A 132,500-nucleotide genomic window follows, 5' to 3' on the forward strand; every position below is an offset into this window, starting at 1 on the left:
TCCTGTTGGGTCCTCATGTGACTTTTAAGGAGACCTTTTGTGAGAAAGCAGAATCACACATGTCACACTGGAATGGCTTCTCTCCTGTGTGGCTCATCATGTGACGTTTATGTGGTTTGAGATCACCTTTCGTGAGAAAAATGGTGGGTCATCATGAGATCACGTTGTGAGAAAGCGGAATCACACATAATCACATGGGAATGGGTTCTCTCCTGTGTGGCTCATCATTTGACAGTTTGAGATCACGCTTTTTTGAGAAAGCGTAATATACACATGTCACACATGGAATGGTTTTTTTCTCTCCTGTTGTGGGTCCTCATGTGACTTTTGAGGAGACACCCTTTGTGTGAGAAAAAAGCGGAATCACACATGTCACACAGGAAAGGCTTCTCTCCTGTGTGGGTCATCATATGATGTTTGAGATGATGCTTTTGTGAGGAAAGCAGAATCACACATGTCACACTGAAATGGCTTCTCTCCTGTGTGGCTCATCATGTGACATTTGAGATAACGCTTTTGAGAGAAAGCAGAATCACACAAGTCACACTGGAAAGGCTTCTCTACTATGTGGGTCATCATGTGATATATGTGACAATCGTTGGCAAAATATAGGTCACACTAGAAAGGCTTCTCTCCTGTGTGGGCCATCACTTGATGTTTAAAATGAGTTGTGAGATAGCCGAGCTATCGATGCTACATCGGGTTTTCTTTGTTGATACCTTTCTGAAAAAAAAAATGAGATTAACTTTTAGAGATATGTAATAGTAGGACTGTTGGTGTTTTGTACACAAACCATTTCATACATGCCATCCTCTATTATAAGTATAGTTTGCCTAAAAACACATAGTAAAATCGATTATCAAAATGGTCAACTGGTCATTATAGCGGTGTTTGCTTTGTTAGCCCAGTTGTGGGTTGAAATTCCATACTTCTCTCCTACTCAAAGGAGTAATTATTAATTACCTACGATGCACCTCGTAGAGGCAACGTCAACTGCATGGAGGGAGGGGGGGGGTTAGGGTAGACTCAAACCTGCCCTTCAACCAACCAGTACTAAAACAAACTTTTAAGATTATCTTATCGACTAACGGTTTATGTCTATAGTAATTGCATGTCTGACAAGAGAGAATGTAAACACTGAACACGTTTGATACGTCACCTTATCTATATCTACCAATTTGGCAGCGGCAATCAGAACCAATGAAAAACTACACCAATTGAAGCAACCTTTAACGCAGAGGCACACTACTTGCTTTGCTGTCAAAATCTTGCGCACATCACATAGGGAGTGTTTTGCAGATGACTTTTTGGGCTAACGGCAATCAAAAAGGAAGACAAAGCGTCCCGCCGAACTTTCTATGTTAACAAAAGAATAAATACAAATGCAATTTGTACAAGTGAAATACACACTTGCACGAAAAAAGGAAATAAATTAAATCACGTTCATACACACTGTGACCTTCGTTCACCCTGTACTCTCTCACTTTATCTTTTTCTGCCATTGTGTTCCTAGTGCCCAGGTATACTGGATTTAAGTCTATGCACCTATTTACGCTAATCTCTTTTGTCGTCCACACTTCTATGAATAATCTCCTTTTCTTCGAGTTGCCTCTGTGCACCACTGTCGCTCCTTCTTGGTCAACGTTGTGCTGTAGTTCGTTCATGTGTTAATAAAGTGCTGAGGCTGCATCTTTCCGTTTAATTGCCCGTTTATGTTATTCAATTCTAGTGGCGAGCTTCTTATACGTTTCTCCTATGTAATCTGCATCACAATCCAAACATCCAATGCGGTACACTACGCCCGACTGCTGAGTGGGTGCTTCTTGGTCCCACCCCTACACCAAACCACTTTCAAGTTCAAAGGACTACAAAGGAGAAGCATACCGACAGGAGACCTTTTGGTCCATAACTCGGTCGGATGAGAAAAAAAAAACATGAATAGATAAAAAGGTAAAGTTAGATTATAACCTATCAGGTAAATAGTAAATAATAAATGGACAGATAAATAATAATAAACAAATTGAGAAATAACAACCAATAGTGTGAAATAATGTCACTTTTAATGTTGTCCATTCCCTTCAGAATCTTAGACCTGCATCAAGTCACCTGAGTCTACGCTTTTTAGGGAAAATAGATTCATATGTCTTAATTGATTTTCGTATAATTCCTTTTTGATATTTGGAATCAGTTTTGTGGCTCGCCGTTTGTACTCTTTCCAATCTCGTCAATCCCTTCAATGAAAGTCAGTGACCATAAGGAAACGGCATATTCCAATTGTGGTTGAAGTCATAAGATCACGCAATCAGTTCTGGAATCTTGTTTGCTTTCTCAGAGGCTGAAATATACTGTTTAGATGATTTGAGATAGTTACTGATAATTAGCCCGAGATCCTTTTCACTATCCACTTTTGTTAACGAATTTATAAAAAAAAAAAAAAAAAATTGTAATCGTACTGTTATTTTTACCTTTGTGCATAACCTTGCATTTGTGTAAAATTCCATTAGCCACTTTTCAGACCATTAGTTTAAGTGATCATTTGCCATTCCACAGTTTTGTATCACCAGCAAATTTGGACACGATAGATTTCAGTACGTGGTCTATATCATTGATATATACTATGAATACAAGTGGCCAAAGAAAGGAACCCTGAGGAACTCCACTTTGTAAGAACATCTTTGCCTCTGCGAGTTCGGTGGATTATATCAGAAACATAAAGGTCATGACACCTAGAAAAGAGAAACCAAGTATCAAGAAAGTGGTATCCCAGTTGCTTGAACTGTGATATCCTCTCATTGATCCTTATGGCTTTAACACAGGCTGTACTACTCTTGTAAAAAAAAAAAAATCTTGACTGCTGTTAACAGCTTTCCTCCTATCCCATACATCTGTAAAACCTCCCACAGTGCCTTTCCGTCTACCCTGTCAAAGCCCTTTTCCAAATACTAAAAGGTCCAAAATCATCTTAACCCTTTGCTAAAGCTTCCTCACATATCCGTCTTACCACGAAAATCAGACTTTGCACATCACGTAAACGCTCTCAATGAGCAGACGCTAAGTCATCGACTTGAACCCAAGTTGCTGGTTCCTTCTGAGATTTTGATTTCTAATAACCAAAGATGCTCCCCGGGTGAATTGAACTTGCACTTGATCGCACATTTGTTTATTGTTTAACTTTACCCATTCATTATTTACGTTACTACTATTTCTATTTATTTGTTCATTTATAGTTGTTTTCTCCCACCCGGCCTAGTTATGGGCCAAAAGGTCCCCTGTCGGCATACTTCTCTTTTTCAATCCTTTGTAAATAGAAATGGTTACCCTCATAAACATGTATGCACATCACACCCACACCGTTGACAGTGTCCCAGCCCTGTCTCCCAGAGCAAAATACTGCTTAACACGCCGCCTAACCTTGAGGTGCACATGCATGTATCCGTGCTACTCGCCAACAACCACCACTTGACTACTGTTAATGTTGGTCACTGATTACTTAGTTGGTCATATCAATACACAACCATATGCAGTTCATATATTGGAAACTCCCCAAAATTGGAAAACTGCTCATTATAATGGTGTTGGCTACTACCCTTTTCTATTCTTTCACTACAATGTAAACAAACACATAGTTGCCAGATCAACTCCGACATGAGGCACTGTCCAATCCGTGTACCAGCTATAACTGTTGGCAATATTACAAACCAATACCGAAGGTATATTGCCCTGAGACTCACTCGAGGAAAGACATTACATAAAAACATAGTCAAAAATAATTCTATACAGAACTGTCAGCGACACTAGAATTATGTGATATTTGAGAGCACTCCTTTCTGAGTAAGCTGCGTCACACAGGTCACACTTGAAAGGCTTCTGTCTAGTGTGGTTCATCATGTGACGTTTGAGGTGCTCCTTTCGTGAGGGAGTTGCATCACACAGGTCATATTGGAAAGGGTTCTCCCCACTGTGGGTCATCATCGCGTGGTATTTGAGAGGACTCTATTGTCAGAAAGCTGCAGATTCACACATGCCACATTCGAAAGGCTTCTCTCCACTGTGGGTCACTGTGTGATATTTAAGGGCACGCTTTCCTGAAGAAAAAAAAAACTGCTTTACACAAGTTGCATTTGAAAGGATTCTCTGCAGTGTGGGTCATCATGTGTTCTTTAAGAAAACCCTTTCGTGAGAAAGATGCATCACACAGACCACATTGGAAAGGCTCCTCTACAGTGGGTGTCATCACGTGATATCTAGGAGCACTCTTTCGTGACAAAGTTGTATCACACAGGTCAAGCATCAAAGGTCATCATGTGATGTTTGAGACGATCACTTCGTGAAAAAGATGCACCACACAGGTCACATTGGAAAGGCTTCTCTCCCGTGTGGGTCATCACGTGGTCTTTGAGAGCACACTTACTGTCCTGGCAAAACTGTATCACCCTGTTCGCAATTAAAAGGCTTCTCTCCAGTGTGTGTCATCGCGTGATATTGTGTCAGACGCCTCACCAGACTCTATCATATGATGAATATACGAGATCTTAGTATACCCTTTCCCAGGAAATTTTGATATTTACCCTCGACCTGAAAAATATATAATGCTTGACATCCAACTTTTAAAGAGCATGTAATACGAGCAACACGAGTTTATACAAATACAGTCTGGCTTCAACCAAAACGAAGTGGGGGAGGGGAACAAATAACTCGTATCAAACGAGCTTAATGGGAGAAATGAAAGGCTGAATAAACACTTCAAAGAGATCGATGGCAGGCAAGAAAAAGGGGGTCTGTGTATAATGTAGGATACAATGGCATAATTGGAAACAATAACCTTTGACAAACTTTCACAAAAGTCCAAATTGTAAGAGGCTGGGAGGAAACTAAAAATAAAAACTATAGAGAGTTGGGTTGAAGACGGGTAGGTCATTTATAAACAATAGCCCGACCGAGCTGCGTTACGCCTTTCCATCTTGTTTGTAAATAACAGCCAGGGACCTAGAGTGTACATTTACAATATTGCTGACACGACATTCCTTTGTAACTTAAGTGAGAATTATGCAGGGTCTCGAGATTATTCCAAGTAAACAATATTGCCGTATAGACTTGAAACAAAGAATCTGATTGGCGAAAGGATGGAGAAAATTCAATTGGTTCACGAATGTAAAATCACGCCCTTTGGGGAGAATCTTGAATATAAATTGATCATTGTACTAAGGAAATCCTTATGTAACTGCAAAGATCACGTAGAATCTTGCATATGTGTTTTTGGGGGGATTCATTCATTTGAAGAACCTCAAGGAGAGAGCTTTGTGTACAATTCGATTTACCATAAGATATAGAAGATTACTACATTTCCTTTCTCCTTGACAAAAGACTACAGTAACTAAAAGAAGCGAGTCGCCATTTCCATAAGTGAGTACCCCAAGGGCGGCAACAGCGGCAACGAGTAGCGGCACCGAGGGAAAGAACGCACGCAAATAAAACATCTCCGAAGAGAAGCACTCAACGCACGCAACTAAAACATCTCCGAAGAAGAAGAACCTTTAACGTACGCAACTAGAACGCACGTAATTTAACGCACGCAACAAAAACGTCTCCAGAGAGAAGCACTCAACGCACGCAACTAAAGACTACATCTAAAGAATTCCGTGCGACATATTACGTGCTTGCACATGTATTGGTGCAGCCAAGCATTCATCGTACGCAACGTCTTTGAAGAACTAAACAAGATAATTTGTCTACAAAGAAAATGCAAGCAACTACTCACGAACTCCAGGCAACAGACGGGACCACGTAGTGCACGTAAATCCCCACCCTGGTACGAGGACGAGCTACTTTGCATCACCATTGTTAAAAACTCTGATCCACTTGAACACCTCTATTAGATCACCCCGCACTCTGCGTTTTTCCAGAGAGTGCAAGTTCAGGTGCCTAAGCCTGTCGGAAGGCAAATTTCTGAGTCCATGTATCATTTTGGACATTCTTTTCTGTACTGATTCTAGTGAATTGATGTTCATTTTGTAGGACGGAGACCAAAACTGTACCGCATAGTCAAGGATGGGTCTAACTATAGCTAGAGTTTAATAATTACCTCTGCCCTTATGTTCGTTACCGTCCTAGCAATGAAACCTAGTGCTCTGTTAGCTTTATTCCTAGCGCTAATGCACTGTTTACTGGTTTTAAGGTCCGGACTCACTAGAACTCCCAAGTCTCTCTCACACTTAGTTTTCTCTAAAAGCATGTTATCTAAGCTCCATCTATTTTCGGGGTTGTGTAGCCCTACGTTTAACACGCTACATTTAGAGATATTGAAGTTCATTTGCCATTTCACCGACCATGTAAATAATTTGTTACGATCATCCTGCAGAATCTCTGCGTCGTCTCCTGACCTAAACAGGTGTCCTATTTTAGTGTAGTCCGCAAACTTACTAACTTCATTATTTATCCCCCTCATATTCACTCCTTCCACCTCTGCCTTCCACACTTCTTTTACAAATCTTACTTCACTCATTCTTTCCATGTGTCCAAACCATCCTAATACTCTTTCATCAAACCTATCTCCCAGCTCCCTTTCCACCCCTGTTCTCCTTCTCATCTCCTCAGTTCACTCTATCTAGCCTAGTAACCCCTATCATACTTCTCAGACATTTCATCACAAACACATTCAGACTCCTTATCTCTTCCTCTCTCATGTTCCATGTTTCTACCCCATACAGTGCTGTTGGTACAATCACTCCTTCATATAACCTCCTTTTAGCATCCATTCCCAGATGTCTATTTCTCATTACACTTTTTAATCCACCAAGGCATTTACTCACTTCTCTCAATCTACATTCTACCTCCTCCTTTTCCTGCCACATTCACACCCAAGTATCTAAAACTATCCAATTCCTCCAGTCTTTCACCCTTAATGCTCACTTCCAGCCTGCTGTCACTCTCTCCCCTTGTACATCTCATCACCTTACTTTTGCCCACATTTATCTTCAGCTTCCTTCTTTCACACACTTTATCAAACTCTGTCACTAACTTCCTCAATCCCTCCTCTGATCCTGCTACAAGTGCAGTGTCGTCAGCAAACAACACCTGGCTCACATCACACTTTTCTCCATTTTCTTTAACCATCCCCAATCCCTGACTCAACATCCTTGCATTTACCTCTCATACCACCGCATCCATGTAAATATTGAACACCTTGTATATACTGTATATACAGTATATATATATATATATATATATATATATATATATATATACATATATATATAATGTATATATATATATATACATATATATATATATATACATATATATATATATATATATACATATACAGGTATATGCACACACACACATCAAGTAACGTAGATGTCGTAACACAAGAGTAAAATAAAACTTAAACCCACTCTCGGAGAAAGATAAGCTGAGATATAGGGTAAACTGTATATTTCGATCACTGTGGTCCTCTTCAGCAGTTACAATTATTGGGTACATAGACAAGAACGTATATACAGAGGAGAAAGCTACAAAAGGGAACTAGGTAAACTTCAAGTGACGTGCCCTGAGTGGGGCTGCATTTTTCCAATCTATTCTGTGATCTAAAAGACTTGAGTGGAGGAATACAGCTGAGTTTTCTTGGCCGTATTTTCATGAATTTTTATGTTCTTTTATCCTGGTAAGTAGATCACGTCCCGTTTGTCCCCAGTACATTTTATCAAAATCAAGACATGGTATTTTTTTATACTCCGGGGTTGTCTTTATTAGGAGTTCTGTGATAGACATTAAAAAAAAAAAAAGTGGTAAATTTCCATCACAGAACTCCTTGGGTGTTATTATGAGATTATTTGCAGGAACTGAAAATATGAGTCATGATGAATATCATTGTAGAAACCCGACTTTCTATTTGTATCACAATTGAGTAGGACATAGAACACAGGATTGTAGAGGAATGCCAATTTTTTTTGTATTCACCCAGAAACAGGAGTAAAAACCCCAGAAGACACAAAATAAAACAACACTACAGAGCTAACCTTAGAGGGACAGACGTTATAGTGTACTGAAAAGGGATGACAAAGAGAACAACAACACAGGAGATTTTTTCTCTCTCATTTACTGTAACAATTGGAAGGACTTCTGTAGGACACATCATTGTGAGTAAATTTATTCAAAAGACCTATTCAAATATTTATTGATACAGGATCTGTAGTAAATGTTATAACCAGTAAAATGCTTGAGTTACCTATGTCTGAAAAGGGATATATGTGTTTCTTGCCATTGATTAATTATCTGTCAAGATTTTGTATTTTACAACCCATTCCAAATAAGAGAGCCGAAACAATTGTTTCAGTAATATATGAACGAATCTGTAATTCCACAGCTCCCAAGATCTTAGTTTCAGACAATGCTGCTGAATTTAACAACAAAATCTTGGAAGAATTATGTAAGTTATTTAAGGTAAACAAAATTAATATGCAAGTCAATTATCCTCAAAGTAATGGATCGGAATCCTGTGTGTCCTGGAATCCTTTGTGCAAAATTTAGTTGTTGCAAATTCTGGTCATGTCCTCCCTTCTCCCAATGCCCCAACTTGTAAGGATAATTAACTCACCTAAGAAAGATTGTAATTTCCAACCTTTCTTTGGTGAAGTAAAGCTATCATTCTATCATCCCTTGTAAACTGCATACTTAAGTGTTTCTTCAATAATAACAGAGGTTCCTTTCACTTTTGAATTTAGATTCAACCTGTACAAACTAATGCCCTTCCCAATGTAAGTAAATAATTCAATTTTTTAACTTGACACACCAGTAATAGATGCACTGAATTATATCTTTTCTAGATAACTTAACAGAGAGTACAATCTTTATTGATAACCTTAAAAATTGTAAGATCCCTAACAATATTCTCTACCTGTGCCATGCTTTTATTTATTTATTTTAGAGTATGACAGAAAATTTTGAAAGCAATAAAAAAGATGTTTTGGAAGGAAATTAAAAGAGGAAGAGGAGGTGAATTAAGTAGAGAAGAAAAGGTAAAAGGTGCAGATGGAGAGATGATAATGGAAGAGAAGGCAGTGAGAGGAAGGTGGGCACAGTATTTTAGGGAGTTGCTAAATGTGAAGGAGGATAGGGAGGGAAAGGTAGTTGCAGTGGGAAGTGCTAAGAAAATGAGTGATGAGTGAGGAAAATGGAGGAGAAATAGGGAAAGATGAAGTGGAAGCAGCTGTTAAGATGATAAGAGCAGGTAAGGCACCTGGGTTGGATGGATGCAATGCAGAATGTCTGAAGAAAGGAAGTACAGTTATGGTGGACTGGCTGGTGAGGTTATTTAATGTTTGCTGGAGAGAGGGTAGAGTACCGGAGGACTGGAGGAGTGCCTGTATAGTTCCGCTTTACAAGGGAAAGGGGGACAAGTGTGAGTGTAGTAGTTACAAAGGGATCAGCTTGTTGAGTGTAGTTGGGAAGGCTTATGGGAGGATCTTGATTGAGAGGATTAGGAGAGGAACAGAGGGAGTAATTGGTGAGGAACAGTGTGGTTTTAGGACAGGAAGGGGTTGTGTAGATGCGATTTTTGTGGTACGACAGATATGTGAGAAAGCTATAGGAAAGTGGAAGGATGTTTTATGTGCTTTTATGGATCTGTAAAAGGATTATGACAGGGTAGACATGAGGGCACTGTGGGAGATACTGCAGATATATGGGATAGGCGGAAAGCTGTTAAGAGCAGTCAAGAGTTTTTATGATTGTAGAGCTTGCATTAGGATTAGAAATGGAGAGAGTGAATGGTTTGAGGTAAAGGTGGGACTTCGTCAGGGGTGTGCTATATCACCCTGGTTGTTCAATTTATAATTGGATGGGGTGGTGAGACAGATGAATGGAAGGGTAGTGGGTCAGGGGTTGGAGATGGTTAAAGAAATGGAGAAAAGTGGGAGGTGAGCCAGCTGTTGTTTGCTGACGACACTGCGCTTGTAGCAGGATCAGAGGAGGGATTGAGGAAGTTAGTGACAGAGTTTGAGAAGGTGTGTGAAAGAAGGAAGCTGAAGATAAATGTGGGCAAAAGTAAGGTGATGAGATGTACAAGGGGAGAGAGTGACAGCAGGCTGGAAGTGAGTATTAAGGGTGAAAGACTGGAGGAAGTGGATAGTTTCAGATACTTGGGTGCGAATGTGACAGGAAAGGGAGGAGTGGGGTGGAGGTAGAATGTAGATTGAGAGAAGTGAGTAAATGCCTTGGTGGATTAAAAAGTGTAATGAGAAATAGACATCTGGGAATGGATGCTAAGAGGAGGTTATATGAAGGAGTGATTGTGCCAACATCAATGTATGGGGCAGAAACATGGAACATGAGAGAGGAAGAGAGAGGGAGTCTGAATGTGTTTGAGATGAAATGTCTGAGAAGTATGATACAGGTTACTATGCTACGGTAGATAGAGTGAGAAATGAGGAGGTGAGGAGGTGAACAGGGGTGGAAAGGGAGCTGGGAGATAGAGTTGATGAAAGAGTATTAGGATGGTTTGGACATATGGAAAGAATGAGTGAAGAAAGATTTGTAAAAGAAGTGTGGAAGGTGGAGGTGGAGGGAGTGAATATGAGTGGGTGTCCTAGGATGAGATGGATGGATGGGGTGAAAGGGGCTTTACAAAAGAGAGGAATGTCTGTAGGGGAAGGACAGGAGAGGACAGAAGATAGGGGTGAATGGAGAAGGGTTGTGTATAGATGAGGCTATGATGCATGAGGGGGAGTGGGTGGGGGATGGGGGGTATGGAAGCATGTATGAGAAAAAACTTGACGCAGTCCGAAGGGATTTCTCCCCATCTTCTCCTTTTCTGCATGAGGGGACCAAGAGGGGGTCACTGAATTTATGAAGTGGCCTTGCTGTGGATGTGCTGTGTCTTGCGACACTGCTTCTGACCCAGGGCAGTGGACAGGATGCAGGGATGACCCGTCATCCACGAGGTGCCAAGACAGGAGGGAGGGAGGAGGGTTGAGGGAAGTGGAATATATGGTAAATGAAATAGTTGGGAGTGATTTCTATGCCTTTTTCTTTTTGGCTACTCCCCGTGTAAAGGGGAAAAAGCCTTTGGTATATGTATGTATTTTTATTTTATTCTATTCATCCATTTATTTATTTATATTTTTATTTTTTATTTATTTATCTTTTTGCTCCATTAAGCATTGAAATAAATTTTGTGAAGTTTCACTAGCTAAGAAAATGTCTGTAATACAGAATTGTCACTACAAAAAGGATATTTGTAAACCGGGTTACAGAATATCATGACAATATAAAATCGGTAAAAAGGAAGTAAAGAAAGTAGTGAGTTCTGAAAAAGACCTTGGAGTGATTATCACAAAGGACATGGCACCTGAAAAACAGATAGAAAAAAACTGCTATGACCAACAAAGGGGGCCTTTACCTACTTGGACAAAGGAATGGTAAAGAAACTAGTAATCACACTGAGAAGGCCAAAACTGGAGTACAGTATGCAGCAACATTATGGACACCCAATGCTAAAAAGAATATAAAGAAAATTGAAAGAATATGAACAGCAATTACGAATATGGCCCCAACAAATTCAAAACTGTCATATGAAGAGATTGTTAAAGTTGGAAATGCCAACTCTGGAACAAAGAAGAAAAATAGGTGACCTACTGACCATTTATAGAATCATGAGAGAAATGGTCATTAATACAGAAACTGACAAGTTGGAAAGGATATGCAACAAAATGCCACATGATAATGTCTACTATCCTACATTTTCTTGCTTATCATTATAAAACAATTTTTATAGATGTAGAATAAACAATTCAAATGCATCAAGGATAAAATCACCATTATATTTTGCACTTCTATTTCATTGATCAAAATTGCACAAAAAGTATATTTTTGCACTTCTATTTCATATATTCATTAAAACCATACAAAAATTAAATGGATATATAGTATGATAACAAGAATAGATCAATTTCTTTTAAACCATTAAAATTGTCTGATTAGAAATGAAGTCTTAAATCAGAGTATGACCAAAATAATATAAAGCCATCATGCAAGTATGAAAAGCGGAACAACTATTATTGTATTTTTCATTTTATTTTTATTTAATTATTATCATTATTATTTTCTTGGTTGGAAAATAATACCTCCTCTGTATGGACACCCATTAATTCCCTAAAAAGGGAAGACAATAATGTGGCCAATAATTGCACAGGATGCAACCTGCCAACCTACATAGAAACGTCGGAGATGGGAGTAAAAGAACTTTCAAAAAAGCCTCCCAAGATCAAATGAGGAATTCTTTGCAGGTACCAGTTTCAACATCTGAAAAAACCAGTCCCGGCTACAGGTTACACAGAATAAGATAATTAGATTCATACCTAAACCTACATCAACGTAGTCATATTGGTATTGAAGAATTTAGCAAGGTAGGAATGTTACCAGTAAAATATCGTGTCCAGCAGCTGAAACTAAACCAGGTTTACAATGTCATTCATAATTCTGCTCCCTCATATGTGAGCTGTAATTTTACATTATCGGCTGAGAACCGAACCCGGAACAGTCAAGAGTCTCTTATTGTACCTAATGCAGGTCCCTTCTCCAACAACTGTTTTCACTTCACAGGTGCTCAACTATGGAACTCACTAGCTGTGTCCATTAAGAAGACAAATAGCAAGGTTACCTTCAAGAAAAAAGTCAAGGGTTACTATATGTCTCAGCTATGGACAGAGAACAGCCTTGATTTTGTGTACTACTAGCTTAGTGAGGGATACCTGATTCCATGAGTAATACCATCCATATCTGCGTTCACTCATAACTGTTTCTGACCTCCCCTCCCCCCCTTTTTTTCAGAAGTTTAGTTCAGCATAACAATGATTGATGTTTACAAATTGGCTTCCACCTTTGTTTTGCCAGTCATAATATGGCATATGTCTCAGGTAGGTTCCGAGAACAGTTATGATCTGACCTCTTTCCTCATTCTCCTTGTTGTTTTACTCATTCGAGTACTGGTCCCCTGTACCCTACCTCTGGTGCTTCAGGTTATAATGTACTACTCATAGTAATTGCCCACTCCATCCTGAGATTCAGGTAAAATGTTAGATTTAATTAGTACGTAACCCTAGCTGCAGTGTAGGATTCACTATAACTACATGTTGTTACAGATGTAGAATATTGTAGTATATCATTAATGGTCCTACTCTGATATAGTACTCACTCATACATGTTGATACAGATGTAGAAAAATGCAGTATATTATTAATGGTACTACTCCGTTACAGTACTCACTCATACTGTTTTGTTACAGTTTAACATTATTTTGTTGTTCCTTTGCCTAATGCAATGTTCCTTTTGGATGGTGCTCAAATATTTGGACTCAATGTTCCTATGTGTACAAACATTTCAGTAATATTAGCAAAACTATAACAATGTTTATGTGTCATATGTGTACTAACTGGTATTACTCATGAGTGTCTCTGGTCCCCTCAACCCCCTATGTATGTTTGTCCGTGTGAACTTAATGTAGAAAAATTACCTGATGAGGACCACAATGGAAATAAGCGTTCATGCTTTTTGTGTTATCCTCGGCAATTTACATTTATTATTTCGAACTATGTGTTCTTGTCATTATTTGCACTTCATGTACATTGATTTATTGCCAAATAAAGTCTATCTATCTATCTATCTATCAATTTGGAACATCAACATTTTAACGTCATCACCTTAATTTATTTTAATTTTATATGTACAGTTTTCTATTTCTGTATTAGGAAATAAAATAGAAGTGCAAAATATGCAATTGTGTTTTTATACAGGGATTACCTTTGTCTTGTGGCATTTTGTACATAATACCTGACTTAAGAAAATATCACCTTACTGGTTTACAAGAGCTTCACATAATGAACTTGAGGTAAATTAGGTGAAAAAATAATGTATTACATTATCCAAAGTCACACTACACTTAAGGATGTAAATCCCAATACCCACAAAACACCCAACAGGCTATTAGATTTGATTTTTTTTTTACAACAGTTTTCCTGTTGACTTCATTAAATTGGGTCTTTTGTTCCAATCAGAAAACACCTTGTTTGTACCAACCCCAACCCCCATACCAGTCATGTCTGGGGACTGCATTGGGAAATAAGTATTTAGAATTAAAGAGGAGTGCAAAGACAGTGATTAATGAGAGAAACAAGGACAACATTGTTCAAATAAACAATAAGACAAGCAGTTTTCTCCAATTCTGACCATACCTAAGATTAGAGAACACAATCACAGTAGGGTTCACTATTCTTTAAAAGATTATTGGGTTCGTTACTCTTTACATTACTATAATCAGGTTTGCTGTTTTTGATATAGATATGTTGGGTTCGCTAATCTTGACATTATCTGAATTAGGGAATACTGTGGGTTGGGTTATGTTATGTTGGGATAGCCATTCTTTAGATGAGGATCATTGGTGTCACTGTTCTTGACATGATCCATATATTTTTTTCCCAACAGTTTTCCTGTTGATTTGACCAAATTGGGTGTTCCATTTCAATTGGAAATCACTTGTTTGTACGAAACCCCCACCCCCATCTGGGGACTGCATTGGGAAATAAGTATTGCAATTTAGAGGAGCATGCAAAGCCAGTGATTAATGAAAGAATTGACAACACTGTTCAAATAAACGATAAATCAAGCACAGTATTCTCCTACTCTGACCATATATAACCTACCCAGTCCCTCTCTCCCTCATGGCAAATAGATTTTTCAATTATATTTGTTCATTTTGTTTCTTGTATTCAATACGAGATAAGTTAATACAAGATCATTTTCATTCTCTTCCATACATATATATCTTTTACAATAATGTAGTTATGATTCTACATAATTTTAGGTATTCACAAATATGTTTGCCAGTCTGCAACCCTTCCCTATATCATCTGCTAGCCCATGTTTAAATACAATAAATTCATAGTAACGTCAGCAACGATTTTCAAAACACTAAGACGAGCATCTTTACAGTTACCAACAATTAGGTAAGGTTACATTATGTTAAATCTCAAGTCTGCAATTCTTACCTGTATCACAATTAGCTTTATCATTCTCAGTATTTTCAACCCCAGATATGAATAGTACCACAAATCAACAGTAACATCAGCGGTGATTAGAAAAGACTAGCATGCATCTTAACATATACCTAATTCTACACCTAAGTCAAAATTCTTATTCAGTACTTGGAATTGTTGTAAAACATCAGCATATACCGTTAACTACTTCCTAGTTCTTAAGGGGCTATTGTTATTTGACAGCCCCCTCTACAATTTTTGAAACGCTGGCTTTCTTTCAACAGAACAAGACCTAATTTGATCTCATTACTAACCTACAGCATTCTAAAGTACCCAACACCTAGACAGCTACAGCCATAATGGACTGCAACTTCCAGGCATCAATCTAATCATGTAGGCACTGTCTAGCAAACGCCTACAATAATCTTTTCCTTACCTGTGTGGTTTCCTTCTTTGCTTACAACTTTCGTGACGCAAATGTCTAAACTATTTCAATTTTTTTTCAAATGTACAAAGGCACTTTTAGAAATGCTTTGACATGGTTTACCCCTACTTACCGAAAATATTTGTTCTGAAGAGTTTATCCAATAAATTAGTACACACACACGCACAACATCAAAGTCCCAGTCGAGTGAGAGTGCCTCATATAAGCGAAACCCCGCAAATCCAATTTCGTAAACAAACCCAAGCGATCAAGCGTCGAACGCACAAAGCTTCATGGCCGCTGCCTCCGCCCAATCACATACAGATATTTGCGCTTCGTGTGGCGCGGACGGAGACATTGATCACACCACAGGCTGCAATGGATGCCCTAATTGGATCCACTATCTTTGCAAGGGGCTTCCCCTATATCAAATCATGTCTTCATAAAAACAAACAGAAAATGCACGTGTAAAATGTGTTTTGATAAGATATACGGGGACGACGACGTAGCGATGAACGAAACAAAGGAGGCGGAAGACGCTTTAATTTGGCAGGAAAAAAAAAAAAAAAAAAACTCCCAAAAACGATCAAACTGACAAGAGATATCAGTGCCTCCCTGAACGCATCGAACCCACTTTCACCAACACATACAAGCGACACACCAAAACAAATAACTCAAACAAAGGAGAATATTAGTGAAGGCCCAAGTAGTACAAGTACACACAGCATACTGGACAACAGTACAATACCGGTCCTGGAGCTGCAACGTCTACGTCGTGGGACCACCCCCCAACCCCAAGAGTTGGGGGCCATCAGCTCTACGCAGATGGCACCGATCCCCAAGGAGGAGCTACGCCTACCTGGGGGAGTACCACAATCCTTTTTTTTCCAACACACAATGTTACGTTTTTTCTGCACTGAGGGGTGATTTTCCGGCGATCACCCCTCTTCTACTTTTAGCCGGAGATGTAGAGAGCAATCCTGGGCCCACCACAAAATACACATGCCCAACATGCTCTAAACCCATTACTTCGAGCAGACAGACAAAGGGCTCAGTTCAGTGCAATATGTGCAAAAACTGGGCCCACCTCACTTGTACAACACTTGCTGACACAAACCAATACACAAACACTTGGACATGTTCTACCTGCCCTCCAGTAACCCCACTCCCACCTCCCCAACCACAGCCAACACCCTTACCCACTCCCAATTTCCCTTTGCCCTTACCCCCGATTAGTACTCCCCTTCCTTTGTCCCCGATCTCTCCTCCCCCACCCCCCTGACCCAGATCCTACACCTTCCCCACTACCACCCCAACCTCAACCCCAAACGGCAACATACAACACATACAAAACACACAACATCAACATATTACAACACAACATTGACGGTATTAACACTAAAAAACATGAACTTGAACACTTTCTTAAACAACACAACATACACATTGCGATTTTACAAGAAACAAAACTAAGACACTCACACAAAACACCATCATTTCATAATTACACCACCATCAGACAAGACCGGACTGACGGCAATGGCGGTGGACTCATCACCCTGATCCACCACTCCATCTGTTTTGTGGACACAAGTGCCACAACCAAAATTCTCCTCCCTACCACAGATAACACAACAGAAACCCAATCCATTCGTATCCGCACAGGCAACAATTCAACACTGACAATAGTTAACATGTACATTCCCCTCTAATCATCCCCCACAGTTCCAAACACCTTCAGACCTCAACTTAGCCAACTAACCTCAATCCCCAACCTGATCATGGGTGGTGACTTCAACGCCAAGTCGTCTGCCTGGTATGTCGACAACCCTGACACAGACAGAGGGCTTGATATACAGACTCAATTCGACTCATTGACTATCATGAACAACACGCATAATCATACACATATCCCATACCAAGCCCTCTACACTCCCTCCTCTCCTGATATCACCTTTTGCTCCCCCTGCCTAACCCCAACAACATCATGGAGAGTGGTCGGAGCCCTTGGCTCTGACCACCTTCCAATCATCATCACCACCAAAACAAGATGCACCCCAGCTGGCCACAGACACACACCAATTACAAGAGAGCTAACTGGGAAGCCTTTACTGAAGAGACAGAACAACATTTTGAAACACTTAACAGTACACCAATCACAAACATAAACAATGCTGTGCACGCTTTTAATACAATCATACAAAACGCAGACAAGAGATACATCCCTAGAGGCAACAGAAAATCACACAACCCCAACTTCACACCAGAAATCCAAGGCCTCATCAGACAACGTGACACACTTAAACACGATACCCCCACACCTATCCCTCAAAACATAGCAGACCAAATACAAACACTAAACACTGTGATTGCCAATAAAATACACGAACAAAAAACACAAAATTGGCAAAACTTTATCAATACACTTGATCACAAAACAAACACCAGCAAATTGTACAAAACACTCAACAGCATCACATTATCCAACACTAACACTACACGCTCTCATGCAGCAATAATCACAACAACAGATAATCTACCCTCAAACAGACAACAAGCAAACGCACTCATACGTCATTTTGCACAGACGAGCCATCTTACATCTCACCCTGACGACCGACGCACCATTCGACGTAAGAAAGACTTCCCCACAGACTCAGACTATACACCCTTCATAGACAGTCAGACAAAACTCATAATGCATAATCTCAAGCACTCATCTGCCTGTGGCCCTGATAACATAAGCAACATCCACCTAAAACACATTGGACCACAAGGTATACACGCACTCACAAACATTGCAAACTACAGCTATTCACACAACACTATACCCGACATCTGGAAGCATGGTAAAATAATCACCATTCCAAAACCGAACAAAGACCCAACAATCCCAACATCGCACCGCCCAATCACACTTCTCTGCACCCCCTCTAAAGTCATTGAACGCCTAATACTTAAACTTGTCACACCATATATTCCCCTTGCTGACTCACAACACGGTTTTAGGCCACTACACTCCACAAACACTCTTCTGACAAACCTCACACAAAGAATTTTAGATGGCATCAATTCAGATAGGCCCCACCACAGAACACTTCTTATAACATTGGACATTAGTAAAGCTTTTGATGCTATCCCCCGCCACAACCTAACAAATAAAATATATAACACAGACATGCACAATAACACCAAAAGATGGCTGGCCAATTATCTGGCAGGCAGGAATGCTCATGTGTCATATAATGGCCAATCATCGCACATCAGAAACATTAAGAACGGAGTACCACAGGGATCAGTTCTATCCCCCACATTATTTAATCTATACATGCATGACTGACCCACACCAGACACCTCAGAAATACAAATCTCTTCCTACGCAGACGACATAACAATCACATGCACACATCGTAACACAGACAAAGCTGCAGAAATAATCCAGCCTTACCTTGACACACTCAACACATGGTTCATCACAAACAGACTCAAAATAGCTCCAACCAAATCTACAGCAACACTTCTCACCAACTGGACAAAAGAACACAAATACATACCTCATCTCTACATCAACAACACTCTAATACCACACACAAACACACCGAAAATTCTTGGTGTAACATACGATACATCCATGTCTTTCAAACAACACCTCACAAACATAAAAAACAAATGCACACCTAGACTTAACGCACTTAAGTCAATCACTGGAACAACATTTGGACAAAACAAAGAAACTAATATAACAATATACAAACAATGCATACGCTCAGTGATGAATTATGCGAGTCCTGCATGGGCTCCTAATCTCAGTGAGACACACCACAACACCCTTCAAATCATACAAAACAAAGCCCTAAAAACAATTACAGGCTGCACAAATACAACACCTACAGACCATTTACACCATGAAACAAAAGTCCTCATAGTCAAGGACCACCTCGACATGAGAGGCACACAAACACTTGCTGCAGCCACCACAAACACATCACACCCGCTACACTACATAGCAGAACACCCACACACACCAAGAAACATTAAAACTACACCCAAAGACCTTTATTACGCACAGATACTCTCTTCTCTTCCTCCACAACCACCAAATACCAGCCTCCGGAAACATATTCATAATCATATCACTCACCGCTCCATTAACACACTGAAAGACAACACACTGCTGCATGCCAGACCCCCTGATATCCACCCTTCTGAATCCTCTCTCCCACGAAAGGACAGAGTCCACTTGGCCAGACTGCGATGCGGTCACCACCCAGCACTTCTAAGCTACCAGAAGAGGCTGGACGACCGTGTTGTGAACAGCTGCCCAGGATGTAACACTTCACCCCATACCATACAACACATAATGGAAGACTGCATTATACACAACCATGCACGCAAACAACACAACATACACTCTATAAAGGATTTGTGGGAAAACCCAGTTTCGGCTGTGGCCTTCCTTGGGGAGACGGGACTGCTCGGACAGACAGTCTAGGGAACGACAACAACAACAACAACAGTACAATACCAAACAAAGAATCTCAATCAAAGGGAAAGATGAGCGAAATTCTAGGCAGTACGCCTACATCTAACCAGGAATCTCAAACAAAGGAGAATGTAAAGGATAATCTAGGTAGTACACCAGAAAACCTGAATTCCAGCCAGACTGATATAGTTAAGTTAACCCCAACACCAATAAGGGATGGATGCCCCTAAACCGCCCACGGCTAACCCCAACCCGAAGGAGAAGAGGGACACACCTGGTACCTCGATTGCATCTGTCCAGTACTCTGCACCGTCTAACACAGGGCCAGTGAATCCCCAAACAAAGATGAAGCTAAAAGCATGCAGATACTACTTAAGGAATGAATGTAGATATGGTGTAGTGGGCAATGGATGCAAAGAGTCGTATCCAAAATTCTGCCAAAAGTTTATGAGGCATGGGCTAGACAAGAGGTCCGGATGCACTTTGGGATGGAAATGTGTTAACTTCCACCCCTTTGTATGCAGACGCTCTCTCCACAAGGGAACATGCCACCAGAGGAACTGCAGATTCCCTCACGTAAAGGAAACCCAGACCCAGAGACCACAAGGAATGGATAATGACCAAAAGGTACAACCTATAACCCATTCCCGACTACAAGCAGCTCCAGGTCCACACAAACCTACCACATCACAACCACCAACTGACCCAAATATACCTAGCACTGGTGCCGACAAAAGCTGGCAAATAAACCAGGTCCAGGATTCAGTAATAGAACGCTAGACCAATATCACCCTAGCCCCAGCAACATGCACAGCAGACCAGAGTGCTTTTTTAGAGCGTCTCATGGAACGAATGCTAGCACTAGAAAAACAGTCACAAATAATAATGACGAGGCTACTAGTCCAAGCGGACGACCACGAACGGAAGCTGATGGGGAGGTGGAGCTGCCACTAAACTGTTTCTTTGTGGGTAACATCAGAGGGCTTTACCCACAAAGCAACCAGTGTAAAGTACCAGTGCTCGAAGAGTTGGCAGCAGAAGAGAGGACTACCTTTATTACCCTCACAGAAACTCACCTTAACGAAGCTATCCTAGATGCAGAAATTAATATTCAGAATTTCCCCCTATTCAGAGCTGATAGGGTGGATAGAAGTCATGGAGGGGTAGCATCATACTTAAGGGAGGATTTAGCAGCAAACACCGAAGTTCTTACTGCCTTCTCAAATAAACAACAGAGTTGCCAGCTGTACATGTAAAGAAGCTCGACCTAATCATTGCAACCTTGTATCGACCATCAAACACCACGGAGGAAATGTTCAAAGAAGTTTAAGAAAAATTACAACCACTCCTTCATCACCTGCCATCCCCCTACACTGAAGTCATACTTGCAGGCGATTTTAACTTACCAATAATAACCTGGCCCTCTAGGAATATACGAGGAGGAACGACAAATGAACAGAGGCAAGCAATGGAAATGATCAGCCTAGCCGATATAGCCTATCTCAAGCAATTCATTGAAGTTCCAACAAGAGGCAACAACATACTTGATCTACTATTCAGTAACAACTATATGATCTAGTACATGCATATCAAGTTACCAAGACAACAATGTCTGACCACGGTCTTATCAAAGTTATGACAACGCATTTTACTAAACAACAAATAGCTCAACAAAAGGCACACTTCCCTTGTTCCTCTCTCCAAGACCTGAATTTCTTCAGCAAAGATATAGATTGGGACGAGATTAGAAAAGAACTAGGCCGGACCGACTGGGTAACTCTTTTCCAAGACAAAGACGCTGATGGAGCCCTGGACATCCTACAGAGAAGATGCCTCCTAAACCAACAAATACTAAAAAACGAAGAAAAATTATTCCAAGAGACAGGACAAACTTGATGAAGAAGAGAACAAGGCTAAAAGTCAAACTCCAAAAGACCACCCACCTACCAACCACTACTAATATTCAAAGAGAACTCGAGGAAATCGAGGGAAAACACATTCAGTCCTACAAAGACCAGAGGGCTCAAGGGGAACTACGAGCAATCTCTAATATTCAAATGAATAGCAAAGTCTTTTACTCATATGCTAACAAGAAACTAGAGAGTACACCAACCATAGGACCACATATAAATCCAGCTGGGGAAATCGAGAGCGACCCATTCAAAATAGCAGAGTTGCTCAAACAGCAATACAAGAGTGTGTTTAGCCAACCGAAAGGTAATCGATCCACACACCTTCTTCAGCGAACCCCAGGAGACGCCACACCAATTATCTTCAGTAGAGATCTCTATACAAGAAATAATAGCGGCCATCAACAAGATCGCATCAAATGCAGCAGCAGAACGAGATGGCTTTCATGCCCAATTGCTAAAGAAATGTAAACTTCAGCTAGCTCTACCCCTGAAACTGCTATGGACTATGTCTCTACAAGCAGGGCATGTGCCACAAGCCCTCAAATATGGCACAATCACCCTAATACACAAAGGGGGTAGCAAGGGCATTACCAGAAACTACAGACCAGTGGTACTAACATCCCATTTGATAAAAACAATGGAAAGGGTAGTGCGGAAAGCAATCGTTAACTACCTGGAAACCATAGAAGCATTTAACAATGGCCAGCATGGATTCAGACAAGGACGCTCATGCCTCTCGCAACTACCCGCTCACTATGACAGAATACTGGACGACACCAAAGATGGGGACAACGTCGATGTCATATACCTCGACTTTGCAAAAGCGTTCCATAAGGTGGATCATGGGATTCTCTTACACAAAATACGAGCGCTTGGAATATGTGGAGTCCTAGGTAAATGGCTGCACAGCTTCTTATCTGATAGGAAACAGCGAGTCAACGTCCAAGGAAATCCTTCACAGGCAAGCAGTGTTATTAGCGGTGTCCACCAAGGTATTGTACTGGGTCCCTTACTGTTCCTCATCATGATAGGGGACATAGACAGAGACCTTCAACGCTCTACAGCTACATCCTTCGCCGATGACACGCGAATGGAAATGAAGATCCGCACACAACAAGATGCCGATGACCTACAGCAAGACCTTAATGAAATCCTGAGGTGGACAGAGGAGAACAACATGGCACTGAACGGAGACAAGTTTGAGCTTTTACGCTATGGCCACCATCTAGATCTCAAGAACTCGACAAAGTATTAGTGTGACCAACAAGAAATCATTGCTAAGGACATAGTGAAAGATCTGGGAGAGAGTATGGACAGTGATGCCTCCTTCTACCATCACATCAATCAAGCAACATTAAAAGCAAGGCATCTATCAGGGTGGATCCTACGTACCTTCCAGACAAGAAGTCCAAGGTGTATGCTAACCCTGTGGAAATCATTAGTTCTACCACACATAGAATACTGCTGCCAACTTTGGTGTCCCTAGAAAATATAAGAAATTATTGAGATTGAAGGGCCCCAAAGGACTTTCACCAGCAAAATACATGGGCTCCAGGAACTGAATTACTGGGAGAGGCTGAAGGAGATGCAGCTGTTTTATCTCCAACGGCGCAGGGAACGCTATATTATCATCTACATCTGGAAGGTGTTAGAAAAGAGGGTGCCCAACACTTGTATTCGAGAAACAGTCCACCAAAGAACAGGGAGGTTGTGCTATGTGAGGACTACTCGTGAATCAACACTGAGCATCAAGTCCAGAATACACAACAGCTTCTCGTTCAGTGGGCCAAGGTTGTTCAACTGCATCCCGCCCACACTGAGAAACATAACAGGGGTGTCTCCAGACACCTTCAAAAAACATCTGGATATATGGTTGGCCAAAATACCAGACAGAGCAGCCGCCAACACCAGGATACACCAGCCCCAACGCCAACCGACTGATCGATTGGACCATTGATGTGAGGGAGTTGCCTGGTCACAGTGGGACCCCAGTCTAGCTGCGTCGATCACCGACAGAAGTCATCTAAGTGTAAGTGTATCATAAGCTCTATCAAGGGGTAACTAATCTGTTTTGGTTTCATAATCCAGAAATCCACTCCTTACGATCTGATCGTTCACAAGCTGTGGTTTACTTAAAAGTCCTGTTCTATGTAGGAAGTAGTGGTGAGTGATAGAAGTACTGGTGTTTTTTTTTTTTTTTTTCATCCAGGATTGGGCATGTGTGAATTAGAAGTCTTGCTCACAGGCATACTAAAGCTGTTTAAGAACATCGGTTATGATGTGAATATGTGGGGTTTGATTGCTAATGTAGGATTTGTTGGATATTGTTCCTAGCCTATATCAATATACTTAACACTGCTGATTGAAGAACTGGATAACAATCTATTACGTAGAGATGTGTATGCACCTTAACTTGCACTGGAAAAACGAAGAGGGCGACGTGATCTAATATATATTCAAACGGGCCAAGGTTATCGTTTAGACAGCAGGGCAGTACTCATAGTAATGGCCTCTTGCAGTCTCCTCCGGTCTTCGTGGGCCGCGTCGTCGATTGGTTTTCCTCCTCTCAGGGCGATAGTGTTGTTGCACTCTGACCGAGGTAGTGAAGGAGGAGTTGGTCATACCGCAGTACTCGCAGTCTCTTTCCTGCCGTCCGTCCTACTACTTCCCCACAGCACTTGTACCCAAACCCGAGGGAACGGGGACTGACCGCTCTACCATGTGATTTACAAAGTTCTATCTTAGTTACAACAGTGAAGCCAATAAAGGCTTTTGTCTAACTCGACTATTCTTCGTGGGTGGGGTCGGGAGCTGCGTGAAAAGATATGGCAGTCGCCTTCACTACTGAGTAACTGTTATCAAACTGCAACCCCTTTTTGTATATAATTATAAATCACCGAAATAATTATACTTTTATATATTGATATAGGACTCCATAATAATGGGCATTTCAATTTCATTAATATTTTTCTTTTCATATATTGATTTCTGATTTTGAATTGTGATATCCATAAGTCACATTATCCTTGGCGCACATTAATAATGATCATGAAATTAACAAAATGTTGGAAGCTGTCCTCTTGTATGTGATAAAGTGACAATGGCGGAAAATGTGGGAAACTGTCCCTATACCTACATGAGGATGCCGGCATCTGCGTCATGGTTATATCTATTTTGCAGTTGTGGCCGAGTGACTCCAAAATTCTGTGAATCGGCCTGCTGATCATATTTTCTGTGGTTATAACAGTCATAGTGGAAGAGAACGAGTAATGCTGCTGCATAACACGAGTATGGCGATGCATCATCGTGCATCAGGCAGCTGATGCTTCCCGCGATCATCTGACTCGTACCAAAGAGATTAATGGAAAAATACCACAACAGTTCAAAATTTTAAAATATTTTAATGACTCTTTTTATATCACACATACAACATAAGGACATAAGAATAAAGGAGACTGCAGGAGATCATAAGGCCTACATTAGGCAGCTCCGTACAAACCATCAATTTTTTTTTATTACAAAGGATTACAAAGGCGGAGCATGCCGACAGGAGACCTTTTGGTCCATATCTAGGTCGGATGAGAAAAAAAAAATCATAAGAAACTACAATAATGTATGCAACAAACAAAATACATAAATAAATGCATAGGTATAGTTGAATAACAAACAGGTAAACAGTAAATAATAAATTGACAATAAATGAAAATCACAGACAAATGATAAAACAAAAACAAATATAAAATAAATTGTAATCATTACAGCATCTTGCTTAGGTGTTTATCTAAATGAGTCTTAAAGCTTCGAACTGAACCACATTGCACTACCTGTGCAGGAAGTTTATTCCATTCATTAACTACACGGTTGGCAAAGTTGTTTCTACCTACTTCCAAATTGAATCTATTTCCGGATAGTTTGAGACCATTGTTTCTTGTCTGATTCTCATTCAATGTGAAAATTTTGTCACTTTTGATGTTGTCAATTCCCTTTAGAATCTTAAAGACCTGTATCAAGTCACCTCCGAGTCTACGCTTTTTTTAGGGAAAACAGATTCATATGTTTTAGTCGATTTTCGTACGATTTATTTTTGATATTTGGAATCGGTTTTGTGGCTCGCCGTTGTACTTTTTCCAGTCTCTCAATGTCTTTAATGAGATTCGGTGACCATACAGAAACAGCATATTCCAAATGTGGACGAACTAACGATTTATATAGCTTGTTAATGAGTGATGGACTTTTGAAATCAAAAGATCGCGCAATCAGTCCTAGAATCTTATTTGTTTTCTCAGAGGCTGAAATACACTGCTTGGATGATTTGAGGTCGTTACTGATAATTACGCAGAGATCTTTTTCACTATCCACTTTTGTTAACGAATTTCCAAATAACTTGTAATCGTACTTACTGTTGTTTTTACCTATGTGCATTACCTTGTGTTAAATTTCATTAGCCACTTTTCAGACCATTGCTGTAATTTATCTAAATCTTCTTGAATATCTAATTGGTTTGAGTGATCATTTGCCACTCCGCACAGTTTTGTATCATCAGCAAATTGGAAACAGATTTTAGTCCATGGTCTATATCATTTATATATACTATGAATAGAAGTGGCCCAAGAACGGAAATCTGAGGAACTCCACTTGCAACACTTTTCCATCCAGAAGTTTTTCCATTTAAAACAACTCTCTGTTTTCGACCATTCAACCAATTACTAGTCCAACCTAATAGGCTACCACTTATTCCATGCAAAGCTAATTTAGTAAGTAGTCTTTCGTGTGGGACGGTATCAAAAGCTTTTGCAAAGTCTAGATATACTAAATCTATATTGTTTCTTTTGTCATAATTCGAGATAACTGTGTTGTAGAATTCGAGTAAGTCACGCAAGAACGTTTCCGTCTGAAACCATGCTGGCTATCATTTATCAAACGGTTACTTTCTAAATGATGTTCGATAGCATCTCTGATGATAGTATCCATTATTTTTCCTACGATTGAAGTCGAACTTATAGGCCTATAGTTATTTGGTTTCTTTTTGTCACCTTTTTTAAATATGAGAGTAACGTTAGCTAGCTTCCATTCTCTTGGGACATCTCCGGATATGATGGATTTCTTGAAAATAATTCATAATGGAACAACAATCTCATTTTTCATTTCCTTTAAGATTCTTGGATGCCAACCGTCAGGCCCTGGTGTTTTATTAACTTTGAGTTTGTCTATACACCTTTTAATTTTTTCTTTTGTTATATTTACCGTAGTAAGTTTACCCGAGACTTTTCACAGGTTTCAGTTTGGAATTCACCTTGTGTTTCGTTTACGAATACCGAGCTCAAATAATTAAGATATTACACATTCCTTCATTTGAATATTCAAGTTGACCGTCAGCAGATAATAGTGGACCAATGTGATTCCTAACAACCTTTATCTCTAATGTAACTATAGAATTCTTTGGGATTCTCTCTGGATTTATCAGCGATGTTCATTTCGTATTGTCGTTTTCTTTTTCTTATTGTCTTTTTTAAATATCTCTGTATTGATACATAACTTTCAGTCATTAGATGCACCCGAGCACTTATATTTCTTATAAGCCTGTCTCTTTTTACCAATACTTTTTTCAGTTTCTTTGTCGAGCCACTTTGAGCGAGCCTGATTTGGGGGACTTCTGTCCTTAAAAGGAATGCAAGTTTGAATCATCTTAGTGAGCGTATTTTGAAATATTTCCCACATCTGATCTACAGGTCTTTCGTTTAATTTTGCCTCCCAATCTGTAAGCTGAAGCTCCTGACGTAGTCCCATGAACTGAGCTTTACTGAAATCGGGTATTTTAGAAACACAAGTATCTATTCTAAAATTATTTAGGAGTTTGAATCTAACTAGGTTGTGATCGCTATTTGCAACAGATTCACCGACTTCTACATCAGTTACCATGCTTTCGCGGCTAGTGATCAAAAGATCGAGTAAGTTTCCATATCTTGTGGGCTCTTTTACATGCTGAATTAAGTAATTGTCACCAAGAAAATCAAACAAGCGACTACCTATATGGCCATGTTCAAGGGTCATCCAATCAATGTCAGTAAAATTGAAATCACCCATTATCAATAAATCCCGGTTGCAGAAACTAGACAGTTCTTGAAATAACAGTTTGTCGTCTGCTAATGATAATATCTTTGGCCTATATATTACACCTATATTCATTTTTTGTCCATTTGTTTGGGTTAACTCAACCCACAAACTATCATATGCATCCTGTTTCACTTTCTCTAAAACATAAGCATTGTTTTTAACGTACAATAGAACACCCCCACCTTTCTTGTGGTTTCTATCCTGATGAGTGTTTAAATCCCGCAATATTAAATTCAGCTTCGAACTCTGAACCATTTAACCATGTCTCAGTTATTCCTATCATATCGAGATTTTCGCTTTTGACATACGCCTGTATTTCTTGAAATTTGTTTCTAATACTACGAGCATTAAAGTACATGGTTTTAAGAAACTCGTGATTATTTCTTTTTGACACATTTTGAATTTCAATATCATGTCTTACATTATCATTTTGTTTTTCATTTATACCTTGCTCTATATTATTATTTGGTCCTTCATTGACGTTCAATGCCTCATTAACATTTCTCCCATCAAAATTAACATTTCCCCCATCACGGACATCTGGTCGATCACGGTCATCCGATCTCTTTTGTACATTTTGTCCCCCTTCATCACCGTGATTCACGCCGGCCTCCCGTCGTTCAGTGACATTATGTCCGGCATCCCTTTCTAAAATTATATTTTTTCCTCCACTATAATTACATCCCATCGTGATACTTTGTCTTCCACTGTCATTACATCCTATCATATTTTGGCCTTCATTGACATTCTGTCCGGTATCCCTTCCTAAAATTATATTTTGTCCTTCACTGACATTATATGATGATGATAATGATAAGTATGATAATGATGATAATGATAATAATGATAATTATAATGGTGATAATGATGGGTGATAATGATAATAACGATGATGATAATGATAATGATGGTGATAATGATAATGACGGTGATAATGATAATGGTTATAATGATAGTGATAATGATAACGATGGTGATAACGATAATGATGGTGATAATGATAATGATGGTGGTGATAATAATGATGATAATGATAATACATACATATACCAAGGCTTTTTTCCCCCTTACAAGGGAGGTAGCCAAAAAGGAAAAGGCATAACATCATTCCCACCTATTCCATCCCTGAATACACTCCACACATCCCCACCCTCCCTCTCATCTTAGCACCTCCTGGATGACGGGTCATTCCTGCACCTTGTCCACTGCCCTGGGTCAGAAGCAGTGTCGCAAGTCACAGCACATCCACAGCAAGGCCGCTTCATTAAATCGGCGACCCCCAATTGCATAAAAGGAGACGGGGAGAAATCCCTTCGGGCTGCGTCAAATTTTGCTCACACATACTACCTCACCCCCCATCCATTTCACCTCATGCATCACATCATCCATATACAACCATTCTCCATTCACCCCTGTCTTCTGTCCTCTCCCGTCCTTCCTCAACAGACATTCCCCTCTTCCCCAAAGCCCCCTTCATCCCATCCATCCACCTCATCCTAGGACGTCCCCTCATGTTCACTCCCTCCACATCTGCCTTCCATACCTCTTTTACTAGTCTTTCTTCACTCATTCTTTCCATGTGTCCAAACCATCCTAATACTTTCATCAACTCTATCAAATTACAGCACTGCAAAAATACCTTGTAATCCATTATACTTCATTGTTGTTGTACTGTATCTACATGTGCGACATATTAGTTATAGGAAAAAAAAAATTACTGATTCGGATCAACGGTCGTAAATTCCCCCATATCAGGAGGTTAGGATGATGCCCCTTACAGAGGTCATTGTAGCATGTCATTTAATCAACCATGCACTTGGTCCAACTCACTGGTGGGAGGGTTCAAACTGCCATCACAACAACCAACCAACCTCTGCCACAAGTAGTGGTGCCTAATACACTTGGCCAGCATGCATCTTGCAAGAAATACTTTTGGATATACTGAACTTTCAGATACAAAGGCGAATCATCCCTATCCTCAAGTGGTTTGAAATATCATGGGCTTGCCATACATACAATGAGCAGGATGCTGCCTGGCTGGCTGGCTGGCTGAGCAGGTTAATTAGGGTCTTGCTACACGAGGCACCGATCGCCGGGACGGGACGGTGCTTCGAGCCCTGCCACCAGCGAGTAGGACAAAGTACATACATACATATACCAAAGGCTTTTTCCCCCTTACACGGGGAGGTAGCCAAAAAGAAAAAGGCATAGAAACCACTCCCACCCATTCCATCTCCTACACACTCCACTCCCCTCCTCCCTCCCTCACATCTTGGCACCTCCTGGATGACGGGTCATCCCTGCATCCTGTCCACTGCCCTGGGTCAGAAACAGTGTCGCAAGACACAGCAAGGCCGCTTCATTAATTCGGCGACCCCCCCCCCCCTCTCTCTGTCCCCTCATGCAGAAAAGGAGAAGACGGGGAGAAATCCCTTCGGGCTGTGTCAATTTATTTCTCATACATACTCCCTCACCCCCCCCACCCCCTCATGCATCACAGCACACCGAGTACATGGCCCATTAAATTCTAAACTACCAAGCCCTAGCCTCCTGATACAAGGGTTTTGTGACGACGTTAAACTAAATCAAAATCAAATCGACAATGAGCAAACTTGTGACCCATGCTGGAATTAATGCACTACATTTTATACAATTACCATGAAAACACGATGAGCTAAAGTCCTGAGCACGATCAGTACCAAGACAGACACAGTATGAAGTTGCTTGAATGATTTACTTTCGGCGGACCAGCACCTATGTATGCTGTGCATCGTAAGTCGTAACCAAAACTAGCTGTCTGCGTAACAAGCACACCACCTTGTGCCTTTTCAACGGGAAAATGGCTCGAATTCACGAGTGCTGCCGTTAGTCGTCAATCTAGTTTTCAGACAAGAAACAATGGTCTCAAACTGTCCGGAAATAGATTCAATTTGGAAGTAGGTAGAAACAACTTTGCCAACCGTGTAGTTAATGAATGGAATAAACTTCCTGCACAGGTAGTGCAATGTAGTTCAGTTCGAAGCTCTTGGAATCATTTAGATAAATACCTAAGATGCTGTAGTGATTATAATTTATCTTATATTATTTGTTTTTGTTTTGTTATCATTTGTCTGTCTGATTTTCATTTATTATTAGTTATGGTGCTCAGATGAGAGGGAGGGTGGGAGGGGTGTGGACTGTATTTAGGGATGAAATGGGTGGGAGTGTTTTATGCCTTTCCCTTTTTGGCTACCTCCCTTGGAAGGGGGAAAAAGCCTTGGTATATGTATGTATGTATGTATTAGTTATATGTCAATTTATTATTATTTACTATTTACCTGTTTGTTTATTATTCTAACTATACCTATGCATTTATTTATGTATTTTATTTGTTATTTACATTATTATAGTTTTTATTTATTATTTTATTATTAATGTTTTTTCTTTTTTTTTTGCATCCGACCTAGATATGGATCAAAAGGTCTCCTGTCGGCATGCTCCGCCTTTGTAATCCTTTGTAATGATGTGCTCCACGACAAGTAGCACTGCGAGACCACATTACGTTTAAACCCTTCGCTAACGTATTTTACACAGAATTTATGACGTCAAGGTTCAGAGGTGGTTCAAAGCTGGCTGGCCCACGACGACCCGTCAAAACCCTTTTCATGCCTGCCGAAGGCCAACCTTAAAGAAGAAAGACAAAGAAGAATCTGGAGAAAAATCTGGAACAAATATCTTCTAAATACCGTAGTGCAAGACAGGGGTTAATTATTTCAACATGGCTTCCCCACACTGATAACAAAACAAGTGGTTTCCACTTTATTTGGTTAAGTGGATTCAGCTGCCTTATCTTATTGTCGAGGAGCATGTTTTCGGCAAACTGTGCAAGGACCTGCAAGGTACTTGGGAGCATACGAGGCACGATTGCTCAACATAGACATGCTGTATGTAATCTGCCACAAGTCCAGTAAAAACTGCAGGAACAAAAATGAAAGTGATCCTTGTCTGTTGTTGTCAGCTTGAATTTAATCACCTGTGGCGGCATCCTTTTTCGTATGTGTGCCGACTCGCTTCACTTGCATGGTTTGACTTCGAGTCTTTTTTTTTTTTTTTTTTTATATAAATTCAGATTCTAAATCGTCCTCTTGTTAGGAGAGGATGAGTTGGATGTCGGACGGATCCTCATCTGGGCGAGTGGGTTACACCGTCACTACTCCCAGCAGAGGTCGAAGTGACGGAGGTTTGAACCCTGTCGCCACTGGCGAGTTGGACCAAGGGTCTGGTTCATTATATTCCATTGTCGTCTGACTCATCCTCTCGTTACTTGTTGGTCTATGTCCTACTCTTGTCTGCTTTGCATTTACTGGGAAGACATCAAATCCTCACGACACATTAGCTACGCCTAAAGCAAAATAGCACTATCTCTCACGCATTCTCATGCAATTCCTGAACATTACCCTTACCTGTTGCACTGGATAATCAACTTATCCAACTTCCTGATCGTATATATACACACACACATACATGGTGCCAATATATACATAAACTCTTGTAATATACAGTCAGACATTTGTGACCGTAACTCAATTTACGAGGGTATAAATTTGTGTCATACACACTGATCCAAACACGAATTTACCAAGCAATCCAATGTTCAGTTGAAAGTTCCAAGAGTAAGGAATGCACATGTTGTTAGCATATGCTGAGAGATGGATGTCACAAGATTATTGTGCTGACGACTCTACAGTCACGACAGCAATCTAACGCTGCTGCTGCTCCTGGGCTTACTTTGGTTCACGTGCAGAGGTTGGTTGCGCAAACCTCGGGAGTGACTGCGGTTGCCACAGAAGGGGAGGAGGAGGAAGAGGATACGGTGCTGGGCGAACGACACTGAAGCCAGCCTGCTTTCAGGTTCTGAAGCTTCTCTTTGGTTGACCTGCCAGGGCCCCCCCTTCTCTCTCTTGCAAGAAGACACTGCGACGGGAGTTCCAGTTCCCGGTGACGCATCCTCCGGGGGCGTGACAACACTCGTGGGAGAACTTGTGTCCGGAGTCATGTTTGTATCCGTGTAGGATGGATGTGGTCGTAGTCTCTGGGGACACAGCTGCGGCCGATACCACAGATATGAGAGTCAGTGTTGCTGCTGCTGCAGAGGGTGGGGACGGGGTAGCAGGAAGCGGACTTGCAGTGGTACCCGATGTAGGGTGGTCTGTCACTGTGATGGGCAATGAGAGGAAGTGTGCCTGTGGTGGATGGTGCGTCTGTGCTGGACATGAATGGAATAAACTTCCTGCACAGGTAGTGCAATGTAGTTCAGTTCGAAGCTTTAAGAATCATTTAGATAAATACCTAAGTAAGATGCTGTAATGATTATAATTTATGTTATATTATTTGTTTTTGTTTTGTTATAATTTGTCCGTCTGATTTTCATTTATTATTAGTTATATGTCAATTTATTATCATTTACTATTTACCTGTTTATTATTTTAACTATACCTATGCATTTATTTATGTATTTTATTTGTTATTTATATTATTATAGTTTTTATTTATTATTAATATGATTTTTTTTTTTTTTTGCATCCGACCTAGATATGGATCAAAAGGTCTCCTGTCGGCATGCTCCGCCTTTGTAATCCTTTGTAAAGTGTAGACGTGGCCGTCGTAGGTGATGCTGATGTGACTGTGGTGGTCGGCGTGGGTAGTGTGGCGGTGGTGGTGGGGAGGAGCGTGGCAGTGACACAAGGAGCGGGAGCAGGAGCTGAGGCGGCGGCTTTGGCAGCACGGTTGTGGTGAATGAGATGACTCTTGACGAGGTGCCCTGCTGACAGCGCTGCCATCAGAGACAGTTCTCTGGCCAAAAGTGTAGCAGCAACTATCTTGGCAAATTGTGCAGCATTTTCTCCAGGACACTCCTGATGTGCACCTAAATAAAAAGGGGATCATTTTGGAGTGTCAAAGAGCATAAATCTGCTTTTGTCAAAGGGAAGTTATGCGATTATATACAAATAACAAAAGTCCTTTATCCATTATAAAGAAGTAGCTGAGTCAAGACTAAAATCCATTAATATAATTACATCAAAACCCATTTAATGCCCTGCCCCTCCCATCTCAGCACCTTATCCTTGTTCCTTGCCATGCTGCAGGGGAGGGAGGGCAAACTATGGCCTGTGGGTCCCATGCATGCATGCATGCATGAATGCGTGCCAAAGGTTCTTATGCGGCCCATCAATAAATTTTTGCCCCCCCCCCTTTTTTTTGTAATTGCATTACTTTGTTTTTCCAAGTATTAAGGAAGAGAGGCTGGAGTGGGTGGATAGCTTTAGACACTTGGGGGGGGGGGTATGGTAGGAAAGGGAGGAGTGGAGGTGGAGTGTAGATTAAGGGAAGCAAGGAAATGCTTTGGGGGATTAAAAAGTGTAACAAGAAATAGACATCTGGCAATGGATGCCAAGAGGAGATTGTAGTGTGAAAAAGTGATTGTGCCGACAGTACTGTAAGGGGCAGAAAGATGGAACATAGGAGAGGACTTTAAATGTGTTTGAGATGAAATGCCTGAGGAGTATGGTAGGGGTTACTAGGCTGGATAGAGTGAGAAACAAGGAGGTGAGGAGGAGAGCAAGGTGGAGGAGGAGTTGGGAGATGAAAGGGTTGAGGAAAGAGTATCATCGAGATGGTTTGGACACAAGGAAAGAACGAGTGAAGAAAGATTAGTAAAAGAAGTGTGGAAGGTAGAGGTGGATGGAGTGAACATAAGGGGGCGACCTAGGATGAGATGTATGGATGGGGTGAAAGGGGCTTTGGGGAAGAGGGGAATGTCTGTTGAGGAAGGAAGGAAGGAAGGGCGAAGACAGAAGATAGGGGTGAGTGGAGAATGGTTGTGTATGGATGATGCTGTGATGAATGAAAGGGAGTGGGTGGGGGATTGGGAGTACGTACGTGTGAATGACATTTTGATGCAGCCCAAAGGGATTTCTCCATGTCTTCTCTTTTTCTGCATGACGGGATGGAGAGGGAGGGAGGGAGGGAGGGTCAACAAATAAATGAAGTGGCTTTGTTGTGGATGTGCTGTCTTGCTGCACTGCTTCCGACCCAGGGTAGTGGGCGAGATGCAGGGATGACCCGTCATCCAGGAGGAGCCAAGAAAAGAGAGAGGGAGGGAGGGAGGGAGGGGTGGTGATTGGGAGTGGAGTGGATGTGGGGATGAAATGGGCAGGAGTGGATTTATGACTGACTTTGGATACATCCCTCATAAGTGGGAAATAGCCCTTGGTATTATACATGTGTATGTTGTTTTTCAAATAAATGTGTTTCACATCAAGTTTCTATTGTAAAGTATTAATTGGGGATGCAGCAAGAAGCTGTGCTTCCACAGCAGCAGCAGCAGGGCCCAACAACCTGAGGTGACTTACTTGGAGTGCAGCATAATTATGTCACGACCCTTTCCATCATTCCTCATAAACTTGCTTTCAGTTATGCTGTTATGATTTTTAACGTTTACCAAGCCTTGCTCTGGATGTGTTGTGTCTTGCTTCTGACCCAGGGAGGGCAGTGGACAACTCGTCATCCAGGAGGTGCCAAGATAAGAGGGGGAGAGGAGGTGGAGGGGAGTGGAATATATAGGGGATGGAATGGGTGGGAGTGGTTTCTATGCCTTTTTCTTTTTGGCTACCCCCTGTGTAAGGGGGAGAAAGCCTTTGGTATATGTATGTATGTATCCTTTTTCTGTTAATTACAATCACTTACCATGAAATATACAAAAACATGAATATCAAATGAATATGTTGAATGCAGGACTGAAAGTTTGGATCAGACCTGCAAACTCTACATTTCCCGCCCAAACTGTTCTCGATATTTCGAGAAAACATTACTATGTTACCCTTCTTTATGGAATCGTTGGCATCAAATTGTTTTCCCAATTTTCCTTTATAAAGTTGCAATTCACAATGTATTTTATCTGTGGGAAATGTACTAAGTTTAAATCATAGGATATTGATAGAGAATCTTTGACTTTGTAGACACGACTTTAAACGAACGTTTTCAAACGACAATTCAACGACAGTAATACTATTTACACAATATCTCTTATTCTCTTTAAATATGTATTTTACGTGGTGAAGAACTAAATTTAATTTTATTTAATCAAGATCACTCGATGATTAAAGATTTGAAAAATTAACTTCATATCCATATGACAAATCCTAACCTTAGGCAGATTCCAGAAAAAATCAGTCAAATGCCATTCTGTCAATTTTTGAGAAAACAAAATAGTTTACCAAAGTTATTTTACTGTAGAAAAAGTTCTAGATGTTGGAGGAAAACCTTTCAAGTAATAGTGTTATTGTTTTCTATACTTACCTAATATATACTTTGAGCCGATTCTGTGAAGGGTACGGAATTGATGGTAAGTGCAGAGTAGAGCTCCGCAACGGACTACTGTCATAAGGACGACGTCGACCCCTTGATATTCCTGTAATAAAGAAATACATTTTGATGCAATGCTACTCCACGTGATTTAGGTTATAAAGACAAATCCCATGGCAATTATAATTTATCTTATTTATTTTTGTCAGTGGTTACGCGTTAACTTGAGATTCAAATGGGCTGTAAAAAAAAAAAAAAAAAAAAAAAAAGTTAAAGAAAATTTGATGAAAGTCCATTTCTTAGTTGTCGATATTCTGTCAATATCCCGTGCATGCAGTTCCCAAATAATAATAATAATAATAATAATAAATAATAATAATAATGAATCAACGTAAATCATTTCGGCAAACAAATAAAATATAAGAATGATGCATGTTCTTGTGATCTCATTTCCGGTTCCAAGTGCCTACCACTCGACAATAATTATTGCCGTTGACATGATGCAAACCAATGAGTGAGGCTTATATAAAAAAAAAAAAAAACTAATTTAGTGTTGTACAAATGAAATGTTGTACAATTTAGTTATTTGTTACTGGGCACAACATCGACGACACAACTGGTAAGTCAGGACAGCATGCTAAAGCATACCTACATGATTGACTCAATATAATATATCGACATGGTTTTATTGTGCTAATATTTGTCTACCCCTTCATGGTTCCATTTTATTGCACAATGTCGTCAGTTGAGCGAAGTGTTTCAGATATCATCACTCGGTCACCCTTCTTGCGAGACATTTCGACAAGATATTGCGAAATGTTACGTTCACACTACTCATTGTCGTCGTATTGTGCAATAAAATATAAAACTCCTTTTGAGGTCTTTAATATACTGTGTTATTCTTCAATACAATCCCTACATCATCAATGAAAGAAATAATTAAAGAAAACGTTAAAGTATTTAGAAAGTATTGATGAAATATTAGGATGGTTTGGACACATGGAAAGAATGAGTGAAGAAAGACTAGTAAAAGAGGTATGGAAGGCAGATGTGGAGGGAGTGAACATGAGGGGACGTCCTAGGATGAGGTGGATGGATGGGGTGAAGGGGGCTTTGGGGAAGAGGGGAATGTCTGTTGAGGAAGGAAGGGAGAGGACGGAAGACAGAGGTGAGTGGAGAATGGTTGTATATGGATGATGTTGTGATTGCATGAGGAGGAATGGGCAGGGAGGTGGGGGGGTGGGGTAGTATGTGTGAGTAAATTTTGACGCAGCCCGAAGGGATTTTCTCCCCGTCCTCTCCTTATATGCAAGAGGGGACGGAGAGGGGGGGTCGCCGATTAAATGAAGCGGCCTTGCTGTGGATGTGCTGTGTCTTGCGACACTGCTTCTGACCCAGGGCGGTGGGCAGGGTGCAGGGATGACCCGTCATCCAGGAGGTGCTCAGATGAGAGGGAGGGTGGGAGGTGTGTGGAGTGTATGTAGGGATGAAATGGGTGGGAGTGTTTTTATGCCTTTCCCTTTTTGGCTACCTCCCTTGTAAGGGGGAAAAAGCCTTGGTATATGTATGTATGTATGTATTGATGAAAATCTTTGAAAAGGAAAACAATAATCAATAATGAAAGTCATGGCGAGATCGCATTGGCATCAGATTTTGGCGGAATTTTTATTTAGCTAATACTTGTTTCTGTCTCTATTATCTCATGTTTATGAATTCTGTAAAGAATGGAGGCGAGAGTTATGGACTGCAGAAACTTCCTGCCTTCTCCTTCAGAGGTTATCACACCACTGGGCTATTTCTCCTGCGACATCCGGGATGATTCTACCTCCATTTGAGTAACTAGAACAAGACTTCGCTAATTACAGAAATAATTTCATCAACATGTCTAACATGCATAGCTTTACAATCTTAGTTACATCATTCAGGTTTGCCATCTATAACGAAGTTAATTTGATATTTGGAGGTTTCAAATATATATATATATATATTGTAACCGAAGTTGTTTTTACTCAGACGAACTTTCAACGGTCTGCGTTAGTGAATCCCAGTGTGATAATACATTAAGTGCTCGCTTACCTGAGATGTGGCTGGCGGCTTCTCGTCTTTATAACCGTCAGAGACAGGGAGTATTGTGACAGTGAAGGTGATGACAGAAATGATGACTTTCCAGGGGTGCGTGGTGCAGTCACCCATGACGCCACATCCCCAACTGAACGACGCCCCAGCTTTGGGCTGCAAAAGATAAATAAAACAAGTAATGATGTTGATAACAACAACAACAATAATTATAGTAATAGTAATAATAATAATAATAATAATAATAACAATAATAATAATAATAATGATGTAGTCCAGGCAATATAGCACATTTTAGGGCCCAACTTGGAACCAATTGCAACAGAATTGTTTTCACCACAGGGCATGGCCATGAGGTGTCTAGAACATCATACTAAAAGTCCTAAGAAATCCACGTTGAGGAAATATGTCTAATTTGTATAAATTCAAGATGGCCGCCAATTTTCGATAATTTGCCATATCTCCGCATTTAGATGTAATAATTGAGCCATTTAAAGTGCTAAAATGGGGTTTTTGAACACAAGAATTCACGTGGAATAGGTTACATTTTTATTGGATAAAGAATTTATAGCCAAAAATCCAATATGCTGGAAAGAATGTCTATTTTTAAAATGTATTTGCTCAACATTTTATATTTTCGGTGCATTTTTTAACCTAGGGCCTACTGAAATGTAGGAAAACACGATTGTAGCCAGAGATAAGTTTATTATCATACTCATGAACAACAGTAAGCCTATGTTTCAACAACAGATCATCAACATTAATTTCAAGAGTGTCAGTTCCAGTTGTGCCACTTTGCGGTATCCGGCTTAAGCGTCGTCATCTACATTAACTGATCAATCTGGCACCTGTGAGTTAGAACAACTTGTACCACGACATTCTCTACACACGGCAGTGCAATGGAGACCATATTTTTGGCATGTGCACCTCCTTGTTTTGCAGTTTATCTTGTAGCTACAACAGATGACATCCAGTATCTCCGGTGGTGCTGCGGGCTGATCTGTCTGTATAGGCATGTACCTTCTGCCCACAATGTGCCATCCCCAATCTTGTGGCTTCATGTTGACACATGTTCCTTTCCACTCCATTACCTGGTAATAGACACGGAGGCTATGGAATCTTGCAGCTGCTGATGTTGGGGGTAGAGTTTGTGGTTCCACGGAAGATGTGCTCTTGGAAATCTTGTCACAGAACCGCTTGTATCTTAAGCTGTCCAGTCCTTCCTCTCTGGTACCACCGTACAGTGATACCAGAGCTTTCTCTCCTGCAGCAGTTATGTCCTCCGGTGTTTGCTCTGATTTGTGGAACATCTCTGATTGCTCACGAAACAGGGAATCAGTCTTCACCTTCTTCACTGCCAAACCTTTTCCCAATCCAAACAGCCAAGAACAGCATGGACAAAGAGCAGATGGTCGCAAATCTGAGGACCCAGCAACTCTTTCGACTGCTTTATGCACCATACCCTTCTCGATTTGGTGGCTTGCTTTGACTCTGATACCAGAAACAGTTCGTTTGCGGTCATATCAGCATGATACAACAGTAGGACCAACAAATCTGTGTCGTCACCAATGAGAACCGTATCTCTTGTTCTGGCAAAGGCAAGGGCTGTTTGAACAATGAGGACATCAGCATCATGCTTTGCGTGTTCTGTGCTGCATCCAGCCCTTTCTAGTTTGTCGCTGAGAAAATGTATGAAGCGCTGTTTGTTTGTCTTGTTGTTCAGGAAGTCCTCCTTCTTGGATTGGATGATCATATCACCACCAAAGTTTACGGTCAAACTAGAGCAGGTTCCTGTTCTTCTTTGTTGTGTGGCATCTTTAGTTGTGGGTTCATCTCTGTAGCCATCAAAAACAATGACAGCATCTCCATATTTCTGTGTCACATATCTGACATAAATCTGACACACACTATCATATGTGGAACCTCTTGGCCAGGGAATCCGATGGAGTAGCGCGCCGCCATCAAGGACATATTGGACTTGGTCTCCACTCGGCTCACGTTGTTCATCTATAGACTTCCACAGAACATCAGCAAGGACTGCCTTATTGGCCTGCAAGGGAAGGGATGACGAGTCAAATATGGCAGGAGGGTGGCTACAGAGTTCGAACTTAAATAACGTTGACAAGTCTTTGCACCGTTCACCTACAATTACCAGTCGCTGGAACACCAATTGTGGATCCACTACTACAGATTCCCCTCTGACTTTGACAGTTGATCTGGATGCAAGTGTCATTGCTTCATTGGCTTTTCGGAAGGTGAATTCTTCCACAGATTTCCCTGCCATGCTCACAAGAATCTTGTCTCCAATTTCTTTTGCTTGGTCAACTTTGACTCCGTCCTGAGCGGCCATGCCATTAGCAATGTTGTGAAGTGAGGTATTCTCCTTGAATGGATCTCTTTCCTTCAGATAGCTGATAAGATCGAGGGTGTCCTTGACATCTCTGGCCTGTCTAGCCTTCGAAATATCTTTGTGCTGGTCGCTGGTTTCGTAGGAGACCCCGCTGAACTTCTGCATTGCATCGTTGATGTTTGCGCATGCTGGCATGGATAGGACCCACAGTAAGCGCTGAGTCTCTGTCATCCCTTTTCCTCGAGTTAGGCCCCCATGCGTCTTTATACTTCTCATCAAAACCTGTTCGATGATCAGATCTGTGGAGAGCCCTGCCCAGTATCTATCACTGCGCCGCACAACGTGGTATCCCTCTTGGAACTTCTTATACACATCCGGATGCGTATTTGGTAGTTTGGTCATCATTTGCAGGTATACATATGCAGACTTTGTATACTGTCGGTGTCCAGAAGCGGCAAGGTAGGGAAGCATATCGTGCACACATTGGAGGAGTAAGCTCCAGTTCCCTGTTCTTTCAGCTTTAATAAATTTCCGCAAGATGTCCACCATGTTGAGATACTGCAACCAGAGTTTTGCTGTTGGCATAGTCATCATATCCTTTTTGTTGTCAAGTTCAGTCTGGATTCTTTGCAACACTTTTGCAGAACAAACTTCTTCCACTGAGAGGGAAGAGGACATTGCTCTGTCATACACTTCACTTGCTGTAGTTATGTCAGTCGTCACTATATCTGAAGGAATATCTTGTGGTTCTACATTATCTGTCTCAGTATCAGCAGTTGCCACTTGTGGTTCCTGAACTGTGTCTTTGGTTGGCACAGGCACATTGTAGGCATCAGCAACCAAAATGGTGTTCAGTGCAGCATCTACCAGCGTATGTCCCCGCACTGCTCTGGAAACAGCTTTGCCTGTCATCATGTGGGGCACTGTGTTTCCAGCATATACCACTTCGAGCAACTCTTGCGGTCCCGAGCCTGCCATTAAGTGACCTATGCTCCCAAGAAAGCTCATTTGCATGTGAAATCCCCCAAGCCTGAGGACTATGCACTTGAGATCACTGTCATTTGATCGAGACCTATATTATAATCGTTAAAGCTTTCCAGTACAAGGGTTGGTCGAATGCGAGGACTGGAGTAACTTCGTATAGTTGAGCTTGGGTAGACACAAACTTCATTGTTGTCTCGAATTATGACAAAAGAAACAATATAGATTTAATATATCTAGACTTTGCAAAAGCTTTTGATACCGTCCCACACGAAAGACTACTTACTAAATTAGCTTTGCATGGAATAAGTGGTAGCCTATAAGGTTGGACTAGTAATTGGTTGAAAGGTCGAAAACAGAGAGTTGTTTTAAATGAAAAAACTTCTGGATGGAAAAGTGTTGCAAGTGGAGTTCCTCAGGGTTCCGTTCTTGGGCCACTTCTATTCATAGTATATATAAATGATATAGACCATGGACTAAAATCTACTGTTTCCAAATTTGCTGATGATACAAAACTGTGCGGAGTGGCAAATGATCACTCAAACCAATTAGATATTCAAGAAGATTTAGATAAATTACAGCAATGGTCTGAAAAGTGGCTAATGAAATTTAACACAAGTAAATGCAAGGTAATGCACATAGGTAAAAATAACAGCAAGTACGATTACAAGTTATTTGGAAATTCGTTAACAAAAGTGGATAGTGAAAAAGATCTCGGCGTAATTATCAGTAACGACCTCAAATCATCCAAGCAGTGTATTTCAGCCTCTGAGAAAGCAAATAAGATACTGGGATTGATTGCGTGATCTTTTGATTTCAAAAGTCCATCACTCATTAACAAGCTATATAAATCATTAGTTCGTCCACATTTGGAATATGCTGTTTCCGTATGGTCACCGAATCTCATTAAAGACATTGACAGACTGGAAAAAGTACAACGGCGAGCCACAAAACTGATTCCAAATATCAAAAATAAATCATACGAAAATCGACTTAAGCACATGAATCTGTTTTCACTAAAAAAGCGTAGACTCAGAGGTGACTTGATACAGGTCTTTAAGATTTTAAAGGGAATTGACAACATCAAAAGTGACCAAATTTTCACATTGAATGAGAATCAGACAAGAAACAATGGTCTCAAACTGTCCGGAAATAGATTCAATTTGGAAGTAGGTAGAAACAACTTTGCCAACCGTGTAGTTAATGAATGGAATAAACTTCCTGCACAGGTAGTGCAATGTAGTTCAGTTCGAAGCTTTAAGAATCATTTAGATAAATACCTAAGTAAGATGCTGTAATTATTATAATTTATGTTATATCATTTGTTTTTGTTTTGTTATAATTTGTCTGTCTGATTTTCATTTATTATTAGTTATATGTCAATTTATTATCATTTACTATTTACCTGTTTGTTATTCAACTATACCAATGCATTTATTTATGTATTTTAATTGTTATTTACATTGTTATAGTTTTAATTTATTATTAATATGATATATATATTTTTTTTTTTGCATCCGACCTAGATATGGATCAAAAGGTCTCCTGTCGGCATGCTTTGCCTTTGTAATCCTTTGTAGATACATGAAGCTTGACTGGGATCAAGGTCAATCATTGGAAGGAATGTCACAGAAGCTTTTCCTGGGTGTTGACCTCAATGCAGGAACTGCATCATACCAAACCATGATGGCCTTGGAAAGTGGAGAAGTAAGGATGTCTTCCACAGTATATCTAACTCTGATGTTGGATCCTCTTCTGTCGTGCGAACCAGTGGATTGTAGATGATAGGTTCTAATGCTGGAGGAATTTTGAAGTACTGAATGTTAATGCGACCTATGGCAGCAATCTCTTCATCCGTCACACGGACTTTGGGGACAGCCTTGCTTGTTTTTGTCGCCCTGGCTGTTCAACTTATACATGTATGGGGTGGTGCGAGAGGTGAATGCAAGGGTAGTGGGAAAGGGATTGGAGATGGTTAAGGAAAATGGAGAAAAGTGGGAGGTGAGCCAGCTGTTGTTTGCAGACGACACTGCGCTTGTGGCAGGATCAGAAGAGGGATTGAGGAAGTTGGTGGCAGAGTTTGGGAGAGTATGTGATAGAAGAAAGCTGAAGATAAATGTGGGTAAAGTAAGGTGATGAGATGTACAAGGGGTGAAAGTGGCAGTAAACTGAAAGTGAGCATTAAGGGAGAGCGACTGGAGGAAGTGGATAGTTTTAGATACTTGGGTGCAAATGTGGCAGGAAAAGGTGGAGTGAAGGTGGAGGCAGAATGTAGATTGAGAGAAGTAAGTAAATGCCTTGGTGGATTAAAGAGTGTAATGAGGAATAGACACTTGGGAATGGATGTGAAGAGGAGACTGTATGAAGGAGTGATTGTGCCAACAGCACTGTATGGGGCAGAAACATGGAACATAAGAGAAGAAGAGAGGAGGAGTTCGAAGGTGTTTGAGATGAAGTGTCTGAGAAGTATGGTGGGGGGTACTAGGCTAGATAGAGTGAGAAATGAGGAGGTGAGGAGGAGAACAGGGGTGGAAAAGGAGCTGGGAGATAGGGTTGATGAAAGAATATTAGGATGGTTTGGACACATGGAAAGAATGAGTGAAGAAAGACTAGTAAAAGAGGTATGGAAGGCAGATGTGGAGGGAGTGAACATGAGGGGACGTCCTAGGATGAGGTGGATGGATGAGGTGGATGGATGGGGTAAAGGGGGCTTTGGGGAAGAGGGGAATGTCTGTTGAGGAAGGACGGGAGAGGACAGAAGACAGGGGTGAATGGAGAATGGTTGTATATGGATTATGTTGTGATTGTATGAGGTGGAATGGGCGGGGTGGGGTGGGGGGTGAGGTAATATGTGTGAGCAAAAGTTGACGCAGCCCGAAGGGATTTCTCCCCATCCTCTCCTTTTATGCAAGGGGGGACGGAGAGGGGGGGTCGCCGATTTAATGAAGCGGCCTTACTGTGGATGTGCTGTGTCTTGCGACACTGCTTCTGACCTAGGGCAGTGGGCAAGGTGCAGGGATGACCCGTCATCCAGGAGGTGCTCAGATAAGAGGGAGGGTGGGAGGGGTGTGGAGTGTATTCAGGGATGAAATGGGTGGGAATGATTTTATGCGTTTCTCTTTTTGGCTACCTCCCTTGTAAGGGGGGAAAAAGCCATGGTATATGTATGATGTACTAAAACACTAGTACAGGTAAACGTCGACTTACGATGGCCGCGACTTACGATTGTTCGACTTTACGATGACGACGACGACGACGACGACATGATAATTTAACCCCTTCCATACGGTGCCGCACACGTAGGCGTCATGAGGAGCAAGTGGATTCGCGACGCTGCCATATCGGCGTCTTGATTATATTTATTGTAGTCGCCCCTGTGTTTTTACATTCTCTCAAATGTGCCCTAAATCCCATTCTCTGTGGTTTTCAAAATTCGCGGGTGAAAGAGAGAACGATCGATATAAGCGGTGACTATATTTTATGATGCGAGTATTATTACGTCATGTCGTACGGCTGGCATTGGCTGCTGCCCGCGAGATTTAAGTCCGTACTGAAAATACATATTATAGTGTTTCAATATGGTAAAAAGGATAAAAATAATTAAATAAACTACTGTACATGTTTAATAAGCTATATTCAGTATCTCTGGTGGTTAATATACAGGTAGGCTAGGTACAGTGACCACGGAACAGAGTGGGGATCGACTTACGATGAGATCGTCTTACGATGGCTCTATCGAAACCTAATGCCATCGTAAGTCGACGTTTACCTGTATATGTGCACTAGCACTACTATATTAGTACACTAATATACTAGTTCTAGTACACTGGTAAATTATAATGTTTAACTAATACAAGTATACAAGAAAATTAGTACACCAGTATTAATACACGAGAACACTAGTACTAATACCCTAGTACACTCGGAGTAGTTCACTAATACTAGTACACTAGCACTAATACACTAGTAACAGTTACTAATGCTAGTACTAGTACTACTACATTAGTACTAGTATATTAGTACAAGTACACTAGTATTGTTACACTAGCACTGGTACATTAGTATAAGTTTACTGGTACAATAGTACTAATACACTAGTTCATGTAAAACTAATAGACAGCTCGTACATGTGTAATAAACACATATAAAACTTAGAAACGAATATGTGAATATACGCAGGGAAAAAAAAAAGAAACTACGAGAAAGATATAATAGACAAATGGAAGGATCAACCAAGTCTGCCGCTCTTTTTTTCTTGTTTCTGCAGGTGACAGTGACCCGCATCCGCACAGTAAGCAATTATCGTCATGTCAACAATCAACTTGACCTCTCACCTCTCACCTGACCCCCAGAAGATGCGATGCTCACACGTGACCCCGATTCCTACATGAGGTCGGAGTTAACAGGCATCGTGTCACATCTCATTGCAAATATATATATACATATACATATATATATATATATATATATATATATATATCATACTAACATGTAACAAAAAAAAATATATAAAATAGAAATAATTCTTTCCGTAAAGGGAGAGCAATTCCCCATAAGCTTTGCTTCATGTTCTCCCTTTTCAACAAGTAATTTTGTATATATATGTATAAATTGTATTTCATTTTGTTGAAAACTCCTTTACAGATATGTAAATGATAAATTAAAAGACAAACACAAAATAGTGAAACTGCGTGAAAGAGATAAAGAATATATAGATGACATAGAAATGGCTTAAGTTATGATTAGATATTTCAGGTCTGTTTTTACAATTGAAACCTCACAAATTTGGAAAGATGGACAACGAGAAATATCCCCAAAATGAAAGAAATAAATTAAAGGTCACGCAGAAAGAAATGAGACAAAATATAAAACCTAGATGTTAGGAAATCACATGGACCGGATGGAATTGCAAATTGGATATTGAAAGAGTGTACAGCTAAACTAACGGACAAATTATACAAGATAATAGATTTCTCACTCAAAGAAGGAAAGGTACTACAAGATTGGAAAATGCAAACATTGTACCAATATATAAAGGAGGAAACAAAGAAAATCCTACAAACTTCAGACCGGTATCCCTTACAAGCACAGTAGCAAAAATATGTGAAAAGGTTATTAGGAACAAATGGATCAAACACTTGGAAGAGAATAAAATACTAAACCCTAAACAATTTGGCTTTAGAAGTGGAAGATTGTGTATCACACACTTAATATGGTTTTACTCAAGATTAATTTCTTAGCATTTCCCACTGCAGCTATCTTTCCCTCCCTATCCTCCTTCACATTAAGCAACTCCCTAAAATATTCTGCCCATCTTCCCCTTACTGCCTTCTCCTCCATTATCATCTCTCCATCTGCACCTTTTACCTTTTCTTCTCTACTTGATTCGCCTCCTCTTCCTCTCTTAATTTCTTTCCAAAACATCTTTTTATTACTTTCAAAATTTTGTCATACTCTTACCCCATTTTACATCTGCTCTCCTCTTTGCCTCCTTTACCTTTTTCTTTACTTCTCTTTTCTTTTCCCTGTACTTGTAGCTTGTTAAGTGTAGTTGGGAAGGCTTATGGGAGGATCTTGATTGAGAGGATTGGGAGAGGAACAGATGGAGTAATTGGTGAGGAACAGTGTGGGTTTAGGACAGGTAGAGGTTGTGTAGATCAGATTTTTGTGGTAAGACAGATATGTGAGAAAGCTATAGGAAAGGGGAAGGATGTTTTATGGGCCTTTATGGATCTGGAAAAGGCTTATGACAGGGTAGACAGAAAGGCACTGTGGGAGGTTATGCGGATATACGGGATAGGAGGAAAGCTTCTCGGAGCTGTCAAGAGTTTTTATGAGAGTAGTAGAGCTTGTGTCAGGATTAGAAATGGAGAGAGTGAGTGGTTTGAGGTAAAGGTGGGACTTCGTCAGGGATGCGTTATGTCACCCTGGCTGTTCAACTTATACATGTATGGGGTGGTGCAAGAGGTGAATGCAAGGGTAGTGGGTCAGGGATTGGAGATGGTTAAGGAAAATGGAGAAAAGTGGGAGGTGAGCCAGCTGTTGTTTGCAGACGACACTGCGCTTGTGGCAGGATCGGAGGAGGGATTGAGGAAGTTGGTGACAGTTTGGGAAAGTGTGTGATAGAAGAAAGCTGAAGATAAATGTGGGTAAAAGTAAGGTGATGAGATGTACAAGGGCTGGAAGTGGCAGTAATCTGGAAGTGAGCATTAAGGGAGAGCAACTGGAGGAAGTGGATGGTTTTAGATATTTGGGTGCAAATGTGGCAGGAAAAGGTGGAGTGAAGGTGGAGGTAGAATGTAGATTGAGAGAAGCGAGTAAATGCCTTGGTGGTTTAAAAAGTGTAATGAGGAATAGAAATTTGGGAATAGATGCTAAGAGGAGACTGTATGAAGGAGTGATTGTGACAACAGCACTGTATGGAGCAGACACATGAAACATAAGAGAGAAGAAGTTTGAATGTGTTTGAGATGAAGTGTCTGAGAAGTATGATGGGGGTTACTAGGCTAGATAGTGAGAAATGAGGAGGTGAGGAGGAGAACAGGGGTGGAAAGGGAGTTGGGAGATAGGGTTGATGAAAGAATATTAGGATGGTTTGGACACATGGAAAGAATGAATGAAGAAAGACTAATAAAGGAGGTATGGAAGGCAGATGTGGAGGGAGTGAACATGAGGGGATGTCCTAGGATGAGATGGATGGATGGGGTGAAGGGGGCTTTGGGGAAGAGGGGAATGTCTGTTGAGGAAGGACAGGAGAGGACAGAAGACAGGGGTGAATGGAGAATGGTTGTATATGGAAAATGTTGTGATGCATGAGGTGGAATGGACGGGGGAATGGGGGGTGAGGTAGTGTGTGTGAGCAAAAATTTTGACGCAGCCCAAAGGGATTTCTTCCCGTCCTCTCCTTTATATGGGGGGACAGAGAGGGGGGGTCACCGATTTAATGAAGCGGCCTTGCTGTAGATGTGCTGTGTCTTGCAACACTGCTTCTGACCCAGGGCAGTGGACAGGGTGCAGGGATGACCCGTCATCTAGGAGGTGCTAAGATGGGAGGGAGGGTGGAGGGGTGTGGAGTGTTTTCGGGGATGGAATGGGTGGGAATGATTTTATGCCTTGTCCTTTTTGGCTACCTCCCTGGTAAGGGGTAAAAAGCCTTGGTATAATGTATGTACTCAAGATTAATAGAAATAATACAAGAAAGAGATGGCTGGGCTGATTGTGCCTTCTTAGACTTGCAGAAGGCTTTTGACAAAGTACCACATATAAAGCTAATAAGAAAAATTGAAATAATAGGAGGAATACAAGGTAAGCTACAGGAATGGATGAGAGATTTCTCGAGTGGGAGAAAAATGAGAGTGGTACTTAGAGACAAGAACTCGAACTGGGAAGATATGATAAGTGGCATCCCACAGGGCTCTGTATTGGCTCCTTTAATGTTTCCCATTTATATAAATGATATGGATGAGGGAGTGAGGTATTACATGAACCTCTTTGCTGATGATGCCAAATTACTTAAGAGAGCAAGCACAGAAGAAGACTGCAGATTGCTATAAGTAGACCTGGATAAAATATGGAAATGGAGTCAGAAGTGTGAAGTGAACTTTAACATTAAGAAATGCAGTACAATGGAATTTGGAAAATGCAAAAATAGAATATCGGGTCAATATAAAATTGGTACCAAGGAAGTCAAACAAGTCGACTCAGAAAGGGACCTAGGAGTAATTATCTCGAGTGACTTGACACCTGATAAACATGTCAATAAACTAGTTGGAGAAACTTTAAACTTATTAAGATCAATGAGAGTGGCCTTGGACTACATGGATGAAGAAATGGAGAAAATATTAATTACATTGATAAGACCTAAATTAGAGTATGCTGCGACACTATGGGCACCTAGTAAAGAGGGGGGAAAAAAAAAAAAAAAAAAAAAAAAAAAAAAAAAAATGGCACCTACACTTTTAATTTTGACATTTGAACAAAGATTGGATAAGTTACATCTATCAACACTGGAACAGAGAAGAGAATGAGGTGATTTAATTATCTACAGAATTATGAAAGGGAGGAAATTCTAGACAACTTATTAAAATGGGACAAGAGAAACAGGACATGAAAAGAAGCTAAAGAAGGACAGTTACAGAAGAGATTTGAAAAAGAATAGCTTCCCACACGGACTGATGTCTGGAACAAACTAAATGGGGAAACAGTGAGTGCCAAAACTATACAAGATTTTAAGAACTGGATGCAGAGAGATAAAAAAATGGGTTACAACGAGCATAGCTCTCATTCCATAAAATACAAATAGGTAAATACAACTATTATACCAATACATGGTACACAAGTACTTTAGCAATTTGAATCTATGTTGTGATCACTATTTGCAGTGGTTTCACCAACTTCTATATCGACAATTGTCATACTCTCGTGGCTAGTGATCAACAAAGTGGCTCGACAAAGAAACTGAAAAAAGTATTGCTAAAAAGAGACAGGCTTATAAGAAATATAAGTGCTCGGGTGCATCTAATGACTATGAAAGTTATGTATCAATACAGAGAAATTTAAAAAAGACAATAAGAAAAAGAAAACGACAATACGAAATGAACATCGCTGAGAAATCCAAAGAGAATCCAAAAGAATTCTATAGTTACATTAGAGATAAAAAGGTTGTTAGGAATCACATTGGTCCACTATTATCTGCTGACGGTCAACTTGAATATTCAAATGAAGGAATGTGTAATATCTTAAACAATTATTTTAGCTCGGTATTCGTAAACGAAACACCTCAAAGTGAATTCCAAACTGAAACCTGTGAAAAGTCTAGGGTAAACTTACTCAGTACGGTAAATATAACAAAAGAAAAAATTAAAAGGTGTATAGGCAAACTCAAAGTTAATAAAACACCAGGGCCTGACGGTTGGCATCCAAGAATCTTAAAGGAAATGAAAAATGAGATTGTTGTTCCATTAGAAATTATTTTCAAGAAATCCATCATATCCGGAGATGTCCCAAGAGAATGGAAGCTAGCTAACGTTACTCCCATATTCAAAAAAGGTGACAAAAAGAAACCAAATAACTATAGGCCTATAAGTTTGACTTCAATCGTAGGAAAAATAATGGAAACTATCATCAGAGATGCTATCAAACATCATTTAGAAAGTAACTGTTTGATAAATGATAGCCAGCATGGTTTCAGACGGAAACGTTCTTGCGTGACTAACTTACTCGAATTCTACAACACCGTTATCTCGAATTATGACAAAAGAAACAATATAGATTTAATATATCTAGACTTTGCAAAAGCTTTTGATACCGTCCCACACGAAAGACTACTTACTAAATTAGCTTTGCATGGAATAAGTGGTAGCCTATTAGGTTGGACTAGTAATTGGTTGAATGGTCGAAAACAGAGAGTTGTTTTAAATGGAAATACTTCTGGATGGAAAAGTGTTGCAAGTGGAGTTCCTCAGGGTTCCGTTCTTGGGCCACTTCTATTCATAGTATATATAAATGATATAGACCATGGACTAAAATCTACTGTTTCCAAATTTGCTGATGATACAAAACTGTGCGGAGTGGCAAATGATTACTCAAACCAATTTGATATTCAAGAAGATTTAGATAGATTACAGCAATGGTCTGAAAAGTGGCTAATGAAATTTAACACAAGTAAATGCAAGGTAATGCACATAGGTAAAAATAACAGTAAGTACGATTACAAGTTATTTGGAAATTCGTTAACAAAAGTGGATAGTGAAAATGATCTCGGCATAATTATCAGTAACGACCTCAAATCATCCAAGCAGTGTATTTCAGCCTCTGAGAAAGCAAATAAGATTCTAGGACTGATTGCGCGATCTTTTGATTTCAAAAGTCCATCACTCATTAACAAGCTATATAAATCGTTAGTTCGTCCACATTTGGAATATGCTGTTTCCGTATGGTCACCGAATCTCATTAAAGACATTGACAGATTGGAAAGAGTACAACGGCGAGCCACAAAACTGATTCCAAATATCAAAAATAAATCATACGAAAATCGACTAAAACATATGAATCTGTTTTCCCTAAAAAAGCGTAGACTCGGAGGTGACTTGATACAGGTCTTTAAAATTCTAAAGGGAATTGACAACATCAAAAGTGACCAAATTTTTACATTGAATGAGAATCAGACAAGAAACAATGGTCTTAAACTCTCCGGAAATAGATTCAATTTGGAAGTAGGTAGAAACAACTTTGCCAACCGTGTAGTTAATGAATGGAATAAACTTCCTGCACAGGTAGTGCAATGTAGTTCAGTTCGAAGCTTTAAGAATCATTTAGACAAATACCTAAGTAAGATGCTGTAATGATTATAATTTATCTTATATTATTTGTTTTTGTTTTGTTATCATTTGTCTGTCTGATTTTTATTTATTATTAGTTATATGTCAATTCATTATTATTTACTATTTACCTGTTTGTTTATTATTTAACTATACCTATGCATTTATTTATGTATTTTATTTGTTATTTACATTATCATAGTTTTTATTTATTTTATTATTAATATGATTTTTTTTTTTCGCATCCGACCTACATATGGATCAAAAGGTCTCCTGTCGGCATGCTCTGTCTTTGTAATCCTTTGTAAATTTCCATGTCTTCTGGGTCTTTTACATATAGAAAACTTAAGTAAATATTAACGAGTAAAAATAAAATCCGTCTTGGTTATATGAATAGAATTTCCATGTAAAGCCAAACAAATAAGAATGCACGTTACCAATATACCTTTACAATTAATATTTTTCTGCCTAGCATGGTAACGCATTAACTTAGTTTGGTTATACAAGGGATTGTTGGTAATTTACTTTTATTCATTTTTTAATTTTATTTATTTATTATTATTATTATTATTATTATTGTTATTATTATTATTATTATTATTTTTTTTTTGGGTAGTGGGATCCCCTTGAAAAGAAGAAGGCTGGTCGTTGCTTTTAACTTCTACATCTCCTTTCCATAAAACGAAATATACTAGAATAGTATGGGGTGAAGTGTTACATCCTGGGCATTTGTCCACAATGCAGTCATCCAGCCTCTTCTGGTACCTAAGAAGGGCTGGGTGGTGGCTGCACCGCAGTCTGGTCAGGTGGACTGTGTCCTTTCGTGGGAGAGAGGATTAAGAGGGATGGCTATCAGGGGGTTTGGCATGCAGCAATGTGTTGTCTTTTAGTGTGTTAATGGAGCATCGAGTGATGTGATTATGAATATGTTTCCAGAGGCTGGTATTTGGTGGTTTTGGAGGAAGAGAAGAGAGTATTTGTGTGTGATATAGATATTTGGGTGTTTTTTTTTGTTTTTGTTTTTTCTTGGTGTGTGTGTGTGTTCTGCTATATAGTGTAGTGGGTGTGCTGTGTTTGTGGAGGCTGCAGCAAGTGTTTGTGTGTCTCTCTTGCCAAGGTGATCTTTGACTTTGAGGACTTTTCTTTCATAGTGTAGGTGGTCTGTCGGTGTTGTATATGTACATACATACATACATACATATACCAAGTCTTTTTCCCCATTACAAGGGGGGTAGCCAAAAAGAAAAAGGCATAAAATCATTCCCACCCATTCCATCCCTGAATACACTCCACACCCCTCCACCCTCCCTCTTATCTTAGCACCTCCTGAATGACTGGTCATCCCTGCACCTTGTCCACTGCCCTGGGTCAGAAGCAGTGTCGCAAGACACAGCACATCTACAGCAAGGCTGTTTCATTAAATCGGCGACCCCCCCTCTGTCCCCCCATTGCATAAAATGAGAGGACGGGGAGAAATCTCTTCGGGCTGCGTCAAAATTTTGCTCACACATACCACCTCACCCCCCATCCACCCGCCCATTCCACCTCATGCTATCACAACATCATCCATATACAACCACTCTCCATTCACCGGTCTTCTGTCCTTCCTCAACAGACATTCCCCTCTTCCCCAAAGCCCCCTTCACCCCATCCATCCACCTCATCCTAGGACATCCCCTCATGTTCACTCCCTCCACATCTGCCTTCCATACCTCTTTTACTAGTCTTTCTTCACTCATTCTTTCCATGTGTCCAAACCATCCTAATATTCTTTCATTAACCCTATCTCCCAGCTCCCTTTCCTGCCCCGGTCTCCTCCTCACCTCCTCATTTCTCACTCTATCTAGCCTAGTAACCCCCATCATACTTCTCAGACACTTCATCGCAAACACATTCAAACTCCTTCTCTCTTCTTCTCTTATGTTCCATGTTTCTGCCCCATACAGTGCTGTTGGCACAATCACTCCTTCATACAGTCTCCTCTTAGCATCGATTCCCAAATGTCTATTCCTCATTACACTCTTTAATCCACCAAGGCATTTACTCGCTTCTCTCAATCTACATTCTACCTCCTCTTTCACTCCACCTTTCCCTGCCACATTTGCACCCAAGTATCTAAAACTATCCACTTCCTCCAGTCGCTCTCCCTTAATGCTCACTTCCAGTCTACTGCCACTTTCACCCCTTGTACATCTCATCACCTTACTTTTACCCACATTTATTTTTAGCTTTCTTCTATCACATACTCTCCCAAACTCTGCCACCAACTTCCTCAATCCCTCCTCCGATCCTGCCACAAGCGCAGTGTCGTCCGCAAATAACAACTGGCTCACCTCCCACTTTTCTCCATTTTCTTTAACCATCTCCAATCCCTTGCCCACTACCCTTGCATTTACCTCTCGCACCACCCCATCCATGTATAAGTTGAACAGCCAGGGTGACATAACGCATCCTTGACGAAGTCCCACTTCTACCTCGAACCACTCACTCAGTGGCGGATCCAGGATAAAAAATTGGGGGGGGGGGCTAACATGAATTCCTTCCTCTGAGTAGTCTGAGGTATATTTAACTTAATAATGTTTTTCAGATTTTTCTGTATTTTAGACATATATAATAGAATGTATATTCGTTTTATATTGTTACACGCTTGTGCTAGTCAGTGATAAGGCACTGGTACACGTATACTCTCGCATAGAGAGAAATTATTGCAGGATCCGTGTGTAGTGTTAGTGCACATGGACTCATGGAAGTAATAAAAAATAAAAGTAGCTTTAAAAACAGAAATACAAACAAAAACATGTATGAACTTCTGAACCTGTTAATAAAAGTATCTAAATTACATTAATAACACACAGCATTGTTCATGGGATCTCACACGAACATCAACCTCCTGTTTTTTTTGTTTTTTTTTGGGGGGGGGGGGCAAATACATTGATTACACTATTTCAATATTGATTTCATTGTGAACGCTGAGTAGCGCCAGCCCGTTGAGGCGATCTTGACCCATAGTATTACTTAGGTCTTCAGTCGCTTCAGGGTTGAAAATGAACGCTCGGCCTCTGCGTTCGAGACTGGGGGCGTGATCAAAACTCGGAGGAGCTTGGCCAGGTTTGGATACATTCGGGTCTGGGCATGGGCAAGGGCATCTCCAATGGATTCGAATTTCATTGTTGTTGAATACCAGCGCTCTGCTTCCACCTTCACGAGGCTCAAGGTCTCGATGTCAGCCTCATAAACCTTTGCCGCTTCCAGTACAGCAGCAACATCTCCGTCAGCGCTGCTGAGCAGATTCTTGATCTTGAAGCCAACAGGAATAGTATCATTCCCGAACCGGGTCTGCAGCTCAGTCAATACATGGTCGAGGAATGGGACATATACAGATCTTCGGTAATACTCCTCAGCTGTCTGGAAGGGTAAATTCGCTCGCTGCGTTTGGCGCTTGCAAACTCGAGGTACAGGAATGGTGTCGTGTGATGAACCGATCTCCTGGAGGAGCCCCTCTGCCTTCTTGAAGATGTCCTGGAAGCTGGTCAGTGCACCTTCCCGGGTCTTGTTTAGATGCATCACCACATCACCAATCGTAGCATACGCTGAGACTAGATCGACCATAGGGGACTGCAGGGCTCGGCTCGGCCCCACAGTGTGAACTAGCACAGACTCAGCGACGGCGAGACCAATCAGAAAGGGCCATCGTCACGGTGTCCTCTGAGGGAGACCATGTTGCGACCACAAAAAAGAACGCTCTCGATTACCGGAACGAGTAAAAGACGGTTTTTTCCAACTCGTTCCTGCCTCGTTGTGGCAATGATTGCGTCGATGGCCCTCGACGGGTCACGCACGGTGTCGAGAAAGGCCTCCATACGGGCCATGGCAGCAGCATGGTAGCTATGCTGGTTGTGGTTTGCCAAAACCTCTAGGGCCTTCTTGTACTTGGACATAGGCTCCAAAACGAGGGCTCCAAGCCTAGTCTGGCCTCCAGTCCCGGCTGTGTCACTGGCGAAAAACACACAAGCCACGCAGTATCCTCCGTTCTTCAAAACTGAATATTTGAGCCACGGGTATGTCGAGCACCAGGTAGGCTGGAACCGCCTCTTTTGACCGCCTTTGTAGCTGAATGGAAGAGCCTCGATAACTGGGACTTTCTGGTGGATGATGACCACCTTCTCTGCATCTGTTCCCTTCTTCCCCACGAAATCAGCAATGTCAAGTCGAGGCTCTTGAGAAGCTGCCACTGCAACTGTGCCGTCTTCACGAGACGAGTGGGGGACCTCAGCAGTCTTGGCTTCCTCCGGAACACTTGCCTCTGTGGTGGCATTATCCATCTGCACACATTCAGTCATCGCTTGAAAAATGCACTGATCTTGGCGGGTTCCCCTGCTCGCTTCATTTCACTGGACCTGCCAGCCTGGCAGGGGCAAAAAACAAATATCTGACACAGGCTTATTTTCATAGAAGAATTCTGCCACAAACATAATCTCAAGTAAGGTCTCTGGTAAAAATTATAGAAGGAAATGGAAGAATATTGTGGAGAACTGCTAGATTAAATTAAATATAATTTGGGAAAATACATGGTAATCTCCATATCAAGTTAAAGTAATAATTTTCTTTTATAGAAAGATGTTCCACTATTCAATTTCCCTTTGGGTTATTAAACAATTGCAAGAGATATTATAAACGAATAAGTAATAGTTTACCTGCTTACTCGAGTAGATGCTTACACCTCAATGGTTAACTGCAACTGTGCATTATACTTGTCACCACAATGATTTCGCCAATTGTTTGATAACTACATTTAATGAATAAATTACTAAATTAACAACTAAAATAACATCAAGAAGAAAGATACCAATCAAACCTTGGATAACAAATAACTTATTGAAATGCATCAATTTAAAAAATAAACTTTATAAAAAATACATTAAGTGCAACTCTGAACTTGATAAACACAATTTTATCAGATATCGTAATGTTCTCAATTCATCAATTAAATCGGCTCGCAAGCAATACTATCTCAAAAAACTTGAAGAAAATTCATCGGTTCCGAAGAAACTCTGGTCAATACTTCTTGAAGTAATTAATAAAAAGAGAAGTAATAATACTCTCAATTTGTTCAATATATAAATAAAAATATAACTCTTTCAAAATTATTCTGAAATTACCTCAGCGGTGACGGTGTTTGGGGGACACTTCCGTAAAGGTGATTGGCTGTACAATACCAACTACCGATATGATTCCAGGAGACGAAACATCGAAGAAGCTTAGACAGAGGTACCTATGGAAGTGGCTAACAGCTATCAAGGGTATAACGAAGAAGACTTTCCAAGAAGATAAGGTGTTGGCAGCTAGACTAAGGGACAAGTACAGTAAAATGTTCCCTGGGTTGTACGCTGACATCAAGACCTTTAATGTTTAAGTGTCAATATGCAAGTTCCAAGGGAAGGTGATCGCCTTCAAATTAACTCTAGAGAACGATAAACAATTCAAATACAGTGATGACATGTTTGACGGATAAGAGTGTTCGGACGATATGATAGAGGAGGATTCAGAGGCATTCACGCGGCATTACTTCCCAGGATATAAGAAATTCGTTAAACATGGTGCAAAGTCTGATCACAGGAACTTCCAGATGCATTTCTTAGACAGACTTTTCAAAACATCAAAAAGAAGTTATTCACAACAAATATGCTATAAGAAAGGTAAAAGCTGTGATTAAGCATAAAAATGAAACGAAAAAGAAAACTATCGTACACAACGCTCAATCTAACCTCAAACCAAGAACATAACTCTTTCAAAATGATTCTGAAATTACCTCAGTGGTGGCGGTGTTTGGGAGACACTTCCGTAAGGGATTCTCTGATTATCTATACCAGAACCACTAAAGAAAACGGAGAAATAGTAACGAAACGACCACACAATGTAGTATATAAGTTGTTCATGAATATTTTTTAATTGAGCACGGAGTAATCAATATTCCTGAAGACATATTCAAACTAATAGAAGAAGCTATCAAGATCATTATGCCAGACTATGACACCGTCTACACATCAACCACTGGAGATTCATTGGAGGATATTAAGGATTAGATTTTGGACAAACTAAGGAAGGAAAATAAGGAACTACACGAGAAGTTGGATCAGATCTTCACCATGATGAAGAGGATGAGGGATGAAGACAGCGACGAAGAACACAGGTCGCCCAAATGTAGGTTTCACGCAGAAAAATACTGAGGTACAATCTGACGAAGGCAAACCGTCTACTAAGAAATAAAAGGCATCTGTGGATTGTATGGCCCGCAAACAAAGCGACCAAGTGCCACAGGACAAGCAACCTGCCGAAGGTAGTTGCAGCAAAGCCGCTGCTTGTATATAAAAAATTGAAATTACTCTGCTCATCATGTATGGGGTCACATTTTCATATTTCTTCACTACAACCAAAGTAAACAAATTTATAGCATTCAATCAGCAATACATGTATCTACAGGTAGGTATAGGCCTAATATTACAATATTTGCATTCCTACATAGCATGGGTGCAAGCACTTGTTATACAAGGGGGTAAGGGGCTTCAGCCCATCCCCTAAAATTGAGAAAAGTATTACTATTGTATGTATGCAGTTACTCACACACCCAAAAAATTATGTGTTTGCATCCTTGCTAAATGCCCAAATAAATATTAACAGTGTTTTGCAAGAAAATGCAAAGGAAATGAATTGGGAGGAATTGACAATAAAAGGTGGAGAGGAACTCTAGGCAATGTCCTACTGGATTTGACCACTGATTATACATTGACACAATGGGTTAAAGAAAACACTAGATATGGACACAATGAAGAACCATAGAGACTAGATATTCACTTCTGAGCCAGGAAGAGTGACCACCTACTAATAGAGTTCGAGCTTAAGGAACAAAATGATGCGAGAAGAAATGAGAAGCACAGAGAAGGAAGATTAATGTATAACAAAACTACATACATATACCAAGGCTTTTTCCCCCTTACAAGGGAGGTAGCCAAAAAGGAAAAGGCATAAAATCATTCCCATCCATTCCATCCCTGAATACACTCCACACCCCTCCATCCTCCCTCTTAACTTAGCACTTCCTGGATGACGGGTCATCCCTGCACCTTGTCCACTGCCCTGGGTCAGAAGCAGTGTCGCAAGACACAGCACATCCACAGAAAGGCCGCTTCATTAAATCGGCGACCCCCCCCTCTCCGTCCCCCCTTGCATAAAAGGAGAAGACGGGGAGGAATCCCTTCGGGGTGCGTCAAATTTTGCTCACACATACTACCTCACCCCCATCCCCCTGTCCATTCCACCTCATGCATCACATCATCATTCATATGAGACATGGTTAAATGGTACAGAGTTCGAAGCTGAATTTAGTATTGCGGGATTTAAACACTTTCATCAGGATAGAAACCACAAGAAAGGTGGGGGTGTTCTATTGTACGTTAAAAACAATGTTCATGCTTGTGTTTTAGAGAAAGTGAAACAGGATGCATATGATAGTTTGTGGGTTGAGTTAACCCAAACAAATGGACAAAAAATGAATATAGGTGTAATATATAGGCCAAAGACATTATCATTAGCAGACGACAAACTGTTATTTCAAGAACTGTCTAGTTTCTGCAACCGGGATTTATTGATAATGGGCGATTTCAATTTTACTGACATTGATTGGATGACCCTTGAACATGGCCATATAGGTAGTCGCTTGATTGATTTTCTTGGTGACAATTACTTAATTCAGCATGTAAAAGAGCCCACAAGATATGGAAACTTACTCGATCTTTTGATCACTAGCCGCGAAAGCATGGTAACTGATGTAGAAGTCGGTGAATCTGTTGCAAATAGCGATCACAACCTAGTTAGATTCAAACTCCTAAACAATTTTAGAATAGATACTTGTGTTTCTAAAATACCCGATTTCAGTAAAGCTCAGTTCATAGAACTACGGCAGGAGCTTCAGCTTACAGATTGGGAGGCAAAATTAAACAAAAGACCAGTAGATCAGATGTGAGAAATATTTCAAAATACGCTCACTAAGATGATTCAAACTTGCATTCCTTTTAAGGACAGACGTCCCCCAAATCAGGCTCGCCCAAAGTGGCTCGACAAAGAAACTGAAAAAAGTATTGCTAAAAAGAGACAGGCTTATAAGAAATATAAGTGCTCGGGTGCATCTAATGACTATGAAAGTTATGTATCAATACAGAGAGATTTAAAAAAGACAATAAGAAAAAGAAAACGACAATACGAAATGAACATCGCTGAGAAATCCAAAGAGAATCCCAAGAATTCTATAGTTACATTAGAGATAAAAAGGTTGTTAGGAATCACATTGGTCCACTATTATCTGATGACGGTCAACTTGAATATTCAAATGAAGGAATGTGTAATATCTTAAACAATTATTTTAGCTCGGTATTCGTAAACGAAACACCTCAAGGTGAATTCCAAACTGAAACCTGTGAAAAGTCTAGGGTAAACTTACTCACTACGGTAAATATACATACATACATACATATACCAAGGCTTTTTCCCCCTTCCAAGGGAGGTAGCCAAAAAGGGAAAGGCATAAAAACACTCCCACCCATTTCATCCCTAAATACACTCCACACCCCTCCCACCCTTCCTCTCATCTGAGCACCTCCTGGATGACGGGTCATCCCTGCACCCTGCCCACCGCCCTGGGTCAGAAGCAGTGTCGCAGGACACAGCACATCCACAGCAAGGCCGCTTCATTTAATCGGCGACCCCCCCTCTCCGTCCCCCCTTGCATATAAGGAGAGGACGGGGAGAAATCCCTTCGGGCTGCGTCAAAACTCACTCACACACACTACCCCACCCCCCCGCCCATTTCTCCCCATGCAGTCACAACATCATCCATATACAACCATTCTCCACTCACCTCTGTCTTCCGTCCTCTCCCTTCCTTCCTCAACAGACATTCCCCTCTTCCCCAAAGCCCCCTTCACCCCATCCATCCACCTCATCCTAGGACGTCCCCTCATGTTCACTCCCTCCACATCTGCCTTCCATACCTCTTTTACTAGTCTTTCTTCACTCATTCTTTCCATGTGTCCAAACCATCCTAATATTCTTTCATCAACCCTATCTCCCAAATCCTTTTTCACCCCTGTTCTCCTCCTCACCTCCTCATTTCTCACTCTATCTAGCCTAGTAACCCCCACCATACTTCTCAGACACCTCATCTCAAACACATTCAAACTCCTTCTCTCTTCTTCTCTTATGTTCCACGTTTCTGCCCCATACAGTGCTGTTGGCACAATCACTCCTTCATACAGTCTCCTCTTCGCATCCATTCCCAAATGTCTATTTCTCATTACACTCTTTAAACCACCAAGGCATTTACTCGCTTCTCTCAATCTACATTCTACCTCCACCTTCACTCCACCTTTTCCTGCTACACTTGCACCCAAGTATCTAAAACTATCCACTTCCTCCAGTCGCTCTCCCTTAATGTTCACTTCCAGTCTACTGCCACTTTCACCCCTTGTACATCTCATCACCTTACTTTTACCCACATTTATCTTTAGCTTTCTTCTATCACATACTCTCCCAAACTCTGCCACCAGCTTCCTCAATCCCTCCTCTGACCCTGCCACAAGCGCAGTGTCGTCCGCAAACAACAGCTGGCTCACCTCCCACTTTTCTCCATTTTCTTTAACCATCTCCAATCCCTGACTCACCACCCTAGCATTCACCTCTCGCACCACCCCATCCATGTATAAGTTGAACAGCCAGGGCGACATAACGCATCCTTGACGAAGTCCCACCTTTACTTCAAACCACTCACTCTCTCCATTTCCAATCCTAACACATGCTCTACTACTCACATAAAAACTCTTGACAGCTCCCAAAAGCTTTCCTCCTATCCCATAAATCTGCATAACCTCCCACAGTGCCTTTCTGTCTACCCTATCATAAGCCTTTTCCAGATCCATAAAAGCCCAAAAAACATCCTTCCCCTTTCCTATAGCTTTCTCACATATCTGTCTTACCACAAAGATCTGATCTACACAACCTCTACCCGTCCTAAATCCACACTGTTCCTCACCAATTACTCCTTCTGTTCCTCTCCTAATCCTCTCAATTAAGATTCTCCCATAAGCCTTCCCTACTACACTCAACAGGCTAATCCCTCTGAAATTACTACATTCACACTTGTCCCCTTTTCCCTTGTAAAGAGGAACTATACAGGCACTACTCCAGTCCTCCGGTACTCTACCCTCTCTCCAGCAAACATTAAATAATCTCACCAACCAGTCCACCATCACTGAACCTCCCTTTTTCAGACATTCTGCATGACATCCATCCAGACCAGGTGCCTTACCTGCTTTCATCATCTTTACAACTGCCTTCACCTCATCCTTCCTTATTTCTCCTCCATTCTCCTCACTCATCACTCTCATTTTCTTCATATTTCCCACTGCAGCTATCTTTCCTTCCCTATCCTCCTTCACATTCAGCAACTCCCTAAAATATTCTGCCCATCTTCCCCTCACTGCCATCTCTTCCATTATCAACTCTCCATCTGTACCTTTTACCTTTTCTTCCCTACTTGATTCGCCTCCTCTTCCTCTCTTAATTTCTTTCCAAAACATCTTTTTATTACTTTCAAAATTTTCTGTCATACTCCTACCCCATTTCACATCTGCTCTCCTCTTTGCCTCCTTTACCTTTTGCTTTACTTCTCTTTTCTTTTCTTTGTACGTCTCATATGACTCCCCTGTCCTCTTTTGTAACCAATCTGTGAATGCTCACTTCTTCTCTTCTACAACCTTCTTGTAAATATAACAAAAGAAAAAATTAAAAGGTGTATAGACAAACTCAAAGTTAATAAAACACCAGGGCCTGACGGTTGGCATCCAAGAATCTTAAAGGATATGAAAAATGAGATTGTTGTTCCATTAGAAATTATTTTCAAGAAATCCATCATATCCGGAGATGTCCCAAGATAATGGAAGCTAGCTAACGTTACTCCCATATTCAAAAAAGGTGACAAAAAGAAACCAAATAACTATAGGCCTATAAGTTTGACTTCAATCGTAGGAAAAATAATGGAAACTATCATCAGAGATGCTATCGAACATCATTTAGAAAGTAACCGTTTCATAAATGATAGCCAGCATGGTTTCAGACGGAAACGTTCTTGCATGACTAACTTACTCGAATTCTACAACACAGTTATCTCGAATTATGACTAAAGAAACAATATAGATTTAGTATATCTAGACTTTGCAAAAGCTTTTGATACAGTCCCACACGAAAGACTACTTACTAAATTAGCTTTGCAAGGAATAAGTGGTAGCCTATTAGGTTGGACTAGTAATTGGTTGAATGGTCGAAAACAGAGAGCTGTTTTAAATGGAAAAACTTCTGGATGGAAAAGTGTTGCAAGTGGAGTTCCTCAGGGTTCCGTTCTTGGGTCACTTCTATTCATAGTATATATAAATGATATAGACCATGGACTAAAATCTACTGTTTCCAAATTTGCTGATGATACAAAACTGTGCAGAGTGGCAAATGATCACTCAAACCAATTAGATATTCAAGAAGATTTAGATCAATTACAGCAATGGTCTGAAAAGTGGCTAATGAAATTTAACACAAGTAAATGCAAAGTAATGCACATAGGTAAAAATAACAGTAAGTACGATTACAAGTTTTTTGGAAATTCGTTAACAAAAGTGGATAGTGAAAAAGATCTCGGCGTAATTATCAGTAACGACCTCAAATCATCCAAGCAGTGTATTTCAGCCTCTGAGAAAGCAAATAATATTCTAGGACTGATTGCGCGATCTTTTGATTTCAAAAGTCCATCACTCATTAACAAGCTATATAAATCGTTAGTTCGTCCACATTTGGAATATGCCGTTTCCGTATGGTCACCGAATCTCATTAAAGACATTGAGAGACTGGAAAAAGTACAACGGCGAGCCACAAAACTGATTCCAAATATCAAAAATAAATCACACGAAAATCGACTAAAACATATGAATCTGTTTTCCCTAAAAAAGCGTAGACTCAGAGGTGACTTGATACAGGTCTTTAAAATTCTAAAGGGAATTGACAATATCAAAAGTGACCAAATTTTTACATTGAATGAGAATCAGACAAGAAACAATGGTCTCAAACTGTCCGGAAATAGATTAAATTTGGAAGTAGGTAGAAACAACTTTGCCAACCGTGTAGTTAATGAATGGAATAAACTTCCTGCACAGGTAGTGCAATGTAGTTCAGTTCGAAGCTTTAAGAATCATTTAGATAAATACCTAAGTAAGATGCTGTAATGATTATGATTTATCTTATATTATTTGTTTTTGTTTTGTTATCATTTGTCTGTCTGATTTTCATATATTATTAGTTATATGTCAATTTATTATTATTTACTATTTACCTGTTTGTTTATTATTTAACTATACCTATGCATTTATTTATGTATTTTATTTGTTATTTACATTATCATAGTTTTTATTTATTTTATTATTATTAATATGAGTTTTTTTTTTTTTCGCATCCGACCTAGATATGGATCAAAAGGTCTCCTGTCAGCATGCTCCGCCTTTGTAATCCTTTGTAAATATACAACCATTCTCCATTCACCCCTGTCTTCTGTCCTCTCCCGTCCTTCCTCAACAGACATTCCCCTCTTCCCCAAAGCCCCCTTCACCCCATCCATCCACCTCATCCTAGGACGTCCCTTCATGTTCACTCCCTCCACATCTGCCTTCCATACCTCTTTTACTAGTCTTTCTTCACTCATTCTTTCCATGTGTCCAAACCATCCTAATACTCTTTCATCAACCCTATCTCCCAACTCCCTTTCCACCCCCGTTCTTCTTCTCACCTCCTCATTTCTCACTCTATCTAGCCTAGTAACCCCCATCATACTTCTCAGACACCTCATCTCAAACACATTCAAACTCCTTCTCTCTTTCTCTCTTATGTTCCATGTTTCTGCCCCATACAGTGCTGTTGGCACAATCACTCCTTCATACAGTCTCCTCTTAGCATCCATTCCCAAATGTCTATTCCTCAGGAAAAGGTGGAGTGAAGGTGGAGGTAGAATATAGATTGAGAGAAGTGAGTAAATGCCTTGGTGGATTGAAGAGTATAACTAAACTGACTTTGTAAAACTTGGAAAAAAAATCAAAATGCTAGCTGGGAAAATTTTCAAATGATGAAACAAAGATGGAAGAGAAATGGAACATTTTTTAGAGAAAAATATAAGGAGGGAACAAAGAACCATGTACCTAAGCAGAAACAACAAAAGGGCTTACATAAAGTGTTGATATAATAAAAAGTGTAGCAATGCTAAAGATTGAAGAGATAAAGCCTGGAAAAAATGGAAAAAAAAATACAAAAAAGTGACTAAATGGCAAACATACATCACACTGAGAAATGAATCTGTGTGTTGATATTTGAGGAGACACTCCACTGGGTACCCTGATCGCCTACGCATGTACTCGACCCATTTTGCAACTAGCTCCTCCCCATTCAGGTCATGGGTGTTTATATACTCCTCTCCTCCATTTACTGAAACCATAGATCTAATTAGTAATATGCCATGAGTAGACAAAAAAAAAAAATAATAATAATAATAATGATAATAATAATATTAATAATAATAATAATAATAATAATGATAATAATAAATCAACAAACAAATTGTCAAGGTTGTATATTCTAGATACATTTCCTTTAAAAACATGTCTCAGTCATAATCAAATTGTAAATCGATTTCTTTGCTTGCTCAATTACTATGCTGCAGGACAAGTGGGGTGCAGGGCAATGTTCCCTCTAAGCTGTGTGCATGTGCATGCACACACGTTTTACAAATAGTACACAAAGGAAAATATATGTGCACACAAGGTTTTCAAGATGAAATTGAAAATTTCTAATCAAAGAAATTAACTATAATTTCATAACAATTTAAAACAAAAGAAAGGTGATTTTGAGAATTTGTCAATTTCATAAAATCATGTCTTGAGATCCTTTGTATTGTGTTCTGCAGTCAAACTGTCCGGAAATAGATTCAATTTGGAAGTAGGTAGAAACAACTTTGCCAACCATGTAGTTAATGAATGGAATAAACTTCCTGCACAGGTAGTGCAATGTAGTTCAGTTCGAAGCTTTAAGAATCATTTAGATAAATACCTAAGTAAGATGCTGTAATGATTATAATCTATCTTATACTATTTGTTTTTGTTTTGTTATCATTTGTCTGTCTGATTTTCATTTATCATTAGTTATATGTCAATTTATTATTTACTATTTACCTGTTTGTTTATTATTTTAACTATACCTATGCATCTATTTATGTATTTTATTTGTTATTTACATGATTATAGTTTGTATTTATTATTTTATTATTAATATGATTTTTTTTTTTTTTTTTTTTGCATCCGACCTAGATATGGATCAAAAGGTCTCCTGTCGGCATGCTCCGCCTTTGTAATCCTTTGTATATATAAATCAAAATCCATGCATTACAATGTCATTAGTAGACAAATAGTACCAGTATTGATAAAAATTATCCAATCCACTATTCATTTGTGAATTTGTTCATATCTGAGTATATGTACTCGTATGTATATTGTATGTATGTATGTATGCAGGCATTTATGTGTGAATTTACCTATGTGCGAAGAAAGGAGAAGAGGTGGAGAAAGATGGAGAAAATGAAGACTAAAGAAATAATAAAAAAAAAAGGACAAAGAAAAAAAGAAGTAGAATAATAATGAGAAGAAACAGATGATGAAGATGAAAAGAAAAAGAAAATTATGAAAATGCGGAGAAAAAGAAAAATGATGAAAATGAGAAGAAAAAAAATGATGAAAATGAGAAGAAAAATAAAAATTAGGAAAATCAAGAGAAAAAAAAATGATGAAAATGAGAAAAAAAAGATGATGAAAATGAAAAGAAGAAAAAGAAAAAGAAAATGACGAAAATGTGAAGAAAAAGAAAGAGATGAAAATGAGAAGAAAAAGGAAATTATGATGATGAAAATGAGAAAAGAAAAAGAAAAAGATGACGAAAATGAGAAGACAAAAAGAAATAGAAGAGGATGAAAATAAGAAGACGAAAAAAATAGAAGACAAGGAGGAAAACACACAGGTATTCTACACACCTGTTTATAAATGTAATTTTATTTTCAATTTTCTCTTATTTTTATTCATTTATTACTATTATCTTATTTTGTAGTGTACGAAAGCAGGTCCCATTTATCGGATAGCGAAAGAAGCGGTCAATGCTTAAGACTGTAGACATAATCTAAACGGATTACAAAACGGAAATCTGAATCCAAATCGACGCGGCCACGGACATCGCTACAAACACCACCACTAACACTACTAAAACCAGTGTCATTAGTAGTCCCACTACCACCATCACCATAACCACTAACACTATCACCAATGTCATTACTACACCCACTATCACTATCATCAGTGTCATCACTATTTCCACTAATGCCACCACCAACACCACTAATATCACCAATGTCATCACTATCCCAGTACCATCATCACCATTATTACCACCACCTTCCTCATCACTGCCGTGACCACCACCAGTAACGCTGTAACTACCACTACCAACACCAATAGCACCTTCACCACCACCACTACCACAATCACCAATACAATGACCACTACCACCAATGCCATCATCACACCCACCACCACCACTAGCAACCATCACCAATGCCATCACCACCAAGAACATCATCACACCCACAACCTCCATCACCACTACCAATGCAATCACCACTACCACCAATGCCATCACCACCACCAAGAATATCATCATACCCACCACCACCACCACTAGCAACCATCACCAATGCGATCACCACCACCAAGAACATCATCACACCCACAACCTCCATCACCACTACCACCAATGCCATCACCACCACAAAGTACATCATCATGCCCACCACCACCACCTCCACCACCACTAGCAACCATCACCAATGCCATCACCAAGAACATCATCACACCCACAACCTCCATCACCACCACCACTACCACTAGCAACCATCACCAATGCAATCACCACCACGACAAAATCTTGGACATTGAGAGCAGCAGCAACCCCCCCCCCCTCTTTCGGCACCTCCAAGTTGCAAAGTGGCACAGCTACAACAGTCGCACTGCCACGTCGCCCATTGAGTTGAACAAGGGAGCTATTGCAGAAGAGGGAGAAGGTGTGTAGATCTAGTGATGATGGAATAGGGAAGGAATGGTAGTTGAAAGAGAGAAAGAGGTAGATAGGGAGAAGGGAGGAAACAGACAGAGAGAGATGGAGAAAGAAGAAGAGAGGGAGGGGAGAAGAGAGAGAGAGAGAGAGAGAGGGGGGGAAAGCAAAGACAGAGGGAGACGGAGAGAAGAGAGAGAGAGAGGGGGGGGGAGAAGCAGAGATAGAGGGAGACGGAGAGAGAAGAGAGAAGTGCGAGACAGATAGAGGAAGAGAGACGGAGAAGAGAGAAAGATGTGCGAGGCAGAGAGAAGAGAGAAAATTATTTAAAACAAGTATGGATGAGTTTAATAGATGTAGTTTGTCAGTATTCTGAAAATTTCATTAAAAAACGATTTACATTATAACAAGCGTTAATTTAATATACAAATGAATAATTATATACGAATACTTACACGTTTGTCTAAAAAATGTCGATTACACTAGACATGCAATCAGTACCCCCATACAAATGGCAAGATAAGAAAAATTATCCTCATTGACATCATAAAAGATTGCGGATTCATTAACTAAACAATACATTCCTAAGGTTTCTGATGACGTCTTTTCTGTTACTTTACAATGGCAGCCACAATTTTTTTTTTGTTCAGCATTAAACTGAAATCCGATACAGACGTGACGAACCAAGACGAGGAAGACAATTCTGTTTGCAGATGTAGCGGTTAATTAAGATGTTAGTCGCTCACGTTTCAATCACACTACAGTTTAAAAAGCGTTTAAAGTTTGAACAAATTGTGGCTACTGGTCTGGCAAGAGTGCTGTGTGACCTAATAGAGGTATTCAAATGGGTCAATGGCTTTAACAGTGGTAATGGAGGCAAGGTCATCATATCAAGACATGGTGAGACTCGTGGTAATGGGTTTAAATTAGACAAATTTAGATTTAAGAAGGTAATTGGCAAGACTTGGTTCACCAATAGGATGGTTAACGAATGGAATGGACTCGGTAACCATGTAGTAGTGAGCGCTGAAACTACTTGTTTTAAGAGAAAGTTAGAAGATAACTTTATGGATGGGAATGATAGGTAGTAAGGGACATAGAACTCCCGATTGTAAGCCTTACGATCTCTCGCAGTCCCCTTCATTTTTATGTTCTCATATTATCAAATCTAATGTAGGGCCCCGAGATAAGCCGCCGCAACAATTTTATTTCTTATTTTCTTGAAGATCAAGACATCTCATCTGAATAGTGTCCAGTTTCGGGCTCTGAAATTTCGTTTTTAGAACACGACTGTAAAATTTGTAACTTCAGTGCTAAAACTGTGTGGATTTTGAATCGTCATTACACCTGATACTCTTCCAGCTATTCTTTTGTCCAATGCAGAAGTATCAAGAGCATCACTCAAACTTTGTTTGTTATGCTTCTCCGGTAATAAAACGAAAACCAGACATAGATATGAGAGGCAGATTAATTTTCTTACGAGAGAAAATAGTATTAAGAAAGTATATAGTAGATTAAAAAAATTATCTTTGCAATATGTGAAATCATCTTTGGAGATAAAAATGTAGTTAGAAATTTAAGATACATTTTGATACAGTCGTGGAACTACATGACCGAATCACGTGGTTATAAAGCAAACCCAAACATTACTTTAGGAGTTGTACATTTTCAAGCGTCTTTAGGACATAAATCATAAACGGATAGCTCAACTTCATGATCTTAAGAGAAACAATGAAAACGGTGATCTCGACACAGCAAGCATAGATTATTGGGATTGTATATACAAGCAACACCAGAGTACTTATGTCAAGATAAGCTACCCCACATATTAGCTTGTAAAGAGTAGCAACACTAGAAACGAGTTTCCAAATATAAATCTACCCAACAGTGACGACAATTTAATTAAAGTTAGGTTAGGTTAAGATCACCCACCCCAAACATAAGCTTGTATTACGCATCTTTACAAAGTCCGATGATTGTACATTTGATTCAAAGAAAACTGTCGAATATTGTCGACATAACCACCCACAGATCGGCGACTTGACACCACAAGCATCACCATCCAGTACCTAGCGATGACAATTCATCATAATTACTAAATAAAATCAAAACACCAGAGTAATTGATTTCCTTACATAATATCTCTTGTGGATTACAATTCACAAATTATTCTGGTGATTAATGTTCGTCTAGTATTATTAAAAATAAGTCGTACATAATATATCAAATTTTCCATAAGGCATGTCTAATTTAAAAAATTATTGAAAATTCTAAAAGACCTCTGCCCCTTTTCGATGATTTATGACAAGAAATATTTAAAATTCATTCGTAATGCAATGATTTTAAGCACAAGATATATTAATTTCAACTAACAAGAACGAATATATTCACTACCAAGCAATAAAATAGACATCAAAATGAAAAAGAAAGCTCAAAGTAAAAAGCTCTACCTAACCTCACCAAACCTAACTTTAATTAAATGATCGTCACTGTTGGGGATTCATATTTCCAAAGCTCATTTCTGGGGTTGCTACACTTTACAAGCTAATATGTGAGGTACTTTATCTTAACATGGATACGTACTCTGCGATTGTTAATCTTCACAACGTAGCACCAACAAATCTAGAAAAAAATATATAGTTGGCAACTTCAAATTTGATACTGTTGTTCCTTCAAAAACAGTTCACAGGTATTGGACGCGAGTTCAGAACCATTTCCATTGCAACTTGGAGGTTTAATTAGATGAAAGATTAAATTTTATATATATGATGTGTGATTAGCATCACGCATAAATGCTTTGTGATATCAATGATATGATCAATTGCTTCTCCTTTACCTGCAGTTATGTAATCTACATATCAAGTAATGCAATCACTTATGATTGAAGCATGCATTGTGTATGCAATTCACCATGGTCTAGGATCACGTACTGGACTCGTGATCGACAGCTATTTCCTCGTCTGAAGAGAGCTCCGAGTTCATATATGACCGATCTATGGGTAATGCTTTGACCTTACACACGCACGAGTTGGAGTAACGACCCGCAGCGCAGCAATACTGAAATTATTTCAGCCCTGGGCGAGATTCGAACTCAGACCACCGTAATGGTAGCCGGGAACTCTAACCACTACGCCACGAGGTGTCTGTGTGATTCACCATTGTCTTGGGTCACGTGTTGAACTCGTGATCGACAGCTATTTCCCTCCCGGAAGAGCTTAGGTGTGTGTGTGTGTGTGTGTGCGTGCGTGCAATATGGCGCCATTCGCCTGCTCCACTAACATCTGTGAGTAGTTGCACCCCTTCCTTCCCTCCCTCGTGACCTCTTCCCTTCCGTGTTAGACTTTCCCTGACATCGCTTCTGTTGCCAGGCGATTTCATTTATCGCCTTGGGGACGCCCGAGGCCTTTCCCTAGCTGATGGCACTTTTATTGATATTATCATAGGGTGGCCAATGCAACAGTTGGTAGGAATAAATTAGTAATTGTACAGCACTACAAAGACAAGTGTGCGCTCACTTGGGAGCAAAAACAAAGACTGACCAACGCCAAGCTTCTTAGCGCGGGAGAAACATACACCAATAGCAAGGTTCGTTTACAATAAATGCACACGGAAATATACAACGGCAATAATAAAATCGATATACAATAATTAATATACAATACTACAAGTACGTATGTATAATATACAAGGAATATTCAATGCTACCATTCCTCCCTTTCCTGCCATATTTGCGCCCAAATATCTAAAGCTATCCACTGCCACCAGTCTCACTTCCAAATTGCTGCTATCCTCTCCCATTGTACATTTCATCACCTTGTATTTACCCATACTTATCTTCAACTTCCTTCTTTCACACACCTTCTCAAACTGTTACTAACTCCCTCCTCTGATCCTGCTACAAGCAGTGTCGTCAGCAAACAACAACTGGCTTATCTCCCACTTTTCTCCATTTTCTTTAACCATCTTCAACCCCTGACCCACTACCCTTGCATTTACCTCTCGCACCACCCCATCCATGTATAGATTGAACAGCCAGGGTGACAGAACACATCTCTGACTAAGTCCCACCTTTACCTCAAACCACTCACTCTCTTCATTTCTAATCCTAACACACACCCTACTCCTCTCATAAAAACTCTTGACTGCTCTTAACAGCTTTCTTCCTATCTCATATGTCTGTAATACCTCCCACAGTGCCTTCCCATCTACCCTGTCATAAGCCTTTTCCAGATCCATAAAAGCCCAAAAAACATCCTTACCTTTTCCTATACCTTTCTCACATATCTGTCTTACCACAAAAATCTGATATACGCAACCCCTACCTGTCCTAAACTCACACTGTTCCTCACCAATTACTCCCTCTCCTAATCCTCTCAATCAAGACCCTCCCATAGGACTTCCCAACTACACTTAACAAACTGATCCCTTTGAAACTACTACACTCACACTTGTCCCCTTTTCCCGTGTAAAGTGGAACTATACAGGCAACTCCTCCAGTCCTCTCTTAATCAAATATTAAATAACCTCACCAGCCAGTCCACCATCTCTCTACCTCCTTTTTTCAGACATTCAGCATGACATCCATCCAACCCAGGTGCCTTACCTGCTCTCATCATCTCAACAACTGCCTTCACTTCATCTTTCCTTATTTCTCCTCCATTTTCTCCACTCATCACGGTCGTTTTCTTAGCGCTTCCCACTGCAACTACCTTTCCCTATCCTCCTTCACATTTAACAACTCCCTAAAATATTCTTTATTTTGTATTTTATTTTGTATTTTTAGTTTTACCATAGATTTTTATTTTGATGTTTCAATTTGTAGTTTCACCATAAATAGTTTTTCAATATATAAATAAAAATATAACTCTTTCAAAATTATTCTCAAATTACCTCAGCGGTGACGGTGTTTGGGGGACACTTCCGTAAAGGTGATTGGCTGTACAATACCGACTACCGATATGATTCCAGGAGACGAAACATCGAAGAAGCTTAGACAGAGGTACCTATGGAAGTGGCTAACAGCTATCAAGGGTATAACGAAGAAGACTTTCCAAGAAGATAAGGTGTTGGCAGCTAGACTAAGGGACGAGTACAGTAAAATGTTCCCTGGGTTGTATGCTGACATCAAGACCTTTAATGTTTAAGTGTCAATACGCAAGTTCCAAGGGAAGGTGATCGCCTTCAAATTAACTCTAGAGAACGATAAACAATTCAAATACAGTGATGACATGTTTGACGGATTGGAGTGTTCGGACGATATGATAGAGGAGGATTCAGAGGCGTTCACGCGGCATTACTTCCCAGGATATAAGAAATTCGTTAAACATGGTGCAAAGTCTGATCACAGGAACTTCCAGATGCATTTCTTAGAGACTTTTCAAAACATCAAAAAGAACTGTTATTCACAACAAATATGCTATAAGAAAGGTAAAAGCTGTGATTAAGCATAAAAATGAAACGAAAAAGAAAACTATCGTACACAACGCTCAATCTAACCTCAAACCAAGAACATAACTCTTTCAAAATGATTCTGAAATTACCTCAGTGGTGGCAGTGTTTGGGAGACACTTCCGTAAGGGATTCTCTGAATATCTATACCGGAACCACTAAAGAAAACGGAGAAATAGTAACGAAACGACCACACAATGTAGTATATAAGTTGTTCATGAATATTTTTTTAATTGAGCACGGAGTAATCAATATTCCTGAAGACATATTCAAACTAATAGAAGAAGCTATCAAGATCATTATGCCAGACTATGACACCGTCTACACATCAACCACTGGAGATTCATTGGAGGATATTAAGGATTAGATTTTGGACAAACTAAGGAAGGAAAATAAGGAACTACATGAGAAGTTGGATCAGATCTTCACCATGATGAAGAGGATGAGAGATGAAGACAGCGACGAAGAACATAGGTCACCCAAATGTAGGTTTCACGCAGAAAAATACTGAGGTAGAATCTGACGAAGGCAAACCTTCTACTAAGAAATAAAACGCATCTGTGCATTGTATGGCCCGCAAACAAAGCGACCAAGTGCCACAGAACAAGCAACCTGCCGAAGGTAGTTGCAGCAAAGCCGCTGCTTGTATATAAAAAATTGAAATTACTCTGCTTATCATGTATGGGGTCACATTTTCATATTTCTTCACTACAACCAAAGTAAACAAATTTATAGCATTCAATCAGCAATACATGTATCTACAGGTAGGTATGGGCCTAATATTACAATATTTGCATTCCTACATAGCATGGGTGCAAGCACTTGTTATACAAGGGGGTAAGGGGCTTCAGCCCATCCCCTAAAATTGAGAAAAGTATTACTATAGTATGTATGCAGTTACTCACACACCCAAAAAATGATGTGTTTGCATCCTTGCTAAATGCCCAAATAAATATTAACAGTATTTTGCAAGAAAATGCAAAGGAAATGGATTGGGAAGAATTGACAATAAAAGGTGGAGAGGAACTCTAGGCAATGTCCTACTGGATCTGACCACTGATTATACATTGACACAGTGGGTTAAAGAAAACACTAGATATGGACACAATGAAGAACCATAGAGACTAGATATTCACTTCTGAGCCTGGAAGAGTGACCACCTACTAATAGAGTTCGAGCTTAAGGAACAAAATGATGTGAGAAGAAATGAGAAACACAGAGAAGGAAGATTAATGTATAACAAAACTACATACATATACCAAGGCTTTTTCCCCCTTACAAGGGAGGTAGCCAAAAAGGAAAAGGCATAAAATCATTCCCACCCATTCCATCCCTGAATACACTCCACACCCCTCCATCCTCCCTCTTATCTTAGCACTTCCTGGATGACGGGTCATCCCTGCACCTTGTCCACTGCCCTAGGTCAGAAGCAGTGTGGCAAGACACAGCACATCCACAGTAAGGCCGCTTCATTAAATCGGTGACCCTCCTCTCCGTCCCCCCATGCATAAAAGGAGAAGACGGGGAGGAATCCCTTCGGGCTGCATCAAATTTTGCTCACACATACTACCTCACCCCCATCCCCCTGCCCATTCCACCTCATGCATCACATCATCATCCATATACAACCATTCTCCATTCACCCGTCTTCTGTCCTCTCCCGTCCTTCAACAGACATTCCCCTCTTCCCCAAAGCCCCCTTCACCCCATCCATCCACCTAATCCTAGGACGTCCCTTCATGTTCACTCCCTACACATCTGCCTTCCATACCTCTTTTACTAGTCTTTCTTCACTCATTCTTTCCATGTGTCCAAACCATCCTAATACTCTTTCATCAACCCTATCTCCCAGCTCCCTTTCCACCCCTGTTCTCCTCCTCACCTCCTCATTTCTCACTCTATCTAGCCTAGTAACCCCCATCATACTTCTCAGACACTTCATCTCAAACACATTCAAACTCCTTCTCTCTTTCTCTCTTATGTTCCATGTTTCTGCCCCATACAGTGCTGTTGGCACAATCACTCCTTCATACAGTCTCCTCTTAGCATCCATTCCCAAATGTCTATTCCTCAGGAAAAGGTGGAGTGAAGGTGGAGGTAGAATATAGATTGAGAGAAGCGAGTAAATGCCTTGGTGGATTGAAGAGTATAACAAAACTGACTTTGTAAAACTTGGAAAAAAAAAATCAAAATGCTAGCTGGGAAAATTTTCAAATGATGAAACAAAGATGGAAGAGAAATGGAATTTTTTTTAGAGAAAAATATAAGGAGGGAACAAAGAAACATGTACCTAAGCAGAAACAACAAAAGGGCTTACATAGTGTTGATATAATAAAAAGTGTAGCGATGCTAAAGATTGAAGAGATAAAGCCTGGAAAAAATGGGGAAAAAAAAAAGACAAAAAAGTGACTAAATGGCAAACATACATCACACTGAGAAATGAATCTGTGTGTTGATATTTGAGGAGACGCTCCACTGGGTACCCTGATCACCCACACATGCATGTACTCGACCCATTTTGCAACTAGCTCCTCCCCATTCAGGTCATGGGTGTTTATATACTCCTCTCCTCCATTTACTGAAACCATAGATCTAATTAGTAATATGCCATGAGTAGACAAAAAAAAAATAATAATAATAAAAAAATAATGATAATAATAATAAATCAACAAACAAATTGTCAAGGTTGTATATTCTAGATATATTTCCTTTACAAATATGTCTCAGTCATAATCAAATTGTAAATCGATTTCTTTGCTTGCTCAATTACTATGCTGCAGGACAAGTGGGGTGCAGGGCAATGTTCCCTCTAAGCTGTGTGCATGTGCATGCACACACGTTTTACAAATAGTACACAAAGGAAAATATATGTGCACACAAGGTTTTGAAGATGAAATTGAAAAATTCTAATTAAAGAAATTAACTGTATAATTTCATAACAATTGAAAACAAAAGAAAGGGGATTTTGAGAATTTGTCAATTTCATAAAATCATGTCTTGAGATCCTTTGTATTGTGTTCTGCAGTCAGTATGGTGACCCACATAAGTACACACATACTTTGCAAAGAAGGCAAAATTTGCACACAACCAAATTTCTGTGCTCACTCACAGCAAAGAATTAAGAGGGAACATTGGTGTGCGGGCAGGCTTTTAGAAGTGAATTCTCTGCGAATGTCATTAAGTATAAAATCTTTAATTCAGGCTAACACCAGTAAATTTGATTAAGCTAAGAAGAACTCCAGCTCTTCAAAGGAAAGAAAATTACTTTTTCAATAATGTAGGTAACAGTGTTTTTATTACAAGGGATTAGGGGGGAGAGCTGTTACTGTTCCAGGAGTATGAGGGTCTTAGGTTTGCCACTGCTACAGGTTCCTGAGTTTAAGCTCCAATGTAAAAAGAGGCTAACCTGTTGCAAAAGTCAAACTTACAGTACTCTGCCTTGATGCAAGGTGATCAATGCCTCCGAGGTTTTAGGTACAACACCACGCCAGGGTTGTCGTTGGCAAAGTTGATCAAATCCTTCTCAATATGATCTCTGCAATAAAACAAAAACTGTCTGCAGTGGATAACAAAGAAAAATGGGATCACATGAAGAATTGTCACCCCAGTCTTTGACAGGGTGACAATTCTTCATGTGGGCCATTCTGGGTTTACGATTATTCAGTTGTACAAGTTGATAACAATAAGCACAACCCTCAATCAACCTAAACTAACAATCTTTATTCCACTGTTGATATTTGGCATACTGGGGTGACAATTCTTCAGGTGGGATCTCATGGGGTGACAATTCTTCATGTGGGCGTTCTGGGGTGACAATTCTTCATGTGCCCTGAAAAATGTAACATTTGCAAAACTTGTTGGTCCATATTGGATGGAGGCTGTTAATGGCTGCCTCATGACCATGGGTCTTCTGCAAGAGAGACCAATTGATTGATCTCAATACGATGTACACAGGACCCCCATCAATGTGGATTTTATGAGAGTTATTTCAAAGCAATGAACAAAAAAAGGTAATAACCATTGGAAGGTGCCAAAATAGTTCTCAACACCCCCTAAACGATCAAAAATCATTTAAAAGAAACTATTTTTGACACAAAATGTGGACTGTTACATCTATGAGTATACAAAATATAAGAATATGTGAACCTGCAGTTGTGGAACAGCATGTGTTGGGGGGGGGTGTCATCTTTACATACAGCCTTTAGTTTAATTTTCTTTATTATTATTTTAACATTTATAAGCAGAGCAAAACTGAGATGGGCTGGACATGTGGCACTTATGGAGGACCATAGAACTCCAAAACGAGTAATGATGGGTAGAATGCCTGGAAAGAAGAATTATCTTACATAAACATATACATATCCATCACTATGCAATGAATTAGTCAAAACTTACAAGAATGTTAAAATGGATCTTGTACCATTACTTTTCATTCATTCACAACCACCTGCCTTAAATCTAACTGAATCTTTCCCTTTGTATCCAGCTAAATTAAATAACTCCCACAACATAGTAACAGCAAGGAAAATATCCCTTGTACGAGAGGATGTATATTTGTATGGTTTAGACCAGCCTACTGCTCACCACAATGCATATGTCCTGGGGGCATTCAGTCAGAGCTCATTATGAGATAAAATGAGAGGACTGTAAACATATACGACAGCAGTCTGCGCAATACTCCCCATGTTGTGTTCACTATGGATACAACTCTCTGGCACCAGTTTACAGGGCCCCAACAAGGGGAGGGGCGTGGAGTAATGCCCTGAGGTAGGATGTTGGGGGGGGGGGCAATGACCTGAGGCGGGATGTTTTTTTTGTTTTTTTTTGGGGGGGGGGGGCACTTTTGGTGAAAAGAAGGTAAAGCAAATTCCCACTACCGTAATGCACTTTCAATGCAGGATTTATTTATCATGAGTTGTGAGTATGAACATTGTTTTGTGGATGAATCTTACACGTGTGTCGTACTAGTGACCATCAGATGTGGAAGGTGGTGGTGGTGTGTGTGTGGGGGGGGGGGTTCAGCACTTTTCAACTCGCCCCAGGGTGGCACTTACCCATGTTGGTAAATTGCCAGTTTATAGTAAACATAAATCGTACAGTTTCTGTTTGAAAGGCCTACACCCTTCCATGAGCTGCCTATGGGTGACTTGACCACTTTGGAAATTTATAATGGTTTACAACTGTGTGTGTGTGTGTGTATTTACCTAGTTGTATTTTGCGGGAAGGGGAGCTATGCTCGTGATGTCCCGCCATTGTATCTCGCAGTGTCTAGTTTGTTTTTAAACTCATGAATGGTTTTTGCGCATACTATTTCATTATCCAGTTTGTTCCAAGTGTCCAAAACTCTATGTGGAAAACTGTTTTTCTTCAGTTCTCTTCTGTAGCTATGTTTTTTTATTTTCTTTCCATGTCCTCTTGTGTTTCTTTTGTCCCAGTTAAGTTAGTTCTCTCTATCAAGTATCTCTGTGCCTTTCATGATTCTGTAGATGGTCAATAGGTCACCTCTCTTCTTTGCTCCAGTGTCAGTAACTCCAGTTTAGCCAATCTCTCCTCGTATGATAGGTTTGCAAGTGCAGGTGCCATTTTTGTAGCTGCTCTTTGGATTCTTTCTATTTTCTTTATATTCTTTTTGGTACTGGGGGACCACAATGTCACCGCATACTCTAATCTAGGCCTTATCAATGTAACCAATATTTTTTTTATCATGTCTTCGTCCAAGAATGTAAATGCCACTTTTATTGATCTTAGCAAGTTGTAAGTCTCCCCGACAATTTTGTTAATCTGTATATCATAGGACAAGTCGTTCGTGATAATTACACCCAAATCTTTTTCGGATCCTACTCTCTTTACTTCCTTGGTTCCAATTGTATATTTTCCTGATATTCTGTTTTTGCTTTTTCCAAACTCCATTATGCTACACTTCTTAGTATTAAAGTCCACTTCCCATTTCTGACTCCAGTTCCATACCCTATTTAGGTCTTCTTGCAGTGCTTCACAGTCCTCATCAGTTTCTACTTTCCTTAACAGTTTGGCGTCATCAGCAAAGAAGCTCATGTAGCAGTTCACGTCCTCATCCATGTCATTCATATAGATAGCAAACATTATTGGTGCCAGTACAGATCCTTGCGGTACTCCACTGATCACCTCTTTCCAATCTGAATATTTTTCTCTGAGCACTACTCTCATCTTTCTACCAGTCAGAAAGTCCTCCATCCATTTTAGTAGGTTTCCTTGTATTCCTCCTATGTGTTCCAGTTTTTTTTAGTAATTTTCTGTGTGGTACTTTGTCAAAGGCTTTTTGCAAGTCTAGGAATGCACAATCAGCCCATCCATTTCTTTCTTGCACTATGTCTATTAGTCTTGAGTAAAAGCATATTAAGTTTGTGGTGCATGATCTACCTTGTCTGAACCCGAATTGTCTTGGGTTTAATATGTTGTTGTCTTCCAGATGTTTTACCCATCTATTCTTGATTATTTTCGCACAAATGTGTGTGTGTGTGTATTTATTTACCTAGTTGTATTTACCTAGTTGTATTTTGCGGGAAGGGGAGCTATGCTCGTGATGTCCCGCCTTTGTATCTTGCAGTGTCTAGTTTGTTTTTAAACTCATGAATGGTTTTTGCGCATACTATTCCATTGTCCAGTTTGTTCCAAGTGTCCAAAACTCTATGAGGAAAACTGTTTTTCTTCAGTTCTCTTCTATAGCTATGTTTTTTTTATTTTCTTTCCATGTCCTCTTGTGTTTCTTTTGTCCCAGTTAAGTAAGTTCTCTCTATCGAGTACCTCTGTGCCTTTCATGATTCTGTAGATGGTCAATAGGTCACCTCTCTCTCTTCTTTGCTCCAGTGTCGGTAACTCCAGTTTAGCCAATCTCTCCTCGTATGATAGGTTTGCAAGTGCAGGTGCCATTTTTGTAGCTGCTCTTTGGATTCTTTCTATTTTCTTTATATTCTTTTTGGTACTGGGGGACCACAATGTCGCTGCATACTCTAATCTAGGCCTTATCAATGTAACCAATATTTTTTTCATCATGTCTTCGTCCAAGTATGTAAACGCCACTTTTATTGATCTTAGCAAGTTGTAAGTCTCCCCGACAATTTTGTTAATCTGTATATCATAGGACAAGTCGTTCGTGATAATTACTCCCAAATCTTTTTCGGATCCTACTTTCTTTACTTCTTTGGTTCCAATTGTATATTTTCCTGATATTCTGTTTTTGCTTTTTCCAAACTCCATTATGCTACACTTCTTAGTATTAAAGTCCACTTCCCATTTCTGACTCCAGTTCCATACCCTATTTAGGTCTTCTTGCAGTGCTTCACAGTCCTCATCAGTTTCTATTTTCCTTAGCAGTTTGGCGTCATCGGCAAAGAAGCTCATGTAGCAGTTCACGTCCTCATCCATGTCATTCATATAGATAGCAAACATTATTGGTGCCAGCACAGATCCTTGCGGTACTCCACTGATCACCTCTTTCCAATCTGAATATTTTTCTCTGAGCACTACTCTCATCTTTCTACCAGTCAGAAAGTCCTCTATCCATTTTAGTAGGTTTCCCTGTATTCCTCCTATGTGTTCCAGTTTTTTTAGTAGTTTTCTGTGTGGTACTTTGTCAAAGGCTTTTTGCAAGTCTAGGAATGCACAATCAGCCCATCCATTTCTTTCTTGCACTATGTCTATTAGTCTTGAGTAAAAGCATATTAAGTTTGTGGAGCATGATCTTCCTTGTCTGAATCCGAATTGTCTTGGGTTTAATATGTCATTGTGTGTGTGTGTGTGTGTGTGTGTGTGTGTGTGTGTGTGTGTGTGTGTGTGTGTGTGTGTGTGTGTGTGTGATTTACCATGGTCTTTGGATCACGTGTTGAACTCATGATCGACAGTTATTTCCCTCCCAGAAGAGAGCTCAGAGCTCATATATGACCAATCTAGCCGTGTGTGTGTGTGTTTACCACCTCCATGATTCACCATGGTCTTGAATCACATGTTGGAATCATGATCAACAGTTATTAACCTCCTGGATGAGAGCTCAGAGCTCATATGAGTGATCTATGGGTAATACTGTGATCTTACACGCAAACACACACACGCACACACCCATCTCCCCACCCACAAGAGTTGGAGTAACACCCTGCAGTGCAGTGATACTGAAATTATTTCAGCCCTGGGCAGAAGTCAAACCCGGACTGCCGTAGTGGCAGGCGAGAACTCTAACCACAGTGCCACGAGGTGTGTGTGTGTGTTTGTGTGTGTGTGTGTGTGTAAAGACCAGATATACAGTGCTGCTGGAGATCCTGTGCAAGTGGGTGGCTCTTTTTTTGGTACTTTTTTTCTTTTTAGAAATGCACATCTATGCAATATAGCAATAGAAAATTAAATAATAACTTTGTAAATTATAATACATCAACACAATATGTTTTTCTTGGCAGAAATCAATAACAGAAAAAATTGCTACAAGTGACACACTAATGAACAGAATAACAACTATGACTGCTTGAGATGCCATCTTTGTTGTGATAGATGCAAAGGTCAAAGAAATAAAAGTATGATATATTCGTCTAATGTAACCAGCATTTAGTAATGTGGTACATGTAATTCTAGAGGTCATCAAGGTCGTTGTCATCATCAGGGATGTTGATGGCCTGTTTTGTCATCCGATTTGACTGCTAGGGGTAGAGTTTCATAGCTTGAAGAAAATCATGAAGGATTACAAAGGCGGAGCATGCGAACAGGAGACCTTTTGGTCCATAATTAGGTCGTATGCAAAAAAAATATATAAATGATAAAAAAATATATATAAAATAAAAATTATACTAATATAATAATAAATAATACACAGGTATAGTTAAATAAACAAACAGGTAAATAGTAATAATAAACTGATAAGTAATAAATATGGAAATCAAGCAAATAAGACAAATAATAAAAAATAATCAAATAATATAAAATAAATGGCAGTCATTACAGCACCTTGCTTAAATGTTTATCTAAACGAATCTTAAAGCTTCGAACTGAACTACATCTCAGTTCCTTGGCACTGTTTTAAAAATATGTAGCTTGGTGACATCACTTGGAGAGGGAGAACACCCGGTACACACCATCAGCACCATTGTCAAACTGACACTGACAGGACTGGAGAGAAGACAATATGGCATCTCGTACCTATTGTCACAACTCCACTCAGTAGTGTATTTGCTTAAAACATTTTTTTCTTATTGATCTCCACCAAGAAAAGCATATACTACATTGATGTATTACAAGTTACAAAAGTGAATATTTAATTTTCTATTGTTATATAGTTGAGTAGTTCTAGAAAAAAAGTAGAAATCTTTATTTGCTTGATAATTATACTTATTTTATGGCCACTAGCTAGTGCACACCATATGGAATCATTGAGTGACATACATTGGGCCCACTGGATATAGAAACAATGATAATGGGGATGGCAGGATTTGGTTAAGTCCTGCAGGGTTCTGGCATCTTTTAAAATGATCACAGCACCCCTGGTAAAGACAATCCAGTTCTATTCCAGTATCACACATATGCGTTTTACACAAAAAAAATTCCCATTTAAATGATTTTTTCTATCGGATGATTATGTTAGGTTAGGCTAGAATATATTAGGTTAGGAGCTATTGGGTATTGTAGATTTCATGTTATATATCCATGTTTGCATGATTCTGGAACTTATCCTTTTCTTTTGGCATCTGAAAGATCTATTTCTCCTATAGAATGGTTATGTTAGGTTAGGAGTTACTGAAAAACAAGTTTCATGTCAAATATCCGTGTTTGTGCGACTCTGGAATCTATTCCTTTTTACAATTTTTCAGCTTGAATGTTGAATTGCAATTTTCTCAAAATCCAATCACTTTTTTCATCTTAAAGACTTAAAAGAAACCTATTCTGCATATCTTTATTGTATACCACACTCCTGGAGAGTAACAGTATAGTTTTGTTATAAAACCATAAACACCACATTCATTCTATATATGATATACAAATTCATTAGAGATTACAAATTATATTCTATATCTGGTAATCGTTTTATGACCGAGTATTCAACCAAATGTCATGATTGATTAAAAATTGGTATAAACACGAATAGGCTGTGAACTTGCCTCATTCCTCTGCTTCCTCTATGGTTTTTCCGACATGCCTCGTAGTTGCCTTAAAATAAAGACAAATTGAAAGGCTTAAAATAAATTGGATACTATGTTATTAAAGATAATGATACAATCTCAATGTCATGAAACTGTCACTTGTCAGGAATGAACTGTGGCCAGACCATTGTCTTGCAATGTGGTGAATACAACGTATTACTGTCAGGCCCTACATGTAACACAACCTTCAGACTACCTTGCAATGCCAATGGGTCAGTAACTCAAGTAATTGCCAAATGGCCAACTTCATGAAGCTTTGTTTTTAAAGCTATGCCTATGTCTAATCTTTTCTGAAGGCCAAGGTAGTGCATTTACATGTACCATGTGTAATGTATATCAAAAACCTACCCCTGCATGCAACAACCTCTCTCCCACGTAAGGACAGAGTCCACTTGGCCAGACTGCGATGCGGTCACCACCCAGCACTTCTAAGCTACCAGAAGAGGCTGGACGACCGTGTTGTGAGCAGCTGCCCAGGATGTAACACTTCACCCCATACCATACAACACATAATGGAAGACTGCATTATACACAATCATGCACGCAAACAACACAACATACACTCTATAAAGGATTTGTGGGAAAACCCAGTTTCGGCTGTGGCCTTCCTTGGGGAGACGGGACTGCTCGGACAGACAGTCTAGGGAACGACAACAACAACAAACAACAAGTGTACAACATGAGGAACACAACTGAATCTATTCAACTCACATGCTTGATGAATAACCCTTACTTCACACGTTTCCCATCCTTGTAACGGATCTGCCTGTTCTCGTACTGCCGCCCTGCGCAATTTCGATTCTCTACGTTTGCTCGGCCAGTAACAATATGACTTTTTCTCCTTTGCAAAGATCAATTTTGTTGGGACCATGTCTACATTAACCTCATCCACAAATACCACTACAGAATACATTTTATCTTCACCTACAATACAGAAAGGTACCCGCTGTCAGATTACTTGCAACTATCAATAAACATGGAAATTTGACAACTTCACCTTCCATGTATAGCACCAAAACCGAGAACTAATGGATGAGGACTAAGAAGTTTCATTCTTGTTCAAGTGACTCCAAGCAATTTATCATATACAGCAACATTCAAAGGCATTGTGATGATCTAGGCCTATATCACATGGCTCCTACAAAATTTTAGTTAGCAACAAGAGTCCAACCCTGCAATTTAGGTTGTGAAAATTAACCCAAGTGTCCATATCACCACAGACAGTAGTGAAGACAAAAATGACAGACAATGGTGAAAAAATGACCAGATGGCATGTCTGGAGATACTGAGAGCTGAAACTACTAACTTCCATTACACGTAAACACACAATTTTTACATGCACCTACTCTAACCAACATACTTAATATAGGCCTATATTGGGAGAGGGATAAAAATATGTAAGTGCTCTTCAGATTCATCAAAGATACATGTACATCATATACCGGGCACATACATGTACTGACACTATTGTTCACAAAATGCATTTTTTATAAACGGGCATGCATGCTCTGATATCACATTGACGTTTACCAATAACATGAATAATAGACGAGAATTTTGCCCATCCAGGTAAAAGAAGTTTTAAAATTTAAAGATATCCATCCATAAACATGTAACCTTAAATTAAATGGAGTGCAAAAATGGGATGCAAACCCATTCATCATGTGGGGGAAAAAAAAAAAAATCTTAGCTGTGACATCCCTGAACAGGTACAGTGCCAAGCTCACGAGACAATTTGGAAACCCCCATATATTCCTAAATCCTGCAAATTCAGTGGATAGGTAAAAAAAAGCTATTTTCTTGGTGAGCTTGTTTACAATAAGGTGCAAGATTCATTCTGAAGGATATTCTTAACAACTGCGACACTGTTTCCAACCTTGATGCAGTTGCTACCCTGGTATGTTGAAATCAATCCTAGGTTGCTGCCTAGACTCGCATGTACTTCTTTGTAATGAACACTGCAACAAAAACCAGCTGGAATAGGTCCTGCAAAAAGCTTTTTTTCTCTTTTACCAGTAACAGCTGCCTGTTCTTCCTTGGGTGAATTGCAGAACATGCTGTACTCAGAAAGGCTTCGAATAACCTGCTGAAGAGGGAACTTGGGTTTTCGAACCAACTTCTTCAACTTCTGAGGGAAGTGTTCATGTGGGAAGGCTGAGACATTATTTAAAATGCCAAACAACCTGACATCTTCATGCACATTATGGACAATTTGATCCTTACCATACATGTCTGAAAAATTTTGTACAAACAATAGACTGAGCTCAAGGGCATAATTAGAGTACTGCAATGAAAGTGAAGGACTCAACATAATGTAGATAGCAACAGAAAGCAAAAGGAAGTTTTTGTACATCTCATCAGGTAGCTCGTCAGCTAAAACAACAGGCTCCGTACAAAGTAAGAACTGACGAAATTCAGTAGCTTTCCAACAATCCTTCTCCTGAATTGGTCTGGGTTTCTTGGCAAACTCTCTAGGAACATAGTTCCCCATATTGCATGACAAGTCTGACAAAACTGCAGCAGTCCTTGAACCTAACCTAACACTTAGAGGACTTTTGAACCAAAGATTAAGCAGTCATCTAGTGACACCAAGGCACACAAGGTGGAAATTCAGAGAGGTCTACAAGGGGTGATAGGCCAAGTTGATGCTCTTCATCTGTTTGATGGGCAAATTCATAGTCAGTCCTGTGGGGAGCATCTAGTACCGGAAATGTCATCATCTTCAACCAGACACCGACTTGTTTGCATCTTTGATAGCAGCCACTATAACCAGAATGCCCCTTACAGTTCTTAACAAAGGCTTGGGCTGGTGCATCACAAATGAATGCTGAAATATGAACTGGTATGACTACCATCAAATGTAACACCTTCACGTTGGACAAGTTTCATATCTTCAATGAACGGTTTCAAGAATGCAGACGGAGGATCATTTGGCTTAGAAGAACCATAAAACAACCCTACAATAAATGGGTCTTTGTGAACTGGATGCTCTAGCATGCCTAAAATAGGCCAGAACTGATCAGGTGAACTCTTCCATATTGGCAACCCATCAATGTTAACCTGAAGTGATAAAGTTTGAGCTGCCAATGATGGATACATTTTCAATCATGAAATTATTCCTGGTTCCAAACCAAAATGATAGTATGACCCACCAGCAACCTCTCTCATACCTGTTACTGTCTCAGTGTGCATTAATGTTCTTGGGTCTTTGGGAAGGTCAGGATGACTTTTCCATAATATGCCAAGAAGGGAATACAGGGCAATGTGTGAAATTTTAAATTTACGGACCCAGGCCATTCTGCCAAATTTTCACGGATACATTCAGTTTCTCCCACTTCGTCCTCCGAGTCAGATGAAGAATAAAAAATTTCATCTGAAAAATTAACAAACTTCCTGCATAACCATTGTCAAGGTCACCCATATCACCAACCGAATAGCCAACTGCATTCTCATATGTCGAAATGTAATCATGCAAGGAACCAGTCGTGCCAGTACTTCCACTATTGTACGTCATGGCTGTTTAAATGATCAAAACCTTCTTGAACAAAACAAAGTGAATGATCATCAGCAATGTTCTCGCAGCTGTCCAGACTATATTCAGATACAGCAGGCATGGTAAAAGCTAAAGGCATTTCACTTCCATCATTATTTTTACAGCTATAATCAGCAATTTCCAGAAGATGCCGTGAAACCCCAGCTAAAATCATTCCTTCTACGATGAGTCCAATACTCAATAATAGGACACAGGTTTGAACTCAGCCATTTTCAATTTAAAAACTGGCTCTAATTCCAAATGCAAACCAATAAAATAGTTATGTACGTATGCCAACAAAATATTAAATATATAAAAACCCAAGCCTTGGCATGCTAGATTTAGGCCTAGCACCTATACTGCAAACACCATTGATCCAATCTCGCTGTCTTTAAGTTTAAAGCAGAGATGCCTAATCTCAGTGACTAGCCCAAAATAGCTTGAAATCAAGTGGATGGATGGATGGATGGATGGATGGATGGATGGATGGATGGATGGATGGATGGGGGCTTTCTTCTGTACCACACAGCAGTCAGCATTAATCAGGGTGACCTAGGCCTAGGCTACATGCATCCCTACATAAACATGTTAAAACTAGAACGCTAGACCCTAGGCCTAGGCTACCTACATGCATCCCTACATAAACATGTTAAAACTAGAACGCTAGACCTAAATAGTTGTTTACGTTGTGTGAATGTACTCAGTACTCTCCAACAGCAATCATAGCAGTGTGACTAATCATTCGGCCTACATAACCTTGCATGCCTACACTCGCGCTGAGCAAGCATTACCAAGTCTCGTTGCACGCATGGAAGACACAGGCTTCGATCATGAAGGTATAAACAGGACTAATTCAAATCAGAGCATAGCCTATAGTAAATTACGATGAATCGTCAAAAGGATGATCCCAAGAACCATAGTGACTAAAAAGGCAAGACGTCCATTACTTTACCAGAGAAAACTTACAGAATTTGACGTGCTGAAGCAGTTCACTCTCACGGAATGTTCCAAAAATGGCGCACTGGCGAACTGTGGTTTGGTGGCGCGATTCGAACAGTTTAACAAATTACATGATTTCGCGTAGGTTTGAAATCAAATGTCAACATGAAGGTATTTCAAAATATGAAAAAATCCCTGTGACTAAACAACTGTAGGACTAGAGGTGGAAAATACGTAGCATGCTTTACCACATTCGGAAACTGTCAGATTTGATCGGCACCCTCCGCGTCGTCATCAGGATCCCCGCGATCGCCTGCATGATGACATATTGATGATAGGGATCGAGGTCTAGCTTTAGTTAGGCCTATTTTGAGCGGAATAATTACATTATTTTTACAGTTGATACTACTTACAACCATGTGCCCAGTTGAAATACAGACTACTGGTAGGAATATGTTTCTATTTCAAGACGATAGAGGAACAGGTATAATCGATAAATATGAAAATAGTAGTTTTCAAACTCTGAATAACTTAGACAAATGTATCATTAGGAACATTAAAAAACCTGGAGTTTCTCTTTCCGGTCCGCTCATGTGCGATATTTTTAATATTGACAACTACTTACTGGACGGTGGTGTCGATCTTCGCATACGGCTAGATTTAGCACCAATTGATTTTATAGTAAAGTGTCCTGATGACAAAAAAAAAAATGAATTAAATATTGAAAGATGTAAATTAATACTCGTAGTACCAAAAATCTACCCGTGCAAAGAAGCAATATCTGCTTTGAATACATCATTAATTAAGGGATGGTTCAATCATTGACTATGTCTACCTAAAACCACATGCCAAAACATATATACTCTCACAAGGACAAAATAGTATTATGATGGATTATATATTTTTCAATATCATTCCTAATTTAGTGTAAAAAGTGCAGGTTGACATGAAGGCCTCGCGCGAATCACCTTGTAACACACGACGACGCTTGTTACAACGAAGGTCGAACCCTCATTGCGTTTGATTTAGAGCCTGAACCTACAAAAGATGGTGTCAATCCCAATTTGAACGGTAATTTAAAAATTCGTATTACCTTTGATAAACCAGTGTCGGGTAATTATATAGTTTGCGTATTTGGCGAATGCAACAGCGTGCTACAATTCGATAGCGACAGGAACGTAGTATTGGAAAGTAGAGGGTAATAATAATGAATGGAGAACAAGTTGACAAAATTGTACGAATCACGTAAAAGAGATATTTCCTCAAGACTGCGATATGCAGGTGTATTACCCGTGGAAGATGTACACCATGTACTTTCATCCAATCGGACAAATATCTACTTCATACTTGATGTGTTACCTTGTGAAATAGAAATGGGACATTGGATTGTTGTATGTTTAATAAAAAAATAAATATATGTTTTCGATTTATTTAACGCAAACCTCAAAAATTATGGATTACATTTAAATTATACAAATAAAAAATAATTGTACTTATAGATTACAAAACGGAAATAACTTAGTTTGCGGATATTACTGTTTGGTTTATAAAACATTAAGTCGAAAACGGATTAAATGTGCAATATTATTGAATTCACGCACATTTTCACGAAGGCACGTTTTAAACAACGATAAAAAAGTGACTACATTTGTTTATCGACACTTTGGTAATTATTTCCCTCGATGTACATTTATTTACTTTGCCCCTCAAATGATAATTAATGATAGACGTATAGCGCCCTATGACACAATCATGTAGTAATCACGTCGTGTGGTGCGCTCTGGCGAATAGAGAAGAAAGCGCAAATAATAACCTTCTTCCCTCCAAGAAAAGGAGAGGGTCGTGAGCTTTCATTAGGCTTACTATACTCCTTTCACTCGAATTCCTTCACTCTGATATGTTATACAAGACTGGTTCTACTTGGGTCTTTACATACGGAATCTCCAGCTCTACTTCAGTCTTGACGACATGCAAGATCTCCGAGAGCGAATGTTATGGACAAATACACACCTCGGAAGACTTGTACGACATCCCTAGAACCGAGAGATGATGTGCAAACATGAGTCATTTGTAGCTTCCTGATTTCGCTCGCGTTCAGTATACTATTAAAAAAATGCGACCTATGTGTTGTAATCAGTACTATTACTTAACGTTTTACTTCCAGTTGTAAACGAAATGATAAAAAGAACGGGGGACAAACTGAAGGCATGGACGAAAATATACAGGAAGGACATCGTGTTCACACTAACAACATTACAGTGGGAAGTCATGGAAGAAATACGAGCAGCTATCACAAAATCAAGTTGACGACATCGAGAAAAATGTAAGGAGGAGACTATCGAAGAAGAGCCTTCCTTTAGAATAGACGATATCGGCACACTACTGATCCTAAGTAGGCTCAATACAAGACTGAAGCGTAGCCAATGTGATTTCTCAAAAGCCCATGTTCACAATGAGTTCAAGGTGAAGAAAATCAATCCAGGAGAAATGGAAGAGGAAGACGATAATGATATCATATAGTTAGGTTATCGCTACCAACAAATGTTGTGTAGCATGACTTATTAAAGGCGTTTTTACCAACGCATCAGAATATCAAACGCTAGCTAACGCTTTCAAACATGTTTGCAGTTCTTATCAAACGACTGGGAGAGGCGTTTGAAGATACGGCAGCGAATATGCTCGGAATAGCTAACACGCACTCTGATTGGCTGGAAGGTATTGCCATTCCTATCACATTAAATAATTACAATTCTGAGGCCCTAAGGATTATGATAATTGTTTTATATGAAAAGAAGATCAAAGTAGTAACTTGTTCCTGGCATTAGAATTCCAAAGAATTGTCCATAAGACTTGAAATAAATGGTTGTGTTGTCTTGTGATACCTCAAGACAGTTCAGACATATGTCTAGTAAGGGACGTCCGTGTCAGTTCATGTGGTTGTGACTTCGTCTTCCAGTTATGTGAACTTGGTGTAGTTTATGCTATATATCCGTATAATACTTGCTGAAAAATAAGAATTAAAGGATTACCTTATTGCTGTATGCTATTGACATCCGTATTAAAGCAAATATATCGGAGAAATTATATTTGTTTTGAAATGCTGCTCAGATAACACGAACATTGCGCACAACATGGACGCTGTGCTTCTGTAATGTTCAGATCATTCCAACCACATAAGCCCCAAAATTTCCACCAACATGGAGCGAGAACTGTAAGTAATGAATGAAAAGTATTTTGTTATAGTGTAACGGTTTCCATTGCATCTTTTGTATTACTGGACACTGCCTACATCACCTGTAATGGGTAAAAAATAATGAAAACGTGAGATATGATATTTGAATACTCAAGAAGGGGTCTCCCTGTCGACCAAAGTCGACCAACGCCGACCAAAACCACACAATAACGGTTTTTGCTCAAATGCATAATCTATATATAAAAAATAGCGTATGGTTGCACTATTTGACCTATTTTCGTTGAAATGTGTGATTTCCAAGTAAAATGATTAAAGAAAAGTTACGTTTTTATCCTCTGCAAAATTACCAACCGCCGACCAAAAGCCGTCATTTTGTTTGGGTTTGGTCGGCGGTTGGTAATTTTACAGAGGATAAAAACGGAACTTCTCTTTGATCATTTTACATGTGGAAATCACACATTTTAAAGAAAATAGGTCAAATAATGCAACCATATGCTAATTTTTATATAAAATTATACATTTGAGCATAAACCAACATTGGTTTTGGTCGGCTTTGGTCGACTTTGGTCGGCGGTTGGTAATTTTGCAGAGGATAAAAACGTAACTTCTCTTTGATAATTTTACATGGAAATCACACATTTTAAAGAAAATAGGTCACATAATGCAACCATATGCTATATGCATTTGAGCAAAAGCCGTCATTGTTTGGGTTTGGTCGACATTAGTGAGACCGCTCAAGAAGTATTTGGAACCGTTACTTAACGTAGGTAATTCAACAGACTGTAATTACATTTTATATTGCACATTACAGATACTCATGTGATTTATGTGACAAGAGGTTCCTGAGCAAGAGAGCAGCAGATATGTGCTACAATTACCATGTCGACTGCTGCCTCAAGCCTCAGGCAGGACCATCTTACGGTAAGTTTCATTAATATTATTATTATAATTATTATTGTTTTCATGTATGGATGGTGAAATAAGGTATGAACAATCTAAACATTCCTTGGTGTCCATCTTGAATATACATGTACAGTATTTTCTTTTTGAAATGAGCACCAATATATTTGCAGAAATGGTTGGAGCCTCTGGTAGTATGGAGGGCAGCAGTGACTTATGTACACTTGATGTGGCACTACCAGTACCTGCTGTTGACTGTGGTACGTACTTACAGAAAAATCACATCCACAACATTGAACCTTCGTGGAATGTGAATACGGTAGTTCAGTGTTTTAAATAGAGCCTTGCCTAGAATTATCTCCTTATATTATTACAGTAAATAGTTTCAGCCTTTTCAAGGACCTTAATTTGTAGGGCTGTACATTGTACATACCATCATAAATACATTATGATAAACCATTTTATGTTATTATATACTTAGTAATTTTATCCTTGACAATGCCCAAAGTACATACATGTTTCAAAGCACATGCAGTTTATATTGTTGGTATTATTTTGAATTTTTTTTTATACATAGCACCAATATCACATTCATAACCAGTTCATCTTTCCAAATCAATTACTGTCTCTGCCATGTTACTATACTCACCAGAATATTGGAGAACTTTCTGTACCTTTTTTTTTCTTGTTCCTACATAAGTACTTTGTTCCCCTTCAGAGGATGAAGAAGTGGACAACCCAGAACCATGTGAATCACTCGCAGAGGAGGGTGTCCAAAAACAGAGTAAGTAAATTAGTGGTATTGGTTGGACACTTATACTGAAATATTACAATACAAAATAATCATGTATGCCAGGGCATACATCAGTACTGTAATTCTTTGGATGAAACTCTATGTAAACAGTCCCACAGATTGTTTCTTCCAAACAGTAAAGCTTGACCATTGGGTAGCCTCTAATTTTTGTATGTTTAGGCCCTTGTGGCATGACTATGTCAGTCTTTAGTATTGTGTTGTGCTTCTAAATATACATGTAGATCACACATGTATTTTTTCTTCACTGTTTCTTATATCCTGTATAATTTTGCACTTGAAATGATATGACTTCCTTACTATAATGAGTGCCTAATTTTTCAGGGAAGGGAGGGAAGGTGAAGGAACTGTGGAATTATGAGGCTACAGAAGCACTCCTGCAACTTGTCAAGGCAAACTACACGCGCCTAAATGACAAGAAAACAACAAAGGCCGTTGTGTGGAAGGACATCACCAGAGTGTTGCTGGAATTGGTAAGTTATTATGTAGGCCATGTGAGTTCATTTATTGATATTCACCATAATAATCTGTTAGTAACCACAATTCATTACAGCTGGAGTATCACATTTAATATATATTTTTTCCTTCAGGGACTAGCAGGCATCCAACTGCATCATCACATTGAGGTATTAGTTAAATGAAAACTGTTATGCTGTATGCATGTCTATTATGTAAGCAGTGCACGTAATATGTTCCTGTCTGGATGTTGCCTAAAAACAATGATGCTTTTCTGTATGTGGCATATGCTGTGTGTCAGGTCCTTAGCCTCTCAGTGTTACCTGCCTTTGATATTGGGAAGCTGGTTGCCAACTGCTTGATTCGTACATGATTTTGTACATGCATGTATGAATATTAAAGGTCAGATATCAACAGATATACCATTCGCTAAAAATCATCGTATTGCTCGAAAAAGTACTTTTTAAAAGCGTACAAATAAAGTTTTTACCTATTACAGAAGAATTTATTCAGAAAATTCAATTTTAATTGCGCCTCGCATACCACTTTTCCGAAGTCTAGATAATCAGAATAACAATATTGTTTGTTTGGCAACTGTGACGTCACGAATGCGGAATTCCCCGAACCTTTCCCGAAGCGCACGGGCGGAATGTTTCGAATAGCAGACGACGCAATGAAATGAAGACAAAACTGTTTTTTGCCAAATTTGATAAGATGTAGATGGTGGAATTATGGAAGTCTTGATATCTGAATCTTGATATCTTAAAGGTCAGATATCAAGACTTCCACAATTTTTTGTATTTACAGTTTAATGTACATAAAAAAACATACTGACAGTATTCTATATAATTCCACCATCTACATCTTATCAAATGTGGCAAAAAACAGTTTTGTCTTCATTTCATTGCGTCATCTGCTATTCAAAACATTCCGCCCGTGTGCTTCGGGGAATTCCACGTTCGTGACGTCACAGTTGCCAAACAAACAATATTGTTATTCTGATTATCTAGACTTCGGAAAAGTGGTATGCGAGGCGCAATTAAAAGTGAATTTTCTGAATAAATTCTTCTGTAATAGGTAAAAACTTTATTTGTATGCTTTTAAAAAGTACTTTTCCGATGATTTTTAGTGAATGGTATATCTGTTGATATCTGACCTTTAATAGCTTTTTAAGTGACAGCATGGGTATGGTAACTGAATTCTGTATCATAATTTTGTTGCTTCATCATTACTTCATTCCATTTTCCTCCTCAAGGTTAAGGTACCATCGTCATGAAGCATCACACTAATTCACAGTGTGATCTGCATTCCAAGACTGTAGTGCCCCTGCTCTATGTCTGTGTTTTGTATGCTATGAACCTAAAAAATTTCTTCACATATTTTTGGTTTAAAAATGGTTAACCAGACCATTACTTTGTGCTTCCCAATTAATGACCTCTCTCTGTCATCCTGTCTGGATGTTGCCTACCACCTTTTCTGTATGTGGCATATGCTATGTGTCAGGTCCTTAGCCTCTCAGTGTTACCTGCCTTTGATATTGGGAAGCTGGTTGCCAACTGCTTGATTCGTACATGATTTTGTACATGCACGTATGAATATTAATAGCTTTTTAAGTGACAGCATGGGTATGGTAACTGGATTCTGTATTATAATGTTAGTGCTTCATCATTACTTCATTCCATTTTCCTCCTCAAGGTTAAGGTACCATCGTCATGAAGCATCACACTGTAATTCACAGTGTGATCTGCATTCCAAGACTGTAGTGCCCCTGCTCTATGTCTGTGTTTTTTATGCTATGAACCTAAAAAATTTCTTCACATATTTTTGGTTTAAAAATGGTTAACCAGACCATTACTTTATGTGCTTCCCAATTAATGACCTCTCTCTGTCAAATGTGTGTTTAGGAATCCATATGATGAAAAGATGCAAGTATCAATTAATATTGAAAAATATTAATTCCACTTTGACTTTTCCCCCAAATTAGATCCCAGGCCTGCAACTGAGACAAGTTGTGGCTAAGTGGCGATACCTCAAATCAACATTCCATCATTATGAGGACTACAAGAAGGCAAGTGGGAGGGGAAAGAAGACTGAGCCACGATATTACAATCTCCTGTCCTCAATTCTGAAGAATCGTCCCCTGTCCCGGCCAGATCTGTATGTGTTGGAGGGCACAGAAGTGGGTACTAGGAGTGTGGCAGAAATTGAGGTTGACAACCCTGTGGAAGAAGACCCAGCCACACAAGCCTCACTACTAGACCCTCAGCATGGTGAAGCCTCGCAACGTGCCCCAACTCCTCCTCAAGCATCACCACCAGATCCTCAGCCTGCTCATGCCTCACAAGCCCCACAGCCTGCTCCAGCCACACGTGAGGAGCCACCTGCAGCCCGAGGGAATGTCCCACCCCCACCCCCAAGAAGAACAAGAAGCAGAAGCTTAAGACCCTCTGCAGACAGAAAGGAACTGTTATTGTGCGTGAAAGAGATGAAAAATACACTGAAAACATGTAGTGATGAACAAGAAAACAGTATGGCAGAAGTAAAAGAACTTCTGTCTTCCGTTGTGCAATGTGATAGAGAACGCCACGAAATGGATAGAGAACGCCACGAAATGGACATGGAATTAAAGAGGGAGAGGTTAAATATCCTAAGATTAAAAAGAATTGAATTAGAGCGCAGACAAAACAATAATTGATTTTATAATAAAATATAATACCAAATGACTATAACACAATGTTTTGACTGAAGTCCATCTTTTTATTACTTTTTATAAACATCTTTTTATTACTTTCAAATTTTTCTGTCATACTCCTACCCCATTTCACATCTGCCCTCCTCTTTGCCTCCTTTACCTTTTGCTTTACTTCTCTTTTCTTTTCTTTGTACGTCTCATATGACTCCCCCGTCCTCTTTTGTAACCAATCTGTGAATGCTCGCTTCTTCTCTTCAACCTTCTTTGTTTCCTCATCCCACCATTCACTACCCTTTCTTCTATTTCCCCCTGTCCTTCTTGTTCCACACACCATCCTTGCACACTTTAAGACTCCGAGTCAAAACACTTTTACAAATTTTGGGAGGCACAATCAATAAAAACCATGTACATATATATGTGAATTTTGTATATTTTTGTAACATAAACATATAAAGAAATGTAAAAAACAATATAGGCTAATTATTGAAACCCTAAACAGTCGTACTCCAGGTTGCTTTTACTTTTTCCTGTCACTCACTGTAGCATTGCCACTATTGCCTGCCTTTTTAGCACACCAGCCTGGTCTCGTGGCATGGCAGACAACAATGAAGAACTGAAATACTCAACAGCGTCATCCACCAGCCCTTCCCTCTCGAGGATGTTAATTTCATCAGGCTGAGTTATTGATATGTTGTGAAGAACACAGCATGCTTTTATTATTTTAGGTATCCGAAGAATATCGGCATCTACATGCTTCAATCGTCGAAACCTACCTTTTAAGAAACCAAAAGCATTTTCAATTGTAACTCTTGCTTTGGAGAGTTTAGTATTAAAGAGAATTTGTGCTTGCGATAAGTTTCCAGAGTTCTTAAATGGTACCATTACATGCTTTTGGACTCCAAAGGCAGAGTCTCCTACAATATGATATTGTGGTGATGGGAAATAATTTAGGTCACCGTTTTGGATTTTCTTATAAAGTGAAGTTGACTTTAGCACTCGGCTGTCATGTGCAGATCCCGGGAAGCCCACTTGAATGTAGGAAAAACTTTTATTAGGCAAGCAAACTGCAAGTAAAATGACACTGTGTTTTTGTGTTCTATCAACATAATCGGCCTGCGTGGGTGCTGGAGCTTTGATGTTAATGTGGCATCCATCCAGAGCCCCTACCACACCGGGAATTCCTCCCATTTCTTGGAATTCATGTGCAATTTCAGAAATTTTAGGAGGAGTTGGCCACAAAAAGATATCCTTTCCTGCATTGCAAATGACATCAATCAGTCTCTGGACACAGTCAAAGACTGTACGTTGCGACACACCAAACATCTCTGAGATTTCCCTGTAGGTACTCTGCGTTCCTAAATACCAGAGTGTAACGTACAAAGCTTTTCTTGGACCCAAATAAAGGCTGGATCCTGAAGGGTTCAGACCGTATGCTTCATGTATGAAGTCCAAGATGAGGTCAAAAGATGTCCTTGTGAGGCGAAGGTTCCGGAAGAAGTCCATCTCGCTCATGTTGTCCAGGATGTCTGCCAGACCCTCCTGTTTTGGATGGTGTTCCCTACAATACAAATGCGAACCAAATTAGTATACTGTACAATTGACCTTAGTAGAAGAATGAGGTTATGCTGAATTTTACAATTAGTATTGGTCGACAATAACCCAGGCAGTACCATTGACTCCCTTAGGAGTCATGTTTTGAAATATTCTATAAATTATCTACATGATCATTTTCACTTTAAATTGTCTTAAGATACAGATATCAGTAGATACTACTTGTCTATGTAGCAAAATGATGAATTTCTAAAATTTCATGACTTCAGCGATTTTGTGTAATTCACCCTTACACACTATTTCATTTTTAGAAAATAGTAAATGTCACCTTACACATTCATTACCCTCTAAATTAAAAATAACATATATTCCCCTTCAAAAAAAACTTGTGTTTAATTGTTTTCTTAAAAACTGATTTTATTCAAATTATTTTTTCTTAGTGACTCCCGATGGAGTCAATGGGACTTAGGGGTATAGATGTATACAATATATTGTTGATTATTGACATAAAGAAATAAAAGCATCAACAATAACAACATAATCTGAATATCAATAAGGGAAATTAGAATTTCACCTTTGCTCTACTGTATGTAGATTGGGTGCACACACACACACACACACACACCAAAACACTCGTGTGCACACACACACACATCTTACACATATATACAAAACAAACACATTCATATACATATACTAATACATAACATGCAGACATAATTGAGATTGGTTTCACGCACGCGCATGAGTACACACATACACACACACACATATACTCACATGCGGCGACATTGTGGTCCCCCAGTACCAAAAAGAATATAAAGAAAATAGAAAGAATCCAAAGAGCAGCTACAAAAATGGCACCTGCACTTGCAAACCTATCATACATTAAAACATTAAAACTACACCCAAAGACCTTTATTACGCACAGATACTCTCTTCTCTTCCTCCACAACCACCAAATACCAACCTCCGGAAACATATTCATAATCATATCACTCACCGCTCCATTAACACACTGAAAGACAACACACTGCTGCATGCCAGACCCCCTGATATTCACCCTTCTGAATCCTCTCTCCCACGAAAGGACAGAGTCCACTTGGCCAGACTGCGATGCGGTCACCACCCAGCACTTCTAAGCTACCAGAAGAGGCTGGACGACCGTGTTGTGAACAGCTGCCCAGGATGTAACACTTCACCCCATACCATACAACACATAATGGAAGACTGCATTATACACAATCATGCACGCAAACAACACAACATACACTCTATAAAGGATTTGTGGGAAAACCCAGTTTCGGCTGTGGCCTTCCTTGGGGAGACGGGACTGCTCGGACAGACAGTCTAGGGAACGACAACAACAACAACAACCTATCATACGAGGAGAGATTGGCTAAACTGGAGTTACCGACACTGGAGCAAAGAAGAGAGAGAGGTGACCTATTGACCATCTACAGAATCATGAGAGGCACAGAGGTACTCGATAGAGAGAACTTACTTAACTGGGACAAAAGAAACACAAGAGGACATGGAAAGAAAATCAAAAAACATAGCTATAGAAGAGAACTGAAGAAAAACAGTTTTCCTCATAGAGTTTTGGACACTTGGAACAAACTGGACAATGAAATAGTATGCGCAAAAACCATTCATGAGTTTAAAACAAACTAGACACTGCGAGATACAAAGGCGGGACATCATGAGCATAGCTCCCCTTCCCGCAAAATACAACTAGGTAAATACTTGTATACACACACATTAGAAGAAATGATGAATTTTATAGGACTCTTGTTCTTATCAGGATATAATATCAGATCAAGTGAGAAGGATTATTGGAGCAAGGCACAAGATCTTGAATGCCCTATCTTTGCTGCAACTATGAGCAGAAATTGGTTTCAGGAAATCAAGAAGTTTCCTCATTGTGGTGATAATGCAAACCTTGGTAGTGAGAAAATGGCTAAAGTGAAACCTTTATATGATTTTTTGAATGAAAACATTAGGCAATTTGGAATTCTTCATGAAATTCTGAGTATTGACGAATCTATGACGCCTTATTGTGGACGTCATTCCTGCAAGCAATTCATCAGACAAAAGCCAACAAGATTTCTATTCAAATCATGGATCATAGCCAGTTCAACTGGGATGCCCTATTATATAAAGATCTATGAAGGTAAATCAGAAAACCAGTCGTCCAAGGAACCTTTAGGAAGTAGAGTAATCCGGGAATGCATTTCTGCTTGCACTGAACCTAATAAGGACAGGTTTTATTTTGACAATTTTTTTTACCTCGTATGACATAGTCATAGATCTGAAAGAAATGGAAATAAATGCCACTGGTACAATTCGATCAAACGGAATAAAGCACTGTCCAATACCTACTACAAAAGATGAAAAAGAAGCCAAGAGGATCCTATGACTATCGATCAGAAGGAAATGTTGAAATCGTTACTTGGAATGATAATGCTGTTGTTACTCTTTGCAGTAACTGTGAGGGTCTAAATCTGATTGGCATGGCAAAACGGTGGCAAAAGGGTGTAGGAAGAGTGAACATTGAACAACCTTTCATAGTAAAAGGCATGGGCGTTGTTGACTTATTCGACAGAGGTTTGTCAGATTTTCTTCCTGTAATCAGAGGTAAAAAGTGGTATTTTCCTCTTATCATTGCTGCTCTGAACACAGGGATCGTGTTTTGCTGGCGACTTTATGAAATCAGCACAGGAACAGCAATTCCTAACAAAGAATATCGACGGTCTATTGCTCACATCCTTGTCAAAAGAACAAAGCCTGAAAGGATGCATTCAAAAGTCCTAAGGTCAGGCCCAAAAGGATGCAAAGCTCTCCCACCAAGGGAAGTAAGGACAGACAACACTAAACATCATACTGAATCTCTACTAACTTCAAGAAGATGCTTTGTGTGTAAGAAGAATGGGAAAATTCAGTGCACAAAATGTAAGGTCACCCTTCATCTGAAGTCACGCTGGCAAATATTTCACGAAAAATAGAATTTTGCTGTATGCATACCCATTGCTGCTGTACAGTTATGCACAAATCCTTTATTATGTTCTTAGATTTTATGTATTTTTTATGTATTCTATTATATGAAATGTTTCCTTTAGTATTTACTCAGCACAGGAACTTTGTATTTTTGTTTATTCCCATTTGTTGACTTGCTTTCTTTGCATTAGTTGTGCTTCCACTCATGATTGTACAAGCATGTGTTCATATGCTTATAATTCAAAGAGACTTACTTATTTGTCACTCTTATATCAATAGAATGCTGTATAAAAAGCATTCAAATAAAGTAAGTATGAAATTGACCATTTTCATTTACTCCTTATACCCAAGTCCCATTGACTCTTGGGAGTCACACCTGTATATTCCATGAAAATACAAATAATGAAAAAATTCCAGTAACAGGCATTCAAATATATCAAAAACTCTTCAGGAATTAAGTTGATCAAAAATCAGAACTAAAGCACATGGGTACCAGCTGGGATAATTACCTTTCCATGAAGTCACAAGCTACTGCTGCTGCTGCTACAGCTACCATTCCTGCCTTTGGCTGCATCCCTGCCAACCTTGCAACTGCCAATAGAGGTATTATAGGTCTTGATAGAAGAGATTGGTTTTCCTCATCTTCCATATAAGTATCAGAGTCGGTGCTGCTGTCCATTGTCTCGTCCCTTGGCTCAGTTCTTGTAGTCTGGCTTTTGATGTTCCCACCACGGCTGCTGTCTACGTTATCACGTTATGATCCGTACGACACTTTTTCCGAGACGGTGCGAGCGAGGGTCGTCTGGCAGCACAGTAAGTCGTGTTTACCAATGACTTCAAACATGTTTGATAGCGTTTGATATTCTGGATGCGTTGGTAAAAACGCTCTATGTATGTATATATATGTATCTATATATATATATATATACATATATATGTATATATATATATGTACATATATATACATACATATATGTATATATATATATATATATATATATATATGTGTGTGTGTGTGTGTGTGTATTCACTTGGTCTTTGGATCACGTGTTGGACTCGTGATCGATAGCTATTTCCCTCCTGGAAGAGAGCTCAGAGCTCGTAGGTCCGATCTATGGGTAATGCTATGACCTTGCACACACACACACCCCCAACTCCCCGCCCACGAGAGTTGGAGTAACACCCCTCAGCGCTGCGATACTGATATTATTTCAGCCCCGGGCGAGAGTCGAACCCGGACCTCCGTAGTGGCAGGCCAGAGGTCCGGGTTCGACTCTCGCCCGGGGCTGAAATAATATCAGTATCGCAGCGCTGAGGGGTGTTACTCCAACTCTCGTGGGCGGGGAGTTGGGTGTGTGTGTGTGTGCAAGGTCATAGCATTACCCATAGATCGGACCTACGAGCTCTGAGCTCTCTTCCAGGAGGGAAATAGCTATCGATCACGAGTCCAACACGTGATCCAAAGACCAAGTGAATACACACACACACACACACACACACATATATATATATATATATATATATATATACATATATATGTATGTATATATATATATATATATATATATATATATATATATATGTGTGTGTGTGTGTGTGTGTGTGTGTGTGTGTGTGTGTGTGTGTGTGTGTGTGTGTGTGTGTGTGTGTGTGTTTGTGTGTGTGTGTGTGTGATTCACCTTAGTCTTTGGATTACGTGTTGGATTCGTGATCGACAGCTATTTCCCTCCCGGAAGAGAGCTCAGAGCTCGTATGACCGATCTATGGGTAATGCTGACCTTACACACACGCCCACGAGAGTTAGAGCAACGACTCGAAGCGCAGCAATACTGAAATAATTTCAGCCCTGGGCAGGATTCGAACCAGGTACCGCTGTCACCCCCGTGCTGACAGTCTGACACTCTACCAACCGCGCCACCGGTTGTGTGTGTGTGTGTGTGTGTGTGTGTGTGTGTGTGTGTGTGTGTGTGTGTGTGTGTGTGTGTGTGTGTGTGTGTGTGTGTGTGTGTGTGTGTGTGTGTGTGTGATTCACCTTAGTCTTTGGATTACGTGTTGGATTCGTGATCGACAGCTATTTCCCTCCCGGAAGAGAGCTCAGAGCTCGTATGACCGATCTATGGGTAATGCTGACCTTACACACACGCCCACGAGAGTTAGAGCAACGACTCGAAGCGCAGCAATACTGAAATAATTTCAGCCCTGGGCAGGATTCGAACCAGGTACCGCTGTCACCCCCGTGCTGACAGTCTGACACTCTACCAACCGCGCCACCGGTTGTGTGTGTGTGTGTGTGTGTGTGTGTGTGTGTGTGTGTGTGTGTGTGTGTGTGTGTGTGTGTGTGTGTGTGTGTGTTTACCTAGTTGTATTTACCTAGTTGTATTTTACGGGTAGGGGAGCTATGCTCGTGGTGTCCCGTCTTTATATCTCATTTTATAAGCTATTTTTAAATTCATGTATTGTTTTTGCGCACACTATTTTCTCATCTAACTTGTTCCACTATGTGTGTGTGTGTGTGTGTGTGTGTGTATTCACCTCGGATCTGCTGCAGCCTCTTTTCGAGACAGCCAGACACCACCCTACGGCAGTGAGCTCAGAGCTCATTATTAGCAGATCTCTGGGTAGGTCTGAGACCACTCACACTCCACACACCGGGAATGCAAGGTCACAACTCCTTGACTAACGTCCCGTACCTACTCGCTGCTAGTGTGTGTGTGTGTGTGTGAGTGAGTGTGTTTGTGTATGTGTGTGTGTGTGTGTGTGTGTGTGTATGTATGAGGGTGTGTGTGTGTGTGTAATTATATATGGTAACAAGAAACGCTGGTAACTTGTGTTCAGTTATTCAAGAATGATCGCTGGGAAATGAAAACTAAAGGAACCAAAGCGCTTCAGTGCAAAGTACATGAAAAGGAAGTCAATTAGGTAATTGGGTGAGACGCCAGTTCCCTGTAAAAAAATTCTCAGCAGATTTACGACCAGCCCGGCGGTCTAGGTAGAGGTTCTTCATTCGTGCCTGTAGAGTCATATAGACCCTTTTCTGGCGTTTCTTGGGAAGCTCACCACGAGATTCTTGCAACATCTGAGTAGCTTTAGTAGCATGGTCAGCTTGGAACCGGCCCAGTCAATATAGTGAATGTAGGAAAAATTGATGACGAAATGTTCGAAAGAATGGTTCCGATTGTTAGTGTAGTTTCATGACAGCGAAATACTCGAAACCCAAATGATACCTATAATTACTGAAAACCATACTGTAACATGCAAATATTTTTGTACTATTTTTTTCCTATGCCGAAAAATGTGCTGTATTTTCCCGCGCTATATTTTCTTGTACCATTTATCCCTATATTTACATATAACGTCATGGCCCGTCAAGCCTTGAGTTACACATTCTCAGCTATTTGAAGAATTTGTTTTCGTAGTTGTGCTTTGTTCAGAACAAACAAGTGCGCCTTCTTCTTGAATTTGTAAGTTAAATGGTAAGGTGGCATAGTGCATGCGTAGTGTGTTCGCCGTTGGCATTTGCTACACTTCAATTCCCGTCTGGAACTTTGGTAGTAGATAGGTTTACGGCAGTAGGATGCACAGAGATAAAAATGCAATGCATGAAATTGTGAGGATAACACAATAAAGCATATGAAACTTATTTCCATCGTGGTAGTGTATTTGGCATTCTGAGCAGGAGTAAACATGTGGGAGATAGTTGTCCATCTTGTCTTCCTCAAGATGTTTGCCAGTCTCATAGCTACAGTTACCTATATCTTTGGCTAGCTCTCATCATTCTGAGTATTTTGAACCCCAACTGAAGTACTGAAAACTAATAGTAATGTTAGTAGCTATTAAAAATAAATTGAGATGGGTGTACATCTTTATATTTACCATGGGAATAGATTAGGTTAGGTTAGGTCAGGCCAGGCCAGGTCTCTCAGCTGCAATTCTAACTGATAATTTTAAGGCCCATATAATACTGTAAATAATATTAATGACATTACCAGTTTAGAAAATATTTTGAGACTGGCAAGCACCTATGATTATCAATGTGTGTATCCTGTTTGCATACATTGTTCTTACATTCTTATTGGGGAATAGTAGTCCATCTTGCCTTTCTCAGTATGAAAATCAAGAATCTATGAAGTTCACTCTTAATTCAATGTGCACTGATTATGATACTCTTGTGAGTAAAATCTTGGTATTCACTCCACAAGTTCATTTTACATTAATTACAAGTCATTGCATTATAGTATGAGCAGTTATACCTTCCTTTACATTATCTTACATAGATACTGGCTACAGATTATATGACCTATATGTACAGATCACTTCCAGCTTGGGTAGGTTAGGCCTCTGATTTATGTCCTCTGTGTCCTCCCCCAATTGACCTCAACTGTTAGTTTAAGATGGTCTTCAAAATTAAATTTACTCTCCTGATTTGCCCAGAAGTGATCAAGTCTTTTTGAATTGTATTACTTTAGAAGCCTGATTAACAAGTCGCTATTTAGCAGAGGCCAGATTTAATGGAAGTTTAAAATAACTGGGGGGAGTATCTTAGAAAGCTTGAATTAGTGAACATAATTCCATTAAAAGAAGCATATTTCATTATTTACAGTCCTCCCCCAATAATACCAGGTTTCATGGTCTAAGACTGCAATAGGAGAAAATCTGCAATATAGAGAGGATGCCCAAAAACATTAGTTTTTATAGTCTAAACCTAAGAATACCCTCCCAAACTCTTGAAACACATTCAAACTAACTTAAACACTTTTTAAACATATTCTAAAAACATTTAAGCACAAAAATTTGCAAGGATAAAAATTTCCAGAGAATGTGTGCATAATTAAGTGCATATATATATAGATATATATGTATATATATATATATGTGTGTGTGGGTGTGGGTGGGTGGGTGGGTGTGGCAATTTTATGCAGCTTGAACGGATCTCCCTGTCATCTCGTTTTCTACATGAGAGTGGACAGAGAGAGGGGGTGGTCATCGATTAACCCATTCAACTCCGATGACAAGATGTCTTGTCATTTGGTCAAATAAAACAAAAAATCATAAAACACCAAAATGTTTGATCAAACACCAGAAAAATATGACGTCAGTCCTCGCTTCGCATGTTGGTGTTTTATGATTTTTTGTTTTATTTGACCAAATGACAAGACATCTTGTCATCGGAGTTGAATGGTTTAAATGAAGCTGCCTTCCTGTGGATGGACTGTGTCTTGATGCAATGTGTCTGACCCATCAATGACTGGGATACAGGGATAACCCATCATCTATGAGGAGCTATAATCATAAGAGGGAGGAAATGGTGGTGGATGGGAGTAGAATGGGTGGGAGTGGTTGTATGCCTTTTGACTTAGTTACCTCCCTGCTCAGAAGTAGTGTCGCAAGACACAGCACATCCACAGCAAGATTGCTTCATTAACTTGGTGATCCCCCCTCTCCGTCCCCTCATGCAGAAAAAGAGAAAATGGGGAGAATCCTTTCAGGCTGCATCAAGTTATTTTTTCACACATACTCCCATACCCCCCAATACACACACACTCCTTTTCATGTATCACAGCATCATCCGTATACAACCATTCTCCATTCACTTCTATCTTTCGTCTACTCCCGTTCTTCCTCAACAGATATTCCCCTCTTTCCCATTGCCCATCTTACCCCATCCATCCAGCTCATTCATTGTCGCCCCCTCATGCTCACTCCTTCTACCTCTGCCTTCCACACTTCTTTTACTAATCTTCACTCATTCTTTCCATGTGTCCAAATCATCACAATGCTCTTTTATCAACCCTATCTCCCAACTCCCTTTCCACCCCTGCTCTCCTCCTTACCTCCTCATTTCTCACTCTGTCCAATCCGTATCATACTTCTCAGGCACCTCATCTCAAACACATTCAAGCTCCTCCTCTCTTCCTCTCTTCCATGTTTCCGCCCATATAGTGCTGTCGGCACAATCACTCTTTCATACAATCTCCTATTAGCATCCATTCCTAAATGTCTATTTCTCACTACACTTTTTAATCCCCCAATGCATTTACTTGCTTCTCTCAATCTATATTCTACCTCCACTTCCACTCCTCCCTTTCCCGCCACATTTGCACCCAAATATCTAAAACTACCATTTCCTCCAGCCTCTCTCCCCCTTAATACTCTCTTCCAATCTGCTGCCACTCTTTATCTTTAACTTGCTTTTTATGCACACCTTCCAAAACTCTGTCATTAACTTTCTCAATCCCTCCCCTGATCTTACCATGAGTACAGTGTCATCAGCAAACAACCACTGGTTTATCTTCCACTTTTCTCTATTTCCTTTAACCATCTTTAATCCCCAATGCATACCTCATTCATCCATCCCATCCTTGGTTGCCCTTTCATTTCATGTCTACTCCCTCCACCTCTGCCTTCCAAACCTTCCCCACTAATCTTTCTTCAATCATTCCATCCATGTACCCAAACCATTTTAACCCCTTCAATACGGGCCACATCACACGTCTGGCAGCATTAGCTGCCAGACGTGCGATGTTGCGTCATAATATTCACATTATAAAAAATAAAGTCACTGCTCTATCGCTCGTTCTCTTTCACCCGTGAATTTTGATAACCATAGAAAATATGATGAAGCCAGTTTACAGAGTATGGGGGTCATGCAGGGACGACTACAATAAATATAATTAAGATGCCGACATCGGCATCCTCTCATACCCACTTGCTCCTCATGACGCCTATGTAGGCGTCACCGTATGGAAGGGGTTAACACTGTCATTAACCCTATCTCCCAACCCCCCTCCATCGCCGCTCTTTTCCTCAACTCGACATTTCTCACTCTATCCAGCCCCCACCAACTCCCACCCTACTTCTCAGGCATTTCATCTCAAACACATTTAAACTCTTTCTCACTTATATACCCCACACAGAGCTGTCACCACGACCACCCCATCATACAGTCGCATCCCTGCATCCACTTTCAAATGTCCACCTCCCATCACACTCCCCAATCTCCCAAGGCATTTACTTTCTTCTCTCAATCTACATTCTATCTCCACCTCCACTCCTCCCATTCCTGCCATATTCACCCCCAAGTATGCTATCCACTTCCTCCAGTCTATCCCCTTAATATTCATTTCCAATTTGCTGCCATCCTCTCCCCTTATACATCTCATGATCTTACTTGTACTCTTATCTTCAACTTCCTTCTTCTGCACACCTTCCCAAACTCCATCACTAAGTTCCTTAATCCCATTTTTGATCCTGCAGTGTTGTCAGCAAATAACAACTGGCTTATCTCTCATTTTTCTCCATTTCCTTTAACCATCTCCAATCTCATACCCATTACCCTAGCATTTACCACTCTTGCCTCCCCATCAGTGTATAAATTGAACAGCCATGGCAACATGACACATCACTGGTGAAGTCCCACCTTTATCTCAAACTGTTCACTCTCGCCAGTTCTAATTCTAACACAGGCTATACTACTTCAAAAAAAAAAAAACCTCTTGACTGGTCTTAACAGCTTTCCTCCTTTCCCATATATCGGGAATACCTCCCACAATGCTTTACTTTTCTTCTGTCATAAGCCTTTTCCAAGTCTATAAAAGCCCAAAAAATATTCTTACCTTTTCCTAAAGCTTTTTCACATATCTGCCTTACCTTGTAAATCTGACCCACACAACCCGTACCTTTCCTAAACCTACATTGTTCCTCCTCACCATTTACCAGAGCTGGGTGCATTACCCTCGGACAGGTAGTGCATTACCAAAAAATCTGGGGTACATATCTGTCAGTGCATATTATATACATATATATGAATACATATGTATATACAATGTGTATATGTATACACATATATAGATTTTTTGGTAACACACTACCTGTCCGGCGGTAGCGCCCCCAGCTCTGCCAATTACTCTCTCTATTCTTCTCCTAAACCTCCTAATCAAGCCCTCTCATAAGCCATCACAGCTACACTCAGCAAACTGATCCCTCTGAAACTACTACACTCATGCTTGTCCCCCTTTCCCTAATAAAGTGGAATTATACAGATGCTCCTCCAGTCCTTTGGAACATTTTCCTCATTCATCACAGGTAATTTTCTTAGCATTTCCCACTGCAACTGCCTTTCCCTCCCTATCCTCCTTCACATTTAGCAACTCTCTAAAATACTCTGCCCATCTTCCTCTTACTGCCATCTCTTCTATTATCATCTCTATCTGCACCTTTTACCTTTTCTTCTCTACTTGATCTTTGATCCTCATATGGCAAGTACATCTACAATTTCTTAGACCGATTTATTATGTTTTGCTAAAATAATAACACAGGTACACCACTTACCAGTGTATCTTAAATGATGTGACTTGCAGTGGTGGATCCAGGATCAAAATTTTGGGGGGAGTGGTGCCTAACCTGAATTTTGTAAATGTAGATGACACTTGAGGTGGGGTGGCTAATCTGAATTTTGTAAATATAGATGACACTTTTAAAGAGATATACTCTGCAGCACAAATACAATGTTTTTGAATATAAATTGCAGTATACCCTCTCTTTTTTTTCAAATTGTGGGACAAAAGTAATACAAAATCTTACATTTTAAAGATTTACCCTCAATGATGTATTGAATGTACTTCTGCCACTGTAATACTGCTTTGTGCCATGTACTGGTGTACACATGGTAGGTTTCTCAATCTCTGCAATGAGCCATGAAATAAATGAATAGAGTAGGTCATATTTAGATTGAGGTCATGTGAGTCAAAATGTGGGTAAGTTACGGAGTTCTATTAAAATGTGACTGCTGTGGCCAATTGGGCCTTTCCTTACTTCCAAATCTCATGATGTGAGGAAAAATTTGAGTCATTTTGGTCAAGGTGGGGTGAGTGTACATGTAGCTGTTGGATGGTTTTCAGCACATTTCTGATGAAAAAGAAGAATAACACTGTATCTGTCAGCATTTCTACCTATTTTATGTTATATGATGGCATGTACAAAGGGACTTGAGTATGAAGTAGTTTATGTACAAAATATCCATAATCCTATTACAATGTATTATACAATATTATGTATATATATATATATATTTTTTTTCCAGGATGAAGGTAACTATCAACATTTCTTTGGAAGAGTTATCCATAGATTCCATACATGTGATATGATGAAAAGGACCTGGTGTGATATCTGTGGCATAGCTATATCACAAGTCATCTTGATATTGCATGGTGACCTACATTGGAGAGAAGCCTTTCCAGTGTGACCTGTGCAATTCTGCTTACTTTTAAAAGGGTTCTCTCACACAGCATATGATGACTCACATAGGAGCCTTTCCAATGTGACCTGTGTAATGCAGCTTTCTCACAAAATAATCACCTCAGATTTCATACAATGACCCACACTGGATAGAATCCATTCTAGTTTGACCTGTGGGATAACATTTTCACAAAAGAGTGTTTCTTCAAAGAACACATGATGACCCACACAAGAGAAAATCCTTTCCAGTGTGACTTGTGTGATTCTGCTTTCTCAGTAAAGAGTTCTCTCATACAGCATATGAGAATCCACACAGTAGAGAAACCTTTTCAATGTGATCATTGTGATTATGCCTTCTCAAAAAAGGATAATCTCACACAGCATACGAGGACCCATACAGGAGAGAAGCCTTTTCAATGTGACCTGTGTGATTCTGCTTTCTCACGAAAGGATTATCTTGCACAGCATATGAGGACCCATGCAGGAGAGGTACCTTTCCAGTGTAACTTGTGCAATTCTGCTTTCTCACAAAATGGTGCTCTCATACAGCATATGATGACCCATACAGGAGAGACGCCATTTCAATGTGACCTTTGTGATACTGCTTTCTCAGAGAAGAGTTCTTTCACACAGCATATAAGAACCCACACATGAGAGAAGCCTTTCCAGTGTAACCTGTTTTCTCACAAAAGAGTTCTCTCACACAGCATATGAGGACTCATACAGGAAAGAAGCCATTCCATTGTGACCTGTGTGATTCTGCTTTCTCAAAAAAGAGTTCTCTCATAGAACATATGAAGACCCACACAGGAGAGAAGCCATTCCAGTGTGACCAGTGCGAGTCTGCTTTCTCACAAAAGGGTTCTCTCACACAGCATATGAGGATCCATACAGGAGAGAAGCCTTTCCAGTGTGACTTTTGCAATTCTGCATTCTCAAAAAAGAATTCTCTCACAAAGCATATGAGGACCCACACAAGAGAGAAGCCATTCCAGTGTGGCATGTGTAATAAAGCTTTCTCACGAAAGGATAATCTCACAAAGCATATGAGGAACCACACAGGAGAGAAGCCATTCCAGTATGACCTGTGTGATTATGCTTTTTCACAAAAGTGTAATCTCACACAGCATATGAGGACCCATACAGGAGAGAAGCCTCACCAATGTGACCTGTGTGATTCTGCTTTCTCACTAAAGAGTAATCTCACAAAGCATATGAGGACCCACACAGGAAAGAAGTCTTTCCAGTGTGACCTGTGCCATAGAGCTTTCTCACAAAAGAGTTCTCTCATAAAGCATATGGGGACCCACAAAAGGAAAGAAGTCATATCTGTGTGATGCAGCTTTCTCACAAAAGAATTGCCTGAAATATCACTTGACCCACACAGGAGAGTAGCCTTTCCTGTTTGACCTGTGCAATTCTGCTTTCTCACAAAAGGGTTCTCTCAATCAATCAATCATCACATGGTGACTCACACTGAAGAGAAGCCATTCCAGTGTGACGACATGTGAAATGAAAAGTGTTGCCTGTAAGTTTGATGTATGTGTGCACACACACGTTTTGCAATGAGCACCCAAGGGGAAAAAATGTGGGCACACAAGGTTTTCAAGATGAAATTGAAATGTTTTAATTCAAGAAATTAATTGTATAATTTCATAATGATGAATTCAAAATGAAAGATGTGATTTTGAGAATTTGTCTATGACCTTTGAAATGGAAGTGTACAATTTCATTATTTTACATGTAGTTTTGAGATTGTACTGTGTTCAGCAGCCATTTATCAACCGTATTTGTTCAGTCAAGTGAAATGAATCAAGTAGCATGTTATCAATATCAACCCCTCAACTTAAATAGTCCAGATGGCCTGATTAACTGAACTAATAATAATAAGAAAAAAAAAGAAAAGAAACAGTGGTATTTGCTATACAGACCTACTCTTCAAGAATAATGAAAAAAAAAATGGAAAAAGGCTACTAAAAGAGCTTTGGAGTCGTACAAATTTTATGATAAAAGTGCAACACTGAAACAAAGCCAAAGCAAAGATCAGAAGTTGAAATTTATGATAAAGGAAAAGGGAGCTATTGGAAAGGCCCATTCTGATTTTCTACTTGCCTTTACCTAAAAATAAAACAAGGCAACAACCATAATCAATGAATACAGCACACAGACATGGCCAATTCTTTAATCTGTAGCCATTTCTAAATTTACAAAACAAACACATTCTAATAAAATTGCAAAAAACTGATGCACCATGTCAAATTCAAAGGATGTGAAGCATAAACAAGCTGGTAGCTGCTAGGGAATAGCTAGATGAAATAATGAAAACTGCTATACCCATTTACAAGACAGATTCCCTAAGGATGAAGTACAAGAATGGTCAGTGTTTGATATCTCGTCTATTTTACATGATTTTTCATTTGGTAGTGAACATGTTAATGCCCTTTGTCTTGAGTATTATGATTTTCTGGCTGATACTACAGAAATAATTGAATAATTTCCAATTTTCTGTGCAAGAACAGATAAATCCATAATCATAGAAAAATTTATACAAATGGTGGAACTTGCTCAGAATGGACAACTCTGTGACTTGGCAAAGTTGATGGATATTGGAGGAACCTTTCTTGAGTCTAGTACTGACTATGAAGTTCTAGTCAAATGAAAAACAAGCTAAGAAACCATAGGGGAGAATGTAATTTGGGTATGTTTATAAGAATGAAAAGCTACAAACTATATGGAAATTCAATCTATTTAAATAACGTGTATAAAGAGTGGGTAAGTGCCAAAGACAAAAGAGAAGAAATAAGAAATATGAAGCTAGAACTAAACAAATTGAGCATATGTAATGGTCTTATTTTCTATGTATAGTTATGTATTTACCTAATTGTATTACATAGGAAGGGGAGCTATGCTTGTGGTGACCTGTCTTTGTATCTCGTGATATCTAGTATGTTCTGAAATTAATGTATGGTGTTTGCACACACTATTGTTTTGTCCAATTTGTTCCCAACATCCTCCACTGTGTGTGGAAAGCTTTTTTTTTTTTTAAGATTTTTCTATTACTGTCCATTTTTAGTTTCTTCTCATATTCCCTTGTTTTTCTTCCATCCCAATTTAATAAAGCTTCTCTATCAAGGACTTTCATGCCTTTCATAATCTGTAATGGTCAATATATCCCTTCTTTCTCTTCTTTGTTCTAGGGTTGGTAGTTCTAGTTTAAACAATCTTTGCTCATATGTTAGTTTTGAAAGTGTTGGGGCCATTTTTGTCATTGCTCTTTGGATTCTTTCTGTCTTCCTTATATTCTTTTTTGTACTGGGTGTCCATAGTGTTGCTGCATGCTCCAATGTTGGTCTTATCAGTGTAACTAATATTTTCTTTACCATTACCTCATCCAAGTAATTAAAAGCCACCTTTTTTTATCTTAATAAATTGTAGGTTTCTCTGACAATTTTGTTTATCTGCTTGTCAGGGGACATGTCATTGGTGATAATTACTCCTAGGTCCTTTTCAGAACCAACTTCCTGTACTTCCTGTGCACTCACACCAAGAAACATTAAAACAACACCCAAAGACCTGTATCACACACAGATACTCTCCTCTCTTCTTCCACAACCACCAAATACCAGCCTCCGGAAACATATTCATAATCATATCACTCACCGCTCCATTAACACACTGAAAGACAACACACTGCTGCATGCCAGACCCCCTGATATCCACCCTTCTGAATCCTCTCTCCCACGAAAGGACAGAGTCCACCTGGCCAGACTGTGGTGCGGCCAGCACCCAGCACTTCTAAGCTACCAGAAGAGGGTGGATGACCACATTGTGAACAGCTGCCCAGGATGTAACACTTCACCCCATACCATACAACACAATGGAAGACTGCATTATACACAATCATGCACGCAAACAACACAACATACACTCTATAAAGGATTTGTGAGAAAACCCAGTTTCGGCTGTGGCATTCCTTGGGGAGACGGGACTGCTCGGACAGACAGTCTAGGGAACGACAACAACAACAGCCTTTCCCTCCCTATCCTCCTTCCCATTTAGCAACTCCCTAAAATACTCTGTCCATCTTCCTCTTATTGCTGTCTCTTCCATTATTATCTCCACCTGCACCTTTTACATTTTCTTCTCTACTTGATTCTCCTCCTCTTCCACTCTTAATTTCTTTCCAAAACATCTTTTTATTACTTTCACATTTTTCTGTCACATCTCTCCTCTTTGCCCCCTTCATCTTATGCTTTACTTCTTTTTTTCTTTTCCTTGTACCTCTCATATGATTCTCTCATCCTATTTTGGAACCAGTATGTTGATTCTTGCTTCTTCTTTTCTACAACCTTCTTTGCTTCCTCATCCCACCACTCACTGCCCTTTTATTCCTCCTGCCCTCCTTGTTCTACAAACCATCCTTGCACACCTTGTGACTCCCTACTTGAACCATCCCCATTCCTCCACTCCTAGTTCTACTCTATCCTTCACTTCCACTTCTCTTTCAGCTTTTTCTTGTACTCCTTTTCTTTCTCATTTAAGCATTTTACTTTAAGCACCTCCCTACCTTCTGTCCTTTTCCTCTTTCTACTTCTGTCCTTCACTCTCAACTTACATTCCACAAAAAAATGATCTGATATTCTCCCACTCTCCTAAGAATATGTACATCCAAAATTCTCCCTGGGTACCACTAAATTGAATATACAATATAAATGAAAAAAATATATGGAAATATAACATCCTATCTACCACCCTTCCATCCACCACCCTCTCCCCAGTGTACTTATGCTTGACTTTCTTCCTAAACACTATATTTGCTATCATCAACGCTCTAGACACATCACCATCAACTCTCCACTTCGATTTTTTCCTGGAGCTCCACACTTCCCAACCACTCTGTCTTTTGGTTCCTTTCCTACCCTAGTATTAAGGTCTCCATATACCACCACATTGACATTTCTCCCTAAACCCTCTATGCACTCATTTAAATCTATTCATAAACCCTCCCTTTCCTCTACACTCTTCTCACTACCAGGCCCATATGCACTTACAAAAACCCACATCTCCCTTCCCAGTTTCACTTTCATCCACATTAACCTTGAAGAAACCTCCTTCCACTCCACCACACACTTACCTATCTATTCAATTACCAGTTTATCCACCTCTTCTCTCCCTTGTCCTCTCTTCACTCCTGAGGCCCTCCCAACTACACTCCCAAACTCAAACTCTCCCCTTTCTTTCAACTTTGTTCCACTCAATGCCAACACATCCATTGGTTTTCTCACAAACATACTGTCTATCACTTCCCTGTTACTCTCATCTATACCACATCCACACACATTAAAAGACCCAGCCTTAGACTTTTTCTTGTACTACTTTTTCTTCCCTTTTCATTTAAGTATTTTTCTCTGAGCTCCTCCCTATCCTCTGTCCTTTTCCTCTCTCTACATCTATCCTTCACTCTCGACTTACCTTACACCAAAAAATTATCTGATATTCCCCAACTCTCTCTCCTCAGAATATGTACATCCAAAATTCTCCCTATTTTTCTCCTGGGTACCACTAAATTAAAATAGAATGTGAATAAAAAAAATATGGATATAGAAAAATAAATATAAGTTTAGATAAAAGATAAATGAAATTGAATATAAGCTATAAATATATGAAAATATAGATATATAAATAAATGTAACAGAAATAGAAAAATACATAACATGTAAAACAAATTGTAAATTATAAAAGATAAAGTATAAAACTATGGAATTTAGAAGAAAAAACAAAAACAAAACAGGAAACTAAAATATTGAAAATGGAAAACTTACATCTCCACAGGTTTGGGTTTGATATGTATTGCCTGAAACTATTACACTCACACTGGTCCCCTTTTTCCTCATGAAGCAAAACTATACAGGTGCTCCTCCAATCCTCTGGTAGTCTACCCTCTTATAGACAAATATTAATCAACCTCACCAGCCAGTCCACCATCACTGTACCTCCCTTTTTAAGACATTTTACATGACACCCATCTAATCCAGGTGCCTTACCTGCTCTCATCATTTTAATAATTGGTTTCACCACATCTTTTCTTATTTCCCTTCCATTTACCTCATTCATCACTGCCATTTTTTTTAGTTTCCTACTGCAACTACCTTTTCTTCCCCATCCTCCTTCATATTTAGCAACTCTCTAAAATACTCTGCCCATCTTCCTCTTACTGCCGTCTCTTCAATTATTATCTCTCTGTCTGCACCTTTTACCTTTTCTTCTCTGCTTGATCTCTGATCCTCATATGGAAAGTACAGCTACAATTTCTTAGATCAATTTTATTTATTCTGTTTTGCTAAAATGATAACACTGTTACACCACTTACCAGTTTATCTTTAATAATGTGACTTGCAGTGGCAGATCAAGGATCAAAATTGGGGGGGAGGGGAGCTAACCTGAATTTTGTAAATGTAGATGACATTTGGGTGGGGGGTGCCTAACCTAAATTTTGTATATATGATTCTTTTAAAGAGGTGAAATCTGCAGCATGAAAAAAAATATTTTGAATATGAATTGAAGTATGTCTTCTCACTTTATTTTTTTCACCCAGAATATTGGGCAAAAGTAATACATAATCTTACATTTTAAAGATTTACCCTCAATTATGTGTTGAATATACTTAAACTTCTGCCACTGTAATACTACTTTCTGCCATATACCAGTGTACACATGACAGGTTTCTCAACCTCTTCAAAGAGGTAATGAAAGAACAAAATTGGGGGTAGAGGGGGGGCGGGATTCAGCCTCCTCAGCCCACCCCTTTGGATCCACAATTGGTGACTTGCATCACTTGTTTGAGTCATATGAGTGAGATGAACTGAATAAACCTTCCTGTTTAGATTGAGGTTTTGTGAGCCCAATCATGGAATGTTATGGAGATGTATTAAAATGTGACTGCTGTGGCCAGTTGGACCCTTCCTTACTTCCAAATCTCATAATGTGAAGAAAATATTAGTAATTTTGGTCATGGTGGAGAGTATATGCATATAGCTGTTGGATGGTTTTCAGCACATTTCTGATGAAAAAGTAGAATAGCACCATATCTGTTAGTATTTCTACCTATTTTATGTTATGTGATGGTATGTACAAAGGGTCTGTTAGGTACAAAGGGACTTGAGTATGAAAAGATTTGTGTACAAAATATCTACAGTCCCATTACAATGTATTACACAATATTATATATATTTTTCCAGGATGAGGGTAACTATCAACATTTCTTTGGAAGAGTTATCCATAGACTCCATACATGTCATATGATGAAAAGGACCCAGTGTGATTTCTGCAGCATAGCTATATCACAAGTCATCTTGGATGTTGTGTGGTGACCCACACTGGAGAGAAGCCTTTCCAATGTGACCTCCTGTGCAATTCTGCTGCTTTCTCGTAAAAGGGTTCTCTCGCACAGCGTATGATGACCCACATAGGAGAGAACCTTTTCCAATGTGACCTATGTAATGCAGCTTTCTCAGATTTCATATGATGACCCATACTGGAGAGAATCCATTCCAGTGTGGCCTGTATGATAAAGCTTTCACAAAATAAAAAGTGTTTCCTCAAAGAACTCATGATGACCCACACAGGATAAAAACCTTTCCAGTGTGACCTGTGTCATTCTGCTTTTTTAGTAAAAAGTTCTCTCATACAGCATATGAGCATTCACTCAGGAGAGAAGTCTTTCCATTGTAGTAATTGTGATTATCCTTTCTCAATAAAGGGTAATCTCACACAGCATATGAGGACCCACCCATACAGAAGAGAAGCCTTTCCAATGTGACCTGTGTACTTATGTGCCTAAGTGCTGCCCCAGGGTATGTGCCCCCCTTCCCATGGCGGTGATGAGTAAAGGTTCTCTGTGACAGACGGCGTGAATATGTAAAGATGACATCTGGGGATTTTCATGTTTGTTTTTGTGGGTGGAGGTGTAAGTGGGTTGTTTATTATTTTTCATAATAATTTTTTGCTGACAGGCTGAAGAAATGAGGCTTCCTTTTTGTGTCATTTTGCGAGAAGAAAATGGGGGTGAAGGGGACCTGCTCAAGGTTGTCCGTGACCTTGGTAACAGAAAGGTCAGCTACGGGGAGTTTTGCCATTGTGTGTTGTAGTCCATAGAGGGTGCCAGTGATTTGGCACTATTCTAGCATAATAGCTTAAGTGCCGCCCCCTAAATGTGCCGCCCCAGGGCATATGACCCCCCCCCCATGTGAGGGTCATGCCTGTGTGATTTTGCTTAAAGAAAAAAAAAATCACTCAGTATATAAGGATCCACACAGGAGACAAACCATTCCAATGTCGCCTATGCAATAAAGCTTTCACACAAAAGTGTCGCCTCAAAAATCATGTGATGACACACTGGAGAGGAGCCATTCCAGTGTGACTTGTGTGGTAAAGTTTCACACAAAAGTGTTTCCTCAAAAATCAGATAATGACTCACACAGGCATGAAGCCTTACCAGTGTAACCTGTGTGACTCTGCTTTCTCAAGAAAAGATTCTCTCACACAGCACATGAGGACCCACACAGGAGAGAAGCCTTTCCAGTGTGACCTATGTGATTCTCCTTTCTCACAAAAGGGTGGTCTCACAAAGCATATGAGGACCCACACAGGAGAGAAACCTTTCCAGTGTAACCTGTGTGATTCTGCTTTCTCACAGAAGGGTTCTCTTACACAGCATATGAGGACCCACACAGGAGAGAAGCCCTTCCACTGTGACCTTTGTGATTCTGCTTTCTCAAGAAAGTGTTATCTCACACAGCATATAAGGACCCACACAGGAGAGAAGCCATTCCAGTGTGGACTATGCAATAAAGCTTTCACACAAAAGTGTCACCTCAAAAATCATGTGATGACTCACACTGGAGAGGAGCCATTCCAATGTGATCTGTGTGATAAAGGTTTCACACACAAAAGTGTTTCTTCAAAAATCACATGATGACTCACACAGGAGAGAAGCCTTTCCAGTGTGACCTGTGTGACTCTGCTTTCTCAAGAAAAGATTCTCTCACACAGCATATGAGGACCCACACAGGAGAGAAGCCTTTCCAATGTGACTTTTGTGATTCTGCTTTCTCACAAAAGGGTGGGCTCACAAAGCATATGAGGACTCACACAGGAGAGAAGCCTTTTCAGTGTGACCTTTGTGATTCTACTTTCACACAAAAGAGTGGTCTTGTAATGCATATGAGGACTCACACAGGAGAGAAGCCTTTCCAGTGTGACCTTTGTGATTTTGCTTTCTCACAAAAGGATGGTCTTAAAAAGCATATTAGGACCCACACAGGAGAGAAGCCTTTCCAGTGTGATCTGTGTGATTCTGCTTTCTCGCAGAAAGGTTCTCTTACACAGCATATGAGGACCCACACAGGCGAGAAGCCTTACCAGTGTGACCTTTGTGATTCTGCTTTCTCAAAAAAGGGTAATCTCACACAGCATATGAGGACTCATACATGAGGGAAGCCATTCCTGGACAAATTTTTTTTTATGCGGCTTATAAAAGAGTTCTCTCACAAAGCATATGAGGACACAATGGAGAGAAGCCATTCCTGTGATGCAGTTTTCTTGCAAAAGAATCACCTTATATATAATGTGATGACCCCCACAGAAAAGTAGCCTTTCCAACGTGATCTGTGCAATTCTGCTTTCTCCCAAAAGTCTCTCAGTCAACACATCGTGATTCACACTGGAATCACCATTCCAGTGTGACCTGTGAGATGAAGAATTTTTGCTCCAAGTTTGTTGCATGTGTGCATATACATGATTTACAACTAGTTTGCCATATACAGTATATAAATGACATGGATGAAGGACTGGAGTGTTATATAAATTTCTTTGTAGATGACACAAAAATACTAAAGTAAGTAAAAATAGAGGAAGATTATGAATCATTACAGTTAGACCTAAACAAAATCTGGAAATGGACTCAAAAGTGGGAAGTAAACTTCAGTATCAAGAAGTGTAGTATAATGGAGTTTGGAAAAAGTAAAAATAGAATATCAAATTTTAAAATTGGTGTAGAAGTCAAAAAAGTGAACTCGGAAAGAGCCCTTGGAGTATTGATCAGCAAAGACATGACACCGGACAAACACATCAATAAAATAGTCAGAGAAACCTTCAACCTATTAAGGTCAATGGAAGTGGCATTTGACTACTTGGATGAGGAAATTATTAAAAAATATTAGTTACACTAATAAGAACAAAACCGGAGTATGCAGCAACACTATGGACACCCATTACTAAAAAGAATATGAAGAAATTAGAAAGAATACAAAGAGCAACGACAAAATTGGCACCAACTCTCCAAATTAACATATGAACAAAGATTGTCCAAATAGGAACTACCAAATCTGGAACAAAGAAGAGAAGGAGGGGATCTACTGACTATTTATAGAATCATGAAAGGAATGGAAATCCTAGATAGAGGTGATTTATTAAAATGGGACAAAGGAAAAACAAGAGGACAGGAAAATAAACTATAAAAGGATAACTATAGAAGAGATCTGAAAAAAGAAATATATATGTATATATATATATACATATATATATATATATATATATATTTATATATATATATAGCTTCCCACATAGAGTGGTGGATACCTGGAGTAAATTAGATAAGGAAACAGAGTATGCAAACACTATTCAAGATTTTAAGAAAAAACCTTCCCATATAATATAACTAGGTAAATACATGGTGGATTTCTCAACCTCTTTAATGAGGGAAAGAACAACTTGGGGGGGGGAAAGCTTCGGCCCCCTCAGCACCCCCCCCCCCCCGATCCACTGGTGAGTTCCATCACTTATAAGTCATGTTTAGATTGAGGTTTTGTGAGCCCAAACATAGAATGTTATGGCGTTATATCAAAATATAACTGTTTTGGCTAGTTGGACCATTCCTTACTTCCAAATCTCATAATGTGAAGAAAAATTTGAGTCACTGGTTGTGGTGGGATGAATATAAATGTAGATGTTGGATGGTTTTAAGCACAAATCTGATGAAAAGTAGAATAGCACCATATCTGTTAGTGTTTCTACCTATTCAATGTTAGGTGAGGGCATGTACAAAGGTTCTGTTTAGGTACAAAGGGAGTTGAGTATGAAGTGGTTTGTGTGCAAAATATCCACAATCCCATTACAATGTATTACACAGTAATATATATATATTTTTTTTCTCCCAAGGATGATAACTATCAATATTTCTTTGGAAGAGTTATCTGTAGATTCCATATGTGTCATATGATTAAAAGGATCCAGTGTGACATCTGTAGCATAGCTATATCACAGTTCATCTTAGACATTGCATGATGACCCACACAGGAGAGAAACCTTTCCAATGGGACCTGTGCAATTCTGCTTTCTCAAGAAAAGATTCTCTCACACAGCATATGAGGACCCACACAGGAGAGAAGCCTTTCCAGTGTGACCTGTGCGATTCTGCTTTCTCACAAAAGAGTACTCTCACAGAGCATATGAAGACCCACACAGGAGAGAAGCCATTCCAGTGTGGGTTGTGTGATAAAACTTTCACAAAAAAGGGTTATCTCCCAAAGCATATAAGGACCCAAACTGGAGAGAAGCCTTTCCAGTGTGACCTGTGTGATTGTGCTTTCTCACAAAAGAGTTATCTCACAAAGCATATGAGGAACCACACAGGAGAAAAGCCTTTCCAGTGTGACCTGTGTAAATCTGCTTTCTCAGTAAGGAGTTCTCTCATGCAGCATATGAGAATACACACAGGAGAGAAGCCTTTCCAGTGTGATAATTGTGACTATGCTTTCTCACAAAAGAGTGCTCTCACACAGCATATGAGGACCCATACAGGAGAGAAGCCTGTAAAATGTGACCTGTGCAATTCTGCTTTCTCACGAAATAGTAATCTCAAACGGCATATGAAAACCCACACAGGAGAGAAGCCATTCCAATGTGATCTTTGTGATACTGCTTTCTCAAAAATGGGTACTCTCACACAGGAGAGAAGCCTTTACAGTGTGACTTGTGTGCTTATGCTTTCTCACAAAAGGGTAATCTCACACAGCATATGAGGACGCATACAAAAGAGAAACCTTTCCAATGTGGCCTGTGCAATTCTGCTTTTTCAAAAGAGAGTTCTCTCACACAGCATATGAGGACCCACACAGGAGAGAAGCCTTTCCAGTGTGACCTGTGCGATTCCGCTTTCTCACAAAAGAGTACTCTCACACAGCATATGAAGACCCACACAGGAGAGAAGCCATTCCAGTGTGGCTTGTGTGATAAAACTTTGACAAAAAAGAGTTATCTCCCAAAGCATATAAGGATCCACACTGGAGAGAAGCCTTTCCAGTGTGACCTGTGTGATTATGCTTCCTCACAAAAGAGTAATCTCAAAAAGCATATGAGGAGCCACACAGGAGAGAAGCCTTTCCAGTGTGACCTGTGCAGTTCTGCTTTTTCAAAAAAGAATGATCTCACACAGCATATGAAGATCCACACATGAGAGAAGGCTTTCTAGTGTGACCATTGTGATTCTACTTTCTCACTAGAGAGTAATCTCACAAAGGATATGAGGAGCCACACAGGAGAGAACCCTTTCCAGTGTAACATGTGTGACTTTGCTTTCTCAATAAAGAGTTCTCTCAAAAACCAAGTGATGACCCACCCACACAAGGGAGAAGACTTTCCAGTGTGACCTGTGTGATTCTGCTTTCTTAGAAAGGATATTCTCACACACCATCTGAAGACCCACACAAGAAAGAAGCCATTCCAGTTTGGCCTGTGTAATAAAGCTTTCACATGAAAGGGTTATCACCCAAAGCATATGAGGACCCACACAGGAGAGAAGCCTTTCCAGTGTGACCTGTGTGATTATGCTTTCTCACAAAAGGGTGATCACAGCATATAATAAATTACTTGGGAGAGATCTCGTTCTAGTGTGACCTTTGTGATACTGGTTTTTTTTTTCACAAAAGGGTTATCTCACACAGCATATGAGGACCCACTCAGGAGACAAGCCTCTCCAGTGTGACTTGTGTGATTCTGCTTCCTCAAAAAAGGGTCATCTTACACAACATATGAGGACCCACACAGGAGAGTAGCCTTTCCAGTGTTACCTGCACAACTCTGCTTTCTCTTAAAAGGGTAATCCCTAACAGCATATTAGGACCCACACATGAGGTCACACCATTTGTGTGTGACCTGTGTACTGAAGCTTTCTCGCAGAATTCACAAAGCATGAGGATGCACAATTGAGAAAAGCCATTCCCATGGAACCTGTGCAATAGAGCTTTCTCAAAAAAGAGCTCTCTCACAAAGCGTATGAAGACCCACAAAGGAAAGAAGTACCTGTGTGATGCAGCTTTCTCACAAAAGAATTGCCTGAAATATCACCTGACCCACATAGGAGAGTAGTCTTTCCAGTGTGACATGTGCAATTCTACTTTCTCTCAAAAGGGGTATCTCAATCAACACATGGTGACTCGCACTGGAGATAAGCCATTCCACTGTGACCAGTAAGGTGAAAAATGTTCCCTCTAAGTTTTGTACATGTGTGCGCACACACATTTTACAATTAGCACACAAAGGAAAAAATGTGAGCACACAAGATTTTGAAATAGAAGTGTACAATTTCATCATTTTACTTGTAGTTTTGAGATAATTTGTACTGTGTTTGGCCTTCATCACTTGTTCAGTCAAGTGAAATAAATCAAGAAGCATGTTAGCATTGATATTACCCCCCTCAAATTATATTGTCCTGATGGCCTGATAACTGAATTGTTTATATATATATATATATATATATATATATGTATATATATTTAGAAGAAAAAAAAATAAAGAAACAGTGGAATTTGCTACTCAAACCTACTCTTCAAGAATAATGTAAGCAAAAAAGATACTAATGAAAAAAAAGCTGCTGGAAGAACCTTAGCAGAGTAGAAATACTGAGATAAAAGTGCAACACTGAAACAAAGTCAAAGCAGAGATCAGACATTAAAATTTATGATAATGGAAAAGGGAGCCATTCGAAAGGCCCATTCTGACTTTCTACTTGAGTTTACATGAAAATAAAACAAGGCAACAACCATGATCAGTAAATATGCACATAGACATGGTCTATTTTGTAATGTGTAGCCATTTGTAAATTTACAAAAATAAAAAACAAACTGGTAGCTGCTAGTGAATGGCTAGATGAAATAATGAAAACTGCTACACATTTACAGGATAGATTCTCTGAGAATCAAGTACAAGAATGGTCAGTGTTTGATAGCTCGTCTATTTTACATTTTTATTTTTTCATTTGATAGTGAACATGTTAATGCTCTTTGTCTTGAGTATCATGATTTTCTGGCTGATGCTACAGAAATAATTAGTTTAATGCTTTCACAATTTCTGTGTAAGAAAAAATAAATTAAAAATAATGTCAATTTTTCTACAAGTGGTGGAATTTGCTCATTAGAATGCTGAAACCACTGGGAAAATTCAGCGGCATACTAACACAGGACATTAATATTTGTGAAGGTTATGTGTACTTGGGTTTATCCATGTCGTGTCCTCTAAATATACCTAAATGTTTCTTTACTGCTTTCAAGAACTTAAAAAAAAAAAAAAAATTACACATTGCGAAGGCAGAGAAAAGCAATTGCAGTCATAGTTAACAAAATGACCACTTAGAGATGAAAACATTATTAAGTGATGAAGAAATACGAAAATCTGTAAGAATCCTCTAGAAATTGTTGATAGTGATTTTAATAAGAACCTTAAAGCCTCTTTAGAAGGAAACATCGATTTGATTAAAATATGTGTCAATGTGTCTCCTTCACTTCCGTATACCGTATGTATGGTTTAATTGAAAACCATAAAGTGAATAATCCAGTCAGACCCATCACTTGTACAATTGGGTCATGCACCTAAATGTTATCAAAATGGCTAGTATCAATTTTAGGTCTTCTGGTTGGAACAATGTCCCATTTGCACATTAAAGATAATGTTGTTGTTGTCGTTCCCTAGACTGTCTGTCCAAGCAGTCCCGTCTCCCCAAGGAATGCCACAACAGAAACTGGGTTTTCCCACAAATCCTTTATAAAGTGTATGTTGTGTTGTTTGCGTGCATGATTGTGTATAATGCAGTCTTCCATTATGTGTTGTATGGTATGAGGTGAAGTGTTACATCCCAGGCAGCTGTTCACAATGCGGTCATCCAGCCTCTTCTAGTAGCTTAGAAGTGCTGGGTGCTGGCCGCACCACAGTCTGGCCAGGTGGACTCTGTCCTTTCGTGGGAGAGAGGATTCAGAAGGGTGGATATCAGGGGGTCTGGCATGCAGCAGTGTGTTGTCTTTCAGTGTGTTAATGGAGTGGTGAGTGATATGATTATGAATATGTTTCCGGAGGCTGGTATTTGATGGTTGTGGAAGAAGAGAAGAGAGTATCTGTGTGTGATACAGGTCTTTGGGTGTTGTTTTAATGTTTCTTGGTGTGTGTGGGTGTTCTGCTCTGTAGTGTAGCGGGTGTGATGTGTTTGTGATAGCTGCGGCAAGTGTTTGTGTGCCTCTCATGTCGAGGTGGTCCTTGACTTTGAGGACTTTTGTTTCATGGTGTAAATGGTCTGTAGGTGTTGTATTTATGCAGCCTGCAATTGTTTTTAGGGGTTTCTTTTGTATTATTTGAAGGGTGTTGTGGTGTGTCTCACTGAGATTAGGAGCCCATGCAGGACTCGCATAATTCATCACTGAGCGTATGCATTGTTTGTATATTGTTGTATTAGTTTGTTTTGTCCAAATGTTGTTCCAGTGATTGACTTAAGTGCGTTAAGTCTAGGTGTGCATTTGTTTTTTATGTTTGTGATGTGTTGTTTGAAAGACATGGATGTATCATATGTTACACCAAGAATTTTCGGTGTGTTTGTGTGTGGTGTTAGAGTGTTGTTGATGTAGAGATGAGGTATGTATTTGTGTTCTTTTGTCCAGTTGGTGAGAAGTGTTGCTGTAGATTTGGTTGGAGCTATTTTGAGCCTGTTTGTGATGAACCATGTGTTGAGTGTATCAAGGTATGGCTGGATTATTTCTGCAGCTTTGTCTGTGTTATGATGTGTGCATGTGATTGTTATGTCGTCCACGTAGGAAGAGATTTGTATTTCTGAGGTGTCTGGTGTGGGTATGTCATGCATGTATAGATTAAAGAGCGTGGGGGATAGAACAGAGCCCTTTGGTACTCCATTCTTAATATTTCTGATGTGCGATGATTGACCATTATACGACACATAAGCATTCCTACCTGCCAGATAATTGGCCAACCATCTTTTGGTGTTATTGTGCATGTCTGTGTTATATATTTTATTTGTTAGGTTGTGGCGGGGGATAGCATCTAAAGCTTTACTAATGTCTAATGTTATAAGAAGTGTTCTTTGGTGGGGCCTATCTGAATTGATGCCATCTAAAATTCTTTGTGTGAGGTTTATCAGAAGAGTGTTTGTGGAGTGTAGTGGCCTAAAACCATGTTTCGAGTCAGCAAGGGGAATATGTGGTGTGACAAGTTGAAGTATTAGGCATTCAATGACTTTAGAGGGGGTGTAGAGAAGTGTGATTGGGCGGTGCGATGTTGGGATTGTTGGGTCTTTGCTTGGTTTTGGAATGGTGACTATTTTACCATGCTTCCAGATGCCGGGTATAGTGTTTTGTGAATAGCTGTAGTTTGCAATGTTTGTGAGTGCGTGTATACCTTGAGGTCCAATGTGTTTTAGGTGGATGTTGCTTATATTATCAGGGCCACAGGCAGATGAGTGCTTGAGATTATGTATTATGTGTTTTGTCCAACTGTTTATGAACGGTGTATAGTCTGAGTCTGTGGGAAAGTCTTCCTTACGTTGAATAGTGCGTCGGTCGTCAGGGTGAGAAGTGAGATGGCTTGTCTGTGCAAGATGATTTATGAGTGTGTTTGCTTGTTGTCTGTTTGAGGGTAGATTGCCTGTTGTTGTGATTATTGCTGTGTGAGAGCATGTTGTGTTACTGTTGGATAGTGTAATGCTGTTGAGTGTTTTGTCTGTGCCACCGGCTCTACGCAGGTGGCACTGATCCCCAAGAGGAGCTACAACTGCCTTGGGGAGTACCACAATCCTTTTTTAAAGATAATGTTGTTGTTGTTGTTGTTGTTGTCGTTCCCTAGACTGTCTGTCCAAGCAGTCCCGTCTCCCCAAGGAATGCCATAGCCGAAACTGGGTTTTCCCACAAATCCTTTATAGAGTGTATGTTGTGTTGTTTGCGTGCATGATTGTGTATAATGCAGTCTTCCATTATGTGTTGTATGGTATGGGGTGAAGTGTTACATCCTGGGCAGCTGTTCACAATGCGGTCATCCAGCCTCTTCTGGTAGCTTAGAAGTGCTGGGTGGTGACCGCATCAAAAGCTTTACTAATGTCTAATGTTATAAGAAGTGTTCTTTGGTGGGGCCTATCTGAATTATTGCCATCTAAAATTCTTTGTATGAGGTTTGTCAGAAGAGTGTTTGTGGAGTGTAGTGACCTAAAACCGTGTTGTGAGTCAGCAAAGGGAATATGTGGTGTGACAAGTTTAAGTATTAGGCGTTCAATGACTTTAGAGGGGGTGCAGAGAAGTGTGATTGGACGGTGCGATGTTGGGATTGTTGGGTCTTTGTTCGGTTTTGGAATGGTGATTATTTTACCATGCTTCCAGATGTCGGGTATAGTGTTGTGTGAATAGCTGTAGTTTGCAATGTTTGTGAGTGCGTGTATACCTTGTGGTCCAATGCGTTTTAGGTGGATGTTGCTTATGTTATCAGGGCCACAGGCAGATGAGTGCTTGAGACTATGTATTATGAGTTTTGTCTGACTGTCTATGAAGGGTATATAGTCTGAGTCTGTGAGAAAGTCTTTCTTACGTCGAATGGTGCGTCGGTCGTCAGGGTGAGAAGTGAGATGGCTTGTCTGTGCAAAATGACGTATGAGTGCGTTTGCTTGTTGTCTGTTTGAGGGTAGATTATCTGTTGTTGTGATTATTGCTGCGTGAGAGCGTGTAGTGTTACTGTTGGATAGTGTAATGCTGTTGAGTGTTTTGTACAATTTGCTGGTGTTTGTTTCGTGATCAAGTGTATTGATAAAGTTTTGCCAATTTTGTGTTTTTTGTTCATGTATTTTATTGGCAATCACAGTGTTTAGTGTTTGTATTTAGTCTGCTATGTTTTGAGGGATAGGTGTGGGGGTACCGTGTTTAAGTGTGTCACGTTGTCTGATGAGGCTTTGGATTTCTGGTGTGAAGTTGGGGTTGTGTGATTTTCTGTTGCCTCTAGGGATGTATCTCTTGTCTGCATTTTGTATGATTGCATCAAAAGTGTGCACAGCATTGTTTATGTTTGTGATTGGTGTACTGTTAAGTGTTTCAAAATGTTGTTCTGTCTCTTCAGTAAAAGCTTCCCAGTTAGCTCTCTTGTAATTGGTGTAAGTGTGTCTGTGGCCGACTGGGGTGCATCTTGTTTTGGTGGTGATGATGATTGGAAGGTGGTCAGAGCCAAGGGTTCCGACCACTCTCCATGATGTTGTTGGGGTTAGGCAGGGGGAGCAAAAGGTGATATCAGGAGAGGAGGGAGTGTAGAGGGCTTGGTGTGGGATATGTGTATGATTATGTGTGTTGTTCATGATAGTCAATGAGTCAAACTGAGTCTGTATATCAAGCCCTCTGTCTGTGTCAGGGTTGTCGACATACCGTATAGGCAGACGACTTGGCGTTGAAGTCTCCACCCATGATCAGGTTGGGGATTGAGGCTAGTTGGCTAAAATGAGGCCTGAAGGTGTCTGGAACTGTGGGGGATGATTGGGGGGGGGAATGTACATGTTAACTATTGTCAGTGTTGATTTGTTGCCTGTGCGGATTCGAATGGATTGGATTTCTGTTGTGTTATCTGTGTTAGGGAGGAGAATTTTGGTTGTGGCACTTGTGTCCACAAAACAGATGGAGTGGTGGATCAGGGTGATGAGTCCACCGCCATAGCCGTCAGTCCGGTCTTGTCTGATGGTGGTGTAATTATGAAATGATGGTGTTTTGTGTGAGTGTCTTAGTTTTGTTTCTTGTAAAATCGCAATGTGTATGTTGTGTTGTTTAAGAAAGTGTTCAAGTTCATGTTTTTTCGTGTTAATACCGTCAATGTTGTGTTGTAATATGTTGATGTTGTGTGTTTTGTATGTGTTGTATGTTGCCGTTTTGGGGTTGAGGTTGGGGTGGTAGTGGGGAAGGTGTAGGATCTGGGTCAGAGGGGGGGAAAGGAGAGATCGGGGACAAAGGAAGGGGAGTACTAATCGGGAGTAAGGGCAGAGGGAAATTGTGAGTGGGTGAGGGTGCTGGCTGTGGTTGGGGGGGGTGGGAGTGGAGTTACTGGAGGGCAGGTAGAACATGTCCAAGTGTTTGTGTATTGGTTTGTGTCAGCAAGTGTTATACAAGTGAGGTGGGCCCAGTTTTTGCACATATTGCACTGAACTGAGCCCTTTGTCTGTCTGCTCGAAGTAATGGGTTTAGAGCATGTTGGGCATGTGTATTTTGTGGTGGGCCCAGGATTGCTCTCTACATCTCCGGCTAAAAGTAGAAGAAGAGGGGTGATCGCCGGAAAATCACCCCTTGGTGCAGAAAAAACGTAATATTGCATGTTGGGAAAAAGGATTGTGGTACTCCCCAAGGTAGGCGTAGCTCCTCTTGGGGATCGGTGCCACCTGCGTAGAGCCGGTGGCCAGGGGTAGTTGCTGCCGTTTGGCCCCCAACTCTTGGGGTTGCGGGGTGGTCCCACGACGTAGACGCTGCAGCTCCAGGACCTAAAGATAATGTTGATCTTATTGGTTAGTTGTAGGGGCAAAATATCACATTTAGTTATAAGCTGTTTAGTTTCTACATCACCTGTCTACAAAGGATTTCAAAGGTGAAGCAATCCGACAGGAGACCTTTTGGTCCATAACTAGGTCGGATGCAGAAAAACTATAATAAGTTATATTATTAGATTTATTAGAATTATTAGAAGAAGAATTAAATATGATTTAACACTCCCTGCCCACTTAATCATGAAATTAATAAGATTATGATAGACTCCACATTATAATTTAATGGAATTTTTCCACTCAGAAATTTGGAATGGGTATGGGGAGCCCTCTGTCACCCATTCTGAGCAATCTGTCGATGAGATTTTTTTTTTTTTTTTAACCTAACATTCTTCCAAATAATGACATGTGTTATAAATATTTTGACAACATATTGTGTTTTGGCTTATTGACCAACCTATGGATTCATTCAAGATGGAATGAAATAACTTGGTGCCATCCATTGAATTTACAATTGAAGCAGAACAAAACAGCAGATTGACCTTTTTAGGTGTGTTAATTTACAGATATGGGAAGAGTTCAAATTTTGTTCAGGAAACCAATGTCTTGTCATATATTCACTTTTATTCTTATCACTATTAAAAAAGAAAAAAAAAATTGTCTGTTTTTCATCCATGTTTTTAAGGGCTAAAGTTTGCTCACCTGAGTTTTTAGATAATGAAATTAAAACTATTTTTGGCATTGGAAAGAATTTAAAATATCTGAAATGATTGATGAGGCACAAAAGACAGTAAGGAAATATCTTAATGCTTCTCTTAGAAAACAGTTTAGTAATAAAAACATTTTAGCTATTCCATTGCATGGAAATCTAATTGGCCTTCCTCACAGAATTAATATTTTTGGGATCTAGTGTGAAGTCTCAACCGCCGACGCCGGCCACACCGGAGTTTTCTGCTTCCCTATCAGGTCCAACCCAGACTGATGACGTCACCAACGCAATCGGAGTCGTATCCACTCGTCAAGGGTCACAGTTCGTTTATGGGGACCACAACCAAAGGGAAGGCGGCATAAATACAACATTAGAATGGGGCAAATGTTGAGTGGGCTGTTCATAAAGACTATAACTATAGAACTGACTGGGAAAACTCAATAAAACTTGTCTTATTATAGAAAGAAACAATTGGATCTTGTTATATAAAAAGTAATTTTAAAATAATATGAGATTGAGTTTATACAAACTAGACAATTTTGTCATTAAAAAGGTTGATAATTTTGTAACGAGACTTTTTGCAGAATTGTTTACTTGTGGACCTTTCTGGATTCCCCATTTTTCATGTTATGCCCTTTAAAATGTCTTAATAGACGAAAATGTTCAGTCACCATTTTTTCATTTTCCCGGCAGATTTAGTTTATCATGTGTTAGTGTGATTGCTTTGCACACACACACACACACACACACACACACACAGCATAAATACAATATTAGAATGAGGCAAATGTTGAGTGGGCTGTTCACCAAAAAGCCTATAACCATAGAACTGACTGGGAAAACTCAATAAAACTTGTCTTGTGTTATAACATTATAAAAAGAAACAATTGAATCTTGTTATATTAAAAGTAATTTTAAGATATCATGAGATTGAGTTTATACAAACTAAACAATTTTATTATTAAAATAAGTTGATAATTTTGCAACTTGAGACTCTTTGCAGAGCTGTTACTTGGGGACCTTTCTGGATTCCCCATTTTTCATGGTATATTATGTACCCTTTAAGATGTCTTAATAGACGAAAATGTTCAGTCACCATTTTTTTTTCATTTTCCCAGTAGTTTCGGCAGATTTAGTTTATCATGTGTTTATGTGATTGCTTTCCACACACAACTAGGTAAATACACTTATGTATGAATGTAGTATAGACCGGGGTGCGGAGTTGGCACCCCGGCGCGGGGTCAAAAGATGGGAGTGCCGCTGGTACGCCAGGGCGTCGGGGCCCCCAGTGCGTGTGTGTGTGTGTCTGTGAGATGAGAGAAGGCAAGCGGAACTGTGCTAGGATTAGGTTTATGGGTAGGCAATGGAGTTAGGTAAACTAGGATAACGAGTGATAGAAGTGTGTGGGGCGAAACGAGAGGGGGATTTAAGAGTGAAACAGAAGGAACGAGGTTTCTACAGAAATCAGGTAAGTGATCGACAATTTCCTACAAGCTATCTAGGTGCCAAAGATGACCGAGAACGAGCACAAAGGAGCCATTCAAGATGAACAATATCACCTTAAGTCCATTTGACGGCAATGGAGACGTCACCAGGTGGCCCAAAAAGACGGAACTAGTGGCAAAATTAACCAGGGTCATGGACGTCGCAAGTTATATTGCCCTTAACCTAGAGAACGACGCGTTAGCCATCTACCTGGAAATGCCGACTGGTGATCAAGTGGATGCGGGGAAGGTAAATATTACAAGAGGCTTTCAGCGAGAGTCCGTTCGAATCGTTTAATCGTCTGCAAAGAAT

General features: G+C 39.8%; 4 protein-coding genes across 13 annotated transcripts; 2 read left to right on the forward strand and 2 right to left on the reverse strand.

The window, feature by feature from the left end:
- Positions 1-31,427: 31,427 nt before the first annotated feature.
- LOC143030875 (uncharacterized) lies at positions 31,428-38,534 on the reverse strand. Its single transcript, XM_076194096.1, has 3 exons — positions 38,383-38,534; positions 36,301-36,412; positions 31,428-33,868 (listed from the first exon to the last, which is right to left on the reverse strand). Exons 1-3 carry the CDS (start codon positions 38,497-38,499, stop codon positions 33,531-33,533), a joined length of 567 nt encoding a protein of 188 aa, XP_076050211.1. The 5' UTR covers positions 38,500-38,534; the 3' UTR covers positions 31,428-33,530.
- On the reverse strand, positions 38,494-88,246 carry LOC143030876 (uncharacterized). 9 transcript variants are annotated; one of them, XM_076194101.1, is made up of 5 exons: positions 84,576-85,514; positions 83,823-83,871; positions 77,422-77,536; positions 77,136-77,263; positions 38,494-38,538 (listed from the first exon to the last, which is right to left on the reverse strand). In XM_076194101.1, the coding sequence occupies exons 1-4, from the start codon at positions 84,775-84,777 to the stop codon at positions 77,231-77,233; spliced, it is 399 nt and encodes a 132-aa protein (XP_076050216.1). In that variant the 5' UTR covers positions 84,778-85,514; the 3' UTR covers positions 38,494-38,538; positions 77,136-77,230. The 9 variants fall into 9 exon arrangements, with proteins under 9 accessions (XP_076050216.1, XP_076050214.1, XP_076050215.1 ...); XM_076194099.1 differs by having other exon boundaries at positions 77,136-77,242; positions 77,412-77,536; XM_076194100.1 differs by lacking the exon at positions 38,494-38,538 and adding an exon at positions 72,153-76,078 and having other exon boundaries at positions 77,136-77,242; positions 77,412-77,536.
- Positions 88,247-90,952: 2,706 nt separating this feature from the next.
- Positions 90,953-96,857, forward strand: LOC143030878 (uncharacterized). 2 transcript variants are annotated; one of them, XM_076194107.1, is made up of 7 exons: positions 90,953-91,546; positions 92,340-92,449; positions 92,602-92,688; positions 93,147-93,212; positions 93,564-93,712; positions 93,830-93,865; positions 95,680-96,857. In XM_076194107.1, exons 1-7 carry the CDS (start codon positions 91,533-91,535, stop codon positions 96,388-96,390), a joined length of 1,173 nt encoding a protein of 390 aa, XP_076050222.1. In that variant the 5' UTR covers positions 90,953-91,532; the 3' UTR covers positions 96,391-96,857. The 2 variants fall into 2 exon arrangements, with proteins under 2 accessions (XP_076050222.1, XP_076050223.1); XM_076194108.1 differs by lacking the exon at positions 93,830-93,865 and having other exon boundaries at positions 90,954-91,546.
- A 14,022-nt stretch (positions 96,858-110,879) lies between these two features.
- On the forward strand, positions 110,880-122,396 carry LOC143032076 (uncharacterized). The gene is made up of 6 exons (XM_076196543.1): positions 110,880-111,221; positions 117,408-117,530; positions 118,182-118,280; positions 118,616-119,053; positions 119,122-119,658; positions 121,476-122,396. The coding sequence occupies exons 1-6, from the start codon at positions 110,880-110,882 to the stop codon at positions 122,247-122,249; spliced, it is 2,313 nt and encodes a 770-aa protein (XP_076052658.1). The 3' UTR covers positions 122,250-122,396.
- The last annotated feature ends 10,104 nt before the right edge of the window (positions 122,397-132,500 follow it).

Source organism: Oratosquilla oratoria, chromosome 12, assembly GCF_046742065.1.
Source record: "Oratosquilla oratoria isolate Oo_2021 chromosome 12, ASM4674206v1, whole genome shotgun sequence".
NCBI lineage: Eukaryota > Metazoa > Arthropoda > Malacostraca > Stomatopoda > Squillidae > Oratosquilla > Oratosquilla oratoria.

Bases quoted from the DNA above. Each gene is read 5' to 3' on its own strand.
- LOC143030875 (XM_076194096.1), bottom strand. From the start codon at position 38,499: ATGGGTGACTGCACCACGCACCCCTGGAAAGTCATCATTTCTGTCATC. The intron at 36,413-38,382 runs GTAAGCGAGCAC...TCTTTATTACAG, and splicing joins AGCCGCCAGCCACATCTCAG to GAATATCAAGGGGTCGACGT. The intron at 33,869-36,300 runs GTAAGTATAGAA...CTTTTTATTTAG, and splicing joins CGGCTCAAAGTATATATTAG to GTGCACATCAGGAGTGTCCT.
- LOC143030876 (XM_076194101.1), bottom strand. From the start codon at position 84,777: ATGTATTCTGTAGTGGTATTTGTGGATGAGGTTAATGTAGACATGGTC. The intron at 77,537-83,822 runs GCAAGTTCACAG...TACATTTTTCAG, and splicing joins AGAGGAAGCAGAGGAATGAG to GGCACATGAAGAATTGTCAC. The intron at 77,264-77,421 runs GTTAGTTTAGGT...TATCCACTGCAG, and splicing joins TCAACAGTGGAATAAAGATT to ACAGTTTTTGTTTTATTGCA.
- LOC143030878 (XM_076194107.1), top strand. The intron at 92,450-92,601 runs GTAAGTTTCATT...ATATATTTGCAG, and splicing joins TCAGGCAGGACCATCTTACG to AAATGGTTGGAGCCTCTGGT. The intron at 93,713-93,829 runs GTAAGTTATTAT...TTTTTCCTTCAG, and splicing joins CCAGAGTGTTGCTGGAATTG to GGACTAGCAGGCATCCAACT.
- LOC143032076 (XM_076196543.1), top strand. From the start codon at position 110,880: ATGAGGACTCATACAGGAAAGAAGCCATTCCATTGTGACCTGTGTGAT. The intron at 111,222-117,407 runs AACCACACAGGA...ATATTTTTCCAG, and splicing joins ATCTCACAAAGCATATGAGG to GATGAGGGTAACTATCAACA. The intron at 118,281-118,615 runs GTCAGCTACGGG...TTCACACAAAAG, and splicing joins GTGACCTTGGTAACAGAAAG to TGTTTCCTCAAAAATCAGAT.